Genomic DNA, 121,896 nt, shown 5'->3' on the forward strand with positions numbered 1-121,896 from the left:
GGGAGCAGGTTTGGTAGAGCAGGCCTATAACCCTAGTATGTGGGATACTGGGGCAGGAAGGCAAAGAGTTTGAAATGAACATGGGCTACACAGCAAGACTGACAAAGAAGGAAATGGAAGAAAGTGGGGGAAAGGAAGGGACCATGAAGGGGAAGAAAAAGAGGATGGAAAGAAGTCAATGCTGGTGCTCAAGAAGTGCCTGGGAGCTTCTATTAAAGTCAGAGTCTATCAGTCTCAAAACCAGAAGACTGGAAATTCCTTTAGCACCAGTGACCAAGCATAATTCTATTTCGGCACCACCCTCTCCTGTATATACCTCCTCATCCAGTCCCCTCTCCGTTGCAGCGCTGTTACCTAAGATATCTATATTCACAACAAGGGCAAGAGTAGGTGTCAGTTAACAAGCATGTCTCCCTTCGGACTACGATAGAAAATGATATGGAGGGAGACCATCCCCAAAACTACTGGCTTATTTCTGAAAAGTCATCAGCAGAACACAGACAAAACTTCCAAATGAGCAATAAGCTGGCTATGTGTGGAAGGGCCAGGCCACCAGCAAGCAGCAGTGTGGATTTTTGAGTGCCAGCCAGAGATACGGTGTGCAAAACAGAACCAATGTGGGGCAGAAAGAGCTCTCTGGTCAGAGGAACGGCCTCCCCTTCCTGTGGCTCTTTCTGTTGACTTGTACAGGGTCCTGAATCCTTAGCAGCCTCAGATGGTTTTCACTACTGCTTGCCAGCTGGCTAAGCATCACCTTGGAAAGGAGTACAGGATGTGGGCTCCCTGATGAACTGGTGCATTGTAACCAGACTGGGCTTAGCTTGATTTCACAATGCCAGGACAGCAGGAAGGGGTGCTCGTGCTGACTCAGTGCAGGAAAGCCTAAAGGTAAGCTTTGAGGGGCAGTGACTAGGGATGAGGCAGGCCCACAAAAGACAACTAAAAATGCCTTGAGGTGCTCAGAGCCCGGTCCCTAAAGCACAGCCCAGTTGTCTGAGGAGAAGACAGTTCCCAGTCCTCTCAGCTGCACCTGAGTAGATCTCTGGGTGGAAAGTCCTGGAGTACCTGCAGAGACAAGCTGCTGACTTCTCTGGGTGATATTAAAACTTACTCTGAAACCATCTCAAGCAGTCTAGATGCCACGGTCTGCCATCTGATCCTGAAATAGCACCAGCGCCACAGATACCAAACTGAGATGCCGACTCTCCAGCCGTAAGCCAGAACATCAGAGGCAGCACATCTTCCCGAGCAAGAAACATCTGGGATTTGCTGAGAGAAAGCCACATTTTGATGGAAAGGTCAGACAAGGGCTAGATCGGTAGAGAGCAGGCAGTAGACCTAGTAGGGAAGTGTCTCTATCTCAGCAGAGACTCTAGGACAGGCAGGACAGATGAGGTCATGAACCACTGAGCCAAGTTCCCATGACCTGAAACCTCTGACACCACGAATCAAAAGGAACCTTCCCTTCTTCATGTTGTTTTTCCTTGGGTGACTTTGTCACCGCAATGAAAAGTTGACTGACGCGAAGATTGTTATTTTTATCTAAGAGCAATAAAAGCCATGGAAGGGCACAAGGGAGAGGAAGAGATGGTATAATAAGATATGCTAACCCGAATACTTACCTACCTACCTAATTTTGCCTAGAAACAGGGAGGAAACCTGGCCTTTTGTCTAAGCCCATCAGGATCTGCAAACTCCAAACTAGGGAGTTAAAGAGCGTGCTCTGCTCCTAGCAAGCAGAGATAGCCCAGTGACTTGCAGAGGTAACATGCAGGCCTGTGCTTTCAGGAGGCAGGACATCCCTGCAGGCTGGCATCTGAGCAGTGCAATACACATCATCTGTGCTGTCAGACAGACAAAGCACTTACCTCGCAAACCTCTCTCAGGGTAGCTGGGAAGCAAAGGGAGTGCTTTCTTTTATAACGAAGTCCCCTCTCCTGAAAACCATTAAGCTTTGACTCCTTCAATGGATTCCTCCGTTCACGAGGTAAGAGTCCTCATGATCCAATCACCTGCCAACAGCCCCACTTCTGAACACTGCCACATTGGGGACCAAGCCTTCAGCAATGACCTTTTGGGTGGCATTGAAGATACACATCCTAACAGTGGATTTCTATTTCTTTTCCAGCCATGTCCCTGCTATGGTGACTCTTGAGTTTTCCTCGTCAGCATACATCACAGGATCTTCTTACAGAAAGCAACCTCTCAAGGCCCTTCTCTGACCTCTACACACACTCTCCACCCAGATTTGTCTAGCAGGGCCACCATAAGTAATGGGGCTCCATTACTGCAACCCCAGCAGATGCCTGAAATCACAGAGTAATGAATGAATCTATATGTTTTTGGTTTTTCTTCTCCGTATGTAGCTATGTTAAAGTTTAATAGATAAATGAGGCATGATAGGAGAGTAGCCGCAAATGATAATATAATTATTTATAAAACAACTATAATAAAATTTATGTAGATGGTTTCTCTCAAATACCATATGCTGAACGTACCTTCTTCATCCTTTGATGGTGTGAGACAACATGATGTCAAACGATGAGATGAAGTGAGAAGAATGCCACAGGCATCACGATGTAACATCAGGCTAACATACAAGGGCTGTCTGCATATAAGCACTGTGATAATGAGATAGTCAGTCTGATATCTGAGTTACTAAGTGACTAATGGGCATAGTCCATTGGCACACAGCTCGGGTGACACTCTGGAGGAGAAGCCGCAGGATGGTGTAAGATCTTAGCATGCTATTCAGACTGGATTTGATCAAGAGTAACTGATACCAAGGACAGCAGAATCACAGTAATGGGCCACTTGAGTAGTATTCAATCTCCTTGATACTGGACTGTATAAAATTGGGCTTTGGAGGGTTAGCCCTATAGCTGTATGCTCTTCTGACCTCTTTGGACTGTTTTGCGGTGTTTGTTAGGATAGCAGAGAGGAATGTTTCTCCCTGAGACTTTTGTCTTCGTGTGTTGGGGTTTCTGAGGCTGGAAGGTTTGTGAAGGGTTTTCACTGTGACTCAGCACCTAAGGAGGGATGGCTGGCTCCCTGCGTTCCTTCCTGGCAGAACTCTAGAAAGAGCTCAGGCCTCAGGGACATCCTGGATCAAATCATTTTCTTGTCCTCAGCTCATAATCCTCTCAAAGATGGAACTGTGCAGAGGAGCCTGTGCACAACCTAGCCCTCCTCAGTTTGTTCCTGTTAACACATTCAGATATATAGAGGTGTTGACTTTTTCTTTCTTTTTGGTTTTTTTTAAAGCGTTACCTGAATTGGGTACTTTGAAAACAATATATGTTATACTTCATATAGCTACTTCTATTAACACGTCCCTGTTAATAGAAGCTGTGAGCTGTGAGCAGTGTTTTGGAACTATTTGAGGAGGGGGGAAGTCAGCTTTTTGCAGGACAGTCAGCATGGATGTTTAACTGAATTGCTTGGCGCACTTGATTCTTTGAGCTTGACATATGTGGACCCTAAAACCCATCTTAGTGGTACAGCCCAGCATTGAATTAAGGACCTATCCTTGTTGATGATTTCATGCTTTTCTCAATCCCCCCACCCACACACTTTTGAAAAGATCTTGTTTTATAGTCCAGATTAGTCTCCAGCTCATGGTTCTCTTGCCTCAGATCTCTCAGTGTTTGGATTCCAGGTATGGACCACCATGCTTGGCCTTGTTTCGAACTCTATATTGTCTGGGGAGCCCTGGCACTTATGGAAGGACTTTGGTCCCTACAGTCTTCAGGATGAAGCTATGCTTATTTGAGAGTAGCAGACTGAAGGTGAGCACATAATAACGTAACACATCTCAGGGAATAAAGGGGGCCATTCTACTCAATCTGGGAGCTGGCTAGATGCAGAGGCTGGGACAAGGAAGGCAATAAAAGTGAGCTAGACTCAAGCCTGGGTGAGTCCTATAGAATACTAATGCCACTGTCCAAACGTAAGGGAGTCAACATGTTGGAATGGCAAAGGACCTGATGAGCTGAACGTGGATGTGCATACACAGCATCTGGCCTGCCAGTGAGGCAGAGGGTGATCCATCTAATGAAAGACAGCTGAGAAATCACAAATAGACTGGAGAAAGAGAATGCGAGCAATAAACAGCAAGGGAGAGGGCCTGGCTTGTAGGCAATCACATTTCTTGAGACCCTAGCACCTTGTTCTCCACCACCTTTTTCTGAGCTCCATGGAAAGATGAGTTCTCTTCCAAAAGCCATGGCTTTTCCCCCAAGGGAACACATAATGGAGAAAACAGTCGTGGCTGGGGAAATGGCTCAGTCAATAGTATGCTTGCCTAGCATGCACAGACCCTGGGTTTGAACCCTGGCATCCCATAAACTGGGTGTGATCATAAACACCTATAATCCCAAACTTGGGAGGTGGAAAGCAGAGGACCAAGAGTTCCCAAGTCATCCTTAATTATATCAGGGGTTTGAGGTTAGCCTGGGCCATACGTGATGGGTTTGGGGGACACCATGTGGACACACGTGGTGCAAACGAAGGGAGGGTGCAGAAGAAAATGTAAATGTGGGGAAGTTTGGGTACCCAAGGGATTTCAGCCACCAATGTCTTCTCTCCCCCTGGCATTTTGCCCTGACTTCTTTCCCAACAGTGATTCCTCTCCCCTTTCTAGAGACTCTAACTCAGTTTCTCCCCATACCCCCAGGATTAGCAGGGCCCAGCTGTCAAACAATGACTGCACCAGAAGTCCCTTTCCTGCCAGCATGTATAGCTTCTTACATTCTCCCCTACATCCAGAGGCAGGCAGGCCTGGGCAGGCCTGACCCAACCAGGCCCCAGGCTGGGGTGGGAAAGCTGGCATCTCCCCAGAGGTGACTCAGAGTACATGTGCACCAACAGCCCAGTCTTCCGTGCTATCGTCCGGTCTAAGTTTTCCCTTCAGAACAGTTATCAGGTTTATAAACCTTTTCAATTTAAGATCTCACCAGCGAAGCCTTAAAAACAAAAATGAAATCAGCTCCCCACAAATAAGTTTATTTCTTTTGAGACTTTAAATTATTGTCTCAATATCAGCATTTCTTCATAAATAGGTAAAGACCCTGTCTATCTGTATACTGGGATGTTTCTTTTCTCTCATAGTACTACCAACCCAACCCCCATCCCCATTCTTTACTATTTCAAAATGGAGCTACTAAATTGAAATAATCCATCAATGATCTGTTCTCTACTCTCCTCTAGTTCTGAAGGTTATAGAAAAGGTAAAGACAACACAAAAAAAACCACACGCACGCATACACACACACACACACACACACACACACACACACACACACGCCACTTCTCTTTTTGAAGAAAGCCAACTTGATTATAGACCTGCAGGATCTCCCAAGAGAGACCCAGGGAGACGAACCATAGCAGTCCAGGAGGCTCATAACTGCTTGCCCAGCATTGCCAATCCCAGGTGTGGGACCTGTGCTCGTCACTCTGAGAACACCACTCTCATCTCATGCAGTCGGCATGGCCAATTCCACATAAGACAAGAGAAAAATAACAAGGGACTTTTTCTAATAAATGGTCCTTTACGGCTAATGCACCCTCTGTAACTGTCAGCCTTCATGCTGCTGGCAGCAAGCCCATCAGATAACAATGCAGCTGGGACCTGAGAAACGTGAGAAGCGGGCAAGATTAATAAAGATGAAAAACATGTTTGGTAGCTATGCCTGAGGGGAGGTCCAAAAGGAGCCCTTATAGGGATGGCTTGACAGTTTAGGGACCCCAAAACTAATGCGTGCAGGAGATGGGGTCTCCCCACAGCAAGAGAGGTCAGTCAGATGTGTGAGATCTGGAAGTAGAATAGTCAGGTCTCTTCCTTTCTGCATAGACATGGATTCCTTGAGGCGTCCTGAGTCAGTTTCATGGAAAACAGCAATAGTGACAAAGGTGTCACACCACAAGTCACATGATTTTACTGCCTGAGCCTCCCCGCTCAACTGAGGACACACACAGGCCTGCAGAAGACAGCCCAACGCAATAGAATCACCCACTCCTGATGTACAAGGTCTACCCACAGCAAGTAGCCATGAGAAAGCAAGGTGGGGTATTGGGTGAGTGCTTTGACTAAAGATCATATTTTCTTAGCCCACAAGGGCACAGATGCTCAGGGAGACATTCAGACTGACATCTTTTGACTTAGTGTTGCCCACAAGAAATGTCCTCCCCACTTCTCTCTAACTCACTCTCTCTCTCTCTCTCTCTCTCTCTCTCTCTCTCTCTCTCCCTCCCTCCCTCCCTCCCTCCCTGTCTGTGTGTGTGTGTGTGTATGTGTGTGTGTGTGTGTGTGTGTGTGTGTGTAACTCTGGAAGAATAAATAAGCTTTGTTTTGGTTTACAAAGTGGTGGATGATGATCCTTAGAGAACAACACCCAAGGTTCACCTCTAACTTTTACACACACGTGCACATATGTGTGTGTACCCCTACACACAGCAAGGGGGGTGAGGGATAGAGAGGGACTACTAGCTAAGGAATCTGACAAGGAAGGAATAAAGAATTTAAATCCTTTTTACAAGCCTATACCCTTCTCCAATTGCCCCCGCCACCACCAAATATAACATCTTAACATTCTTCCCTAAACCAGTCCCTCGGTGTGTCTTCAAATCCTGCCATATATTATTCTTGCTGCTCTTCCTTGGGTCCCTGTGAGCCTCAGTGGGCCCCACTGAATTCAGTACAGAGCTGCGCAGTGTCTCCAGCCAAGAAACCTCTATTCTGTCCTGGAGGGCTGTTGAGTTTTGGTCAGGAATTATCCTTGATGATTCTTCTACCTTATTCAGTGAGAAAGAGTTTCTCATTCAAACCCAGATCTTGCTGGAGAGCTAGATATGACTAACCTACAGCTAGATCTGACTAGCCCTTCCAGGCAGCTTGTTCCTGTAATCAGCGTCTGCCTTCCAAGGGTCGTGTTACAGGTGTGCTAACATATCCCAGCACTCACCTGGGTTCTGGACACCTGAATTCCAGCCCTCGTGCTTGAGCGGCAAGCGCTTGACTACTGAGTCATCTCCCCAGCTTAACTTACATTTTTACTGAGTAAATCTATCGTTTAAGCCACTTAAATTATACAATGAAGTGACTTCCAGTGTTATCCAGCCGTCACTATTATCTAATCCCAGAGCAACCCTACCGTGCCCCCCAAAAAAACCCACACTCATTAAGTAGTGACTCACAAAAACCTCCTTTGGAAGGAGGTGCTTTCTACGGACAGAGTTGAGCATTGTGCTCAAAGAACGACAGAATGCCTGTGTGGGGCTGGGCTTATAGATCAGGCCCCTGAGCCGAGGAGCAATAAACAGATGAGAGCATTGCTCCAAAAGTTATTACACTTGAGAAAGTGGAACCTGAAAAGTTAAGTAACTTGTCCAAGGTCCTTCAACAACAGATGAAGTCTACTGTGTGCCTCGGAAATGGCGCAGATGCTTGTGTGTGGATGGCTTTACCATCGTCCCCATCGTATCGACAGTACTGATAAAGTCTCCTTGCATTTGATCATGTCTAAGACACTAGGAAGAGGGACCGTATTAGAGAGTTTTCAATCAGATAGTTTTCAATCAGATTGGGGGAAGGGGACTTAAAAACAACAGCAGCAATAAAAGGCTGTAGACCAGCGGAACGCATTAGCAGAGGAGACACAAGCCAAAGCAAAGTCACAGAACTCCAACCACAATTCATAACACCACACTAGCCCAGTGTGGAATAGGAAGGAACACTGCCCCAACATCACATGCCCTTCATCCGGTCCCACTCAGTTCCATCATGTCTTCCTAGACGATTTCTTCCACCCAGACCCTCAAAGGCATCCCAGCTCTCTTAGCCACCCCTACTGTCTCCTGGGTCTTACTCTTTTCCCGTCTATTCCTGTTGTCACCACTGACTTTATCTAGAAGTCATCTCACCCCTAATTTGTCTATATACTATCCCTTCTGATAAACACAGACCTTAGCAACACTCCTTGTTCTAACACACCAAAAAAGTACACAACAGTAAGGTTAGTAACTACTTGGGGCTGGAGAAGGCTCAACAGTTAAGGAGCTTGTTCCTGCAGAGAACATGGGTTCAATCGCTAGGACCCAGATGATGGCTAGCAATCATCTGTAAATCCAGTTCTAGGGGAACTGATAATGTCTTCTGACATCTTAGGGCATCAGTTACATACGGTGAGCACAACATGGGAACAAAACACTCATACACATACAATAAAACAAGCCCCAAGAACAGGTACTACTTACAGAGTCCTTGCTATGTGGCACGCGCTGCTGTGCCAGCTACTGTTTCTGTGATGACATACAAACCAGGAGCAGCACACAGAAGAGTTTATTTCATCTCACTGTGCCAGAGGCAGTAGAGTTCATCATGGCAGAGAGACACGCAGCAAGTGCGGGTGTGGCAGCCAGGGCAAGAAGCTGAGAGGTCACATCTTTGAGCACATGCAGAAAGCACCAGAACCAGCTGGAAGTGGGGCCTGCCACCAATGACATACTCTTCCAGCAAGGCTACACCTCCCCAAAACCTTAACTCCAAACAGCACCACCAACTGGGAACCGAGTATTCAAATGCCTGAGCCTATGGGAGACATTCAAGCCACCACAGCTACCTCTTTTTAAAAGAAAAAGTGCCCACTGCACACCCTCATTAATCTCCATAAAAGAAGCCAGATGAAAAAATGGGCCCAGAGAAGCTAAATCACTTTACTCAAAGTCACACGGCCACTAGAAGGCAGAACAAGGATTAGAATCATGGCTTTTATGAGTTCAGGTCCAATATTACTACATTTATATGTCTGTGTGGTATATATATATATATGTGTGTGTGTGTGTGTGTGTGTGTGTGTGTGTATGGACATTCATGGGGAGTTGGGCACACGTGTATGGAGGTCAAAGATTAACACCAGATTGTCTCCCTAGATCCCTCTCCACCTTATTTATGGAGATGCAGTCTCTCAGTTGAACTCAGAGTTCAATTGAGCTAGTCTGGCTAGGAAGCTCGCGCCAGGATCCCCCATCGCTGCCTTCTGAGTACTGGAATTACAAGATGGCCACCATCCTCACCTGACATTCCCATGGGCTCCGAAGATCCAAACTCTAGTCGCCACTCTGTCACATCAAGCCCTTTACCTGCTAAGCCGTCTCCCCAGCCCAGCCTGGAGTCTCCTGTCTCTTTCACGTTTTGAACTTACACTGCAATCACCTCACTTGCCCCTTAGAACCTCTCCCACCCGCTGTAACCAAGGGCCCACCTTCACCAAGAGTGCATCTCACAGGTAGACCCTCACGGTACGGAGTCAATGCTGCTTCCTAATCATCTCACACGCATCAGCCCTTGCTTTCTGCTAGGCTAGATACATTTTGAAAGCAGATGCCCACATGTGAGAGAGGCTCAACACCACCTCACACAAATGTGGATTAGTCTCCTTCCTGGATACGCTCCCTTAGTCTCTGTGTCTGAATCAAACTTCAGAAAGAAAACCACGGGACTTACCAGAAGGTAGGATGCGTCCTTACACCTTAACCCATGCAGTGAAAAAGAGTGTCCATGTCACCTTGAGAGGACTGAGGAAGGACAGGGTCAGAGCCACTCATTTCTTTGTGGTTAGCCTAGAACCCTGTGCTCTCTACCAATGTCAACTTAGCAATAACAACCCCTGGCATATGTCAGGCACTGTTCCAAGAGCTGGGTTTTCAATGTTTGAGTCCACTTACCAAGACTCTGAATTGGGTACTGTTAGAGTCACTGTTTTATCAATGAGAAAATCAAGCCGCAGAGGAGAAATTTTCCCAAAGGCTCAACAGCTGGTAGATGGTAGAACTAGAATTTAGATCCAGGGCTTTTTGGTTCCAAAACCAGAAGAGACCCCTACCACCTATTTACAGAACAATGCCTCCTCTCTAAGCTCAAATGCTCGAAGTTATCATATTAGCAAACATTCTCTATCCCTTGGGAGCAAAATAGATGCACAGAAGATATCATGCCTGATGTGGAGAGGCTTGCAGTCTAGACAAGGGGGCCGACAAGGGGGAAGAAGCGGGACACAGGACAGCTAGATCTGGAAAACAGTGATCACCGCCATTAACAAAATTACCAACAGTCAGGCCATGGTTCACTACCAGACCCTTGACCCTTCTGTCACAGGTTCCTCAGGACTTACAATGACACCTCTCCATCAAAAAATAAAACAGGGGGAGATACTGGAAGACATTGCTGGCAGGTCAGAGGTCGCAGCCCCCCACACCATGACCTAGCTACTTATCTCAAAAAGCTCAGCAAGATGGAGCTTTCTCCTTCCGGTAGAACTTCCTGCCTCTACTCGCCCTTATCTGGAGAATGTCCCTGGGCCTGGAAGACTGACCTTATCTTAAAAGCTGTCTCTAAAACCAGATGCCTGGTTCATCTTTAGCTTGACCCGTGACACAAATCACTGCTGAGAAGATTTGTGTTAGGGGCTCTGCTATAGGATCCTACTGCCACATACTAAGCCTTGTGATAAGAGCAGGCCATTTAATGCAAATTAGGGTTTGTCCTCAGGCTCCCTGATCCTATATATTCCTTATACTCTGGAATAAAAATTAGCCGATTCACAGAATCTGACTCCCAGAGGGCTGTCTCTGTTCTTGCTCGTAAGTTGCCAAAGCTTTCTATTGACCCATCTGACTCTTTCCCCTCTTGACCTGGTGGCCAACAGGCCGAGGAGGAAAGCAGACCCACACAAAATGCTCAAAATTATCATATTAGCAAATATTCTCTCTCCTGTGAGAACATGATAGATGCACAGAAGATATCATGCCTGATGTGGAGAAGCTTGCCATCTAGACAGGGGACTGACGAGAGGGAAGAGGCAGGACACAGGACAGCTAGATCTGGACAGCAGTGAAAGAGGCAGCCTATGGGAGCATAATGGGAGAAAAGTGTGGGGTGCTCAGAGAAGAAATCTAAGGGCGTGACTTCAAAGTTTCCTTCCAGTATTCAACCTAATGTAAGAGCAGACACCTCGCAAAATGCAGACCTGGGACATACACCACCACACAGCCATCAGAGGAATGTAAACAATGCTGTCACACAGTTTCCCTGGGATTCCTGGTGGGGCACACAGATAGGCCAAAGGAATGAGCATCAAGAATCTCTCAGAGATGGAGCCTGGGTGAGTATCAGCTGGGTGGGAAGCAGGAGAGTGTTGCAGAGGCAGAAGGCAGCAACAGGATAGGGGATGAGTCGGTGAATTAGTAAACACTTATGGGCACTGGCTGATATTCCATTCATTACATAAGCATTGACTGAGCTTTAGCGTGAGCCAGCGCTGTAACTGGGGCCTGAGAGAGGAGGTGAATACAGCCCTGACCTCAAAGAATTCTTATAATCAAGGCATTCTACCACGGGTTGTTTGAAGGTGTTAGATTGTGACATCTGCTTTCCAAAACCTAAAGACAAGATCTGGACCCTAAAAGACACAGGGATGAATTGCCACTGGCAACAGGACCAGAATTTATCCCTAGTGCATGAAATGGTTTTTTGAATCCCATTTCCCATGGAAGGATACATTGTTCAGCCTGGATACAGGGTCCAGGAGCTTGGTACTGCCTCAACTTGATATGCCAGACTTTGTTGACTCCCTATGGGAAGCCTTACCCTTTCTGATGAGTGGATGGGGGCCTGGGTGGGGGAAGGTGGGAAAGTGAAAGGAGGGGAGAGGGGGGAACTGTGGTTGGTATGTAAAATGTAAAAAAAAAAAAAATTAAATAAAAAAAATTAAAAAAAAGACACAGGGATGATTAAATCTTGTGTGTGGTGGTGAAAGTGTTGGGCCTCACACATGCTGAGCAAACACTCCTCCATGGAGGTATACCACCAATCAATCCTACTATGCAGTTTTTAAATAAGAAAACACAAGGCAGGCTCCAGAGAGGAGTTACCTTTCCAGATAGAAGAATTCAGAACATATGTGGAAACAGAAAAGAGTGCTGGTCAAATTTAATTATAAATGGCTTTGCATTGTCTTAAAACATTCGACTCATGTTCGTCAGAAACTGAATCTTATTACCACCATTTCTCCAGCGCTATATCTGACTGTCCTAGACATAATTCTAGAAGCCTCTGTCATTTCAGCTGAGCCCAGTTAATCACATTCTGTCCAAGGTATAAACACAACAATAATTTAGTTTAAAGATCCTCCACCTTTGCCGGGGTGAAAGTTGACTTTAAAATGTATACAGCATGGGTGGAAGAGACCTGGAAATCATTTATTTTATTTATGATTTCTTTATTTTCAAAATGCAAAGCTGAAGCATGAAGACTTGGAATGGCTTTTCCATGGAGAGTCAGTAGTTTTGACAGACTCCAGTGCAAACATCCTAGCAGGCCCTTCACACTGAAGATGAGCTATCCACCAAGGGGGAAATGAAGAGGCAGGACAACTCGCAGGTCCTACAAGGCCAACCCCTGAACCAACCGGACCTTTGCTGACCCTCCCCACCTGACTCTCATTCTACCAACCAACCCCATCTGGATGCAGAACAATACATGTCACTTGACAGAGCTCAAGTGTTCAGACTCTCCCCAGTCACAGGAACTCTCCAGAGCTGCCCAGGCTTTCCTGGGGCTACCTAGTTCTGTCCAGAACTCTGAAGTCTAGTAAGACAAGCCCTCAAGGAACCAAAAGCCATCTCAGTTTCTTAAAGCAAACAGACAGGAGAGCAACAGGCCACAAGCAAGAGTTCCTCGTTGGTGACTCCCCTTCCCAGCGTAGACCAGCACCATCTGGGGATGTGGCTGAGCCCCAGCAGCTCTGTCCCTGTCTCCACTGAGTCAGAGGAGGCTCAGGGGCTCAGATCTTGGAGGAGGACAATGCAAGGAGAGGGTCAAAGAACCCAGGGCCCCTTTGGGGTGGGCGGGAACTGGAGAATGCCCACCAACACCATCTTGGGTGGGGAAAGGAGGAACTCTTGTTTCCCCAGAAGGCTGCACCCTGCCTGGGAAGGAAGCAGTACCCCAGAAATGACACTTGAGGACCTGGCTTGAGGCCATGAGTGCATATAGCTCAGGGGTTTTGTTTCTACTTTATAAATGGAGGGAGGGAGGCGAGGGGAGGAATTCTTTGGCTGAGTAACACAATACTTCTGAGTCCAGCCCACCAGGCTGAGGCCTGGGAAGAGCAAACAAGCAGCCTTCTTTATCCTAACAGGTTTGTAGAGACACGGTCAGCCGGCTGCCACTCACTGCACAGAGATGTCGATGCTGGAGAAAGGGGGAGGAAGCAGACCTCCAACCCCCAGGGTCAGGCCAGAGTCTGATGAGGCTCCATCTCCCCCATCCCATCTCTGCGCTCACTTGCCTTGCTGACCCAGCCTCAAAGCCAGCTCTTAGTCCAGGATCTTCCCTGGGACTTCCTACACACTTTCTACCCAGGCCAGTGAATGGGAATTTGCACAGGACGTGTCTCTCGCAGCAAGCATTCATACCGCTTAACAAGATCCAAACGGACAGACACAAAGAGAAGATGCGAATGACCACCATTCCTGCTGCACTTTGCAGACAGTGGGGTTTACAGCTGCTATTTTCATTCTCCTAACACCTTCTAAGTCGGGCCTTCTCTGCCCGTATTATAGACAGTGAGCAAGAGGTAGCTACTGAAACAGCAGTCGGGTCTTGAGTCCACGCTGTCCGCTTCTACCCTCACATCTGCACAGCCATTCCTAATCCAGCAGCCTGGTCTGCCTGGGTCCTGGAGAGGAACAGAATGAATACTGGCCTTTCCTGCACCAGAGGCTATTGCAGACCAAGAAGGTGAACACATAAAAGGCTCTCACCTGGCAGCCCTCAGCAGCCCGGCTTGACCCTTAATCAGGGCAGCCAGCCCAGCCACAGCCCATCCCTGGCAGGTGCCCTCTCGCCTCTCCTGCCTGCCCCGCCCATCCACACACTCCTGCCCGGAGCCCTCATCTCGCGGGCTGTTTGTTTTGCTGAGAGTTTCCGTTGGCTCGCGTGTGGGTGTTTGTTGTATTTCTCCTGCAGATGGCAGACAGTGTGCCCTCCCCAGCATCACCCCACCCCAAGGGCAGTGTAGCAAGCTAGTGCTGCAAGCTGAACAAAAGCTCCGGCAGGTGAACCGTCCCGTCTGCGGGCAGCTTTTATCCAGCCCAAGGCACAGACAATATCTTTACAAAATTCCCTTTAGCTCCCTCATCATCTGGAACGCTTTCTGCCTGGCTCGGGTCCTGCAGGAGCCCCCAGTGCCCTCCGCCCTTCCAAAAACAGCTGCTTCTCTGATAGGGCAAAGGGCATGGGGTTCCAAGTGAGCAACTGCCTTCCTTCTTTCTTCCAGCCATTACACCTCTCAGAACGCAGAGATCCCGATGGCCACAGAAACTTCTAGCAAAGACTGCATTGATCACTGATATGTGGAAAACAGAAAATGACTCCAGTCCTCAGGACTCCTCAACAAAAGGAGGGTTGACCCTCAGCTTTTTTTACTGCCTCTGAGGGGGTTCACCCTGAAGCTAGGGGCTCCCTAGGGAATGTGGATGGAAAGAAATGAAGCGTCTGGGTCCATAGCATGAATGCTGTGACCTGGTCTCTCTCTCTCTCCCCACTTCCCTTCTCCTCTCCCTGTCCCTCTCTCCTTTTTCTCTCTTCCTTTCCCACCACCAGCCCCGACTAAGGAATCAGCTCAGCTACCACAGGAGTCAAGAGAGAGAGAACCTCTAATGTCCTCACCTCCCATAACTGGGGTTAGAGCCACAGCTGGGCAGTGGGAAGTGCCTCTGATCACCCCTGCTCCCATCAACTAACTCCCTGCCTCCGTGGCTCTACCCAGTTCCCTGTGTTGAGAGTTTACCTACTTGGCCTTCTAAGGTTTTCTCGTCAGTTCAATGGTCTTTTGTGTTCTTTCAGTAACTTGTCCTGAAGGAGAGGTGCCAGGCTTTTTCTACCATCCTCTCTGCTATTCTCACCCCCACAGGACCTCAGGAACACCCAGCATCCCCCAGGAGAGGAGACTCATGACTGCTGATGCTGGCGGGCAATTCTCTGGCCACTTGCAAGCAGGAGCTTGGAGATGTCCAAGCCAACCCTATTAGCAGGCTAGGAAGCAGCCGCCTCTTGGCTGAGGAGGCAGAGGACTCACGCTAGAATACCCAAAGGATCAATAGGAGACAGAACACAGGAGTCTCCAGGAGTGACCCCATAGCAGTTTTGAGGGTGCTGACATGGGATCCTACAACACCTAAGTCTAAGATTTTGGATTAGACTGCTACTTCAGTTTGCCAACTTCTAGCACAAACACTAGACCTTAAGTAGTAATGTACAAAAATTTCCCTCCGCAGTCCCAAGACACAGTGTGACCCAGGTACAGAGCAGCCTGCACCTACCTTTGGGTCCTGGGACACCTTTACTCGTTGTATATGACTTCTCGGCCTTCAAGGCCTGGCTCTGAATGTTTCTATTTCTGTGAAGCCTGCAGCCCCTTCAGTTAGTCCTAATTAGAAGCCAAGCACCCCTATAGGTCATTCCCTCAGTGCTGACTAAATACCCGGCATTGTAATCACTTCTGGACTAGGGGGTGTCTGACTCACCTCTGTTCCCACTCGGTACCTCACTCTCCACATTGCCAAGAATGGACATTAAACAAATATCTTCTTGATCAATATATCCAAAATAACCCCCCAACCTTTCTCATTGGCTACTAGGGATCAAGGTCAGACACTCAGAGAAGTGAAAACAAGAAAACCAAAACATGCATCCATCTCCTTGGAGACTACGCACCTGACGCTAAATTTCCAAAGAGAAACTACTGAATAATGAAACGCTCCAGGAGACGGGGGCAGAAGGATATGCCCCTCACTGGACACTGCCATGAATTTCCAGGCCCACTTTCACACACCTAACTTCCAGGCATCCATCAGAAACACTGGCTAACATGCTAAAGGTAATTTCAAATCCCCAAGCCCCTGAACTTGAGGAAATCTAAGCTTCCCCACTTGAGGTGCTGAATAGGGCCTGACAAACATGTGTGACTGTCCCTGCTGCAGAATCTCCCTGGCCATGCAGCTAAGCCTCTGTGGTCAGGACCCCAGCAAGGCCTCTCCCTGATTTGCATATAATCACACAATGCCAGGCCCAACAAAGCCTCTCAGTACAGGAGAGTCTTCTCAGCTGAGTTTAAGGTTTAATCTCCTTAATACAAAAGTTTCTGCTTTGCTTTGCAGGGTTCTGGACTCTTGCTAATGATGCTAAACAAATAATCACCATTTACCCCCCCCCCCCCGAGGTTTGACCCAGCGTATTGTGGACGCACAGGCCCTTGCTGTTGCGGTTTATGGGCCAAGCCTGCACCTGCACTGTGTGAGCACATTTGGACATCCAGAAGGGCTCTCTAAAGAGATCCAGGCATAGGGACAGGAGCTAGAGCCAGGGAGAATGCATCAGCCCTGCACTAATGCAGCTTCTTTCAGACAGCCCCTCGAGGCTGCCCATTACTCTTGGAGGCCCTGCGAGAAACACGCAGGAAACACCTTCAGATCCTTCTCCCGAAATTAAGCTTTCTTTATGAATGGAGCCTCTTCCAAGTTCATCTTCCTCCTAATCCCGTGTCTACCCTTCACCCCATGCTTCCACTCCCAGACTCTTCCCTTCAGTTTCTGCGCTAGGGTTCCTGTATCTGGTGTTATTTCTAGGTCATCTTTCCTGCTTGCTCTGTACTTCATCCTAAAGCCTTATCAGGTGAGTCAGGCTACCCTGAAATGACAGCCTCCAAGACCGTAGCAACATACTCAAGCCTTGGTCTTCACCCAAGTTGTCGGCCACAGGGTGTTTTCAGAATGAGCCTAGAAGCCCTGTCTCCTACTTTGATGCGGTATTTGGACCTTGGTACTCAGACTTGTGGGTTGAACGGGGGTGACCCAAATGTTTTGGTTATCTATTTATATCTTAGCAGGCATCTTACAAGGCCCTTTATTATGTCTCATAATAAATCAGTTCTGGGCTCAACTGGGCAAGCTTTTGTCTACATTGCATTGATGAGAGCTACCCTGTGGCCTTTAGTTGATGAATGGAGTAAGCTAAGGCTCTAAAAGTATCTCTTATTTGTGGCTTCTGAATTGACAGGGGTCACTAAAGACATGGCTTAACTGAGACTGTTGACCAAAGTGTCTATCTATGACCCCTCTCAAGCATGGCAGCTTGCAGACGGTGAGCGTCTTTACGCAGTATAGCAAATCTCCCATAAAGAATGGCCCAAAAGAACCGTGCTGAGGCTACAAGGTGTCATCTGACCTGGGCTCAGAAAGCCCAGAATCTCACTTCACTGGTCACTGAAGACACCTTCCTAAGGTCTTCTCCATAGAATTAACCGTAAAAGCAATGCAGAACAGAGCTTTCTAGCACTGCCTGGCCTGGCCTTGTAAATAGAACATTCCTGTTACCAACCTACATGCGCTAGGTGTTGGTATCACTGACAAGCTTTTCGCCAAAGACTCAAACTAACACCTTACCCTTGTTCCAGCCCAGTATAGCATCCCCAGTCTGCCCAGTGCCCAGCCTGCCTCTTCACCCCTTGGCTGTCAGCAAGAACTTTGCCTTGCTTTTTCCTGCTACAAGACCTTTTCTGATTTGTATTCACAGATGACCTTAGATGGGAGATAAGAAAATGAGTCAACTCAGGATAGACACAAAGATGCTCCTACACGGTAGGTAGATAACACCCTAGATTTGAAGTCTCATGCCAGAACTTTCCTAACTGGCTGTAGTTGCTTGTCCTTCCTATTATCAAGGGTTTTCACAGTGTCCCTGTTTTCAGGTTGTCTGAACTATAGAGACAGGATTATGGGAGGGCAGGGGAGAGCTAGTTTACTAGGGACTGGGTCCCATGAACACCTAGCAACCCTTCGTTACACAGGCTTCAGCAGACTCAAGCCAGCTTTACGCTCCCTGGCTCCAGCCCTGGGAGGGGCAGGTGTCTGGCAGGGAAGTCCCTGCTCTTAAAGTGGGGACATTTTGCAGCGACTACAAGGTGTCATATGATCTGGGCTCAGAAATCCCAGAATCTCACTTTGCTGTCATTTAAGACATCTTTCTCACATGTTGGGACCATAGGCAGCTTTTTTTTTTCTGTTTTTCTCCGTAAATGGGTTTTAAAATTTTATAAGCCATGAAAAACAAGGGAATAAAGAATACAAAAACAAATTGCTATGTACCCACAACCAAACCTAAATAAAAGATAACCACATGAATTCTCAGGGTTCTGAGGAGTTCACAAGAGTCAACTCTGTCCATTTTCATACAGGAAGAGAGAGGCCCTGAGGGGAAGAGAGAGGGAGCCTCAGCACTGGCAATGGCTGTCTAGTCTCAGAGGGAGCATTGGTCAGGTGCTGCAGCTTAGAGAGATGGTCTGAACTGGGAAACAGGGTGTGGAGGCCACAGAGTGTTCTTTCTACTTCAGAGATTACCCAGATGGTGTAATCTGAATTAGTCACTAATCTTTTAGGGAAGCCCTAGGACTTGGTATCAGGGCCCTACACTTGAGGTTCATATGTCTACCTATCTCCCACCCTTGACTGTGAACTCCATGGCTATACTTTATTCTTTTTTCTCACAAGTTCTTGTACAGAGTTGGGGCTCTGTTATTGAGTTGAAGGTGTGATTTACTCTTTGAAACCTCCGAAGTTAATGGGCTGGAGACAGGAGAAAGGGAAAGGAAAGATGGGTTGATAATTAAGAGACCAAAACATACCCAGCTCCTGGATCCTTGAGTTTAATGTCAAGGGAACCAAACCTCCTTCACTGATGGAATGGCTAGGGAAAGAAACAGACAAATAGAGCTTGAGATATCTTGTTATGCCAAAAAAGGAAGGGAAGTATGTATACACATACACACATACACCATGGACTAGGTCAAATGAACCCTCTAGCCAACTAAAAGAGATTTTAGTGGTCAGTGTGAATCGCTTTGAAGAAACAAAAAGAAATGATACTCTCAGGTGAAAGCATGAAATGGCTAAATAAGAAAACGAATCTTACATGCAGAATTCCAGGTAACTTCGAGAAGTATTCTTCCCTCCGAGAGTTGGAAGAAAGCTCTCCACTCCATAACTGTGGGTTTTCTTTCCCTCTTCCAGCAAGTACAGCAAGGAGAAGAAGGAATTACAGTGGAGGAAAACTAACAGCTTTCATAATTAATACTAAGCCTGCATGTCATTATTTGAGGGCTGGTAGTCCAGACAAGAAAGCCCAACTATAGTTCTCTGTGAGTTCGAGGCCAGTCTCGCCTATAGAGTGGGTTCTAGGACAGCCAGGACTAGACAAAGAAGCCCTGTCTCAAAAATAAGAAAAAAAGAAATGACGGTTGGAGCCTGGGGGGGGGGGGATAGTAGGCCTGGCCAACTGAGCAAAAAGACAAGACCTGTCACTAAGCCCTCTCAGAAGCTTCATGCCAGAGACGGACTTAGGGACATGAGCGAGTCTTCAAAATGGTGCTGAGGTTAGGGGAGGAGTAAAACCCAGGGTGAGTGAGTGTGGCCGCCGGTGTATGCAATCAAAAAGTGTATCTGCTTAAACAGTCTCTATTTTAAAGGACACACACACACACACGCTTACATGCTTAGTTTATTATCCATAGGGGCTGAGAATGAGAAAAAGTAGGAAGCAAAAAGAAGAAATCAGGAAAGGGATCCTGCCCAGACAAGTCATGAACTGAGTGTGATTAGCTCAGACATAGAATAGCGTGCGTGTGTGTGTGTGTGTGTGTGTGTGTGTGTGTGTGTGTGTCTAAAAGAAGCCAGAGGATGGGGAGGAGGGGAAGAGAAGGGAGGGAAGGGAAAGAAGAAAACAAAGAACACAGACGCCCTTAAAAGTGTGATGGAATCAGACCTCATTTTCCCCAGAACTGGAGGGAAGCACTAATAAGCCAACAGCGGAGAGAAGACATGGGCACAGGTGAAGGAAGTGCTGGGTGGCGGAGTGGGGGGGTGTGGTGGTGGTGGTAATTCTGAGAAGCAGGCAACAGGGAGCACTCTACCAAACCAGTGCCAAGCAAAGTCAGCTAACTTTCAACACTATAACATTATAGTTTATAGGATATTAAATCTAAGCCTTGGGAGAAAGGAAAGAATGGCAAACTGGAAGGAAAGGGCGGTAGCAAAGAAGACACCGCAGATGCTCCAAGGAAAGGTAACCTTGGCCGCCCTTGGCACCACAACCCCTTTATTCTGCTCTCACTGCCCTGTTGCTGGGGCGACATTCCCTAGAGACTTGGTTTTCTGCATCTTCAAGACGACAAGCTGAAACACACAAGCTAAGCTCTCATGTGATTGTCAATAAAATGGGTGAGTTGACACAGGGAGTTTATTGACATCCCACGGCCACAGTGAGCCCCAGCATTCAATCCCTTCCTGTTGGTAGCCATGCCAACGGTGCTCAGGGAACCCACTCTTGTCTGAAGTTGTCAGCATGTGTCAGTTACACTTGGCATTGGACTTACATCTCCTCCATCCTATGGAAGACCTCGCAGGGGCAGGGGATGAACTCACCCGCGCCGTTGTCTTTTACTTCCTGTGGAGCTGAGCTAGACCCAAAATATCTCCAGTGGCCAAAGACTCTGAGGTCAGACAACTCAAAGTAGAGAAGATTTGAGGGTCCATTTTTTTTTTAATTTGAACTTAAGAAACAACATGAACTGTTAAGCATCTTTTCCAGTTTGTTATTCCTGGAAATCCTACACATTGATCTAGTCTTCCGGGAAATGTCCATCTTTCCTTGTGTTGACCTAGGACACGTTGTTCCAGCTTCCTAGGCCTTAGCTTCCCCTATCCATAAAATAAAAGTACTGAAAGACACCACCTCTAGGGCACCTTCTGGCTCTTATTACTCCACTCAAGGGACAGAGTGCCCTAAGCCTATTTAGGACCTCAGGAGCCTCTTAGCCTTTCAAGTGCAATCTCACTGTCCCATTAACCAGATTAAAAGTTAACTACTGAGGCTGAGGGAATCACAGAGCGCTGCTGGCCCTGATTGGAGTAGGCGGCCGTGACTGTCACAGGCAGATTACAGAAGAGCCCAGAAAGTTAGGGGCTTTACTGCAAGATCTCAGAACAGGAGAAATCTCACATCTTCTCACTGGTGAGAAAGGTTGAGGAGATGCACATATCCTGCTACCTGGGGAACGGAGCTTGATCAGCACGCAGTAAGCCTGGGCGCCAGGGCACCTGGGATCCTTTCCTCACTTCACCTCCCGTTCGCAGGAGGGACGTTGAGCAGGTAACTCAATGTCTTTGCACCTCAGTTTCTTGCACAACAAAGTGAGATGCTTTGTCGTGTCTATTCCACAAAATGGTTATATGGGGGGAGGGCTGGTGTGGCTTATCAACGCTCCTTACAAAACTCCACTAAAGGACAGCCCTGAGAGCATGTTAGAAACGCAGAGTCTCAATCCCTACCAGAATATTCCTTTTTAAAGTTATCCTGATGAGATTGGATAGCATAATAGAGTTTTTGAGAATTTTAAAAATAAGACATACACAAATGTTCATCTTAATTACCATTAAAATACTTAAGATACCAAATTCTCATTCTGTCTGACCTCTCTCTCTCTCTCTCTCTCTCTCTCTCTCTCTCTCTCTCTCTCTCTGCCTCCCTTTTCACACACACACACACACACACACACACACACACACACACACACACCTGCAAACAAGCATTTCCGCTCCTCCTTCCATCAGGCCTGCACTGCATCACGTGATGGCAGGCTCCATGCCAAGCTCACTACTTCCTGCAAGCTCACAGTGCCACCTACTGGACAGCCAAAGACAGGACCAGTGAGCCACCTAGAAACAAAGTAGCAGTCACGTGGCAGTAAGGGGACAGTCACAGCCTGGGGACTCTACAAAGCCCTGTGGATCAACATGAAGTTATCAGCCTGGGTGTTGGCAGCCTCTTGTTCCCAGTAGTCTAAATTTCCTCCTCAAAGATGTCTCCACAAGGAGCCTTTACTTCTCTGTACCCCTCAATTCTCTTTCCAGCCCTGGCTGCAAAACAGCACCCAACAATCCTTCCAAGTTTCCAACACATTAAGTCTCGCCATGGCCAGAAAAGAGCCTGGGAAATGGGAAATGCACAATATACGTCTTCTGAAGGAATAACAAAATTGGATTAAATAAGTAGAATACTCTCAAATTAGGGGACACTTGTCTGGAAGTGTGGGGGAGCAGATCTCTTCTTAGAAACAAGCAATCATCAGTCATGGGGGGGGAAGCCAACGAATAACCCAGGACAAATCAAACCAGACACTCCACTCCCCCTCCCTCATCCTTCTTCTTCAACTTAGCCCCACTCCAGTGTGATGCAATGAATTTTTCAGAAGGCTTCTGAGCAACCATACTTCACACCGGAGCACTGAACCCATTCTGGGTTTCTGCTTTCCGAAACACTTCTGGTTTTGCTGACTTGGCTGGTTTTCACAGCAGCCGTGAAGAAAGCTGGGTGGCAATACTCACGGTCACTTCTTATAAGCAATAAATCAATGGATTGATTATCCTATTCTGAAAGACAGCCTTTCTCAAAAACATCTACTCAATGTCTTCTCTTCACCACCGCCTGGTTACTCCAGGGATGCTAGCTGTGTTAGAGTTTCTGGGGATTTCATATATATATATATATATATATATGTATATATGTACATATATATATATATATTCTTTAAGAGCACTTGACTGATGTCACCAATTTGTGAAAGCTGTCCTCCAGGCTGGGCCTTGGAGTTTTCCACTGTAAATTGGTTGGAGGAGAAATATATGATCCAGAAGTCTCCCTTATGGGTCTCTGAGATTTAGTGCGTGCGTGCGTGTGTGTAGCAGAGGCAGAAAGTCTAGGTTATATTTAACCCTTCCCCCCCCCCCCCCCCGCCGTGCCTCATTTGGGTTTTGACCACAGTGAGCACTTAAGCAAGGCTAACTACTCAGCCTTGTGAATGGAAAGTGCTAGAACCACCCTTGTTTTTTCACCCAATTGTAAACATGCTGCCCTGCAGGCGCTGCTCTGGGAGGAAAGGGAAAAGGAGCCATGGGTTTGCATGATGTGGGCCAGTGCTGCCTGCAGGACCTGTATCTCAGCTTTCATCTTTGTGAATTATTCAGGGAATGACGGAACTGCCGCACAGCAGAAGCTGTCCTTCCTAAGCCCAGACTGCTCTGTGCCTCTGCCAGCACCTTCATCCTTTCTTCTCCTGGTGTCTATCACAGTGCCTCCCCTACCTCTCCACCTTTGCCTGAAGCCATCCATGGTGTCTCTCCATCCCCGCCTCCCTGTCTGCTTTACTCTCCGCTGCTGTCACCTTTGCCCAGAACATGGGGGCTTTTTTTGGGAACAACCCAGTGGTACGGGCCCTCATAACTGTCTTCTGTTTCATCCTCCAGAGCCCCACATGCCTGGGCAGGGAGCATCCTCGGGCCTGCCAGGGTGAGGCCGCCTGTGCAAAAGAAGAGTTGGACCCGCCAGAATGTCTGGAGGGTAGGGGCTTGAGCGAAATTTGCACCGAAGGAGCTTGGGGGTAAAATTGAGGCGAGGGGACAGAAGAACGGCTGGGGGGAGGGGTAAATGGCTCTACGGGACATCTGGACTAAAGCTGGGGAACCGCCTGTCACCCTCACCCCCAGGCAGGCTCTGCTCTAGATCACCACCTGTTCCTTGTCCCCCTGGAACTTTCCTTTCTGGAATGGGTCCCCACAACACCCCTTTCTGCCATCCCTGCCCTGCGGAGTTCTTCAACCCCTGGCACAGCCAGAATGCCTGCTTTCCCTGTGGGTCAGAGGCCTCCCAGCCAGAGGAGGGCAAGGACACCTGTGTCTGTCGGAGACCCGGGCGAGTGTTCCAGGTATGTCCTCTAGCAGTGGGACCCGGGTCAGGATACACACGCACGACTCTTTTGGTTTCCAGTCTACTTTGGTTCAGCTGTAACCTGATCAGTGTGCTCGGCTTTCCAAAGGACAAGGGAGTGAGGTTATAAGATACGGGGGTTTTAAACTTGAATTCCAAACAAACGCTGAATAGTGCTTTAGTGTCTCACGGGACTGATAAAAAGTATTCATTATACATCTGAATTTCAGATTTAACTGGGTGCTTTGTGGGTTTAGCTAATTAGTTTATGTGTTTATTTGCTTGCTCGTTTGTTTGTTAAATGTAGTTACTTTCCTAGAAGGAAATGTCATTATCTTCCATGATCACTCTCAAAACACACCTTCACCCAAGCCCTTCCAGCCTAAATTTTTCCTGTAAGCCAGTAAATACGTATGTACATTTTTCCATTGCTGAAATTTCCTTGTCTTTTTAGCTGAAGTGATTGTACCAACCAAACCTTTTCCCACGCGTACCAGTACCCGTGCCCCCGTGCCCCCGTGCCCCCCCAACCCTGCTCTTGCTCGCTTCACCTCCCCGACCTTCTCCCCTGGCACATCTCAGAAAGGTCACAAAGGGTGATGAGGGGCCCATCACCACCAGGCATTCATCAGCCGACCTGAACTAGGATTATCCCCATACATATCCTTACTTCTAGCCCAGTGACGGTCAGTGCCCTTGCCTCCCTGGCTACCAAGACATTGGTGAACCAATGGGCTGTGTCCAGAGGGAACATAAGAACTGCAAGGATGGGGCCACTTGGAACCAGGAGGGACTATGTTTGACCAAGGAACAATGGCACCATCACTGTGCCCACGAGGTAGGAGGATGCTCACAAATTATACCCTGTGGTCCTGCCTCTCCACTCTGCCATGCCAAGCCCAATCGGGATTATTCCATAGACCCTCCATGGGAATGCAGAAGGCTGTACTCTGCCACCTGAAGTAGTTCCTCTAGAAACCCGGAGAATGTGGAGGAGCCCCTCCCCCAGGGAGGTATCCCCCAAGAAGTCTACATTGCTGTGCAGGTGTGTCCCACACCAGGAGATGCCCATGGCTATGACCCAAGCCTGGGGCTCTGCTTGTGCTGGGGACAGCAATCGAGCGGAATGTGTGGGCCCCTCTGCCCAGAAGCACAGAGACACATCCTGCAGCTCAGCTGCACCGAGGGCATCCCACGGATCTCTGTCGCTGAAGGCACTGGAAGCCAGGTATGGAGTCTTGAGGCCCAAGCCTACACTGAGTCAAAGTGAAACTAACTCCTTTCAAAGATGGGCTGTGTGGTCTATGACTGCACAGGCCTAGAGGCCACTGTTTATAGCTCACATTATGTTTCAAGTGACCCTCTTTATAAGTCTCCAAAGCAAGATAAAAGGCCCTTTAGGCAGCTTCATCTCCCCTCATACAGTCATTAAAGATGCAGTAGCCGTGTGTGTGTGTGTGTGTGTGTGTGTGTGTGTGTGTGTGTGTGTGTGTGTAGGAAGAAATGCATGTCACATGTCTAGGAGAGCATGAGCCAAGGCTGTTTCTGATCAAGGAGTACTTAGATCTGCTGTAATACCACCTCCGCTCCACCCCTCCAGACAGTCACACGGGGTTCCCCAAGAGCCCTAGGCTCTCCATACCTTCCTACCAAGTCTGCCATTCTTGGTGTCTTCTGGAAAGAGCTAATACTGCCCACCTAAAAATGCTTGCATCCTCATTTCTAGGATTTTTACCTCTTGGACATGCCTTCCTCACCACGTGCCGTGGGTCATCCCTGTCACATGGACCAAGGGAAGAAATCTGTCCCTCTATATGTGATCAGCGTGAATGGTAAGAGATAAATGGGAGGATGCCACATGATGCCATGGCCAGGACCACACATGTGTAAACCTAAATGGGAGGATGTCCCATGACGCCATGGCCAGGACCACACATGTGTAAACCTAAATGGGAGGATGTCCCATGATGCCATGGCCAGGACCACACATGTGTAAACCTAAGGATGCCACAGGACGCCATGGGCCAGGACCACACATGTGTAAACCTAAATGGGAGGATGTCCCATGACGCCATGGCCAGGACCACACACGTGTAAACCTAATATTTTGCATAGCACAAGCTCTGCCTTCCAGTAGAAGTCGGGGAGTGGTGGGCAATACCTACCCAAAACAGTCTCCCTAAAAACTACAAATTCTGGTTCCTCCGTGTTTTAGAGAACAGACTCTCGTGATGTACAAATCAGGGCTTCCTGGCTTTAGATTATCCCCTGGAGTAGGAGAGTCTCTCATTCCAGTGCCCACAGAGTCCAAGTTTTCTGTCTTCGTCTAGAGCATGGCTTCTGGGGCCTGACCAGACCAGGCCCTGAGCTTTTGCACCTATCGGGCCTGCCTCTCATGGATACCAGGCATTCAGACCAGAGTCCAGGTGAGTCTTAGCCCCGCCCCCATAGGCTATCACCTGATCCATGCCCTTTCCCAGGCTATAGCTCAGGGTCCTCTGAAAGGAGCTGCTGTGCCGCATGCTCAGACTCTTTCCTAGGGAAGTTACAAAAAGAATATCAGCCCCACCCTTGGTCCCTGAGTCTCAACTCCACACACTCTGGAGACGCGGAAGGCATCCAGAACCCCACAGTCTGCCTCCAGACCAATGACACGCTGGCCTTCCTGCTGACTCCTGAGCACTACCCGGAATATGACCTGTGAGTATCCGGAGTCGCTGCCCCCTAACACGAAGGCTGTGCATCCGCCACCACCTCCAAACAGCAGCATGCCCACTCTCTCCATGCCCAGAGGCCACTTCTACAACACATTGCAGCAGTTTGACTGGGGGCGTTTCCGGGCTCTGGCTGAAGAGTTCCACCTCGCTGAGCGGAGTCCCCGCCTCTTCCTGCAGCAGTTCCAGCAACCTGGAGTCTATGTCTTCCGTTTGAACAGCAACCGGCATCGGAAGATGGTTTGTCTGTCCGCCTCATTTAAAACATCACCCACCATTTCCCATCTTTTTAGGAAAAAATAAATACTGCTTCAAAACCAACCAGATAGATACCCAATGACAAAGAGACCCTACCTGGCATAATCAAACTTTCAGAATCCCATAAGCCTAAGAGATGATTCTAGGATCACCAAGGTTCCCATCAAGGTAGCCCAATATATGACGTGTTGGGCTGCGTGGGTGTGTGAGCAAAGCCAACTGACTGGTTTAGGATCTTGGTTTATCTCTCATACCCCTCCATTTAACCTGCCCTGCCCACCCTTCTTTCATCCTTGCATATCCCAAGTCAATCTACATAGTGACTCATCCCAGGGAACTACACACCATGTCATTCTGCATCTGGGTGCCCTGTCTTTGTCACACAAGGGATTTAGTGCCTCCCCCTGTGAGACCGAGTCCCAGAGCGTGCAACCAGCTCCCGTCTATAGGGAGAGTCATCTGATACAAATGAAGTTCCCAGGAAAACCCCACCTCTGTCCACAGCCCCTAAGGCTTTATATCTGGACCAGTTGGTTAAAGTTGACATGCCTAGGAAGCCGCTCTGTCCCCTGCCAGTCTCTGGCAAATGGTGACACAAAAACTGAGTAGATTTCTCTCCACCCAGTACCTCCGTACTCTCCCACCTGGGGGCCGGTGCTTTGCCCATGGACCCTTCGTATCTACGACGCCCAGGTATCTTATCCAGACTGGCATTGCCAAGATCCCCAAACCAGTGAAGAAGCCTCACTGGCCAGGAGTCCTGGGGGGCATGCTGCTTCTTCTGGGGCTCTGCCTGCTTCTCTTGGTGAGTAGAGCGAACATGTAGCACCTGGTTGGCATTGAACTGATCGTTCCAAGCTCCTTCCTTCTGTTCCTGTAAAACCACACCAGTTCTGTTCCGCGACCTTCATACTATGTGCTACGGGAATGAGGCTGAAAATTTAAAAACACACAGACACAGACAGATGGGGCCACAGGGACATCCTTGAGACAAGAATGCCAAGAAAGCCCACTTTACTGTGCTCAGGGGCGGCTTCTATAGGGCTCTGGCCACACCCCAGCTCTCGGGATCTTTCTGCTGCAGACTCATCAGAATCCACTCCCCTACCATTAGGCAGGCTGCTCAGAGCAGAGGAAAACAATTTGTTTACAAGATATTCAGAGTCTGGTGGTCCGCAGTCCCCAGCACGTTCCTGCTTGTAGGAGGCATTGAAATAGCTGCTGAGACACAGGGAAGGAGTGGTACAGAGGCCTTGGGCCTCCAGGGCCTAACATTTAGTAGGGAGAAGACAGACAAGAGGGAAATGTGGCAGAGCTGTAGCAAAGCCTATGCAGGGGCCCCTGGCCACACAAAGACAGGGGTGACCATTCTCTCTGGGAGAGCAGGGTAGACTTTCCAGAAGACAAGAACCCTGAAATAGCAGACGCAAGGAGCAGTTCCTGCACCAATAAGGGGGTTGGGAAGTCAAGAGAAGAGTATGTTCTTCAAAGAAGCAATAAGAAATGAAGAGGGTGTCGCCAGCCCTCCAAGTATGTAGGTTTCATGTCTTAGGAATTCAACTACCAACCAAACACATTTGGGAGGAGCTGGAAAGATAGTTTAGCTGGTTGCATGTTTGCCTTGCAAGCATGAAGACCTGAACTTGACCCCCAGCGCTCATGTAAAAACTGAGAGTGGTGGCACATGCTTTGGGGAGATGAAGACGGATGGACCCCTGGGGTTTTTTGGCCAGCAAGCCTAGCCAAATCAGCAAGCCCAGTTAAAGACCTTGTCTCATAAAACAAGATGGTTGGCAACTGAGGAATAACACCTGAAGTTGACCTCTGGCTGATATGGGAAAATGGTCTGTATTCTGTCAATTATATTTTAAATAAACACTGATTGGCCAGAAGCCAGGCAGGAAGTATAGGCAGGACAACCAGACAGGAAGTAGAGGTGGGTCAATGAGAACAGGAGAATTCTGGGAAGAAGTAAGTTCCTTCTGCGGTCCTCACCAGCCACATAAGAAGCAAGAGGTGACTGCCTGGCTGAAAAAGGTACTGAGCCATGTGGCTAACATAGACAAAAATAATGGGCTAATATGCATTATAAGAGTTAATACGAAGCCTGAGCTAATGGGCCAATCAGTCTATAGTTAATGTAGCCCTCTGTGTGATTTCTTTGGGACTTAATAACTACGAGGACCAGGCAGGACAGAAAACTTCAGACAACATCTGGCTTCCACATGCACACAGACACACACACACACACACATCCACCTGCATACATACACACACCAAATAAGAACTAACTGAATTTATACCGAACAAGCATAGGCTTTTTCTTGTCATTATTCTCTACAGAATACAGCATGATAACTGTTTACAGTGTATTTACACTGTGTTCGGTAAAATACACATATATAGATGATTTGGGGTATGTCCAGGGTGTGCTTGAGTTATCAACAAATACTATGCCACTTAATATAGAAGACTTGAGCATCTGTGGGAGGTTCTGGAACTAGTCCCCGTGGGTGCTAAGAGACGACAGCATTAGTAGCAAAGTTTCAAAGACAGGAAACACCAGCCTTTAGCTCTAGGGCCCAAGGACGAGTCCCATGACTGGAGCTTCAGCTGTGAGGCCCAGGAGGAAGCTGAGACAATCCATTCTCCTACCTCAGTTGTGGCTAAGAAGACCAAGAAATTTCGGCTTTGTCTTCAAGGCAACACATAAAATTTTTTGGCCAAACAAGATCATCTGCGAAGATTTGAACTTAGGATCAGCAATAAAGGGTGAAGGATAGAGAAGAGTTAAAGAGGCGGGCTAAAGAGAGCGAGGTCTCTGGCAGGGTGAAAGCAAAAGATGAGACACTCCCAAGTCCCATCCAAGTGGGGAACTCTCTTTTCAAATTCTCCATAAGGGGGCCTCTCCACCTCCCCTAGCCCTCCTGCCACCCCATTGCGTGTCCCGTAGATCCAGTGTAACCGCCTCAGCTGGGCTCGGGAGGCTGCTCCACGCCCCGTCTTCAGGACTCACCAGCGAGCATATAACCTTGATGTCTACATCTCCTCGAGAACTGGGGTGACATCAGTGAAGAGGACCCAATCACACCCAGAGTGCGGGGTCCTTGTAGCTGAAGGGAGCCATGGTGAGTGACAAGTTGGGGTGGACTGCAAGGGCAGAGCCCCAAATCCTGCTGAGCTTCTGACTAGCTCTCTTCTCCCTGGGTTACACCTTGCTCAGTTCCCCCCATCACTCGTCCACTTGTTTTCTCAGAAAGCATTTATTGAGTGACTACTGTATACAGATGTTGCTAGGCACTAGGAATACAGTGTAGAGTGGGAAGGAGGCAAGTAACCACAAATTCGTCAAGGGAAAAGTAATATTGCCATGTCCACGCACTCAAATTAAGAAATGGGAATGCCGCTGTTGTCTGGCACGCTAGTCCATAACCACCCTGAATTCCCTGTATTTGAAAAGAAATTAAGAAACAGAGATTGGTAAAGGAAATGCATTTATTTTTAGTTCCCCAATTGGGGAGCAAGAGAATCTAATTTCTATCTGCTACACCTGTGGCAGTATTACCGTTCATAGCCTTTATAAGACAAAGGCCTGAAGATACATCGATTTAGGTGTGGAATGGTTGACTGTGTCTTTTCCTGAAAGAAGGCTGCTTGGCCCCAGGCTGCCTCCATCGTCTCTGTCCTCAGCATGAGGCCTCTATTCTCAATACAGAGGGTTCACTTTATCTTTACAAGTTGTGATAGGCCACCACCTGGAGGGACAAGCTGCAAAAGGCACTGTACATCCCGCCCAGTCTTCTCCCTCTGACAGGTGCCACTCAAAGTGTGATCGGAAGGTGGGGCTGGGACTCAGGGGCCCTCGAGAACTTCATATGCATAAGGACTCCCAGCTGTGGGGAGGGGTAACCTGGGTTCTTCTGAAGCCATGAGGCTGGGGCCAGGTACGGCAGTCTGCATTTCTGTCAAGTCTCTCAGAAACGCTAGTGGTGTTTGCATAAGGACCATACCTTGGGTAGACAGAGCGAATCTGGATTGCTGAGAGGCTGGATGAAGGTACACCGAGGATGTGTAGAGATCTGCATTTGTGGAGGCTAGCCCTACCTCCCACCCCCCACAGGCGGGACCTGGGAGGATCAGGTAGACCTAGAGTGCTTCGACACCGAGGCCTTCTTTGAGGTTCTGCATCAGCAGTCCCTGGCAATGACAGCCAAACTCAGCCAAACCACGGAGGAGGTAACTGAAAGCCCCAAAGGCCATCCACTCAAGGCTGGCGGGAGCAAGTGTGCTAGAAATGGACCTATGGGGCAGGGGAGGGGCATGGGGCACAGGAGCCTGAAGAATCTGGGGGAAAGGAGAGTAGGAGAGATAGATTTCAGATTAAATTAGGACTGGTTTTGGGGAAATTACGGCCTAAGAGTTGAGAGAGGAAATCTAGGCCGGGGGTGGTGGCTCCTTTAATCCTAGAACTCGGGAGGCAGAGGCAGGTGGATCTCTGTGAGGACAACTTTGTCTACAGAGCGAATGCCAGGACAGTCTCCAAAACTACAGAAAAAACATGTCCCAAAAAACGAGAGAGAGAGAGACAGAGAGACAGAGATACACACACAGAGAGAGACAGACAGAGAGAGAGACAAAGAGAGAGAGACAGAGACAGAGACAGAGAGAGAGACAGAGAGAGAGACAGAGAGAGAGACAGAGAGAGAGAGACAGAGAGAGAGAGAGAGAGAGAGAGAGAGAGAGAGAGAGAGAGAGAGAACCTATAGCAAGGTCAAATCTGGGATCTCAGGTTCCCATCCCTGGTCTTCTGAGACAGGCATTGGAAAGAAAGTCAATGAAACTAGGCAAGGAGCTGGGGGTGTAGCTCAGTGACAGAGCATCTGCCTGGCATGTTGTATACACTGAGTTTGATCCCCAGCTCCTTGAGGGGAAAACTGTATTCTTGCCAGCTGGGTTTTTTTCTTCAGAGATGGGTTCTCTGGAGTCTCTCCACATATTGGCAGCAGAGGGCGCTCTAACTCTACGGTTAAAAAGCTGGCGGCTCTAGGATGGCGTTCACAGCTCATTCTATCATCTCTCTCAGCACAAAGTCCTCTATCTTAAACTTCTGAACGAAGCCGATTCCCTCCGGCAGCTGTGGGGTGCTCAGCGCCGCACCTCAGCCTCCACTAACCAGCTTCTGGGGAACACCCAGAGAGAGCAACAAGAGGTTGGACTTTGAAATCACACCTTCCCACCCAGCCTCTGTGCCCAAACACAGTTGCGCCCCCCACCACACCCTTCACAGTCCCCTGGCTCCCTCCCTGAAAACCCTTCTACTCGGCCACTTCTGACTCCTGTCTCCTCTACTGCCCTGGCCCTGGGTACTCTGGCGTTCCAAAGGAAGTTGGGTGTATAGTCCCCAAAGTTGCTGTCCCTGGTGGCTGGAGCCCTACAGGTAAACAGGCCAAAGTGTCTTTGACTCAGGCTGCTGAGACAGTTGCCCTGGCTGCGGAGGAAGAGTCTCGGCAGAGGCAAAGCCTGGCAGGCGGGTATGCAACAAGCCTTGGTCACCAGCTGGAGCTCCTTCACCAAGACCTCTGCGCCAGACAAGACCAGTGGGCCTCTTTCTGCTCAGCGTTAATGGAAGCTCAGTGGCTGCTGAAGACACGTGCAAGTTCTAGCCCAGGAAAGTTCCCTCGGCCTGGGCAAAGCCCCGAAGGGTATGTACCTGGTTAACCTGAGTCAGGCTATTAGGCAAGGAGAGAGAATGGCTTCACGAAGTCCCAGAATAGCCATACTAAAATGCCCCTTTCCCAACTCTCATTATCTCTGCACTTTGACTAGTCTGCCGTATCCTGTGTCTCTGCAGGATGACTTCACGGCTGGACACACTGCTGGGCCACTTGTCCCAGGCCGTGCTGCAAGAAGGCCACCGCTTAAAGGCCTGGGGCTTCCTGGGCACTGGCACAGGGGCGGAGTTGCTACAGCCAGGTAAACCCCACTTGAATTCATCCGGAGTCTGCGGGAAGCTGGTCTCTGCACTGAAACAAGTCCTTGCATTCAAGGTGACAGGCGCCACAAAAAACTTAAGTTCTGCCCTCGGGTACCTACAGCAGTGAGGGGTGGAGGATTGCAAAGCAACGGAGAGCCCGTGGGGATTGGGAGGGGGTTCCTGTTCAACAGTCCCCAAAGAAAGAGGGAAGCTCAGAAATAGGGAGGATGGGTACAGAAGTCATACAAATGACAGCTTGCAGCCCACGTGGCCGTTCTTCAAAGCCTGGCAGATAAATGTTCCGGGTGTTCCCAGCCCCAGCTCACTACCCACAAACCTTTCCCCAAAGGCCCTCCAGCCAGCTGCAATCTGAGGCTATTGCAACGGTGCATTCCAAGGGCAAAGCCCAGTGCTGGACTCAGCAAAAACCCAGGCCTCCATCCTGGGGAGCATCACCGTTGTGGGGTTGGAGTGAAATTCCTGATGACTTCTTTCTGTCACCATCCTGACTCCCAGCCTTCCCAGATGACCTCTGGAGAGGCCCAGTAAGTGACCTTTGCTTTCCTGCAGCCTCAGCGGGTCCTCAAGGGGGTGCAGATGACATCATTGTGAATCCTGTCACCAAGTTGATGGTTCCTGGACCCAACTGTATGATGCTCCCAACCAGTGGCCACATAGGGCCCATACCCCCTGGCTACTTTATCCACCCCAACACTGGGCGGGTGCTGCCTGAGGCTGGGCACCTGGGATATGATCTGCTGAACACAGCCCTAATACCCACTACTGACTTTAATGCCGGTAAGACCCTGACCTTACTTTGGGCTTCAGAGATGACGGAGAGTTCCCTGAGGACTTCATGGACAAATACCCAGGGACCACAGCACAGACAGCAGGGCTCTGTCCTTGGGCAGGGGTCTCGATGACTAGCAAACTAGTAAACACCCCCCCACACCTTACTATTGCCACTGGATTTGGGTGGCACACACCTTTAATCCAGCTCTTGGGAGGCAGAGGCAGGAGGCTCTCTTGTGAGTTTGAGGTCAGCCTGATCTACAAAGCAAATTCAAGGCCAGCCAGAGCTACCCAGAGAGACTCTATCTAAAAAAGAATGGCAGAGAGAGCTGTTCAAAGAATGAGATCAGGTGTGCACAGCTGCTTTCTTTCCTGATCTGTAGAATGGGTGGGGGAGGTGAGGGGAGCGGCAGGAGAGGAGGCTGGCAAGCTGATGGGTACCCACGCCTCTCTGTCTCCCTACCCAGGTGGCGTCCGGACAGCAGCAGCTGCCATTCTCCCCTACGTGCCCTACCCAACAAGCCCCACCACAGGTTACCCTCCAGCCACTCGCCTGCCCATTCTACAGCCAGGAAGAGCATCACAGCTGGGGGCTCTCATGTCTGACCCCGTCACAGGCATTGAGGTGCCTGTGCTCGCTGTGACCCTGCACCCACAGACAAGGCAGTGGCTCACTCTTGGAGGGACGTACCGCAATCCTCTCACCAAGACACTGGCCCCTTTGGAGTTGGGGGGCCCAATGAAGGACCCAGTCACCAGAGACATTGTGCCAATCCTTGGCGTTGGGCTGGATGAACACACAGGTCTGGTGACTTTTGCTGTTTTCTCCCCTGCTGTCCCTGTCTGGCCTGGATGCCCAGTTTCTCCTAACCTTCCCCATGCTCTGGTTAGGCTAGAAACTACACCCCATCTTCTCTTTCCACTCTGCCTATGCCCCCAACCTTCTCTCTTCTTCCCATCTCAATTATAGCATCCCCAAGGTGATTTTACAGTAGAAGTAACCCCAAGAGGGCAGTTCCACATACTCCCCTTGCTCTTGTCCTTGGTATTGCCATGGCCCTGCTGCAGCTCCCTTTTGCCCTGACTTTCTTCTCCCCTACGCCTTGCCTGGCATGTTTATATTACCAAGGGTCTCTTTCCTGCCTAAGCCTCTAGGTGTCTTGCTTCCAGGGCAGGTGCTTGCAGTGGGAGGGCTGCGAGATGCCACAGGGAACCTCTTGCTGCCCGGTGACAGCTTTGTGGAGCCACTGAGCGGGAAGACTGTCCAGCTCCTGGGAGCCTCCCAACAGGCAGGCCAGATATTACCCCACACTGGAGGGTCACAGACCCTGCTGGATGCCAACATCTTGGTGGCGCAGAGGCAAGTGATCAAGATGCTCCAGCAGTATCGGGAGACTCCAGGGTCCGGGGCACAAGGACTTCTGGAGTCTTCCATAAGGGATATGAGACAAGCACTGGCTTTGAGTCTGCACCACATCCTCCAGCAGGCTCAGAGACTGGAGAGACAGTTGCAGGCAGCGCATGACATTGAAGCCACTGGCGGCTGTTTAGGTATGTGTTGTTTGGGGCCCTGGGTTCCCAGTTCCAGCCTGGCTGCTTGCTTCAGTTCCTCTCAGGCCAGCTCAGAACAGGACCTCAACTCCACTGACCTTGGACATGAGTGACCAAAATAAGAGAACAGATCAGGACTTTGTGCCCAGACTCTATGAGTGGCTTTAGACTGCGTCCCTCTTTTGGTCCCTTAACAACTCGATTGAGTCTGATACTTTATGTTCATAGAAGGTACAGCCTTGTTTTCTCATAAGGTCTCCAGGCATATAACCATCAATACACCCATTTTACATGGGGATCCTAAAGTTCAAGGAATTGAGTGACTTGCCCAGCAAGAGTTCTACGGCTAGTTGGCAACAAAGGCAGGCTCAAGGCTGGAATCCCCTAAACCTCAGCCCCCTTCTTGCTCTTGTTCCTACAACAGTCTTTCTTTCCCACCTCTCAGCTCAGGAAAGGAGCTTGCCTCTTCTCTATAACCCTCATATGGAAAACGTAAAGAAAGCAGGAAGAGGAAATGAGTGGCATTGTCCTGGAGATTATCTCACATCTCACTCTTTCTAGAAGCTTCTGTCTGCTCCGGACCCCACCCCCAAAAAAGACCCTGGGTTTTATTTTGGTTTTGGGTTAAAACAGTTTGAACTTTGAAGACCCATCCTTTACCTCTTTGACCTTGGGCAAGTTACTAACCTCTCTGCCACTGTTTTACCATCATGAGGATAAAATTGCAGTACTTCATAGACTTAGTTAAAAGACAAAATAAAATATAACTTATGTGGAGTTCTCAGCTCAGATTCTGACACACAGCAGGTAGGTGCTCAGGAATATGAGTTCCCATCTCAATCCATCCCACTTCTCAGTGTGGCCCTGAAATCTTTCTCAGCTTCGCAAAACATCCGATGCCATTCAGGCCATGCTAATACCAGCACATCTTCCCTTCAGAATGCAACATGCCATCTTGGGCCGAAGGCACTAGGAACCTGGGAAACCTCCAGTGGTTTTGCCTAACCCCCAACTCCTCTTCTCCCTGCCTTAGGAGTAATGTGCTACCCTGGGACAGAGCTCTGGATCCCAGCCCTGTATGGAATGGAGATCCTAGACCCTGAAGGCTCCGGGCTCATGGTGCCCATCCTGGGCATGCAGAAAGATGGGGATTCTTGTAATACCACACCCCTAGCGGGGACAATGGAGGATGCTGCTGGTGGAGGTGAGGGGCAACTTGGAACCCCTAAACTCCAGGGGATTAGGAATGTGACTTAGTCCCTGGTGGAGAGAGCCTTGCAAAGCTCAGGATAGGTGGCACTGGCTCGCTGACATATAAGCCAAGAGAAAGGTGCATTCTGATGATGCTGATAGAATTTCTGACACCCCAAAATAAGATGCCAAGGCTCTCATAATGGCAGACCCACAGATCAAGACTCTTCCCTGAAAGATCTGTGTCCTTTCAAAGACAAGTACTTTAGAAACCAGCTACTCACATACAGCCACCCACTCCAGCTCAGAGCTCTGAGGATAAGGGGGGTCTTGGGACTTCTTCCCATAGCTACACTTCCTTCCTCCATCTTTGGTTACTAAAGTCAGTGGTGGCTCTGGCTTCCCACAGGTCTTGTCCCAATCTCCATCGGGGCTCAAGCCATAGATCCCTTAACTGGGAAGCGTGGTCCCGTCATTGGTGCTCAAATGGACCCTTCTACTAGAGTGGTAGTGCCTATGGTACAGGTGCTGGAGGCCTTGCCACGTGGAGTGAGGAACCCCAATTCGGTATGTATGGGGGGGACATACTCTGTTCATTCACTCATTCAGCAACCACGTGTTGCGAGCCTTCTAGGCTCCAGGCAGTGTGTGTGTGGGGTAGAGATACAAGGTCATTGGGCGCCAGGCAACGTGTGTGTGTGTGTGTGTGTGTGTGTGTGTGTGTGTGTGTGTGAGAGAGAGAGAGAGAGAGAGAGAGAGAGAGAGAGAGAGAGAGAGAGAGAGAGGGAGAGAGAAGGTCATTGGACTCCAGTCAATGTGCGGGGGTGGAGATGCAAGGTCATTGGGTGCCAGGCAACGTGAGTGTGTGTGTGTGTGTGTGTGTGTGTGTGTGTGTGTGTGAAAGAGAGAGAGAGAGAGAGAAAGAGAGAGAGAGAGAGAGAGAGAGAGAGAGAGAGAGAGAGAAGGTCATTGGACTCCAGTCAATGTGCGGGGGTGGAGATGCAAGGTCATTGGGCTTCTAGCCCTGGAGAAGTGATTCTCACCTAGATTAGAGGAGATGAGGATGCTAAGGGAGCTCAGATGCAGAGCCCCATAACCACAGAGAGTTCGGGGAAGGCTTTACCAACAGAGGTAAAGCTTGGGCAGAGGCTTGAAGATGAAGGCAGAGAAAGCCACTCCAGCCCCGTGACAGCAGGACAAACAAAGATGCCAAGTGTAAGGGCCTCAAATGTTCTGGAAGGAGGAGGATGGAGGGAGAAAGGAAGCAAAGAGGCTCGTGAGGAAGGTGGAAAATAAATGTCAAGCAACCTCTGTGCTTAGAGGCTAAGTAGATTGGGAAGGCTATGCGGAGCCAGTGAAGGAGTCTAAGAACATAGGCAATAAGCTAAAGAAATTAAATTTTAAAACTATGGAATATCAAAAAGTTATTTATAAGCCCACTACATTTTAAAATTATATAAATGAAGAAGCAAAGGGCCCTTTCCCCAACACCCTCTGCAGAAGGTTCAACACCCCCGCAGAGACCTCTTCCAGATGCCCCGACCTTGTTTCCACACTCACCCACCAGATGTAGCCCCCATTAACAGGTTGTCACACCTCCTCCCAGACAGTTTATGCTTATGTATAACCAGCATTCTAGAAATTTCCCTCTGGCAGCTGTGCAAAGGATGGATGGACTGGAGCCAGGCCAGAGCAGGAAACCTTGTCAGGAGGTTGCTGCGGTAATTCAGCTCTTGGCAGATCTCCATCAAAATAAAAATGATTTAGCATCTTTCCATACATGCTGAGTCTAGTAACAATTTCAGACACAAAGATGGTCGGAGCATCTTGATAGAAACCAGCACATTTCAGTTTTGAGTCCCAGCACCACCGTTTCACGATCAGTATGAAGGAGCCACACTGGAGGGTGGTGTGGTAACTCTTCTCTGCCGTCACTTCCCTGTTTCCCTTGCTTCCCCAAGAGAAACACTGGGGCGGGAGGCACAGGGACTCTGCAAAGACTGGAGTGTAAAAAGGAGGGGATACTAGGGAGCCAGAAAGAGGTATGAGGTTGTTTCCCGTCTCCAACCAAGTCAACTGCCTCACCAAGTTAGGCATGGATGGTCAGAGCATCCTGAGAAGCCATGAGGTCTATAGCCAAGTCCTGGGGCCTATGGTTGTTTAGAAATGCCTAAACAGGCTGCACATTGCAGCAGATCCTCTTGGAGCAGGAGCTAAGGGCCCGTCAGCAGTACTGGCAGCTGCAGGAGCAGGAGGAACAGCAGCTGGCAGAACACCTGTGGCACCTGAGCCAGGAGCTCCACTTCCACCCAGGCCATGAGGCCAGGCTGCAGGTAAGACCCGGAGGGCCACCTCACCATTTCCACTCTGTAGCTGGGTTTTTTTTTAAACTCTTTCTCTTTGGAAGGCCCACCACCCAGCTCCCTGATAGTCACACAGAGACTTCTTCTTTCTTACGAATGCCTGGTCTTAGCTTGGCTTACTTCTAGCCAGTTTTTAACTTAAATTATCCTGTCTACCTTTTGTCTCTGGGCTTTTGCCTTTCTCTCTTTCTGCACATCTTTTCTTTCCTTCTTATTCAATGTCTAGCTGTATGGTTGGGTGACTGGCCCATGGCATCCTCCTCCGCTCCTTCTCCTTTTCCTGCTCCTTGCTCTTCACTTTTTCTCCTTCTATTTATTCTCTCTGCCTGGCATCCCCACCTATCCCTCTTCTGCCTAGCTATTGGTCATCCAGGTCTTTATTAGACCAATCAGGTGCTTTAGACGGTCAAAGTAGCACAACTTCACAGAGTTAAACAAAGGCAACATAAAAGAATGCAGTACTTCTTCGCATCATTAAAGAAATGTTCCACAAATAAGCAGATGTAACACATCTTTAACTAATATTCCACACCACCACTCATCTGCCAATACCATACAAGTTCTTTAATGTCGAGAGACCTTGTTTCCCCATTGGCCACACAAACAGGATCCGTCTCAGAGCAGACACAGTCTCTTAGTTATTTTTCTATTGCTGTGATGAAATGCTCATGACCAAGGCAATGTATAAAAGCAACTGCTTCATTGAACTTATGGTTTCAGAGAATTAGAGACCATGATGGTGGAACAAAAGCATGGTAGAAAGAATGGATGAGAGTTCATAACTTGATGTGCGAGTAGGAGCCACTGAGAGCACATTGGGAGTGGCCTGAGTCTTTCGAAACCTCAGAGCTCCATGATACACCTCTTCCAATAAGGCCATGCCTCCTAACCCTTCCCAGATAGTTCTGCCAACTGCAGACCAAGTCCTCCAAGTACCATGGACTCCTGAGGGTTATTCCCACTCAAACCTCCACAGTCCGCAAACCCACCAGGAACTAGATCCCTGTCACCCCTAAGTCCCTCAGCTGTATGAAGGTAGAAGGGAGGCTTGGCATGAGATGGCCAGGCTTAAAGCCATGCCTTCTCTCCATGGCTCGGCCCTTTGTGATTTCTGTCCAAAGCAGCTGAGGACAGCTGAGGAGGCCTGTGCAGCCCTGGAGGCCTGCTGCCTGCAGGAGACAGAACGGCGAGCTAGAGCCCTGAGCACGCTCAGCAGCCCAGAATCGTGCTTACTTTCTCAAGGTGGGTAGCAGGTCCTGCTTGTGGTCCTACTGGTGGTGCCAGGGAACACAAGAAGCCCCTCCACCACCTGAATGTGCTCGTCTCTCACTGATTCCCACTAGGCACCGGCTCATACCTGGCAGGTTCACTGGCTCCAATCAACTGTTCTTTCTTTTCCCCTACTTACTATGCTGGTAGCTGTTGCTTTGTGGACTTTCTCTTTGTCCTTTGCAGCAGACAAGAAAGAGTGGGAAGAGGAGGCGCAAGTGCTGCTGGGCATGCGGAAGGTCCTGCAGAGTTTAGGGCAGGCATCAGAGAAGCTCAGGAAAGTGTCTGTCAGGCTGCAGAGCCAGGAGGAGGAGGCATGCCGACAGCAGAGTGAGGATCAGAGCCCACGGGTCTGGAGTCGTCACAGGAAGGTAAGGCCTGAGGCTGGCAAGGGGCCCCTCTAGGATAAGGACATTCTCTCCCATCGTAAGGTTCTCGGGGGCCATATAATACTCAGGGGCTGCTGGGGCTGAAGGATCACTGGATAGGCAAAAGGAGCAACAGAAAGAGTATGAAAGAACATTTAAATTTGGCATCATGCTTCCTGTGTTCTAGGTAATGCAGCATCTCTCAGATGAGTTTCAGGAGATGGTAAGGGACAGACAGAATTTCCTGGGTAGGGCTCTTGGAAAACTGCAGTTCCACCGGGAGCTCAGCCGCCTGCAGCTCTTGCATATCCAGGTACTGACCCTTCGGACTTGCCCAAAAAGATCTTTGACAGGAGCTTCACAGAGAAACTCCCAAAACAGATTTACAAAATGGGATGGGGTGTCTAAGCGTGAAACTCAGTTCTCATTTTCATCCTAGATCACTACCTCAGGAACCCCTGTGTGTTTGGAGAATTACCCTGGAGGCAGATTCTATGGAATGGTCACGACTTGTCTCGGGAACCAGGCTGCTCTCTGCCCCGTGTTGATCCCATTCCTGAGAGTCATCACAGCCATGCTCTCAGAGGACCAAGGCCATCATCCAGCGCTAGAAGAGCAGAGGCCAGGAGCAGGTGAGGCTGGTCACTTGTCCACCTTCCTCTTCTTTTGACAGCCCTGGTCATGCTTTGATGCTCTCAATGTGGCAATTAGTGCTTCAGGGACCACAGCATCAGGCTACAGTGGGTTATTTAGGAAGGACAGAGAGAAGCATGATATGTTAGTTATTTATTGCTGTATAGCAAACTACCCCCCGATATTTCAGAGCTTCTTAGCTGATAGCTTCTGTGAGTCAAGAATCTGGGTGAGGTTTGCCTGGTGCCTCTGGCTCAAGGGCCTCATGCAGGCTGCAGTCTGGGTACCAGCCAGGGCTGCACCGTCTCAAGGCTTGGCCTGGACAAGTTCACTTTCCACCCTTACTCTTGAGGTTACTGGCAAATCTCCAGTTTTCTCTGGTCATTAACCAAAAATATCAATACCTGAGCACAAAGGCCTGATAGTGCAATGCACAGCCTGCAGCTGCCTCCCTCAGAGCTTGCAAGCAGGAGAGTACGTGAAAGCAGCATGATGGGAGGCTTTGATATAGTCTCATGCATCAATCTCAAAACTGACGGCCTGTCACTTGCCCTGTTTCATTTTGCTGAAATGAATCACTAAACCCAACCCACACTCAAGGGGAGGAACTCATGTAAGAGCTGACACCCATTGTGAAAGATCATTGAGACGGTCTCAGAGGCTGCCTGTCATCCATATTTAGCAGGGGGGAGGGAGTGAAGGAGAGAGAAGAAGAGGGAGAGAGAGGGAGGAAGTAAAGGAGAGAGGGGAAGGGAGAGAAAGGGAAGGGGAAAGAAAGCTAGTGAGCTGATTAGCTGCACTGGGGATTGACCTAAGATCATGTTAGACAAGGACCCCACCACATCTCCATCCTGTGCTTTTCCTTCCATCTTCTATTTTAAGACAAAGTCTTACTAAATTGTGCATACTAGCCTCAGACTCACTGGGAAACCCAGGCAGGCCTTGAACTTGTAATTGTCTATTACCTCCAAGTTGCAGGGATCCTAGGCCTGAATGAGCAGGCCTGGCTCCTAGGCGCATCTTTCACTTTGGCTACATTGTTATACCTTTACTCACTCATATTCAGATGCAGACAAAGTTGACAATTTCTGGACCGCACCACTATTCTCCATCATGAAGAAAATAGATACCTGGTCCCCAGACCCCAGAGGAATAGCTGAACTGCAAAGACAAATATATCGCAGACAAGGTAACCTTTTTTCCCTTGAAAACTTACTACGGTGCACTCACCATAAATGATGATGTACCTTCCAAACCTGAGAGCCCAAGGAATCCTGGATCCTGTCTTACCAGACATCCTTTCCTTCTTCCTCCGCCCCCTACTAAGGCCCCCAAGGGATTTTTCCATATAAGGCATATCAGGCAAGAATCAAAGTATCATTGAATTTAGTCAATCCTTAGAAGACAGTTCCTAAAGGTATTCAACCTTCCAATCAAACGCTGAATCTAAATCTTGGTATTTCATCAACATGTTAAAAGGGAGGGCAGGAAATGTGAGATACAGAGGAAACAACAGAAAGAATATTTATGCCCCATTAAAAGAGCACCCAGATCACTTTGCCAATGTGGGGCCTTTTACAATGTCATGTCCTGTCTTAAACCTATGGCAACTCATTTACAACAACCTATAAAGTGAGTATTAATACCTACCTTTCTAGGTAAGCACATTCTTATGTGTGCTGTCTGGTTTGCCCCCCGGAAATCTAACTCCAATTCTACTACTCATTGTTTATATAAATAAGAAAAAAAGTTCAAAGAAGTATTAACTGTCCCAAGGTCTTAAACATCCTAGATACAGCCAGGACACAGGTCTTCTGACTGCTTCTTCTATTCTCATTATATATTGCTGTCCAAGCCATTTTTCATTGTCCTCTTAAGAATCAGACAATGGAAGTGTCTAAATTCCCATTTAGATAAAAACCCATTTAGAGCAATTATCTAAAGGCCCATTAGAGACAATTTGATAGATAAGTAAAAATCTGGATACATCTAACATGTACTGAGTGCTGGCTGTATGCACACCTAATGATCCAAACAACTTCAGATCTGCTGCCAAGGAAATACTGCCATCTTTTCTGTGGCTCCTTCTAAGTCCTCTGTCCCTTTGACTGGGCTTATTTTTCCATGTAGAGGACCAGGGAAGTCTGCAGTACAGACTTCACTGGAGGATGGATGGATGGATGGATGGATGGATGGATGGATGGATGGAGATAAATATTTTCCTAAGATGAATTGTCATGTTATTGTTAATATATCATTACCATATAAAAAAATCAGTGACATTATCACTGATTTGTCTTGATTTCTGCAGACTCAAAAAACTCTTTGCAGAAGACTCAGGCGATGCAGGGAGAGCCGGTAGCGGTGCAAGTCATGCACCTTTCTGCCTGGGAGTTCGTGGTTTACCAGTACGGTCTCTCCATCCTGCACCTCCTCATCCCCCAGATGCAGGTACATCTGTCTCTGGCATTCTGTGAAGCAGCCTCCCAGGAGGCTGTAGTGGTCAGGGTGGCAGGGAAGAGACTGCAGGCAGCAAATCCTCTCAAGGAAGAAGTTCCTACAGCAATGAACGGCCTCCCTTAGGGCAGCGGATGGAAGCTATGAGAGCTGTCTCAAATCAAGCCTTTTAGATGATTGCAATCATGGGCAGAAATGAATTAAAAGCAGTCTAGGTGTCAGAAATGTTGATTATTTTCATGGGACAACTCAATTGCTTCAAAACCCTATGACACCGACCCATTATTTTTTTTTCCCACTTTCCCACTGAGAGAAAAGGTGCAGAGTGGTTGAGTCAGCTTACCCAAGGTCATAACCAGGAAGGCAGGGCAGGGTTAGAATCCAAGCTCCAGATCCGACTGTTGTCTAGGAGACGTAGAGGGCTGAAATGATTGTTATTTATACCTATCAGAATTGGTGTAAATACAAAATACACAGCTGAAAGCTCCATCTTCCTGTAGTGTATTCTGATTCTCTTTCCCCGAGTGTGTTTATGTTGTAAATGGATGTTCCAGTGTACTTCTCTCCCACCACGCTTGATGACATGTAGCTGAGCAACTTTTTAAGCAAAGGGTGGGTTTGGGTTTTGTTTGCCATTCTTTTCAGGCTCCGGAAACCACCCTACAGATTGCTTCTCATCTGCCTGCCATGGAAGTCTCGGGAAATGCCTTCAAAGGTTCCTTCTTCTATCAGGTGATGCAACTTCATCCCTAGATAGGGACTCTTGAATTATGGAATCTGGGCAAGACACACCGAAGCAAAAGGAACAAATTTTATAAAACATTTTCCTCCCTCAAACCCTAATGAATTTTATTCTCCTTTGAGGGGGGGAAAGCCATTTAACTAAAGCATAATAAATGTCACTGAGTAAGTGCTTTTCTAATCAGCAAAGTAAAATGTCCTGGCTGGTGCCCAGGGAAGCATAATGGCTTCGTGCCCATTAGTAGATCTTTGCCGCTGTACATCTGGTGTTGCCAAACTGGTATTTCCCGTAAGAGCCATGGGCCCAGCTTCATGGTGTCTTGCACAATCACATCTCCGTACAGAAATGGTCTATATCTCTCCTGCCTCAGTAGCTCTTCAAGTATGTAGACTGGGAGTTTCCCTGGTAACTCTGAGCTGATGGATATGAATTTTGAGCACTGATGACAGTCCACACATGAGCTATTCTAAGGAGAAACAGCAAGTCGGTGTGACCAAGGGACAGTTCAAACTTGGTTAGTTGTGGATTATTAGGGGCCTTAATAGGAACCCCCAAGAGAAGTAAATGTAATAGGAACCCCCAAGAGAAGTAAATGCTCCTACAGAGTACCCTTGAAGGATTATTTCATTTGACCTTTAAAGAAACTACAAACTCAGCAAGAATTTAGTTCCATTTTACTATGGGGGAAAAAGAAAACCAACAACAGGATTCTCGCAGGAAAGGTGTTGGGCCCTCGTCAGTGCCTCCCATGTATTTTCATTTCAGCAACCCTACCTACGGCGCAGGTCCTCTTTGCCTCCATTTTGTAACTGGATAGTGGAGGCCTAGAGACGTCGTATGATAGTCTATGTGTTAGTAAGAGCTGAGAGTCTGGTTCAGATGTCTGTATACGTCACACACCTCGTCCTCAGGGACGACTCTCAGACTGAGTCCCATCATCCTTCGCTTTCCCACGCTAATCTGCTGCCTCCTGGGAGAGTAAATAAGGATGCACGTCTCCAAAAGGGCAGGGAGGGAAATGGAGAAGATGTGACCGGAAACACACCAGCAAGCCTGGTGAGCAAGGGTGAGCCCCACAGGCGCCCAAGGGGGAGCTCCCAACACACTGCCTCTGCAGTCAGGAAGAGAGAGATGGCTGCTGGCCTCACATAGCTTTCTCCTTTTTGAAAGATTTGGTACGCATGTGAGCGACTTGCCTGTGTATGTGTTTGCGCATCATGTGCATGTCGGGGCCTGCAGAACCCAGGAGAGGGTGTCAGAGTCATCGCACATAGGCGTCACGAGTAACTTGAGAACTTGAATACAATAAAAGCGAAAGGACAAAGCCTAGGATCCTTTAGGCCGTTATTCTCAAACTGCAATCTTCGCACGGATTGCATCGACTACCTAGGGAACTTGATGAAAATGAAAACGCCTGGTCCCAGCCACAGCCCACAGAGCCCGAAGTCCTGGAGTGGGCTCTAATAATAATACACCCCTCTTGCAATACCCATTCAACCTGAAGCTATGAAGCATTGCTTAGGGATCTGATCAGGTGGCCCTGAGAAGAGACACGAGTCACCTGGGTCGGAATTTGTAACAGTCTGTCTTCTGTAAATTGAAGTGTTCTGAAAAAATTAAAAGATGGGCCATTGAGATGCCTGGGTGGGTGATGGTGCTTGCCACCAAGCCAGACGACCTGAATTTGATCCCCAGAAGAGAAATGACTCCCTCAAGTTTTGAGCTTCACATTTGCACACGCGCGTACACATATACCCACACACACCCACACACAAGGGGGAGGGAGATAAATAAATGTAAAAAAAAAAGTTAAAAGTTGGAGAAAGTGAGAAAAATTATTTTGTCAAAGTTGAACTAAAATTGTCTTCATCTCTGAAGCTTCCTTTCAGTAAATCTTAATTAGGCCAAGAAGTCTGATTTTAAGCAAACTGAGAAATATGAAAATGCTCACAAGGTTGACATGTCTGTGCGCGGACATCTTTTCCATGCAGAGCACTGAAAACACCTTGTTCATTCGGAGAGAGTGTTTGGCATCTGTGGGAAGTTTCGTTCTCTTGTTGATCCACTGCCTGGCCCACATCACTACTGGGGACTTCAACCAGGATTCCAAGCCCAGATTTCTGGAGTTGTTTTATGAGGTAGTTATGACATATACAGAACTTCTCTTTCTCTGCAACTCAGACATCATTCCCCAGGACAATAAATGCTGTAAGCTTTGTAATATTTGGGGTCTATGGGAGCCCCATTGGTGACCTCACTGACTGGGAAAAGGCTGTTGCTCCTGGCCAAACTTCCTGTAATAGCATAAGGCAGAATGCATGCTCTATTGGAACTGCAGACCAGCTCTGAGAACAGCATCTCAGCTGCGGAAACAATGCCAATGCATGAACCTCACCAGCATTGTTAGGGCGGGGGCAGGTGAGCATGCTCTCAAGCCCTGTTTTCCTTTCAACCATTATCTGAAAGCTCTCATAGCAAGTCACGCCGATCTGTGCCTTCTCTTCCTTAACCAGGGGCTGAAAGTCTACTTCAAGGAGGCATTCTCTACCACATTGCAGATGTCAGCAGTTTCCTGGGACAGGAAGTCTGATCAAAGCCTAAGTGCTGTGCTGCTGAAAGATAAGCCCACCTCTGGAAAAGAAAGAGATCTCCTCTCGAAACTCGTTGAGAGGAAGCGTGAGCCTTGCTTGACAAGACAGTCATCAGAAGAGGTAACTAAATTTATCTCGTATATCACGTGGTCTTAGTTAAGAACCTACTCCTTCACAAAGAAAAGGCTTTGGTATGCAGCCCATTCAGACAGTTCCAACAGTTCCTCGACTTGCCACTGCCTATTATCAATAAATAAGCAGTAGTCTATTGTCACCTCGCTGTGACTCAGAGACTGAATGCAAGTGACCAAATGATCCCACAGTTATCCAAACATAATGTGCTGTTTTCTATGCAAACTTAACTATGACCTCCACAATATGCTATTATTAAGGACCTTTATGAAAATATTAACTCATAATCCTTTTTAGAGATCCCGGAGGTACAAGATAGCTAAATAGAGGCCCCGAGCATTCAATTCCTCCTCCACAAAGAACCAAAGAAACAGGTTGCCTTTTACAGGGAGTAGAACTATGGAGCAACGGAGAGACTGGGGACAAGAGAGAAGAGCATAGTAAGAGGAACAAGAGTATCTCGGGTAGCTGCCACCCTGGCTCTGCAGGGCAGGGAGTCTCCCTGACTCTATCAGTGCTGCTGCTGGCAACTGTAGCTACCGGATAGTGTCATGGCACTCACTGGCCAGCAGGCGGCGTAGGCAAGTAACCTGAAATATGCACAGTAGCCCTCCTTTGGACACATTTGGTTTCTGTTGCTATAATATATGCTATTACCAAAGCAACTTAGGAAAGGAAAAGCTTATTTAGTTCAAGGGTTGTAGTCCATGGTCAAGAGAAACTAAGGTGGGGACTTGGGAAGGAACCTGGAGACTGGAAACGAAACAGACACCATGGAGAGACGCTGCTTACTGGTTTGCTTTTGGGCTCACACCCACCTACCTTTTTAATGGATTCCAAGTTCTACCTGCCCTGGAATGGCAGGATGCACAGTGGACTGAGTAGGTACTCCTGCACCAGTTAGTGGTCAAAGACCTGCTGCACAGACATGCTCACAGGCCCAATCTCACAGATCAGTTCCCTCTTCTCGGTGTGTCAAATTGATAACCAAAATTAACCATTGTGAGCCCACCCCTTGTCAACGTGGGCACATAAATCTAACGCTGTGAAACTATACCAGTTCCTTTGTTGTTTGCCCCCCAAATCTCATGCCCATAAACATCAAATGCAGTGCGGCGTTAAAAGGTCTCACAGTCTAATGTTTTTCAATACTTTAAAAGTCTAGGATCTCTTTAAAAACCCAAAATCCAAAATAAGTTACATGCTTTCTCAAGAGGAAAGAACCAGAGCACAGTTACAATTGATCAAAGCTGATTGGTTGAGTGCCCTGCACTGTAGGGAACAGTATTGTAACACAAGGAGATGGAGGGTGTCCCCCCCCCCAGCCAATCCAGAACCATCTCAGTGCACTCGACACCTAAGGCCAAAGACTTGGCCAGCTACAGGTGGACATCTCCCACCCCTTCCCATTACACTGAACTCAGGATCCTGTTCCTGAGAAGCAGGGAAGCAATACTGTGGTTCACACTGATGGCCTAGGCACCTTAGCAGGAGTGTGCTGAACGGGGCGTAAGCAGCTCTCTGCTCTGCCTGCCACCCTACCCACAGGAGCTGTAAGAGTAGGGAGGATAGAGCAGCTATAGTGTGAGCCACATGAGAACAAGGATGCTATTTGGTTTTGTTTTCTGATATAACCCATCTAATGGACTTTAGATATATTTACTGTCTAATATATTTCTGTTGAACCTGAAGCTACATACTGACACTAACACAATCTACCAGAGCCAACTATATAAGGCATAATAGGAACATTTATTATATGCCTGTCATGTGTCAAATGTTATGCGGAGAATTTTACATGCACTGTCTTAGTAAGTTTACATCTGGATTAGTAGATGCAACAGTACTTAAAATAAGAACAAGAACATTAACTCTGTCCTTCGTGCACTCCACAGTATATCAAGAGAAACAAAGATCGTCTCCTTTTCATTAATGTGGAACATTTCCTAAAGAGCATCCTTTCTGCAGAGCAGCAAACTTAAGAGCACCAAATGCTGGACTCGGTGACAGAGAGAAGGGGAGATGCCGGATCTAAGGAGTGATCAACAGCCTTGGAATCATACTTCACTATATACACTTGGAAATACATTGTGTTTAGGGCCATGTTTATGGCTGGATATGATATCAGAACAAAAGATTGAGAGTTAATAGTGGTATGGTTTAAAGTACATTATTACTTAACTTTTTCGATACCAACGGATCTCAGATCTTCGAGTAAGAAAGAACGCAGCTGATGATAGAGTTTATTCCTCTTCCCTTACGAGGATTACATGTTAACTATAGAGAAAAGGAACTGAGGGTGGCTTGCTTTTCTTCACCCAGTGAAAAAGCGAGAAAGAGCTAGAACTTGTGTCCACTTCCTTCTCACTCAGCCGCTACTCATTTGTAAAATAATATATTTAATCACAGATATTTAAAACGCTATGAGTTTTGTTAGTGGTACTGGGGTCCAAACAAGGACCTTACATGTGCTAGACTGGTGTTCTATGACTGAACTGCATCCCCAATCCAAAATGTTAAATCGTTAAAAGTCAACCAATTTCCCTTCCTAAATCACCAAAATTAATGTTATAATGTCTATGAAAACACTAATAAAGAACACCAATGTCTTTGTTTCTCTCATGTAGAATAGTGACCTACATAGGAAAACCAGGATCAGAAACTAGCTACTGCAGAAATAATGGCTCAGTCCTAGCTTTATTTACTTTATTTAAAAGTATCTTGAATGCCTGAGATGAAGGCTGCCTTTATTTTTGTTAAAATGTATCACAACTTTAAACAAAAAAAATGTATCAAAACTTTAAACGCAAACAACTCATATTCATGTATGACTCACAAGCAGATAGTTTGGGGTGTGAAAACTGAAATTTGAAATGTATGCCCTGGCAATGCTGTAGCATGGAAGCCCATGTATGGCGGTTCTGTTGAACTTGTCCCTATTGGGTTTTTTTGTTTTGTTTTGTTTTGTTTTTTTGGTTTTTTTTATTGAGAAAAGGAGAAAAAAAAACAAGTTTCCACCTCCTCCCAGCCTCCCATTTCCCTCCCCCTCCTCCCACCCTTCTCCCCCTCCCCCCACTCCTTTCCCCCTCCCTCTCCAGTCCAAAGAGCAGTCAGGGTTTTCTGCCCTGTGGTAAGTCCTAGGTCCTCCCCCCTCCGTCCATATCTAGGAAGGTGAACCTCCAAACTGGCTAGGCTCCCACAAAGCCATCACATTACGTAGGATCAAAACCCCGTGCCATTGTCCTTTGCGTCTCATCAGCCCTCATTGTTCGCCATGTTCAGAGAGAAAGTGGGAAATACCCTACAACAGATGGGCACAGGTGATCGCTTTTTAGGTATAACCCCAGAAGCACAGACATTAAGGGCAACATTGAATAAATGGGACCTACTAAAACTGAGAAGCTTCTGTAAAGCAAAGGACACTGTCACTAAGACACAAAGGCAACCTACTGACTGGGAGAAGATCTTCACCAACCCCGCAACAGACAAAGGTCTGATCTCCAAAATACATAGAGAACTCAAGAAACTAGACTTTAAAATGCTAATTAACCCAATTAAAAAATGGGGCACTGAACTGAACAGAGAATTCTCAACAGAAGAAGTTCAAATGGCCAAAAGACACTTAAGGTCGTGCTCAACTTCCTTAGCAATCAGGGAAATGCAAATCAAAACAACTTTGAGATATCATCTTACACCTATTGGGTTTTAAGGTACAAGTTGATGAGGACGACTGACCAGGTCTCTTCCTCAAGAGGGCACCAGACCTCTTTACAGATGGTTGTGAGCCACCGTGTAGTTGCTGGGAGTTAAACTCAGAACCTTTGGAAGAACAGGAAGTGCTCTTAACCGCTGAGCCATCTCTCCAGTCAGTATAATAAGAGCTGCCCCCCCCGTTAGAAAATCACTAGTATTTCTACTGTGACTAAAAGAATTATGCCTCCGAGCTCATTTACAAGAATCGCCTACTGTGGACCTTTTCCAGAGCATTCTGCGTCATCTAGCCACTCAGACGCAAGGAGAACCACCACTCTACCTTCACGCATTGTACGTGTTCACAAAACTAACAGAACGATCACAAAGGATGAGTTCTGTTATGTCTTGCTTCTGTTCTTCAGCTTTGGAATTCATCTGTATTCTGGCAAAGAGTCAGAACTGGGTTCTCTTTGCTGTATTCCATTGTGTGAACTTTTCCCACTAGTGATGTAGATGTGTGTATTTTCCAGTTAGGATTTACTATAATTAGTCAACACTAATAAGGTTGGTTAGATACCTAGGAGAAATTCTGGCCCCAGGAATAGCTTTTTAAAAAACTAATCTTAGTCTTTGAAAGTTTTATACATTTATACAACATACGTTAATATATCTGTCCACCACTACCTTCCTCCAGCACCTCTGCCCCATCTCCCTCCCAACTTCATGTCCTCCTTTTATGCTTAGTTTTTATTATTAATAACCCTGCATCCAATAATGCTGTCCGTATGCATATGTGTGTGACTACCAACTGGCACATGAGCAGCTTACCTGTGGCTAGATCCCCCAAAAAAGAGGGACCCTCCTTCAGCATCCATCAAGGGTCTTTATTCCCTCCAGTAGGGGCGGGGCCCCAAAGAATAAATTTTTTTTCAGCTTGAGTAAATACTAACTAGAATTCCAAAGCGATGGACTATGTGCTGCCATAGTAGAGCAGGAGAGCGTTGCGTCTCTCATCGGCAGCTCCTAGAATGCACGTCTCTTGTGTTTACCCACATGCAACTCACTGTAGTACATGGCAGAAAGTTTAAATTCTCATTTCCTAATAACCACTTTTGAGTGCGTATATTCAAATGTTTGAGGATCTTATTCTGTAAAGAAGCCTTTAACTCTCTTGCTCATTTCCCACTCAGCTGCCTATTTTCTTATTTATTTCTAGAAATTATCTTTCTAAATCTCATGAACATTTTAAAGATAAAAGTAACCGTCTTCCTCTAAATGTAGGTGACAGTTGTATGGCTGGGACAAACTGTGGGGCCACTTGTGGTGGCACCAGGATTTATCCCTACCCCTTGGACTGGCTTTTGGGGAACCCATTCTCTTTGGATGGATACCTTGCTCAGCCTGGATATACTGGGGAGGGACTTGGACCTTCCCCAAAGCAATGTGCCTTACCTCTCTGAGGAGTGGATGGGGCTGGGGTGGGGAGTAGGTAGAGGGAACGGGACGAGGGGAGGGAGTGAGAACTGAGATTGGTATGTAAAATGAAAAAAATATAGTTTGTTTTCCTTGAAAAAATAAAATAAAAATGTAACCCTCTTTTTTTTCTGCTTTATTTTTAGACCTAGAAAGGAAAGTGGTGATGACATTTTAGCCAGCATGGGGAAAGAAAAGTCAATACAACATCTGATAAAATGTAAAAAATTTATTTGAAAATATCTGTACTATTCATGCATAAACCATACAAATGTATAATCTAGTATCTGCATTGGAGAAAGGAACTAGCTGTTGTTTTCATTGTAACTGAATTACAGCTGGTGTTTCATTATTTGCTCAATATACTGACTGACCTCTTCCTGGAATAGTAAAATCTGTATCACTGAATCACGACATAAAGTAGATGGATAGGTAGCCACAGTATTTGAGGACTTGGGTCAAAGTACTTAAAAGGTAGTAGACTATGTGACAGACAAAATTCTCTGAAGGGATTGTCTCAAACAATCAGTAAGATATCATCTGAAACCGAAGTTCCCGGAGAGAGTTAAAGATCAGGAGAGATACCACCAGTGCATGAACTGATATCAAGGAAACTCTGAGATACAAACTCCAAACTTAAAACCTGCTGAGATTACAGATCCAGCGGCTGCAGTTCAAGCCTTTTCCCATACAGATAATTCTCTTTACTGCACTTCAAGATGAATAGCAGAAGTGATTTTTTTTTAATGTAGCAACTGTTAAGAAGCATCCTCAGTAATGGGAGGAAGGCAGGCTGGTAAAAGATTAAAACTTCATGCAATAGGACTGGAGCTGTAGCCAAGTTTAGCAGGGAGTCCGAGGTTCAATCCCCAGTATAAGCCCCTCACCAAAACAAAAAACAAAACCCTGTACACAGACTTTATTTGGGCAACTAGTGGATAGTAAGTAATCAATAAGTTCATTGGTTTTGCTCACCTTTTTATTCGCTTATTTTTGTTTTTCCAGTTCTGAGATTAGAACTCAGGATCTATCACCTAGGACCATATACACATGAGGCAAGCACTCTACCAACTAAGCTATATCCCCAGCCCCACAATGGGCATTACTCATTCAATAATTTCACCCTGCAAATCTTTGCCAAAATTAAGAGTTGTCTATATGTGGCTTGTAGTTTAGCTCTGAGTTCAACCAATAAAAGTACTAGTGGAAATTACAGAAAATAAGTTGAAAATACTTGAAGCCGAGCCTGGTGGGTGGCACACACCTGTAATCTCAGTGCTTAGGCTAAAGTAGGAGGGGCATGAGCTCCAGGCCAGTCTGGGCTATGTGGTCAAACCCTGTTTCAAAATCCAAACAAAACCACCTGAGACACCATGAAAAGATTTATAATTAAGGCTTAACGGAGGTTTTGAAATCAGGCCATAAAGAACACCTGCTCAGAAGCACGTCTTCTGTTTCTCCCACCTGACATGGGGCACCGAATCTAACTTCTTTGCTGCTAGCAGTTTGTCTTTTAGCTTAGCCGTGTTAAATAGTTAGGTTAGTTACCCAGTCATTGAGCGAAGTGTGGTTTGAATGACAGTGGCCCCATATTCTCATATATTTCAACGCTTGGCCCCAAGTTGGTGGAACTGTTTGTTTGGAAAAGGTATAAAGGTGTGCTGACTAGTTTTATGTCAACACAAGCTAGGGTTATCTAAAGAGAGGGGAGTCAATGAGAAAAATGCTTCCGTAAGTCCTGCATTAGGCATTTTCCTAATTCATGAGTGATGGGGAGAACCCAGCCCATTGTGGGTGGTGCCAGCCTTGGCTGGTGGTCCTAGGTTCTATAAGAAACCAGGCTGAGCAAGTCACATGAATCAAGTAAGTAAGCCTCTGTGTGAGCTCCTTTCTCCAGGTTCTCTCCCTGCTTCAGTTCCTGCTCTGATTCCCTTCAATGACGAACAGTGATGTGGAAGCATAAGCTTTCTCTTTCCTCCCCAATAAAGGAAATAAAATAAAGGAAATAAACCCTTTCCTCCCCAAGCTGCTTTGGTCATGGTGTTTCATCACATAGCAATCCTGACCAAAACAGAAGGTGTGGCCTTGTTGAAGGAGGTGTATCACTGGGGACAAGCGTAAAGGTTCCAAAAGCCCATACCATTCCCAGCCGCCCTTTTCTGTCTCATTCTTGTGGCTCTGCGTGTGAGCTCTCAGCTACTGCTCCAGCACCATGCCCGCCTGCCTGCTGCCATGCTCCCACCATGATGGCCATGAATGCACCCTTTGAAACCGTAAGCCTCCAATAAACTCTTTCTTCTGTAAGCTGTCTTGGTCACAGTGTTTTGTCCCAGTCGCTGGAAAGTTACAACAATGTGTGAGCTTTGAAATGGCCACATCCGTTGCCGTTCTGATTAAAATCACTTGCTGCTTTCAAAGCACTGACACCAATAAAATGATGTATAAATATGAACTGTTCTCCCATCTTTTCCATGAACAAGACCTTTTTCCAGTACTGGAGATTGACCCTAGGGCCCTACACATCATGTGCAGGAAGTGCTGTGCCTCTTTGCTTTTAATTTGCTATTTTGAATCATGGTCTCGTTAAGCTGCCTTAAACCTGTTAGCCTTCTGCCTCAGTCTCCCACATAACTGGAATTCCAGGCCTGACCACCAAACCAAGCTTGAACCGGGCACTCCCAAACCAACATTTAACAACTTCACAAGGTAAAACTCTTCCAGCACTTTTAGTTTGATTTGATTTATATTGGGTATGTGGACTCGATACCTTTATTTAGCTACTGAAATAAATTATGAAATACATTTCCCAGCAAGCAAAGTAAAGATGAATTAAGCCAGACACACAAGACTCCTTAGAATAGTCAGGCCAAGAGTCGAAGGCCCCTAGGAGACATGTCAAAGAAAAAGCAGTGCAGAAATTCTTGCATAGTCTTTACTCTTGGCTGAACAAGGCACCTACCAGAACACAATCATATTAATTCTCTGGCCACCTCTTCAGACTCTCCATCAAATCTACATTAATATACTAATAGCCCCAAGCTTTTAGGAAGCACATGCTTCATATCAGAAAAGCCACAAACCCAAGGCAGAATCAATTCTCCTTCCCACTGCATTATCTGCAATGACTGCCCAACCAAGTCAACAGCAAGTTCCTTTGTGGAAGTCTGAGGTACAGGTTATCCTTAACCGTCTTATGTGTAAACACACATGTGCATCCTGTCAATCAGACAGGGGATAAGAAAACTGCAGCAGACAAGGATCACAAGCATTGCTGCAATAAAATACCAGACTAATGCAACCTAAGGATTTTGCTTTTGCTTATGGTTTCAGAGACTTCAGCGCATCACAACAGAAAGAGCACGGCTGTAGCAATGGTTTGGCTCAAGGAGTGGCTGAGGACATCATGGCAGTCAGTCAGGAAGCAGAAAGCAGGACAAAAGCAAGACTGGGCTCCCACCTTCAAAGTCTCACCCCCAGTGATCTATCCATAACAACCAAGCCCCACCTTCTAAAAGGTTTCACCACCTCTAAAACAGCAGCACCTGCTGGGGACCAGCTGCTCAAACGTAAGAGCCTAGGGGGCACATGGCCATTCCCATCAAAACATCCTAGCAAAAAGGATCCTTTCCCCAGGTGTAATCCTTATCAGGAATCACTTTGGATGCAGAAGCGATGGCTTAACTGGTAAGAACACCAGTTCTTACTATGTGCAAACCTGAGAACCTAAGTTCAAATCCCCAGCACCCACCACCCAAAAAGAGCCCAGCATGGCTGTGCCTGCCTATAACCCTGGCACTGGGAGGCAGACACAGGTGGAGCCTAGGAACCCAGCAACTATCCATCCTAACCTATACAATGAGCCTCCAATTCAGAGACCCCGTCTCAAGGCAACAAAGTGGAGAGTGACAGAGATACATACCCAGTGTCCTGTCTTCCACATGTACATGCACAGGTGCATGCGTTCACACTCACATGCATGCACCACACATATACACCATAAACACACACACATGAATCACCTTTTTTCTTTCTCATTTCAAAAGTGGGTATGTGAACATCCACTCTCAGGAAATTAGAGTAGATTTATTCTTCATACACCTCCCAAAATAGGCAACTAAAATTTGGAGTCATCATATATATATGTATATATATTAAACACAAGAAACTATACCTAAGGCAACAGAATGAACAGCAGCTTCAAAACTTAAGGAAAGAAATGATGAGGTCCACAAATATTTCTTTGCCCTCATGTATCCCAAGTTTGCAAGTGAAGTAGTAAATAACCCTTATGCATCACCACTAAGCAAAGATCATGAGAGACCCCAGAAGTCTGCTCTCCCTATCCACAGGGCCAGGACAGACATCAAGACAAACAAATGTCCACATGGTAACTGCTTCGCTGCAGTAAACTGCCACCAGAGTGCCCCTCTGCCCGTAAAATGGGGATCACAGAGAGAACCACCCATGGATTGTCAGCTAGAACAATATAAACAATCTGATAGGAACAAGAGAATAGAGCTCCAGAGACCTATGGGACAGTGCCAAACATTCTGCACTCAAGACAACAAAGTAACCAAAGAAATAAGATCCAAAATGTAAGCAAATCTGGCAAGAGACATAACTGGAGAAGCCTAGTGAATCTCAAAGAGGATATGCACATCTATACACGTCATAAATAAAAGTCATGAAACCCAAGAGAAAAGCAAAGAATCATGAAACCCGACCCAACAGAGAAAATGATCGTGTATGAAGAAGAAATGACATCAAATAGCTCACTAAAACCCATTAAAGCCAGGGAAAGCTGCAGGTAAAGAGATGAGGGCGAAAACAATACCTTATATAGAAAGCTAAGACTATGTCTCAGGCAGACCTACCCCAAAGGCACTAATGGGACATGTGTTGGTTAGTTTTCTGCCAATGTGACAAAAACTAGAGTCTCTGGGGAAGAGGGCCCTTCAGTTAAGAAAATACCTCCATCGGACTAGCCTATAGGCAAGTCTGTGGGGCATTCTCTTGATTAGTGATTGACATGGGTAGGCCCTGCCACCCATGAGCAGGTAGTCCAAAGAAGTATAAGAAAGGATTGCTGAACGTGAGCCTGAGGAACAAGCAGCTCTCTTTCATGGCCTCTGCTTCAGTCCCTGCTTCTAGGTTCTGCCTTGAGTTCCTGTCCTGACTTCCCTTCATATTGGACTGGAAGCTGTAAGATGAAATATCCTTTTATGCCCAAGTCCTTTTGATCATGGCCTTTATACCAGTAACAGAAAGCAAGCAAATACACTGTCCCCCAGCTCTGTCCTGGCTGTGCTAGGGCCTTGAGCATACAGAGTGTTTAATAAAACTCAAACAACAGAGTGTGTTTTTCACCTAAGATTCATACAGCACCAGATGAGAAGCTCCTCCTCCAATATCAACTGTATGGTTTAGGCTGTACAAAAATAGATTAAATATAATAGCTAAGCCCAACACTGAAGACGAATAGACTTTATAAGAAGACCAAAAAGGATCATGCACCCCATACTTCAGAAATGAAAATTCTATACAGAACTGTTCGCATTAAACTGGAACAAGGAAAAAGTCAGGGTGGTAACTACATTAATGCTACAACTAAGAAGATTAACACAAAATACAGAAGAATCCACGGTAATAGACATTCTAAGTCAGGACCCAGAAGAAAACTTCATGTTTTACATTTTAAACACTATAGTTGAAACATTTACAACTAGATGGTTAAAAATACAATAATGTAGACTATAAAGAAAGCCACAAATTAAATTCCAAAGTATTTTAGAACTAATAAATAGAGTAGAAACAAGACACGGACTGAGCAGGAGTGAGAATCAAATGGACAGAGGGAGGCTTAAGACAACCGGGTTTGAAGAAAAATAACAAAGATTAAAGTGGTCAAATGCAGATGAAAGGACAAAATGACCCCTTATAACGCTGGTTGGTGTCCATGAGATGGGTGGAGAATGAGGCGTGCAAAGGTGACACAGACTCCTGGGCTGGTCTGAAGGAGAACGGCCCAGGGGACTTGGTGCCCAGTTGGCGGCTGCGTAGGAAGGGTGGAGAGGTGTGGTGGTTTGAATAAAAATGGCTCCCATAGGAAGTGGTGCTGGTAGGAGGTCACTCACTAAGGAGTGTGTCACTAAGGTCTCAGAAGCTCAAGCCGAGCCTGGCCAGTGTGTCACAGTCTCCTGCTGCCTGCCTATCCAGATGTAGAACTCTCAGCTACGTCTCCAGCACCACGAAGTCTGCGTGTGGCCGTGTTTCCCACCATGACAATGGACTAATCCTCTGAACGGTAAGCCAACCCCAATTAAATGTTTTCCTTTATAAGAGTTGCCATGGTCATGGTGTCTCCTCACAATAGAAACCGGAGCTAAGACAGAGAAGGTGCATTGCAGGGGCCTGGCTTGAGGTTTCCAAAGCCTCCTGCCATTCCCCGGGCACTCTCTGTCTCCTGATTGAGATGTGAACTCTCAGCTGTCCTGCTGCCCATGCCTTCCCTGGCCATCATGGACTCAAACCATCTGGGACCCTAAGCACAAATAAATGCTTTTTTTTCTAAGTCGCCTTGGTCATGATTTGTTTTATTACAGCAGTAGACACGTGACTAAGATGATTATGGAAAAGTAAACGTGCAGATCAGAAAGATTATATATATATATAATGTTCCAAGAAAAACTGATATAGAACGGCTGACTGGAACATTTAATTCTAGTACAGAGAATTAATTTTCTAGATTGGCAGACAAAACAGATACCTAAGAAAGTAAAACGTACATGGTTTGGTGCGTGGCAAGGAATTCCAAGAAATCAAATGGACCTCAGTTTTTCTCCCTGCAATATACAGTGCCAGAAACACCATTTCATTGTGCTTGGACGACAGAAAGAAAGCAAAAAACCACAGTTGACTTCACATCATACCTATGAAGCATTTGTAGAAAAGTCTCCTAAAAAAAAACTCCAACAAAACACATTTCACACAAAAGACTCCTAACAAGCATCTAACCATTTAAAATAGAACTATAAACAAAAAGCTACATGAATAATTGTTTCAGCATAGAATATGTTACATCCCAGCATTAAAATTGGCATGACCTGACTGGAGAGACGGCTCAGCAGTTAAGAGCACTAAGTGCTCTTGCAGAGGACCCTGGTTTGGTCCCTGTACCCACAATGCAGCTCACAACAATCTGTAACACCCATTCCAGGGGATCTGATGCCTTCTTATGGACTTGCTGCTAAAATTCCTTCCCAGGAGGAGAGATAAGCAACATATTCCCTTTGTAAGTTCAAGGACAAACTGGGGCATGATTCCACCAAAGTTTTAGGGAGCAATGAGTTTACTACACCCTCTTCCAGAGCATAGGTTAGGAAATACTTATAGCCGTGTGGGCGCCCCGCCCCCAACAGGCCACACCTGGAAAGCATTACCCAGCAGGGATGAAGGCTTCCCTGTACCCACATACTTGGAGGCCCCCCTTCCCTAGTCTTCCCCAGCCTATTACTCTAACATCCCCTAAAGGCCACATAAACCTAAGGCCGAGCTGTGCAGGACAGGTAGTAGGGCGGTGCTGGATCCTCAGGTAGGGCCTCTACTCCTCTCTGCCACTCTCAAAGGGATCAAAAGGTCCAGCTGGGATGATCTTATGCAAGGGGACAAAGCCTAACACTCAAGAGGGAGGTCGCTTGTCTCAGAGGCTCAGAATAGGCCTTCATGGGCACTAGGCACACTGATAGTGCACATACACACACAGGCAAACACTCATACATATGAAGTCTTTAAGTCATTCTTCAGTGACATAGAGGAGAGCTATGGAGGAGGCTGTTAGTAAAGTGTTTGCTGTTCAAACTTAATGGCTTGAGTTCAGATCCCCAGCACCCCCTTAAAAAGCCAGGCACCACTACATGAGCCTGTAATCCCAGCACCAGGGAGGGGCAGACGGGGTTTGCAATCCAGCCCATCTCTCCAATGAGCAGGTTCCAAGTAAGTGGCCTTGTCTCAAAAAATGAGAAAAAACATTGAAGAGACACTCAGTAGACCCCTGGTCTTCACAAGCGAGTGTACATGCGGGCACATGCGCACACACATGAAAATGTACACACACACAAACACAATAATATTGTAAATAAATGACAAAAATTTAATAATCCTAACTCAGATGGTGGGTATAGCAACAAAGGGGTAAATATAAAATAAAAAAAATTTTAAATACTGCACCAACATAATGTTGAATTCCAGATAAAACTTCAGAAATTAGATATTCTGGCATGGGAAAGCTTTGAACCATTTCAGGCCACTTTCAATTCCATTTCAAGGTTGTTTGTTGGTTTATGAAAATCAAATAAAACCAAATGTAAATACTGAATGGGTAGCTCCTCTAGCATGGGTCTCTTACTGAATGGTTTATCTGTGTATTCCTTCTTTTTTAAAAAGAGTTTTATGTTCACATATTTGGGGAAGGGCCTGCAGGTGCCATGGCACACGTGTGGAGAGCGGAAGACAACTTGTAGGTGTCATTCCTCCATCCCACCACCTGAGTCCTGGGACCTGAACTCTGGTGACAGGACTGGTGCCAAGTCCCTCCCCACTGAGCCACCTGAAAGCCTCTGTATCCATTCTTAAGTCCGTATATAGGCAAAATGTACCTGCAACACGGCCGCCATTTAATATTAGTAATGGTTGCATGTGGCTCAGTAGTAGGGATTTTTATTTCTTTTGATAGTGAGTTGCTTGGCTTGGTTTGAATTCTTTATAAGAAGCAGGTACCACTTTTATAAAATAGTTCATATGAGTATGTCTATGAAGTTTTAGTAGTAAATCAAACTTTTCAAAAGACATACCAAGGGAATTCTCTTATCTTAAAAAAATAAATTCCAACAATTTCTTACAAGATGTATAAAATAGACTGGTTACCACAAATATTAGACGAATCCAGAAGAGTTTTCTGTCAGGATCACTCTCCCATAATTGAAAACCTGCTTTTAAAACAATGACCACAGATGAAACAAGAGACTTAAAACTGTCTTGCAGCAAACTGAACTAAGGGGTTTGTTAAAAACACAGTGCGTTTATTTCAACTTTTCCTTCCCATAATTAATTTTATTTTATCACAGGCAATATCTCCATCCAATCACTTTACAAGACACACATATATTCACTAGTTTTACATAAAAATTTATATAAAGTTAAATAAGAATTAAAAGTATAGCTAAAAGTCAAGCGGTGATCTGTGTGCACTCCCATCCCTGAGAGAGTTCTTCCTTCTAGTGGGGGATTTCTTGGCTTTGGCCTCATTTTTGCTTTAGGGAAGACAAGGCCTCTCCTTCAAGCTTGCACGGTGCTGCCTGGCCACTGAACAATTGTGTGTTGACCCAGTGGTACCTGTCCACCCGGCGCCCAGCAGGCCGGCACCATTTAGGGTTCTTGGGCACTGGGTGGTAGGCAGCCCCCGAGACACCCCCACGACCATCTGCCAAATGCTTTCTACGAGGGAGGCACAACCACGGCTGGAAGGACTGTTTGAAGGTTTCCACCTGGGAAGGAAAAAGACAGGAAAAACAATGTGTGAAGGTCTCTGGACTGACAGGCAGCTCTTGAGACTATGAGCCCTGAACTCAGAAGGGAAGTCCCTCCAAAGCATAGGGATTACAAGTAAATAGTCATCTACAGAAAAATTTCCAAAATTTTATATCCTATAGAGATCATCAATTTATATCTTTAAACAAAATTTTTTTTCTTTTATGTGTATGAATGTTTTGCCTGAATGAGTGTCTGTACCATGTACGTGCCTGGTGCCCACTGAGGGCAGTTGAAACCAGAAGAGTGTCAAATCCCCTATAGAGTTACAATTGGCTATGAGCTACCATGTTCGTGGTTATGTTGACCATTGAACCTGGGTCTTCTGAAAGAGCAGCCAGTTCCCTTTGACTGCTAAGCCAGCTTTCCAGCCCCTAAAATGAACTCTTAAGTGAAACTCTAAATATGTAAGCTGTGTTATTAATAAGGCTTTTAATCCCAGTTACTTGGAAAACTGAGGTAGAGACTCAAACGTTTAAGGCCTGCTTGGGGAAATTAATGAGACCCTGTCTCAAAAAGAAAAGAAGAGGTAATGAGTTAGGCCTGGAAACACAACTCGTGTCTAAGTAGATATCTACCATGCTAGGTTCAATCCCTAGACCACACACAAGATAAAAACATAAAGCATTTCAAATGTTCACCCTTACCCCACTCCCTCCTGACATCCCAAAACTGCCTAAAAATGATCTCTGGGGTAAGACCCACCCATTACAAACATCACAAATAATTGACAAAGATGTTTAATAGACCACATTCTGGAAAGACCTTACCATAGGACAGTTTAGCCTCCTATAGATCTGAACCCTACCTAAAAATGTAGTGTTATATAAATGTGTATATATATATATATATATATATATATATATATATATATATATGTAAACTGTTACACCCAGAGACACAGACACACCACACACAGACACAGATGCATGTGAACACACACACACACAGTTTTAAAAAACTAAAGGAAAATGTTTTCTAGTAATATAACAAAAGTTTAATACGTTTCTGACCATAATATATGATAACAGATAAGGACGTCAAAGAATAGCTGAAATTTCATGAAACAGTTTTTGAATACTTAATTTTATTAGTGCTATCTATTACAGGAATTATTTTTCAAATTATTTGCCTTTTGAGAACAGGCCAATTTTAGGGAAAATGGTAAAGCAGATAGTAGAAGTAGTGAAAATTTTTTAAAAAAAAACAGCTTTCTAGTATGTACTTAAACCATACATCAGGAATAAGTGACTATCATATTTAATGGCATAGAAATTCCATGTCTGAGAACCAAGTCTTAAGAAATAACTTCAGGAAGAAAACAACAGAACTAACTTCTATAATGATGCCAAATTTTAAGGGTTTGGGGGGGGTTGTTTTTTAATAAAGCAATATGGAAGTAATTTAAAAGATTGGCTGGTAACTCTTAAGGGGAAAAGAGGAAAACAACTGAATGTTAACAAAAGTGGTTAAGGTGAAAGCATGCATAAAAATTGATAGAGAAGCTCTTCAAAACTGATTTTTTTCTTTTCTTTCTTTCCTTTCCTTTCCTTCCCTTCCCTTTCCTTTTCTTTTTAAGACGGGGTTTCTCTGTAGCTTTGGAGCCTGTCGTGGAACTAGCTCTTGTAGACCAGGCTGGCCTTGAACTCACAGATCTGCCTGCCTCTGTCTCCCCGCTCCACTTGGAGTGCTGGAATTAAAGGCGTGCACCACCGCCACCTGGCCAGATTTGTTTTTTTTTTGTTTTGCAAACGGGTCATGAAATCAACTTAAGATGCCTGTAATTATCTACTGAACACAGTCAGAAGTATTGGGGTGGGAGGCTCCTGGTAAGTATTAGTATTATTTCATGCAACTTATTTCTACATAAATGTACATCTGTTGATGGGTTACGATTCTACTGGTTTTGATTAGTTGAGTATTTTATTCTTTGGACAAGCTCCCTTGAAACTGGCTATGACTTTTTAAAAAGCTCTTTTGTTATTGTTTTGTTTTGAAAACAAACTGCACTAGTGCCAAAATGAGAGTGTCCTGGTCTTTCTTAAATAGTTTAGGCTTTCTCTAAATTACATGCTATTGTGATTAATAAAACCTACTAAATAGAGTGAGGAGGCACACACTTCTAAATCACAGCACTCAAGCAGGTGACAGGCAGAAGGATCAGAAACTATGGGCCAGCCTGTGCTATTTAGGAAGTCTCAAAAAAAAAAAACCCACTAAATATTACAATTTAACCAGAAGGAATATAAGTAGAAAGAAAGCCAGGTGCTTTCAAGAAGTACCGTGAAGAAACAGGACAACAAAAGACCATGCCTCATAAAAACTCAGTTAAGTGGCGACAACACTCCAGGAGTGGGGGACAGAAAAGGTTCTGCCAAAATACTGACACTAGGAAGAGGGCTTCTCTTTGTCATTTCACTACTTCCTGGTCTGTTTCTTGCGAGTGTGTTCTTTCTAGAATTAGAACAGAATGGTGTACCACACGCAACCTGGTAGATGCTGTTGGGATTGTTGACTTTGGGAATGACTTGGGACTGCCTGCCGCAGCTTTCTTCATCAGAAGATGTTCCAGATGAGCAATCGGCAGTGGCCCTGCTGACTGCGTAGCTGATGTGCTGAGCTAGCTCCCAGTTCTCCCATCTGCCTTTAAAAGAAGCAATGGTAAAGGGATCCTTTTTCTCACCGTACCTAAGAAGGAAAAGAAAATATTCATTAAGAGACTCAACTTCCCACAAGCATAATCTCTTGGTCTGGAGACACCATACTAACTTTAACTTTTAAAAAGCTATTTTAAAGAGTCTGACTCTTCTAAAAAAGCAAACTGAATGACAATGTAACCTGAAGCTACAAGGATGTTACAACTAGTGAGCATATCCATTTAATTGGTCAGAAAGAAAAAAAAAACCTTTTTTGGGGGTCAATTAATGGACTGACTTGTCCTCCACGCTAGCTGATCCCCTTGCCTTCCTGGTGGTTCCTACAGTACTTAAAAGTTACAAATCCGCAGTATGCAACAGGTTGCAATGACCCAAGTCCCACTGCAAATAGATGGCAGTGTCTTTGTGCTTGCCAAGTCAACCATCCCTAATGGAAATGCGTGTTGAGTAAAAGTTTGCATCTGAAACCAACCGTGATCAAATAGCGTCCCAGTTGCTACGCCAATGCGTTGGGCATCAGCTTTCACAAAGGTACATAGAGCTGGCTAAACAACCTAGGTTTCCTAGGGGTCACCAAGCACACAAACCACAAAATTACTCACCTACAGCACACCTCAAAGGGATCGACCCATATGGTCATCTCCTTTGGAAGTCCCAGGTGAAAAAAATTCACATTACTCTCAGAACAAGCCCTTTCTAATATAGGGTCTTTATTCTCATTGTTGTTTATCCTGATACACCTGGGGAGAATATAAAGCAAGAAAGGGGCAAGGAAGGTGAGTTGACGGGTTCTTCAGTAGGAAATCACACATCATGGGTACAGATCTTGCCTTACCCACATCTTCTCCTCATCCTTCCCCGCCCTCCATGGTTACAAACGGAAATGAAACTTCATTAACTTTTGCCATGCTGACTCAGAATGGGTGTCGTAACATTAAATCACATTGTTAGCTCACCAGATAGATGTTCATGGTCTATATTTTATGGCAAACAGATGAGAAATCGTCTAATGAAGTGTTCAACTATATCACACCTCTTTATTTTAAACCTATGTTCAAACAAATTAATGGGAGCTCATAAAACATCCCTTACTTGAAGATGGACAAAAAAAAAGTTGTGTTTTCCTAGCAGATGCTATTGCTGGCTGATTGCTCCTTCCCCTATCCTATGTCACACGGGCTCTCACCTGAAAGCCTGTCCCTTAGAAGGACAGTCAGGGTGCCAATGACCTCTGTACTTTTCAAACAAGATGGTCATCAGCTTTAGTGCAAAGGCTTCTATCTGTTGTGCACTCAATTTCTCGTGTTTTTTCACCAATCTTGTGACAAAAAAAACTGCCGTTGCAATTTCATCTCTCATGATTCCAAAGCAGTCTGTGTGGAGACCTGAAACCAATGGAAAAAAAAAGCAAGGCAGGATCACAGAGGGGCCTAGGTTTAACTCATCAGCAATATGTGATTGAGGGCTGAAAAATTTATATGCCTAAAACTTAGGATTTGGGGGGGAGTGGGGGGGGGAGTCCTTAGTGAACTAACACATCAACACACACATACGAAAAAGAAAACATACCTAGTCTTCAACCTTCCAGTCCTGACACTTTTCCAAAAAGAAAAACAACCTTGTTCGAAGTTTAAAACACTTAGGCAACCAAGATGCAAGATAAGTACAAAGTTACCAATGCGGACAGTAGATTGCAGTAGCAAGCACTTTTTAAGAACGTACTTACGAAGAGTCAAGCGTTCAGGGTTCAGGGGACTGTAGGTGAAATACGTGGCTTACACTAAAAGTTAAGATTAATAAAAACACATCACACTTGCCAGTAAATTTCTAAAAATTCCTTTAGTCCCCTAAAAAATGTGGGCCAGAGTTAGAAAGCCAGCTAGACTCCTTCCTGCCAACTCTTGCTCACACCTGTCTGGTGAGGTTTGGGCTACTCCATATATGCCAGGCTGTCAAAGCTGATTGGTAGCTGGCCCCACACATGTGTTCTCCATTAGGACAATCCCTTAGCTTTTCCAGAACTCATCGGATTCCCCCATAGCAAATGTAGACTATTCTCTAAAGTGTTTAAAGATATACCCACTCCACAAGTATGTGTGTGTGTGTACGTGTGTGTAACACCCACAATTAGTGACCAGTTTCTTCCATGGTGAAAAAGAACTGACTCTCAGCTAAGAAGCTGATTTCATATCCAAAAAAAAAAAAAAACAAACAAAAAAAAAACCCAAATAGCAATCAGTCCTTATAAGGAGCCAGTTCCATCACTTTGTACCTACACAACCTAGTCTTCCACACTGAAACTATACAGATTAGATGTAATCCTCCATCATGGGGGGAGGGTATTTTAAATTTTAGCTATTTGACCTCTCATGTCTTCCCATTTTAGAGGCTAATTTTTTTCAGCTTGTTGGCAGCTGTTCCTGGGTACATATTGCTCAGACAGTGCAGTGTGGCAAGCCGGCATCTAGATGAGCGTCACACTGTGTGACAGATTCACATCCTTTTTCAAAGGAGCTGCTCACAATGCTCCAGGCGTGTCAACTGACCAGCACTGGAGTGGGACTGCCACCTTCCTTGCTCCAGATACCGTCCTCAGATGCAGCATCAGGTGGCCTCCCCTTGTGGGGCACCGACATCACGTCACTACCTCACACTGAATTTGCAAGTATGCTTTTCTTCCCCGAGGCTGCTGGTTTTCTCACATCTTTCTCTTCCAGCATGGCAAAATGTCTACGAAGTCTGTGCATTTGCAACTTAGCAGCTCACAATCTGTTAACTGCCTGTGGGGAGGCCCACCTGGAACTGCAGCTCTCAGGAAGGCTGGGAGTGGAAGAGCTTGGGTTCAGGAGGCAGTTGGGCTCCAGAAGGAGTTCCAGCACAGGCCTTGACTCAAAAACAAACCAGAAAGAACAAAAGAAAGGAAGCAGCATAAAACAAAACCCTATCTGCAGGATCTTGGCAACTGGTTTCGAATCTTCATAACTTTCAATCTCCTGTCGGTGAATGCAATTTCACAGGGTTGCTATCAAGATTACAGTAGATAATTAATACGATAATACAGCTGGCCATAAACTGTAGGAAGGTAGTACAGGACAGTTAAAAAGAAAATACAAGCTGGGCGGTGGTGGAGCACACCTTTAACCCCAGCACTTGGGAGGCAGAGACAGGCAGATTTTTGTGAGTTCAAGGCCAGCCTGGTCTACAAGAGCTAGTTCCAGGACAGGCTCTAAAACTACAGCGAAACCCTGTCTCAAAAGCCGGGCGGTGGTGGCGCACGCCTTTAATCCCAGCACTCGGGAGGCAGAGGCAGGCGGATCTCTGGGAGTTTGAGGCCAGCCTGGTCTACAGGAGCTAGTTCCAGGACAGGCTCCAAAGCTACAGAGAAACCCTGTCTTGAAAAACCAAAAAAAAAGAAAAAGAAAATACAAAGCAGCTGTATGGTCAGCATTGTAGGTTTTAAACCCAGCCCTCCATCTCATTAGGAGCTTAGCAAAGTTCCACATGCTCTCTAACCTTCCCGACCTCTATCTGGAAAGACAGAAATAAAGTAAGTGAAGAACTAGACTGCTGGCTCCATGCTAATCCATCACACTGAGATGGATCCCAGCTCAACCCAGGGCTTGGCCTTAAAGTGATTCCACCACTCTGTCCCTCCATTTCCTCGTGTATACAAAGAAAACGACAGTGCACACTTTGTAGGGTTATTATGAGAATTAAGAGTGAAGGATACCTGGAGCTCAGTAAGTGCTCTATAAATGTTAGGTATTGTCGCTTCTGCTAGCAACTTGACTGTGGTCTTAAAGGAATTTTGGCAAGGTTAAATTATAAAACTACGCATAAAGTCTTTTAGAGACCACACCTGGCATAAAATAAGTGCTCAAAGTGGCTGTCCTATTAACAAGTACAAATGATCTTATACTCTTTTCTCTGTCAATGTTAATGTTGCATCGGTCAGCTACATATTGCAGCTATGCTATCATATTTCACTGTGTTGTTTAGCTGATTTATATGAAGTGCTGAAGTGGAACCCGGGACCACGTGCAAACCAGGCAAGTACTCAACCACTGAGCCATATTTCCTGCACATGTGTTAAATGTGGGTCATTGCTACAGTGAATGAAAATTTTGGTATGTAGTCGATTATCTCTTTTGGCTTTCTGACATTTGCATATTTAGTAAGAATACCATCTGTGCCTTACAAGATACAAGCTGAACAGGGTTAAGACCAAGCAAGGCTTGGTCAAAGCCTTAAGCATCACCACTTCCAACTGCATTTCTTTCTCTTCAGCCAATTAATTCTCTCATATACCGTGGAGTCAGTGGTAAAACAAAGATCTTACAAATCCATCAACATTTTCCTAATCTGCAAAGAGAGCAGCAGTACTATATCATAAAAGGAGAAGGAATTTTAAACAGACATGGCCCTCTTGTTCTAAGTAATCCCAACTTCCACAATATACAAGAACCATCTGTTTGGTAAGAGTTGAGAGTTTTGCCTGCTTGGGATTAGGATAGCTGGCGCACAATTTAAGGTGCCTACCATCTTCTCTTTTATGAAAACTGACTCCTTTGGTTCAACTTACAGCTCTGAAGGGCGACTGTACCTCTACAGTTGCCCCACAAGATAGGCCAAGGTCCCTACCACGACTTGGTTACGGATGGCATCTCCCCCTACCAAATCCTATATTTTTCAGTTCCCTAAAGCCTCCCCACCTACAACTCCCAACTCAGAGTCCTGTGTTCAAGGACCCAGACTGAGACATTTGGTACTAGGCATGTATAGCTATTAACTAGTGGTAGTGGAATATGGGTCCGGAGAGCTCCTGGCATGTTGGAGTGGCATGAGTGTCAAAACTCAGCAGTGGTGGACTAAGATAAAATACAGATGTTAAAGATTGTCCTAGACATTAAATACCTAGGCATGATATATATATATATATATATATATATATATATATATATATATATATATATATATAGTATAAGGCCCACTGAGCTAGATAACGGAGTATTTTGTCATCTAAGAATGACCACCTAAGATCAAATTAAGGTTGATTCAGTTAGATCCATTATTTATATGTGTGCTATGTCCATAACGTATGATAAGAAAAGTGCAACTAGGTCTTGAATGGCCTACCCTCTCAGTATCTTATTTATTTCGGCCACCCATGATGTATTTCTCATTCTTTACTCGTGAAAGAGGTCCCCAAACTGCCACGCTTTGGAATCACCTTAAGACGCCGAAGGCTACCTCCTATCCTCCGACACTAAAATCGAAGTAGAAATAATTAAAACCTAGACAGCAATGTTTTTATTTAATTTAGTTAATATTAATTTTTGCACTAGAACCCCATAGATAACACTTTCCATATTTGATGCTGTGTGTTACCCCTGTACAAATGGAAAAAAATAAAATTAATGTTTCTACACCAATATGGCTGTTAATGTTTATAAATGCCAACTCAGTGTGGTAAAGTGGGGCACTTTCTTCCAAAGCTGAGAGTATAGCTATAGTTCTAAAACTTCCAAACACACACACACACACACACACACACACACAAAGCTGAGAGTATAGCTATAGTTCTAAAACTTCCAAACACACACACACACACAAAGCTGAGAGTATAGCTATAGTTCTAAAACTTCCAAACACACACACACACACACACACACACACAAAGCTGAGAGTATAGCTATAGTTCTAAAACTTCCAAACACACACACACACACAAAGCTGAGAGTATAGCTATAGTTCTAAAACTTCCAAACACACACACACACACACACACACACACACACACAAAGCTGAGAGTATAGCTATAGTTCTAAAACTTCCAAACACACACACACACACACACACACACACACACACACACAAAGCTGAGAGTATAGCTATAGTTCTAAAACTTCCAAACACACACACACACACACACACACACACACAAAGCTGAGAGTATAGCTATAGTTCTAAAACTTCCAAACACACACACACACACACACACACACACACAAAGCTGAGAGTATAGCTATAGTTCTAAAACTTCCAAACACACACACACACACACACACACACACACACACAAAGCTGACAGTATAGCTATAGTTCTAAAACTTCCAAACACACACACACACACACACACACACACACACAAAGCTGACAGTATAGCTATAGTTCTAAAACTTCCAAACACACACACACACACACACACACACACACACACACACACAAAGCTGAGAGTATAGCTATAGTTCTAAAACTTCCAAACACACACACACACACACACACACACACACACACACAAAGCTGAGAGTATAGCTATAGTTCTAAAACTTCCAAACACACACACACACACATACACACACTTCTCTACACACACAACCAGTAGCAGACTTTCATGCATCAGTAGCAGCAACTGCTTTTCCAGGTTCTTCAGTCATTTGAATGAAACTGGAGAGATACCAGCATTCAATATCAAGATTTTTTTTAAAGATCCCCTTGCTATCAATGAGACTTTTAAATCACAATACATATTTAATTACTCAACAATGCCTTAAGAGGTTATCTTGATAATTCTTATTCTCATCTTCTTTTGCCATTTACCACACTGTTTCAAAGTATTTTTAATTGTGTTAGAAATGGCAAAACTAAAATTTCAGACTCCTGCATATTGCTGAAATAGAACTTGCTTTTGAGCTCAAGGCAACATAGACAATAGCAAATACATGCTTTTCCTTGGAAAATCCCTACTGTTTACACTGCTGAATTAATAGTGCCAAGTGTTTAATCATTATGATTTCACCTTCCCAGATAACTTACTGCTCAGCTACCCTGAGTTGCCGAGGCTTATTCACTGGTAAGGTGTTGAACCTTTCCCCAGCGTTACTTTCTGCAACAGGCCCAAGCAGGCCTCGGAAAGCATTAATAGAACCATATAATAAGAATGTACTTATATTTCAGGAAAGAAAAATCAGAGATTAAACATCATATAAAACTTCCTTCATTTGCGTAGGACTTCAGTCACCTGATCTCAGTGGCCTCCTTCCCACGAATGGCATCTGTCCCTTCTGCTTTACTGACACAGACTTCCTTCTGACGGCCCACTAACATGAGACCTTGCTGTGTGCTGAGTGGTTCAAACAAAACACAGAACTCAGCCTTCCCTTTCAAGAGATTTATAATCCAGAGAAGGAAAATTAACATACGTACAAGCTATTATTTGAATACAGTATTTTAAAGACGGGACACTCACAAGATGGCTCCAAGTTTTCAGCAGCCAAGAAAATATTGAAATAAGTAGTCCAGGGGGATGGTCAGGGCAAAACAAAAATACTGATTCCTTAAGCTTAAAACTGAATTCCCAGTGATAACCAAATGCCCAGTACAAATGTCTACGGAGAGGAGATGAGAGGCCTAACAACAGGGCTCGGTAAGTAAGGGTGAGTTCAGACCCCAGGACCCACGGGTGAAAGTAGAGAATCATCGACCATAAGTTGTCCTCTGACCTCCATGTGTGTGCTATAGCATACGTGTGTCCACACTTACAAGTAAATAAATGTACATTTAAATAATTTTATTAGGAAGGGATATAAAAACTTAGATCCAACTTGGACTAAGCAAACCTCTTAATTCATTGTTCGCTTGTTGGGCTTTGTGACTTTGTTTTCTTTTGAGATAGTCTCATTATGCAGCCCTGATTGGTTTAGTGATTACTACGTGGATCAGGCTGGCCTGGAACTGCAGCAACCTTCCTGTCTTTAGCCTTACACGCTGAGACAACAGGCATGTACCACCATGCCCAGTTTTAACCTCACTTAGCCAGAAAAGACTAAAATTTAAAAGGCAAAAAAAAATCTCTCAACCGATCATGTGTAATGTCTAAAGTTCCCATTATAAGACATCTATTCTCTTACCTAAGACATTGTCTTTTAAGAAATTCTTTTTTTTTTTAAGTATCAGATAAATAAAATGGTGATGTTCTTTCTGTAGAGGTTTGAGTAAGGGGGCTAAACCTGTGTAAGAAAACGAGAAAAAGGAGGCTCCATTCCATTCCATTTGAATCCCATGAGGAAGATCAGAAAGAAAAGGAGGCAAAAAGATACATTCTCCTGTCTAGTATGCCTGTGAGAACGGTACAGAGCATGAAAATGGCCTTAAGCAAGGAAGTGTCCAAAAACTCAACTTCTCCATTTTAAAACATGGAGATCAGATGGGGTGGGGGAAAGGTGGGGGGAGCAGGAAGAGAGGAGGGAGACAGAACTGGGATTGGTATGTAAAATAAAATTTAAAAATATTGTTTTAAGAAAAAAGAAAACATATGGAGTTTGACTTGATTGATAAATCAAGGTATGGTCAAGTCCCAAAGGCATCAATCAATTACAAAATTGAGATAAAAAGAGACGGCTCAGTAGTTAAGAGTCCCTGCTGCTCTCGCAGAGGACCCAGGTCAGTTCCCAGCACCCCTGCTATTGGGCAATTCACAATCGCCTGTAACTCCAGCTCCAAAAGATCTGATGCCATCTTCTGGCCTCCTGGAGCATCCGAACACGTCTGGCATTTATCTACACTGAACACTAAATTTGATTTATGAAGTAATAAACAGAATTATAATCAGCCCTCTTTCTTTTTTTGAAGCAGGGTCTCACTGTATAGTCCTAGATGGCTTATGACTTACTATGAAGATCAGAGTGGCCTGGAACTCACAGAGATCCTCCTGCCTCTGCCTCCCAAGTACTGAGATAAAGGTGTGCACAACCATGCCTGTCTCCTATTTAATTTCTTTACCATTCATTCCTTAAACTGTAAGTTATAATTCTAGGCCCATCTATTCATTTGCAAACACGTGCCACTATTAATAAAAGTAGAGGGATATAGCTGTTTTGGCAAAAATTTGCCATCATTGGAAGCTTCTTCTAGCAATAGTATATGTATACCATTTCATAAAACAATGAGTGGACTCTCTACCCTATATATAAACTCAATCTCATTGTGTTCAAACTGCAGTTTAAAAAATTACAAAAATTGTTGAGACATAATTTTCAAGTTTTAAGTTAAAAACCAAGACAGTACAGCAAAAAGAATTCTGAGTGTGGAAAATGTTTTTACACAAAGTATACTAATTTAACAAATGTGTCTGTACATGTGACAGCATTGTATATTGTCTGAAACAAATAATAAATTAAAAAGTATAAGTGGTTGATACTTTTATTAATGGAAGATGCTAACTATAGACTGAATATATTGAGTTCAAAAGAAAGGAGAGAAGAGGAAAAATGAAGATGACTAAAGGCACACTGGAATATTTTCCCAGGAAGTAGGGCTTGAGCTCAAACTTTAAACAGGCTATAGATGAGTTAAGAGGGAAGAAGACAATATAAACCTAGCTAAATGTAAATACAATGAAATCCTTGATATATATGTTATGGGTTTAGAGGAACTAAAGAAGTGAGCTATATAATTGCTAAACTATATATAAGGTCCATAGAGGAATCAAAGAGGCTTAAGCAGCAGATGAAGACAGTACAAATGAAGACCAGAACTGGTATACACAGTGTGATGACTGTAGGAATGACATAAATTATTTTCATTCTTGTAAATAAATTAGTTGATGAGGTAGTTCCCTCTTTTGGCTTTACAGAGTTAAGAATACATATTAGACCTCTGGAGGAAAATAAACTCTCTGCAACAACGCACCTAGACAACCAGTTAGCTGTTCTGAAACCCCAAAGTTACTTTTACAAACCAGGAAATCTACCATGAGTGACAGAAGTCTATAGCCAGGGAAGCTAATCTGTCTACATCCGGTCTAGAGAAGACCACCCACCTTATTTAGTGTGCACCTGAGTTCAATCCCAGCACACACATACAAAGGCATTCCACTGTTGCTCACCTACTTTATCCTTCCTATGAGAACCATGGCAACAAGAATAAGTTATCACACACCCTTGGAGACTTCGTTCAACTTGAATTTTCATAGTCAGAAAATTTCTAATCTCTCTTTTCAGTTTTGACCTCTTTCCAGATTTAAATACTTTACTCAATCCAGACTTGCTTAGACCCAAACTCATCATAAATGTCCTCTGACCATGTGTTTGCCTCAGCACCTCAAGCTCCTCACTCAAAGTCAGTTGCTGATCTTGCTAAACTGTGAATGAGCCACCAAACCCTGTAAAAGTCCCTTCATGAAATCTCTTACTTATCCTGTATTTCCTCAATCACTCCATCTCTAGACTTGTTAAAAAATCGTCTACATCAAATCTCCTCTGCAATCTATGCTGCTCTAGCCTCCAGAAAAGAACACACTTGTATTCATCAGGAGCTTTCCATCCAGAAGAATGATATTCAAACTCCCTAGAGGCTTTCAGCCTACCTCTTACTACTGGAGTTAACACCGTTTTTTCTATGTAGCCCTCTCTCTGTCCCACATTTCAGTGCTTTTTCTTATATTTCCCCAAATGTTGACAATAACAGAGATAACACTAGAATTCAAGAGTCCTTAAGCACTTATTAATCTAACAACTTTGACACTCAATGTACTTCTATGTGATATAAATGTATTATCTAGGCATTTTATGCATTAATGTAATATTAATTTATATATTAATATTATGATGTGTTGATATGATTAACATAATTTAACTCTCTTAATTATCTCTGTAAACAACCTCTCCCTCCAATTAGAGCACATCTCTGGAGACTGTGTTCCTTAGAGATGGGAACTATACAAGAATTGTTCCTGCTGCTGAGCCCCAGAGTTCCAGCAACTTCAATTAGGAAGCTAGTTTGTTAGATTGTTTCTGATCTGCCTAAAAGATAAATTAACATTTGATATGTAAAGCAACGCTATTGATTAATCAATAAATATAAGAAAGAAGCTAATTAAGAACCTACTGCACTCTTCCTAATGGGAGTCCGATGAGATGGAACCAGAATCATGGAACTGCCAGCAGTTCATGTTAGCTCAGATGAAAATCTCCTCTCATAATTAAACAGATTCATTGATTTGTAGTTTTTCAAACGTTAAATTGACTTCAACTCAGCCTGGCTTCAACTTTATAAACTAGTCCCTAAGTATACCATCATGAATATTAACATGGCCATCTGACATTTGATAGTCTTAGTCTACATGAAAAACAAAACATGGTTCTACTTCCTAGCAAAGACTATGCATTTTAAAAACAAGTTTTAAAAGAAGCTGCTGAAGACAATTACTTTCTAATTAGTGTCATTCTTAAGTTCTTCCCCCAATAACCTTCAAACGCTGCAGAAATAGCTGGTAATCTGGAGGTTGTCTCAAGAAAACCAAGAGTTCAAGGCCAGCCCGAGCTCACTGAGTCCCTGTCTAAAAAATCAAACAATAGCAAATGTTTAGGTGTTTGTGTATGCTGAAGGGGAAGCTACCTCTCCCTCTCTAACCCTCTATACAGGAGTAGTAAGTTAAGCCAATATAAATTTGCCAGACTAACATAGGAAGTTCTTGTTTTGATACTCGTCTTGGTTTCCTTCCAGTCAATAATCTCACTCTATCTCCTCAAAGGTCCTTCCCCATCTTTCTGATCACCAAAAGACCAGAAATTAAAACAGTAAACAATTCCTCCTCAAGGTGCCTTCCTGGATTTGGTCTAACCAAGTGCAAACTCCCGTTTGGGCCTTTTAACCACAAGCATTCTTACTTGGATTAAAACTTGAGTCTCCCTAGTGTCTAGACATGCCTAGACATGACCCGCAGATGCAGTGAGGTCAGCAGAGTTTCTCTAGTAACTGCAGGCCAAATCAACAGCAACCCTAAGAACACGCATTCTTTTCTGTTGCTGTTGCTTTTCTAACAGAACTAGAGCACACACATTTTTATTGTCCTTTTTTTTCATCTTTGAAGAAAAAATTTTACAGTGTAAATCTCAAGACATCTAATGCAGCTGTAGCTTTGGATGACAGCAATCGAACTCAGGTAAGATATTTAAGATGCAACTGATGATCAGGAAAAAAACACGTCAGCTAGGTAGAAGCAGTAAGGATAGAGTAAAATGGAGCAAAATGTAAAATAACTAGTTTTGTAATGATATCCTCACAAAATTTATAACTTTTCTGTTGCGAGTGGAATGATGGCTGCTTCTACTAGTTTCATTTATTTGTGAACATTCAAATGACATTTTGTAGCGCACAACATTGCGCTCTTCTCAAATTCAGGACGAATGAGTACAAAACATAGTTATTTAGGAATGATGTCTCTTGCAAGTTAATTTTACAATTATCTGCTACTTCACTTTAATTCCTTTCACTTAAGTGTTCATAAAACAAACTATGCTTTTGGAGAAAAAAATATTATTTCATTTTCAAAGATAATGTTAGAATACACATAACCTTATTCTTGAGACGTTCCTGGGTTTTAATGGTTTGAGTTTGGAATTTGTGCTGAATGTCCCTGATGATTAGCATGTATTCAAGTTAATAATTGCATCCATGCAACCATCTGCTGGGCTTAGGGATCTGTGGACAGCTAAGTTTCCTTTGTAGACTGTAAGACCTTTTGGATCAATACAAATGGGTATTATTATACTGTGTATATGAAGACACGAAGCCCACAGTCTGTTGAGGCTACTTCCTACTGAATTCCACAACGTTTGCAATCAGAGAATATTATATATCCTCTCTGGGCTCATCAATTAAATGAAAAGAAAGGAAAGACTAACTTAAAGGATAAAAATATTGGTGAAGAGAGCCCAGAAATGCTGTCCCTGCCCCCTCAGCGCCTCCTATTCCAAATACACACAAACACACCCGATATCGGATATGAGATAGGAAAAGCAAGGAAAATTTAACTGTCACAAGACTCGGGCTTCCGCAAACCTATTGTTGATGATCAAATCCACCTTTGCTTCAATCTCACCTCCTTCAAGACCGGTGCCAGACAGTTCTTGTAGACACCCTCCACCCCCACCCCCACCCGCGCCTTTTTCTACGAGTAAAGTCTATCAGTTTAGTGACTTTATACTGTCTGGGACCGCAAAGAACGTGTGCCTACTTTGTGTTACCACCTAGAGTGTCTGATGGATAGTAGAACCAATGCCCTTTAGGTGGTGACTATGTAACAGACATTTAAATAAAACAGTAGCCCGAAGTAGGAATGGTTTCCTCGAGGCTTACCATGAGATCACAAAAATGGTGGCTTTGATCTTAAAAGGGTCACACTTTGACCACAAGGGGGTTGGTTCAATGTTTGACTAGAAGAGCGGCCCTCATCTCACTGCGTGGCCCTGTGGGGAAAAAAAAATAATCCTTAGAAAGAACTCAGGTATTGGCAAGGGCAATCCTGCTCCTGCGGGATAGCGCAAGCCTCCAGCTGAGGTGCCTGAGAAGCAGTTTCTGCAAATGGGTATGAACACTGAGTGGGCTTGGAAGCTTCTTGGGCAACGGGGTAGGAGCGATGAATGTAGGTCTTTGCCCTTTCTACTACACCATGAAGATAAACTTCTCAAGAATCTGTGTCTCCATCTCCCAGGTCCCTTCCCAGGAGGCTCTTCAGGAGCCCGCCTAGTGCCCCTTCTGGTGGCTTCTGCCTCCCCTCCCCCACTCGCCCCGCCCCCTCGGCCTCGGGGTTCCAAGGGCGGTTGGTCGCAGAGCCACGGCCACTCGGCCAGTAGGAGCTGCCGGGCGCGCGGGGTGGACAGATCCTGCTGTAGAGTTGGGGCTGGAAGCCGAGGAGAAGTTGACAGAGGCGGGTCAGACCCGGCGGGAGGGAAGCAGGAGTCTGTCCTGATGCCCAGGGGACGGGGGCGGAGCGGAAGGGTCTTGGGGGGAACGGCGGGGACGGGGGCCCCTCCGAGGACCTGGGGTCACCTGGGGTCGCGCGCGGCCCTGCGGGGTATGGAGGGGCCGGGAGCCTGAGAACATCTCTCGCTCCGCCACCGTCGGCCCTGGCGAAAAGGGGGCAAGGGACCGGACCCTCGGGAACTGCAGCAGCGGACGCCCGGTGCTCGGTTTGTAGGCAGTGTAATTAGCTGATTGTACCGCGGTGCTGACAATCACTAACTCCACTGCCATCAAAACAAGGCACAGCATCACCCGCTGCCCGCTGGAGGAGAAGCAGGCGGCCGCAGCCCCGCTGACTCGGCAGAAAGCGGAGGCTGGAGCCGGGATGCGTCAGCGAAGGGGCCGGAGCACGAGGTCTAAGTGCAAGTAACCCTCGGAGAGGCGGCTTCCTTTAGGGACTACCTGAGTCTAGGAGCCAAAGCAAAACGTTCAGTGATATGCAAAGATAATCGGTGTGCACCGGCCTTAACATTTAAAAAAAAAAAATGTGCCCGGAGGAGCCCCCCAGAACAGTTCCTGTGATTAACTGCCTGTTTTCCACTTCTGAGAAAGCTGTCACCAAGGCAGCGACTAGAGTCAACCACAGCCTGACTGACGATGTGCTGGTCTCAGCCAACATCTGAGAGCACCAACTAAGACTGCAGGCTTTTTCTATGAGTCTAGTTACTAGGCAGTGTAGTTAGCTGATTGCTAATAGTACCAATCACTAACCACACGGCCAGGTAAAAAGACTGAGATTCCTCCGACTGAGCCCCGTGTGCATCATCCATTTGGTGAGGACAGGACCATAGGGAAACGCTCATCTATTACCTACTAAGTGGTTTAGGCAAAAGAAACGCTAGCACTTAGCTGCTAAGTATTCAGTGTGTGCAATACGTGTGTGGGGAGGTAAGTATGCAATGTGTGCAAAATTTTTTGGGGGGGGATATGTTTCAGTGATTTTTAGATATATTGGAAAATAGAAATCATTCCTTAGCTGATCTGGTCATTATATTGACTTGTGATTATAAATCTCTGGACTTTTCTCGACACTGTATTATTAACACAGAAAAATAAAGTGCCACGAAAAATATCAGCTATCAACATTATCATGTGTCCATTTCCTTTCCAAAACTGACTTTAGGTTGTCCATCTCTGCTCCCTGAAGTAATTAAATGATCGATTTTTATATAGACAAAATCTCCAGGAAGAAAACGCTCACACATGATTGTAAACCTGCTTTTAAGGATACATTTAAAATGTTTTCATAATTTTTCACGGTGGGGGGGGCTCAACCCACTTTGCTGGGTATTTTTTTTATGATAACGGTTGCACTGTAGGTAACTTTTGGTGTGAATAATTAGTGAACACAATCTAAATCCAGCTTGTTTCCTAAGATTGCAATAAAAGATGAAGTTTTTTTTAAAGCACAAAAACCGTATCCATGGGTACCTCTCAGCCCAATTGTGGTCTAGGACATTATGCCACCTTGACATATCAACGCAGACCTGAGAACTTCGCGGGTTGGGGTGCTGAGCCTTGGCAATCTTGTCCAAAAGAGCTTTTTAAGTTCACTTTATTCTGCCATTTCGGGGAGGGGACACTGACTTAGGAACTAAGACTTAACTGCTCTCCACTGACTCCAGGGCTGTACACATCACACAGTTGAGGCTTTGACTCCGAGGCTTGACTGGCCCCGAAGGCTGTGACCGCGACAGAAGCCAAGGCCACAAGCGCTTGAGGAACTCCAGATAACTAAGAAACTCAAGCTTTCCTTGTGACAGTTACCAAAGGGACGGTTCTCCGGTGGGGGCAGGGCGAAGCGTCCTGAGTCACCATGGAAACGGGTCCCAGAAACAGTCCTAGCTCCGGGAAGGAATCCCAGGAAATCTGCTCCCCTGGATTACTGGTGTTCACCGGCTGCTCTGAGCAGGATGCCAACTTGGCTAAGCAGTTTTGGCTCGGGGCGTCCATGTATCCCCCCACTGAATCTCAGCTGGTGTTGACCAGGGACAGCAGCCAGCGGCTACCAGTGGCGAAGAATTCTAAAGTCCAAGTGAGCGGTGAGTAATGGGGCTGCCTTCTCGAAGAAGAAACTGCCCAGCCTAACTGTAAGAAAATCAACCGTCTTGCTAGGTATAAACAAGCGGTAATAGCTACATGCAAATACATACACAAATAGTTCTGAAACTGCTGCTATTCTCCACCGCAAAGATAGGGTAATCGTTACTTATAAAAATACGTCCTAAGAGTTCCTTAAATGAGGGCTTTTATTTGGCAAAGAGGATAGGTTAATCTAAGAAAATGATGTGTGTTGACTAAAAAGGTTAGGAAAGCGTTTACAAAAATTTTGAATTCAAATTTGAAAGCCTGAGAAAAAGTTGGAGGCTGAATCAAATTTAGGAACCACATTCCCTGACTGACAAGCCTTTGACCAAGGATGTATAAAGTGTTCTTATTCAATGTTAATAAGTACAGAAAATTCAAACACTTTTAATGTCTGCTTCTCCAATAACTTACTTTCCATTTGTATTTCTTAGAGAAAACTCCAGTCCGACCCTTCCCCTTTGATCATAACAGTAAGTACCAGGTTTTAACACCCTTCAGTGGGTGGACTGCCCAGACTGCTAGGAGGATTTTTAGATGTGTAAACATTTACACTGTAGTCTGATTAAGTGGCACACCTTGCCTCAGGGCCCACACCACTCACCCAAAAGATAACTTTCTATAAAGCCTTACTAGAAATGCAGATATCATCTCTGAGCCCACAGGCACTTTCTCTTTAGAGACTGTTGTTGCTGCCACACAAGCTTACTCATCTCCTAAAGGGATTAAAGGTTTCCTCATAGCATAGATAATTAATTCAGTCTCCAGCTATCTATGAATCTGGTTATAAAGTTTCAAGACAGTATATACTGTGTTCCCTCCTGCTCTATTAACCCATATCCAAATTAATGCCAATACTATAAAAATCATGACAGAGCTATTTCAGATTAAATTGGACTTTATTTACTCTAGAGGAGGCAAATGTCTTCGCTAAAGCCCAAAAGATTCAGGAAGCTGAAGAGAAAGCAAAGTATCTCCAAAAGGTGGGCCAATGCTTCATTTCTTCCGCTTTTCATTACTTTTCTAAATAATTCTGATAAATATTGTTTATTGGTGCTAAGGATATTTTACTTTTAAACATATGCAAATAAAATGTGTGTGGTTTTTGGTTTGTTTGTTTTTTGTTTTGTTTTTTTTGCTATCTCTGCCTTGAAAAGGTTTTTGTTAGAATTTTGATTAAAAATTTAGAAATCCTTGGGGCTGGAGAGACGGTTCAGTTTTTAAGAGCGCTTGATCTCTCAAAGAACAGAGATAAACAGAATTACTTTTCACAAAAAAAGCTTCAAGCCATACACAACCGTCTAAGAACAAAAATAGTTTTAAAATGGGAAAATTGCTGCCTTAATAGGTCAACACCAAGGGAACCAGACCATAAGTCTGTCATCTGGGCCTGTTTTCACTGAGAACCGATAGTAAACACATTGGTGCCCTGAAGCCTCTTTTCAGCAGCCACATGATGCAACTAGAGCTTTTAACTCAGCAGCTAATACCATGAATAATAGCAACACTTAGTTTGACTCGTGGATGAACTCTATCTCACTATCAAAGTAGAGATAGAATACCTACCTGTTTGGGCCTAATCTGTTTAATCATTGAACATATTGGCAAGCTCTAAAGGACATACTGGAAATTCCACATAAATTACAGATCAATTCACTTAACTTTTCTGGTCACAACAATTCACAAATTTTGTTTCAAACAAATTAAGTGATTAAAATAATAAGCATTTTTAAAGCCTAATTTTCATTAGAGCTGGGAGTATAACTCAGTGCTACAGTACTTGCCTAGCCTAACATGTATGAAGCCATATATTTAATTTAGTTCATGCATATCTATCTCTCTCTCTCTCTCTCTCTCTCTCTCTCTCTCTCTCACACACACACACACACACACACACACACACACACACACACACACACACCCCTTTGAGCCAGTAATGGTGACTCATCCCTATAATCCCAAAACTAATTAGAAAACTAAGGCAAAAGGAGCCTCATGAATTTGAGGCCGGCCTTGGCTACATAGTGATTTCCAAGGCAAGTTCAACTGCTTTGGTACTTTTGCGATTTTATTTTCATTGTACTTCATTTTAGGAATGGATTAGAAATAAAGGTTAAAGGCAAATTTAATAGTCAATTTTATGAGCTTTTGTCAAAAAGTAAGAATGATGTGAATTACAGGGGATTGTAATATTATAAACCACATATAACTAATCTTAGAACAGGCTTCCATGTCTTGCGTCCTTCTTTCAATGAACTATTCAGTTCAACACATACTTATTAAGAGTCAGCTTGGTACATGTACTATGTTAGATGTAGTCAATGACTATGATGTATTCTTATGATATATGTATATGATAGCACAAGAACATATTAAACTGGGCATAGTAGCATACCCTTCTAATCTCACCATTTAGGAGGTTATGGGGAGCAGATGAAGTCCCCAGTGATTTGTTTGATATGGGTGCAGACATGTCAAACACCTCAATGCCTCAGACCCATGGGAATGGCAAAGCCTTCCCCTAGTCCTTGTTTACATGGTGTTCATAAAATGTGACTCATGGATTCCTCCTCCTGGGTGTTTACAGCCTGAGACTTCTTCTCCTACACAAGGTTAACTAAACCTTGCTCCTTGTTCAGGATAACCCTGCCTCCTCATTCAACTGTATAAAATAAGCAGGCTGAATTTCCTGACTGTTGCATCTCCACTAGAATGTATAACCCATCTTATCTCAGCATTTCTGTATGTGTGTCTGTGTGTCTATCCTTTCTTCATTCCCTTGTAACCCCAGTTTTGTTTCCAGGAGTCATCTGTGTGGGTCACAGCAGGAGGTGGAGAAAGGAAACTCATGAGTTATGGTCAATAATTCTGGGCTATATAGAAGATCCTAACTCAAAAAGCAAAGATGAAAAAACAAAAACAAACAGAAACACTAGGTGTGGTGGTACATGCCCTTAATTCTTGAACTTGGGAAGCAGAGGCAGACAGATCAATGGAAATTTAAAGCCAGCCTTGTCTACATAGCAAATTCCAGCTACACAGTCTGTCTCAAAAACAACAACAACAACAACAAATCCCACTGAAGGTCAAAATTAAGAAATTTAGGAATGAAGAAACATTCCCAAAACACTGAGTTTGAAAATTGTTTCTTCAGCCTGTATACACTTCTTGTCACTAAAATCCCTTCCACATCTGCCTTCAAGGCCTGGCTCCCAGGACAGCTTGAGAAAGCTTTCCCAGAGGCTACCTAGAAACTGAGTGACCAGCACCTTCCCATGCTCCCATGCAGTCCGAGGTGGCCTCCCAGAGGGCAATCGCCCATGCTTCTCTGTCCTGCTAGATTGTAGGCACCGTAATCAGCTGACTCGAGAGACCCCCTGCAGTGGCACAGCTCTGCCACTGACTGCTAATGTGACCGAGCCACGCACGTGAACTCTTGAACAGCTTCCTCACACAGTAAAGAAGAAATTATTTTTTTAAATATCCACCTCCTATATTTGATGTAACCTATATAAAATACCCGGCCATAGTTTATTTACCAATAATCGTCCCTTATAAAAAGTAGAAGTCATGTCTCATTTGCTTAACTCAATATCTTTCAGGACACTGAAATTCAGATATTTGTTCATTAGCCCATAAACATACAATCTATGTAATTATTCTAATTAATGGCTGAATGATTGCTTATACAGTAATATTTTTGTTGGCATTTTTTCCTATTGTTGTTGGGTCCAGGAGATTAAGCCCAGGGTCCCATGCATGTGACAGAACCACAGCCATGCTAACAGCTGGGCGGTGATAAAGTCAGTCCTTTCCTCATAGACTCATTTGGGAACTTTGCTCGGCTGATTGTCTTTTGCAAGAATACTTCAAAATGCATAAGCACATCTCCTGTCTTGTCAATTTTGCTTTTGTCTCATGGGCCTGAATATGAGAGGAGAGAATGTAACTCCATTAAATATTAAAACAAATCTAGTTTTGGATACTACTGCTTCTCTGAATCTTATAATAAATACCTCCCTGCTTTGTTGATATCACCATCAATAATATGTAGCTTGATGTAGAAAATGAATAAAAGAAGACATGGGTTTTTTTTCTTATGTTACCTATTTAATTTTTTCCATATTGTGAACATACACATTAATAAGTATATCCCAGGTGTGTTTCATATTAAAGAGGTGAAAAACATTCCGTATCAATTCTCTTAAAGCTATATTCAACCATTTTCTTAGATGGAAACCTGGAAATTTCTTTTCCATTTCTCCTAAAGTAGTTTTGCCGCCTTCTTTCCCAACAGATATTGATTTTTCTGTGGCCCAGGTTTTAAACTCTAATGCTACTCTCCATTTTGGAATATTTTCCAGGGATGCATTATAAATGCTTTTCGTTAGTAGGCAAAATGCTATTAATCACAACTACTATTTCGGTGATGGATATCAATGGCAGGAACTCAAAACCACTTGAGCATGTCAAGATTGAATGACTTACTGTGTCCATAAAGGAAACCTTATAGCACTGTATTGGACCATTATTTTTCCTTTGAGAGTTCTAAGTACTCTGAAAACATTTTAATAAATGAATAGTCAGCTAATTCTCTAATATCATAAAACTAATTTGCTTTCTAGTTTTGCCTCCTTAAGAAAGCTCTTGAGCTGATTATCTCTTTATGAAAAGAATTATAAATAATGTATTTGCCAGGAGAGTGAAGAAGAGATCAGAACAATATTTTAGGTACATACATAGAAGGTGCATTGGTAATGTACATCTAGAAGCAATTCTAACACAAGAGAATGTAAACTAAATGTTTTTAAGAGGAAAATGTGCCATCTGTAGGACAACATCCCAGACAGGTTCTTCCCTGGAATAGGCTTTCCGTCATTCTGCCACACATCCTATACAACATCATTCTGCCACACATCCTATAGAATGTCATTCTGCCACACACCCTATAGAACGAATGCTGACCGTAAAAGAGTTCCTGCCCAGAAGTTTGTTACATGGTTCCTGCTTAAAGCAAAAGCAAGTCAGGTCATGATGTCATTCTTAGAACCTTAGAAGCCTCACAAAAATGTTTCTAGACCCTGAGGTATGAAAGGGGAAGCTTTTCAGCATAGCTATCTGTTATCCTACACTTCCAGAGTAATAACAGGGACACTTAGAATCAGTATGTCAGCTTCAAAGAGCTAAAGAAAGATAACAGTATCCTTAGAGCTGCTGTGGAGACATCCCAGTAGAAGAGAATCCTCTGCTGTGTCAGAGTGATAAGAATGGGCTTCCTAGACAAGTCTAAACGGTCCTAGTGGGAAAGAATGGGCTTCCTAGACAAGTCTAAACGGTCCTAGTAGGAGTGTTACTTGGCCTAATGTAAAATAATATTTATGAAATTCTTTTTCTACCATTAAAAGAAGACTATAGGATTGCCGGATTCCTTCTCAACAACAAAATATATCTAGCTAAATTTTATAGTCCGATTTCACCCCATCATATATGGAACAATCATAAAAGTAGATCGCATTGTATGCCCACCATTTTGCAAGCAAATTATGAAAGACTAGTACATCAGTTTTGGGATCGATATCTGAATGCCTTTGCCCCCACCTAGCTGGACAGTGGTGGCACACACCTTTAATCCAACCACTTGGAAGGCAGAGGCAGGTGGATCTCTGAGTTCAAGGCCAGACTGGTCTATGGAGCAAGTTCCAGAACAGCCAGGACTACACAGAGAAACCCTGTCTTGAAAAAACAAAACAAAACAAAATACTGCTTTAGAATTATCTAGTGCTTTCCTTCAAATGCATCTCTTTCCCTTTTTTCAAAGACCAGTACATTTTGTCTTCTCCCATGTACTTTACCAGAACAACATAAAAGCATTTTAAACCATTAGGTAAGGACTCACATTAACCATCTACTTACAAAATATAAATAAAGCTACTGAATGAAAAATGATGCAAAAGGGGTGCTTTTAATGAATGAATCATTTGTAGACATGCACTCACAAAGCAGTTGAAATTTTTGAGTTGTCAAGCACACAAATTTGCCGAGAACACTATGATCCTCTACCTTCACGTTTCAGATCATATTGTAACAAGAATCCTTTTAGTGTGTGTCTGTGTGCTCCTATATAGATAACTTGGCTATTTTAAATAGCCTCCATGTACTGAAGTGTGCCCTAATGTCACTAAGTGTAAAAATACCATGCTGCAACTTATGGAGAAAATGCATAAATCATACAAGCCTCACTCAGGCTTGAGTTAGCATGCTATTAGTTATGCGTTCTATGAAGTCAACAGTATATTTTGAAACAGAAACACACATAAAACAAGGCTATCTGTAGTTCCAATGATGAAATTCTGTAACAAAAGGCTGTCAGGAACCTAAGAGCAATGACTTGATAGTCACTATTCATTGTTTGCAATGACTTTCTAGAACATCACTACTGCAAATAATGATAATCTAGTGTACTCCCAGAGCTGATCTAATAATAGTCTAAATGTACAAATCTGCCACCTGCCACACCTCCCCACATCTACTTACATAATTACTCCTAGTGCAAATTGTACTATGGTCATTTGGACCACTTATACTTGTGAACTGTAGGCTAGTTTTCTTTGCTTTATGTCTAAAAGCCACTTATGAGTGAGTACCTATGATACTTGTCTCTCTGGGTCTGGGTTACCTTACTCAATATGATGTTTTCTAGATCCATCCATTTGCCTGCAAATTTCAAAATGTCATTTTTTTCTGCTGTATAGTACTTCTTTGTGTAAATGTACCATATTTTTCTTATCCATTCTTCAGTCAAGGGGCATTTAGGTTGTTTCCAGATTTTGGCTATGACAAACAAAGTTGCTATGAACACAGTTAAGCACATGTCCTTGTGGTACAATTGAGCATCCTTTGGGTACATACTCAAAACTGGTATTGCTGGGTCTTGAGGAAGATTTGTTTCCTAATTTTCTGAGAAATTGTCATACTGATATCCAAAGGAGCTGTACCAGTTTGCACCCCCACCAGCAATGCATGAGTGTTCCCTTTACCCCACAACCTCTCCAGCATAAGTCCTCATCAGTGTTTTAGATCTTGGCCATTCTGACAGGTGTAAGATGGAATCTCAAAGTTGTTTTTGATTTGCATTTCTATGATGGCTAAGGATGTTAAGCATTTCCTTAAGTGTCTTTCAGCCATTTTAGATTCCTCTGTTGAAAGTTCTCTGTTTAGGTCTGTACTCCATTTTTTATTGGATTATTTGTTCTTTTGAGGACCAATTTCTTGAGTTCTTTGTATATTTTGGAGATCAGACCTCTGATGTGGGTTGGTGAAAATCTTTTCCCACTCTTTAGGCTTCCATTTTGTCTTGTTAACCATGTCCTTTGTTTTATAGAAGCTTTTCAGTTTCAGGAGGTCCCATTATTACTTGTTTCTCTCAGTGTCTGTACTACTGGGATTATATTTAGGAAGTGGTCTCCTGTGCCAATGTGCTCAAGTGTACTTTCCACTTTCTCTTCTATAAGGTTCAGTGTGGCTGGCTTTATGTTGGGGTCTTTGATCCATTTGGACTTGAGTTTTGTGCATGGTGATAGATATGGGTCTTTTTTCATTCTTCTACACGTTGATATCCAGTTATGCCAGCACCATTTGTTGAATATGCTTTCTTTTTCCATTTTATATTTTTTGCTTCTTTGTCAAAACTCAGGTGTTCATAGGTGTGTGGATTAATATCTGGGTCTTCAGTTCCATTGGTCCTCCTGTCTGTTTTTATGCCAATACCAGGCTGTTCTCAGTACTGTCAGTCTGTAATAGAATATGAAGTTGAGGATTGTGATACCTCCAGAAATTCCTTTATTGTACAGGATTGTTTTGGCTATCCTGGGTTTGCTTTTCCATTTGAAGTTGAGTACTGTCCTTTCAAGGTCTATGAAGAATTTTGCTGGAATTTTGATGGGCGTTGCATTGAATCTGTAGATTGCTTTTGATAAGATCGCCATTTTTACTATGTTAATTCTACCTAACCAAGAGCATGGGAGATCTTTCCATTTTCTGGTGTCCTCTTCAATTTCTTTCTTCAACGATTTAAAATTCTTGTCATACAGGTCTTCCACTTGTTTGGTTAGCGTTACTCCAAGATATTGTGAAGGGTGATGTTTCTCTGATTTCTTTCTCAGCCATTTTATCATCTGTGTACAGGAGGGCTACTGATTTTTTGAGTTAATCTTGTATCCTGCTACATTACTGAAAGTGTTTATGAGTTGTAGAAGTTCCTTGGCAGAATTTTTGGGATCGTTTATGTAGACTATCATATCATCAGCAAATAGTGAGAGTTTGACTTATTTTATGATTTGTTTCCCCTTGATCTTCTTTTGTTGTCTTATTGTTCTAGCTAGAACCTCAAGAACTATATTAAATAGATATGAAGAGAGTAGACAACCTTATCTTGTTTCTGATTTCAGTGGGATCACTGTGAGTTTCTCTCTATTTAGTTTGATGTTGGCTGATGGCTTGTTGTATATGGCCTTTATTATGTTTAGGTATGTTCCTTGTATCCCTGCTCTCTCCAAGACTTTTATCATGAAGGAGTGTTATATTTTGTCAAAGGCTTTTTCAGCATCTAATGAGATGATCATGTGGTTTTTGTTAACAAAATGCATTTCAATCATATGCTGAAGACTATTCCTAGTATATGTGTAACTTATGAAATCTTAAGTTATATCATTTATTATATGCTCATATTTTCCTCAAAATTAAAATATCACATTGCATTCTTTAAATGCATGTTTTAAAGTGATATTAAAGCAGTCTTTAAAAAACACACCATGTTAGCCTTTCATGCATTGTGTAATTGGGGTTTTTGCGGGGGGAGGGGAAGGTTGGATTTTGTTTTTTTGTTTTTTAGTGGGAAGAGTGAAACACAGTCTTACTCTGAAGCCCAAGAGTCCCTGGAACTCACAATAATCCTCCTGCCTCAGTCTCCTTAATACTAGGATTATAGGTATAAGCTACTACATCTGACTGTATGTGAAAGTTTTAAAATAAGAGCTACATTCTTAAAGCAATTATTATTGACTTTCTATTCATATATGTATATATATATAAAACACAACTAAAAATAAATATGTAACAGAGCCAAGAAATATATTTTCCTCCCTAGAAAAAAATCATACTTAATAGAAATCTATGTTCTTTATAAAGTCTACATTTAAAATTTATATTAATTCTCTCTTATGGAATGACTTGTAAATTTCTTCAGTTAATAAATTGCTGTTTTTAAAATGAAGCTTATATGTGTTAGAGCAGAGAAACTGAGCCAAGATAGAGCTATTTCCAAGAAGTATGGAATGGTCTTAGCATTGCATCTTTTTCTGCAAGTCAGCATCCTTGCTCCTTCTGATTAATAACCCTCTGTCACGTTCTGTCTGTTCCCTTAGATGACTGCAGTAGTCCTGTTTCTACCCATTCCCATAGATCACTGCGGTTAGTCCTGTTTCTACCCATTCCCATAGATCACTGCGGTTAGTCCTGTTTCTACCCATTCCCATAGATCACTGCGGTTAGTCCTGTTTCTACCCATTCCCATAGATCACTGCGGTTAGTCCTGTTTCTACCCATTCCCTTAGATCACTGCGGTTAGTCCTGTTTCTACCCATTCCCTTAGATCACTGCGGTTAGTCCTGTTTACAAAACTCAGATTGCTTCTCGAGAAAGTTTTCAGCAATTATTCAGCTAGTCTTTTAAACACAGTAGCTTATTTGAGAGATGACAGCTCTGCATCTTATTACAGTGGTGAATATAAACTCACACTGCAGCGATCGTGGCATCTACACATCACGTTCCGGGAGGCAGGCACAAAGAACGGTGCAAGTTCATGAATGGAGCTGAGCAGAGTTTTTGCATTTTGAAATCAAGTCCAGATATGTGGGTATCTGAAACAACAAACGCATGGAGTGTGGCGTCCACGAGAACTGTAGCAAGTTCAAATCCTGGTTTGTCAGTTACTGCTTGGTTCAGTGCCCCTGAGAGAGGATGTGTAAGAAACAGCAAGTGTTGTGAGGCTAAATTCACACAAGGCCTGAGGCCTAGGAGTTACCCAGTGAAATTGTGGTCAGGCCTTCTCTGCTCTTTCTCCCTCCCATTCTTTTCAACATTTGAAGGGATTAGAAGAATGTTTCCTCTCATAAAAATAATGTTAATAGCTACAACTTATTAAATGACCACCATCTGCCATTCACTATATTAAGCACTTTTATCATCTCCAATTTTCACAGCTTTCCCCGTAGAAGAGAAATAAGATTCAGGAATGTGCTCTTTTGATAACCCAAGACCACAAACTTCTAACCTATGCTAGTGATTACAGCTGGAGGGAGGAAAGAAGGAGTTAGCTAAACTGCAGTCATTAATCTCAATATAAAATTGGGATCCTAGCCCAACATACCCGACTTCACTAACCCATGCTGCCACTTAAATTGTCTGGCTTTGAAAAACCAAGAAATAAGAACTAAATGTTTTACCTCCAGAGTGATACAAAAATTTATTAATCATCCAATGAACACTAAACTTATATATAGTATTGTCATATTCTAATTTCATGTAATCAACTGTTATTTACTATTTTTTCAGGGAGAGCATGAATATAAATAATAAAAATAAAGAATAAAGTAATCATCAAAAGTTAATGTTTTAAATGTTAATTATGATCCCCTTATAGTATTGTGTTAGAGGCTAATTAAATTATCAAAATGCTTTATAAATATTAACTTCTAATAAATAATTCATCCAAAACATGGTTGAAAATGAACTACTCATGATGTGAATTGCAAGGATTTCTTCTCACCACTGAATTGCATTTAGCTTTCCTGGAAGAAATTTCCTAGAATAGTTCACAACATTTTGTTCAGAGGACACAGTTGTTTACAGCAGTTTTGTTATTCATTCCCAGGAAACATGTCCAGGAAGCAGAAATCAAATCTCATTTAAAATCTTTGAGTCTGGGGTTGTAGGTACTAAAATTTATTCTGATAAAAAAGGACCTGAAATCCGAGGGAAAAAATTAATATTATATTTTCTATTATTTTTAATCTTATTAGTATTCATCTTTTTATACTAGAAGCATGTGGCAATTTAGTTTCCTATCATGTGCCAAGAGTTACACAAACAAAAGAATTATAAAATTTTGATTTTAGAGAATTTTTATAACTAAACCAATTTTTAATTTCATTTTCTAAAACATTGAGGAATACACTTGGCTACTACTTGTGTTACACAATACAATACAATGATTCTATTCATACAACCACAACTCAAGCAATTCGAGTCAATAGAAATGTATTAAAATCACATTCTAGGCACCTCTGAGCTCTAAAGGAAAGGATGGTAAGGTTCTAAAAGAGACACGCAGCCACTAAGAAAGAGAGAAGAGCAGTGGAGTAAGGTAGAGCATCACGTCATCACAATATGGGAGGGCTTCACTCCAACTGAGGACACACGTCATGGAAGAGCTGAAGAAACCAACACAGAACCTGTGCAACGGCGACATCCCAGGTCTCTACTGGCAGACACTGCTTTATCGAACCTGTAACAGTTGATAGGTCATACACAAGTTTGCTTAGTTACAAGAGTTCATGCTTTTTCATACATCACTATGATATAGATGGTTCTAAATGCTAGATATAAAGTACAAACCTTCTTCCAAAATACTAAAATTTTGTAGGCTCATAAGGCAAATTTTGGGCTGGGCATGATGATGCACACCTCTAACCATGGCACTCAGGAAGCTGGGGTAGGCAGCTATGAATTCAAGGCGAACCTGCACCACAGAGAGAGTTCCAGGATGAGCAGGGCTGCATACTGAGATACTGCCTCAAAAAAGAGTTTTGAAACAATGAGACACTTAAGGAAATGCTCAACATCCTTAGCCATCATAGAAATGCAAATCAAAACAACTCTGAGAGTCCGTCTTACACCTGTAAGAATGGCCAAGATCTAAAACACTGATGAGAACTTAGGCTGGAGAGGATGTGGGGTAAAGGGAACACTCATGCATTGCTGGTGGGAGTGCAAGCTGGTACAGCCCCTTTGGATATCAGTAGGGCGATTTCTCAGAAAATTAGGAAACAATCTTCCTCAAGACCCAGCAATACCAGTTTTGAGTATGTACCCAAAGGATGCTCAATTGTACCACAAAGACATGTGCTCAACTATGTTTATAGCAGCATTGTTTGTCATAGTCAGAACCTGGAAACAACCTAAATGCCCCTTGACTGAAGAATGGATAAGGAAAATGTGGTACATTTACACAATGGAATAAAATTACACAGCGGGGGAAAAAAATGACATCTTGAAACTTGTGGGCAAATGGATAGATCTAGAAAACATTACATTGAGTGAGGTAACCTAGACCCAGAAAGATGAATATAATATGCACTCACTCATAAGTGGCTTTTAGACATAAAGCAAAGAAAAACAAGCATACAATTCACAATTCCAGAGAACCTAAACAACAATGAGGACCCTAAGAGGGACATACATGGATCTAATCTACATGGGAAGAAGAAAAAGACAATATCTCCTGAGTAAATTGGGAGCATGGGGATCATGGAAGAGGGTAGAAGGAGAGGGGAGAAGAAGGGGAGCAGAGAAAAAAAATATACCTCAATAAAAACAACTTTTAAAAAGAATAGAAAACAAATTCATACATTTTAAATACAAATCCAAAGCACTCCGTAGAACTGGCCAGCTGACAATCATGAGCCTTCCCTCTGTCGCAGGGATCCTGGCGTCACTATCTTCTCAGCCAAGTCATGGAGACTGAAGAATAAGCCTGAGGAATTAGCAATGTGCAGCTTGGATGGTGTTGTACACCGCTTCCTCTGCCTCAGAAGCTTTCCCTATCCTGTTTCCACATGGGACTCACCCTCTCTAACCTCTGAATCCCAGTCCCCACACACACCCTCATGGGAACGAAGGGTTCTTGACCTCAGTTCTCTCCTTAGGCTCTCCTAAACCCGTCATGGAGCACTAGAAACCACCCACTTGAGCTTTTCTCTGTAGAAAGGAAGTCTTTTTCCAGGAAGGGATTATTCTTGTTCAGCCACTAACATGGCAGTGTGATAGCCTAAGTGCTAATTATGAATTAAAATAAACTATTACCTTTTAAAAAATGATTTGGAGATACAGTTGATATGGATGAAATTAGTTAAGATGGAATCACACTCGGATAGGGTGAGCCCCTAATCCATTATGACAAGTCATCAGAAGAAGGTGACCCTGACTATCTGAGAAAAGGAAGGAGATCAGTGGGTGTGGAAAGAGGAATAAGAGATGTTGATATGGGGTGAAAGTGATCAAAATACACTATATACAAATATTAAAGTGTCATAAAGAAACTCCACTATATATAATTAATGTGTGCTGTAGCCCGATTAATAAAATCTCAAGAGACAGATATTGGGGTTCAACCTGAAGACCAGAAAGGCAAAGCAACCAACCACTGGCTCTTACCTCGACCTCAGTCTGAAAATGGTGATCCTGCCTCTGGGAATCTCAGAATGAGACTAAGAATTGTCTCCTTCTGTTTTATAATCCTCTCTAGTTCTAGGATTAAGAGTATGCACCACTACCATCTGGTTTCTATGGCAAAATAGTATGGCTACTGGGATTAAAGGTGTGTGTCACTGCTGCCTGATCTGTAAGGCTGGCCAGTGTGGCTGTTTTACTTTTCTGATCCTTAGGCAAGCTTTATTTATTAAAATACAAATGAAATGCCACTACAGTGTGTTAATAAAAACTTTAAGATGGGCATAGTAAACAAGACTTTTTGAGGCTGCTTCTTCCACAATAGGATATACTATTTTATGATTAAATTTTTTTGTAAGTAGAACATTGTAATAATAAAAAAATAAGCACAACTCCCTCCCCAAATGTGACTGTGAGACATAAGGGAGAACGCCACGTGACAGCAAAGGCAGAGACTCTAGTTCTATAAGCCAAGGAACAGCATAGATAGCCAGCAGGCCACTAGACCATAGGAAGAGGCATTTCAGAGGAAGCATGGCCTTGCATACTCCTTGGATCTGGACAACTCGCCTCCAAAACTGAAAGAAAAGATGTTGTTTTAAAAAAATGTATATTACTTTGAAATAGAAGCCCAAGCGCAATGCATAATACATTTGGATGGACAGATTGACTTGGGATTTTCCCATCTCTGAAAAACGTGTTTTATTCTTACTTTGTATTTCTTTCTTTTAGTCTTGTACTAAACAGAATGTCCTTTCGCTGAGTTTGTCTGATCTTAGTTTATATATTGATATATCTTCATGCCTGTGATAAGTTTTATTCTCATGAAAACTCACCTAGTATATGAAATCTGATAGCCAAGGAAGAAAAGGGAGAGTTACAGGAAAAGCTTTGTTATTAAGTACAAGTTCTAAGGCCAGCACTCTTTCGTTGTAAGCTTGGGTGAGATGTGATCTCTGGGTTTACTGATCATATATCTACCTGCCATTTAGGCTCACTTTCCTTCCGTGGCCAATAGCTAAGATTTTGTCATCAGATCTGTCATTGAACTGCTTGAGTAAATTGTTTACCCTAACTCTGCCCCAGTTTCCCCCACCTGTCAAATGGAAGAGGAAATGTCAAATTCCTGAATTATTAAAATCATAATTAAGTATTTTAAGATCTTAGGCTAGCTCACATGATAAGGGCTAAATAGAAATTAGTTGTTATGAGCAAAACCTGTATGTTTAAAATCAAAACCAAATTATTCTGTATAGATCTATTGTGGAAATCACATTTTAACATCCCACTAATGCCAGAAGAAAAGGAAAAATTTCACCTTCGCAGATACAGGCTTTACTATTGTGTCAAAAGGCTCACTCTTTTTTTCTTCTTCAAATAGGCCAAAAAGAGAGATGAGATTCTCCAACTCTTAAGGAAACAAAGAGAAGAGAGAATTGCGGTAAGAACGGTGGTGGGGCACTGGATGGCTGACTGAAGGCATGCATGATCTGTGGCAAATGTTCAGAGGTTCTTCTGACCCTTTAAATCTATACTCTCATGTTCTGAGTCTTCTATGCACCAAAGGCTGGGAAAACAGAAATTAAATAACTGGACAACCCATAAACCAGAGACAACTCCAAAATTTGTAACTCTGATGGCAGAAGAAACAAGGTGTATAGGTCAGGGAGTCTATTTGATGTGGGATTTCCCCTCTGTATGCTATGAATATGTTTTATTATCATTGTAAATAAAGAAGTTGCTTTGGCCTATGGAAGAGCAGAATAGAGCTAGGCAGGAAAAACTAAACTGAATGCAGGGAGAAAGGAGGTGGAGTCAGGGAGACACCATGTAGCAGCGGAAGGAGAAAGATGCCGGAACCTTACCAGGAGGCCATAGTCTTGTGGTGACACATAGATTAATAGAAATGAGTAATTTAAGAGCTAGCTAGGAATATGCCTAAGCCATTGGCCAAACAGTGTTGTAATTAATATAGTTTTCGTGTGATTATTTGGGTCTGGACAGTCAGGAAATGAACATGAAGTCTCCGATCACATCTATTGTTCACATATTATAAAGTTGTAGTCTATTAATATTGACTACTTCATTGCTAATGACTTTACAATGATTGATCTTCGTAGACCACAAAAAATTACAACTTAAGTGATTCAAACTTTTATAAAAAATAACTCACTAGAAATATAGGGATATTCAAACACAAACTTTTGAATGTGCCTCAAATTCTGTAATCAGAACATCTTTAACTCAATGGTTTTCAAATGTAAGAAGCTTGTCTTTCTAAACTCTGTGAAGATTTTCACCTTAGACAGTTTTCAAGTGAATACATTTCAGACAGAGGAAGTAAGTGCTGGGCCAAGATTATCTCAGGACCTGTACCTTGAGGCCTATAGGACAGAGAAAAGCCTAGCTCAAGTCTGAGGGATAGTCTCAAAGGTACCAAGGATGAGACAGCAAAATCTATGTAGACATCCCTCCAGCCAGAGGGAGGGCTTGGCTGTCTCTCATTGGCTAGAGGTATCCCCACATGACATGATGTCATGTAACCTATATAAGCTGATGCTCACAGATATAAACTGAGTTCCTGCTTTGACTTGACTCCCTATCACGTCTGATTGTCCTGCGCAGTGGGGCTACAGAACAGGCGGATAGCGCACTCACCTTTCCCTGGGGAATAAGGTTAAAGAGACCTGGCAGTAAGCATTTTCCCTTTTTATTTTTTTTTTCTAGAAAGAACTGATTTCATTACCTTATAAGCCTAAGGACAAAGTACCTGAAGCAAAGTAAGTTTACTTCCAAAAATCCTCATCTTTTTATTTACTGTCTTTAAAGAACATTTTTATTTGTCTCCTACCAACAAATCTAAAAACCCTATGCCACTGTGTTGGAGTTTCTTGCCTTAAATAGACACACTCGTAACTGTGCTCAAGCCTGCGCACATCTGTGGGATATGCACACGTGTGTGAGTGCACAGTGGAGAGCAGGTACTGGAGCCTCTGTGTGCCTCGCTGTCCCTTCTCACCCGTCTTCATGCCCTCCCAGCTCCACCTCCCCATGAGCAGCCTGCCATCATAGTGCATCCTCAGACCTCATCGATAACCAGCTCCGATCCCACCAATGACGTGGCTACACCAGCCTGTAGGTGACAGAATGTTAGAATGGTCAGCAAATAGCCTTAAGGAAGAAGGATTCTGTCTACATAGATTTTTTTTAATATCACTAATTACCTCTCTATTTTCTACATTATGCCTCACATCTTTGTTTCTTACTTTCAAGCAAGATGATCTGACTTACCGCCTGTGAGGGGAGGAAGGCAGCCTAAAGGAAAGACTTAACTGGCCCAGATGGTGGACGAAGGCTGCTTCATGAATGGCACAGACATGGCTGGGTGCCTTAGAATATGCTGCACTTTTTCAGAATATTGTGTTACTGTCCTTGTTTATTTGAATATACAAGTGCATTATTTTACAACTTTAACCTAATTTTTAGTGAATAAATGAGTTTAGTGGGATCATTTACTAGAGCAGGGATGATTCAGAAGCAGCTTTATCAATGAAAATTAAGTCCCACCCTGAATAAGTTTTATACCTCTTACAGAATTTAACATTTGGGCATGAGGAAGTATCATATGGAACCCCAGAGAGGTTTTTGTAAGGGTCTCTTGTGACCCTCTTCCCTCTAGAAGTGAATGCTGACAGTCCCGTTATCATAGACATAGCTATCTATTGTGTCGATTATTCCATTGATTCAGGGTCAAGGTTAAAATGATTATTTTAAATTTTAAGTTCTTACTTAATTTCTTTTGTAATATATTCTCTCCTTAATCCCAAAGCCTGAGTTTCTTTCCATTTCACAGTGACATCTTCCTCTGCACTTAAAGATCATCCTTTTGACAATCACACACTACTATGTGTCCATATTTTATAATTAGTTAGCTCACTACTCTTAAGTTATTTAATAGTTCACATAATTTTATGCCTTGTCTATAAATATATTATAGGTTCCCTGAGAAACTGGATCGCCCAACGTAAGTCAATCTTGGGATTCAGAATATATTTGTCTTAAAAATCTGAAATAGCATGTTATTAAGCATTAGCTAATTTGGAAATTGATGCCTCTATACTGTACACTAACTTATACAAACATTTCTTAAATTCTTAAATATTTTTTCCTTCATCTTGTCCACTCAGCCTCAAATTCCTACACACAGTGATGCAGGCTAAAATCCTTCCTCAATAGACCTTCTCAGGATAATCTGTGCCCTTTCCAGCAGAAAGTAAATTCATAGTGATGCTTTAAAAGTGAAACATTTAGCATTTGCCCCAGTGATATTTGCATTTTCAAGGGTAACTGAGTCAGTTAGGGTAGGAGGCTATGGCCTCCTTCACAGCACACTTCTCAGTAAGATAATCATTTTTCTCACAGCTGTTCCGCACTTGGACACAAGCCTTACTACACATTCAGAATCCACAGTGGTGCCTACTGGGGACATTTTCAAAAGTCATTTCCCTACTACATCGTGATCATGATGACTGATGCTATTATATGGGTGTACTGACTCTTTCTGTTGCCTACAGGGAAGTCTCATCAGAATCAGACAAACAGGACCAAGAAGAAGTCAAAGCCTTGCAATGATCTGATTGACATATTGTAGCAGGTGACTGACTTGTATTCACCTTTGAAGCAAGTTATACTTACATCAGGATCACCAAGTAAAAAGTGTGCAGATTTCCAGGAATTTGACAATTACTGAGCATTCATGTTAAAATATACTAAAATAAAAGTTAAGAATGTAGACAGGTTGATTTTGTCAGTCATTGAACATTTGTGTCTATTTTATTTATTTGTTTGACGTCATACTATAATCACCTTTGTCATCTTACACATCCCAAACTCCTGCTTTTTGTTTTATTTGAAGGGTATTTGTAGAATGTATATATTTTATTTGTATTAGGAATACTCAATAAACAAGATTAAGGGGCTCTATATGCCCCCCGAGTCTACTATAAGCAAAATAATAAAACAAGGATGAAAAGGCATTCTTAAAAACCTAAAGTCTTCTCTTAAAAATATCTCTTTCCCAGCCAGGCGGTGGTGGTGCACATCTTTAATCCCAGCACTTGGGAGGCAGAGGCAGGCAGATCTCTGTGAGTTCAAGGCCAGCCTGCTCTACAAGAGCTAGTTCCAGGACAGGCCCCAAAGCTACAGAGAAACCCTGTCTTGAAAAACAAAACAAATACAAAAACAAAAAATATCCCTTTCCAAAAGTATGGCTTATTCCATTTCTAGAACAGGCCTGAAACCAGGACTGAACTGCCATCTTATAGATAGGTGTATAACTCTACTGCCAATCCACCTCACTCAAAGCCTACTCCCTTTGGTATATATTGGAAACAGAAAGTTAAGGATTTGTCCCTCGGCACTGTCGAGAAGCAAAGGTATCCTATCATGCTGAAATATTTATCAGACAGGTGGCTCTCATGAAGACTGACAGAGAAGATTGTCACAGCCTAAAGTTTAAGATCATGTAACTAATAACCTTTGCTCTGATTCAATGTTCATGGGGGTTATTCCTTGCCTAAAGGAAGACAATACACTTCACAGGCCAAGCACTGGTTTACTCTAGGTTTACAGTTCTCAATATATAAACATATTATAGGTTAAGCAGCCATCATCCAAAAGCCTGAAATCAGAAATCCAAAAATTTTTTCTAGTACTGGTATGACACCACAAAGAGAAAATTCTGTACCTGGCCTCATATGGACACATTAAAAGTACAGCAGAAGGTGCTCTTCACACAAGCATGAGAAGCTATATTTGGATTCCCAGCACCTGTAATGCCGGACTTGGTGGCAGGGACTGGAGGACCTGTAGGGGTGGCGCATCTCCCATTGGCCTACTAGTCTAGGCAACTGGTGAGCATGGAGTGTAAACTACGTGCAAAATAAGCAGTGGAGGAAGACACCCAGTGTCAACGTCTTTATATTGCAGAACATTATCTTCAGACTATGTATAGGAAACAAGTTTGCCTTTGACATTGTGTACTATCACCAAAACATGTGTGTGTGTGCGTGTGAACATTCCAAAAGGCAAAACACTCTTAGACCAAGCATTTTAATTGGTGGTCTCTACTTTGAGCTCATCAAGTTGAGAAATGGATCTTGGGTCAAAGAAATTTTACCAAGAAAAATTACACACTGTCTGCCATGCAGTGGTGGCACATGCCTTTATTCCCAGCACTTGGGAGGTGGAGGCAGGCAGATCTCTGTGCATTCAAAACCAGACTTGTCTACAGAGTAAGTTCAGGATAGCCAGGGGTACACAGAGAAACCCTTTCTCAAAAAAAGAAAAGGAAAAAAAAAGAAGAAAGAAAAATTACAACACATTGTGAGTTTTCTTGGCAACTAGTCCTCCCACGGTGATACATCCCTGTGTTACCAGGTATAACAGTTCTTACTGCAACAGTACTGCTTAACAGAGTTCTAAAGCAATTTTTGCTATTGCTCATACAAAGTTCAACTCATGGTCTGATTTCAGGCCACTTAAAGCAGTTCTGTCGCTCACGCTCAAGTCTGTCGACGGACTGAGGCAATCCTGCTCTACATATCACCCTCTTGGAGACACTCAGGGACCAGTAGGATATCTGAGGCTTGCTTCTCTCCAAAATAAAAGACACAAGAGAATGAATAGAACACGAAAGACTTTCCTGCAGTAGGCTCATAAAGTTCTAGCTTATTCTATGAATTAATCAGATCTTGTGGCAGAGAGAAACATAGTCAGCCTCTTCAGCAAGGGGGACTGTACTAGTATAATAAAGGATATGTATCCTGGGAGGTGTGAAGAACTGGGGTCACTACTGCAAGTCACTCAGTTTATTGTGTATGCTAACAAAACCAATATGGACCAAAGTCAGAGTATCATAGGGAGAACTCAAGACACAATTTAACTATGTGAAACAAAGTGGTCATTTCATAAGCTGAAGAAGATCTTGTAATAAGAGAAAAATTATTTAAACTGACATTAAGTCAGATGTAACTGCACACACACACACACACACACACACACACACACACTATTACAAAACTCCAAGAACTATAATGATAATGCCAAAGGTATCATTCCAATGGTACAGAGCATCAGGTACCATTCCGGTGCCATAGCACCACAACAGTTGTTGCCTTGCTGGGATGACCAAGACGTTCTAGGAAGAATAGTAAGCTGTGAGATATTTTTGTCAGAACAGAGGCAAGGGCTGCCTGTCCTGCTCTGTCCCTGCTGTTTCTGCCACTACAAGAGCTCCTGCTACAGTCTCAGCTAGAGCTGCCCGACTACCGTTTGCTTAGAATTGGAGAGGGTGAAGACGGTGGGAGCATCGCCGCTACATTTTTTTTAAGTTTCATTTTTATTTTGTGTTATGAGTGTTTTTCCTGCATGAATAAACACCACATGTGAGTCTGGTGCCCCTTTGGGTCAGAAGAGAGCAGGGGATCCCTTGAAATTGGAGTTACAGGTGATTGTGAGCTACCTACTTGGTTCATAGTTGTTTGACTCTATTGTTCGGATTATTTGAAAACCCGCTTACTACAAGACACAAATATAAACACAGCTTTTGTGAATTTAAAGGGGAGCATCCACTTAGGCTAGGTTGGTTATAGAAGCTTTTGGCGGGTCAGATCATTCTTTCCTAGGGGAGTCATCTTTCTGTCCACCAAAGGCTGAACTCCACAAACCACACCCACCTCTCAGTATATGTCCTATGCAAAGCAAATGGCCTTCTAGCTGAGACTGGAAACACTCCAGCTTCTGGTGGAGGACTCTTAAAAACTCCTGCTCTATCTCCTTTTGTGGAAGCTTCTGTCTGAAGCGCTCCTAGTCAGTATACACTGCCTGCCTCAGAATCCATTCCTCTCTCATCCTGGACTTTTTTTGTCCCAGGAGCAGCCCGAGTCTGAAGCGTACGGAGGTGTGAGTAGGGGTCTTGTCACTTTGGCCCACTTGATAAGAACTGGGTGTAGTGATGAAAGCAAGAGGTGATAGACACTGCACTCTCTTCCTGTTGAGTGGGACTTTCCTCTCTGTTAGATAAACGCAGGACCTCCCTGGGCGGCTCTGTCGGGAGAGCTGGCCCCTTCCGCTGCCTGCTCCCTCCAGTGAGCTAGCAGTTTCTCCAGCCTGGAGCCTGGAGCACCAGACCAGGCCGTCGGGGGCGGGCCAGCCCAAGGGGCTGCCTTCGCCGCAGTGACGTCCCAGGAGGCGGAGGGGCGACCAACTAACGGACTCTGCGCCCTCCCGGACTCCTCCCAGTGCGGGGTCTGTGGGTCCATGGGAGATGCGGCTGCCTTGGTGGCAGTTGCCAGAACGCAGCCGCCTCTTTGCCCATTTCTCTGTCTTAGCCCTGGGGTGTTGGAACGCACTGGAATCCAGCAATGCAGCCGGGACCAGCGCTGCAGGCGGTGTTGTTGGCTGTGCTGCTGGCAGAACCGCGGGGTTCGAAGGGTCGCCTGCTGAGCGGTGAGTGTGCGCCCCGGGAAGAGGGATGGTGCCCGAGCCCCTAGGGTTGACGCGCCCAGTACACCCCAGCTCTTGAGGATTGTCTTCAGGGCCACTGCACCCCTACTCTGTCCTTTCGCGTAGTGAGGGGGTCAGGGATCCCAAGATCCACTCTGGGACCCAGTCTGCCCTTCTGAGTTCTCTGCTTTCAGGGAGCAAATGTGCAGCCAGCTCTGGTTCCTGGGCTGCCCTGGGTATCCTGAAACGCTGGAAGTTCATTCTCGCCCAGGGGTTACCAAGGGGTGAGTGGGAGGATAGCCTGGGTGGGGCAGTAGGCAAACTTGCTCCAGTGAGTGCCCCTTCTCCTGCACCCTTGAGCATTGCTGCTCTGCGCAGTGCCTGGATCCTTCTGGTGGAGGCTGCCAATTCTGGTTCTGTGGGACTGTGGGAAGCCTACCTGTTACTCTTGCTCTCCTCTGAGGGGTTGGTGGCTGGCCTGGAATGGGAGCGCTTGGAGATTAGGAAAGCAGTCTAGTTAGAAGGAACGGAACCAGCCCTGCCAGGCTCCAAGAATGACTCTGCTTCCTTCCTTGTGTGTCACTGCAGCCTCGGACTTGGACCCCAGAGGAGGTACAGTGCTCTGACTTCTTTCTCCTTCCACTCGGTCTGCATGTCTGGGAGAGAGTATATCTTTTTATCAGTTCCCTTTTGGTCAAAGAGGGACGGAGGAAAATGGGAATCTCCACTGTATCCCAGCTTGTGGACCTGATTTAAGGAATCTAACTTTGGTTTCAGGATGGGAATGTGGCTCAGCTCAGCAGAGGAGCAGCCAGGGTTAGAGCTGCATGGCTCTGCACTTGGTGGTGAGGGGAGACCTCCTGCCTGCCCTTCCCCTTCCTGCAAATGAGAAAAGAAAGACACTTCCTGAAGGCAGGGGAACCAGATGGGTCCTTGGATGCCTTCCAGCTCTGGTGCTCCCTGGCACTCACTAGCATGCAGGGGATGTGTGCAGTCATCCTGGGCCATGCAGGAAACCCTATCAAGGTGTTAAGCTTTCTTTTGGCAGTCTGTCCTGGAACGTGGGAATGCTAGAAAAGACAACTCCAGTTTCTGTTGTGCTAGTAGCCAGGTTGGGAGAGGCCAGGGCCCCTCTGCCTTCCTCTGCTAAGCACATTCTCCTTTTCTCTGGATACCTCCCCAGTGAGCAAGGCCAGCTTCTGAGCACTCCTCATCTTCCAGTGAACCATCCTGCTACAGACCTTTTGTTTAGCAGCAACAGCGCCTTTTTAAGGGAAGAGGTACAGAACACTCCCAGCTCCTTGCTCAAGTGTGGAGTTCGGGGAGAATTTAGCACTGTCTGCGGTCTTTTGACCTGTATGCTGGACAAATATTGAAAATAATAAACATTGTCTGGCTCCCTGCAAACAATATTGGGGAAGTTGGAACACTCCAGAAGGCCTGGCAAGAGGCTCAGAAACTAAAATCACTTATGCGTTACTTGGTGGCAGCCATTCGCACCCGAAGCCTACAGTTTGGCTCTTTTATTACAAGGGACTAGTCTCCTTGTTGAAATTTGTCCTTTATTTTGTACACTGAAATCCAGAGTCGAGCTGGCATGTCTGTATTCTCGATATCTAGCACATCAGGCAAGCAGGAATCACCTAATAAATGTCGACTGAACAAAGGGGCGACTGGGCTAGGTTTCAGTTGCAGCAAGACCAGTCATCCAGACACAAGCTAAGGCCGTCTGTGCTGGCGAACAGTTTGCTACTTGCTGCTCAATGGGGTCTCATCCATTTTTCTAAGACTGTCTTCAGTCCTTCAAGTGTCAATCAAATAAGACATGCGCTCCCAGTGCAACCTGAGCCTGTCAGAGAGTGGGGCACCATCAATACAACTCAGTGATCCTGGTATGACTTTATAATCAGATCTGGGTCCTGACTCTGGCAGTGCTGCTGATGGCTTGTATGACAAATCAGTTTCTCTGAGCTTCAGTTCCCTCATTCATGAAGTGGGACACAAATGGTCTTGACATTGGACGACTGTTACGAGAACTAAAGGAGAATAATCTTTGTAAAAATAAAACCTTTACTATAGCTAATGAGATATGGAAAAAGTTCAGAAAACTCTAGCTATTATCTTTCCGTCAGAGATCTGATTATCAGTAGCAGAAAAACCCATGGATGCTCTTAGCTTCTGCTCACACCAGAGACTGAGCAAGTTAATCCCTGCATAGACAGGGAACTTTGCAGTCCATGACTGACTTCAGAATGCTCCTCTTTACTGAAGGAACCCTTAACAGTAACACTTACTCTAAGCCCTCATAATTCCCTGGGACTTCCTAAGGGTATGAATGTCTTATTTATATGCATTAGGTGAAGTCATAAATATTTACCTATTCTCTTTAAAACACAGAAACATCTTCAGCAATCTGCCCTGAAACAAAAATATAGATGCCCTACACAATACAGGCACAAGAGTTTAAAGTCACTGCTACTTTGTGTTGGAAAGAATATTAATTTTCGCTAGAAAGCCTGAGTGATAAGAATCCACAGATGAACCATCTGAATTCCTGCCCAGAGACAGGTTCATTCAGATGTGTCTACGTACATATGCTCTGGTACACTTTCTTGGGGCACTGAAACAGGTTGCCTTCTTTTTTCCCTAGGGCAGCTGGTCTGCTGGGGAGGGACTCGGAGACCTTGCTACAAAGTCATTTACTTTCCTGAGGCTTTTCAAAGACTGAACTTTGAGGAAGCCAAAGAAGCCTGCAGGAGAGATGGGGGACAGCTAGTCAGTATCGAAACAGAAGATGAGCAGAGACTGATAGAAAAGTTCATTGAAAACCTCCTGGCATCTGATGGTGATTTCTGGATTGGCCTCAGGAGGCTGGAGGAGAAGCAGGGCAACAACACGGCCTGCCAAGACCTTTATGCTTGGACAGATGGAAGCACATCACAATTTAGGTAAGTGTGTGACTCCCACAGCAGCTGGTTCCCTTGAACGTAGCTCAGAAAAGAGTCAAGCAGGACCCACAGTCAGATGCATGAGAAGGTCTGCCAGTAACAACAGAATGGCCACAGATCCGAGCAGTATGGCAAAGATGGAGAACTCACCCTTGACTTGGTCCCAAAGTGCCCTGTTCAGGTAGGCGAGTCCCAGCAGCCCTTTTTAAATAGCACACCATGCTTGGCACCTATGGTTCTGGCTCTCTGGCCCGTGGAGCTAAGACTGTGTACCTTGAGAAACTGAAGGAGCATAAAGATAGGGCCAGGGTAGGACTCTAGACCACAGGGAATCAGGATAAGGGCAAAAACCCATCTTACTCTACGGACTGACCAAGGGTGGAGAGTGAAGAAAACTACAGTTTGTAGAAAGCTCCTCAACTCACAGCATCAAGATACTGATAATCACTCACATCCCACCATGTCCCGTGATGCTGTCATCATCGCTTCCTAAAAACTACAGAAACATGGACAGACACTTCAAAAATATCAACATTGCAAGGCAAATATGGAAAGGGAACAATCTACCAAAAAGTTAATCTTTGTATGATAAAGAGTTGTAAATCGATTTAAATACATAGGTGATAAAATACAAAGGCCTCAAAGACAAAAAGACAAACGACCTAAATGAGAGCTCACAATGAAGAAAATCAAATTTACTATGCAATTATATGGGAAAATGTATAATCACTATCAAAATCATAAAGATTAAAAGGTGGTTTGTCTGGGCTACAGAGATGCCTCAGTAGTTAAGAGCGCTGGCTGCTCTTGCAGAGGACCCAGGTTTAGTTCTCAGTACCCACATGGCAGCTCACAATTGTCTTTTATCTCCAATTCCAGAGGGGTTTTACTCCCTCTTCTGGACTATGAAGGCACTGCATGCACATGGTACACAGACATGCAAGCAGTCAAAACGCTCATATGTATAAAATAAATAGATATTTTCTTAAAATATTTATTTATTTATTATGTATACAATATTATGTCTGTGTGTATGTCTGCAGGCCAGAAGAGGGCACCAGACCCCATTACAGATGGTTGTGAGCCACCATGTGGTTGACTGGGAATTGAACTCAGGACCTTTGGAAGAGCAGTCAAAATGCTCTTAACCTCTGAGCCATCTATCCAGCCCCCATAAATAGATATTTTTAAAATGATAGTTTATCTGTTACATTAATGCAGCATGCCAGCTCTCACTTTACTGGATTATACTTATAAGATCTCATCTTCATATAAGTTGTAGAAGAAACTCCTCTGACATTCTTACAGGCTTTTCTTCCTGAAAGAAATTTTGAAAGAGGAAGTTCAGAGAAGGAAATATATCTCCCATCTCTGAAGATGATCTTAGATCCACACTGACACTTACTGACATCCCACCTTTACTGTCCCTACACAACATACCCTACCCCTGCTGCCGGTCTCAATGACTGACTTTGCAGCATAATCAGACAGTCATCTCTCAAGAGCATGAGGCTCTAGTCAACTTGTACTTCTCAGCCTGGACTTTCTTGTTGACTTTCAAAAGTAGGACGTGAACATGAAGATATTCCCCAGCACATAACTGGAAGGCATTAACATACCTCCTCCTAATATAGAGTATATAACCTCCTGCCTAGATACTGACAGCTCTTCTTGTCTTGCCATGTGGTAACTAACCATGGCTCGTGGCTTGATTAAATCCTTGCTATGTCTCCTAACAGCAGTGTTCCTCTCTGGAAACTAAGTACATGCAAACTCCCAGATCATAGCATTGCAGAAATGAGAAGTACAAACTCCACAAGTGACAATGGGGTCCAATGGAGGAACTGCTGCTCTTATCCCTTGGCCCCAGGCCCATGTATTCTACTCTTAGAGATACAGAGTAGTGGAACTTGTTGCTTAAAAGTATACACTGCTACCTGGAGAATGACATCCATCTCCAAAGTTCAATTACTTTGAGGCTGATGCTTCAGCTATCTTTTCAACAAGCTCTTCCAAGAGTCAAGCTGGTAGCTTTGGGATGGGGTCAAATGTAATCTGAAAAGGACTTCCCAAGACCATGGGGCTAGTTTTATACCTTCATTGCTACATTGGTCTTTTGCCTGATGAGACTGTATTTGGGGTCTTACTTTGATAGATAAAATACTATCTACACCTTTGGGTAGTGGATCTGACTAAAACCCTGAGGCAGAAAAGGCAAACTTAATGCCCAGATTATATCTATTTCTACCAAAATGAGCAACTGTCCTTTTCAGGGTCGTGTAGCTAACTTACCAAGTATCATGTTGGTCTCCGTAATTACCAGTGTTATCCTATCTCCTTCTCAACCTTCCCTCCCTTTGTTGGTGCTATCATTGCCAGACCATCTCTGGCGTCACCTGGGATGTCTCAGGTTGGGATTAGCATCAATCTTAATATTGGTTTCTACTGCTGGAAGGCTGGATATTTGTTGGTAGTCACAGCCAGATCAGTCTCGCTGTGTGCAATCCAAACTGTTGAGCCCATGCAGAGCCTCCACGATTATTGTTCTTATTTATCTATTGAGCTGCTATGGGTGTGGCTGAGAACAACTGGTTGGCATCATTTGGCTCATTCATTTCCGTCTCCCTGGTTGTCTAGTGCCAATTCTGTCCCTGCTGGGCGTATCACATGAGACACAATTCTCTGACTTCGTGATCACTTCTTTATCTCTCTTCACTTCGTTCTGTCCAAGATGTCATTATCTCCTATCTTCATCCTTTTTCTTTTACATTCTTACTGGTTGGCTGTGCATCTTTGTTTCCCCCAAGTTTCACATGTTTTACCCTCCAGAAACTTCCTCTTACTTATAAAGTGTCCAGTGAGATATACTAACTAGAGTTCCAGCCAGTGGGAGGTAGTCCCCTCACCACTGGCTTTCAAGGCCATCTCCTGGTGCAGCTGCAGTGAAGCTTGTAGTCATCTCAGCTTGTTTGACCTAACTTAGACCCAGTATTGAGCTGACTGTATCAATTAGTCACAAAGGAGTCTTCCACACACGGGGCGTGAGCTGAGGAAGAAGCGCTGGTACAACTGTGAGCTTATTTGGTGCAATTGGCACAGTGGTCAGCAGTATAAAGGGCCAGTATGATCTTCTTCACGATTCATAGGCAATTCAGGTATTATAACCGGTGTGAGGAAAAAATCAAAATAAGGCAAAACCATAAATGTATACTGTTATCTGTTTTCAATGAATGTAAACTGTTCCATGGTCTCTTGAATGTGTTCCCCAGATCTGCATACTTCTCTACGAAGATATCACTACAGAACAGCAGCCACATTAGGTTCTACAAGGTTGAGTGTGGGCTCCTCTTGTATAATCCTTTAGGGTCTGGGTTTTGCAGGACAGGCAGAGATGTAATGGGAGACAACACTGTGCACTGTCAGGTATTGAAGGCACCACTGCCTCCTGCCATCTACCTCTAGATAAGATGCTGTGCTGAGGGGAATGCAGGCTCAGAGGTTATGCTTGGGGTTCTATACTATGATAGCCTAAGGAGTCAATGTGGAACTATACCAACTACTAGCCAGGCCTATTCAGAGGCCCTGGGTTCCATCGTCAGCAAGCCCTAAAAATGGGGTTGTTGAGACACACTGGCATATAATGTGATCCTTCTGACTCCAGAGGTAGAAGCTTCAGGTTCATGTTTGGTCTCAGCTGGCTAAAGGCCCACCTGGAAGAGCTACACTAGACCTTGCCTCACAACAACAACTGAAGAATTAGAGCCAATTAATATATATCCATATATTTACATATATAATATTTTGGAACTGGGCCAATGACACTGGTTAGACCCACTGTGAGCTGACTAATTGATTACCTTGTCCCAATGTGCCCCGACTCCAATGTGTGGCTTTCAGGTCATCAATGACCATTTATAAGCGATGTTTAACAAATCTAGCAATATTTAGACATACCCCCCTTCCCAAGTGTATGGTTATTTGGTTAAATAGCCAAAGGTCCTTCTGGAGAAAGAACAGAAGAAATTGTTATCATAGACACCTGCCACAGCATCATAGGATTTTCCTTCTAGGCATCTGGCCTCTCCCCTTATCTGTGAGTTATGAGACTGAAAACTGGCTCAAGTCCAAAAATATTATTCTAGGAATCAATCTCTCTCTCTCTCCCCCTGCCTCCCTGTCCCTCTCTGAGATGAAGTAACATGAACCCATAAAGCTTTGGGGAGGGGGGGCCGGTTGTGCTGGAGTTAACTAATTAGCACAAAGCCCAGTCTCCACCAAGACCCCTCCCAGATGTTCATGCATAATATCCAGAGTTTTATCATATATTCAGCTGTTGTCCAGAAAACACTTTCAACACAGTAGGTGCAACAAAGGATCTTCCTTTTAGCAGACTGTAGCCCAGGACTAACACAAAGTCATACTGTGGTGTTACCAGGCATGTCTCTTAGCCAACCCTCCTGAAGAGAGGCTTGAGAAAACATGAACAGAGCAGCAGCGTCTAGATAAATAGTCTGAGAGTTGGAGCTAGATCCTAGCCCTGGGCAGAAGCAGATCAATACTCAGGCAAACCACAAAGCCCAGACCTCAATTGGCAGATGGGGTAAGTGCTTACAAACTTCTCCTCAGTGGGCTCCAAGACCTTCTCCTGGTCCCCATATAGGCAACAAGGTGGCAGCACTACCCAGTCCCAGGGACTACTGGATGGTAAAGCTAAACCTGCTATGAACCCTTACAAGGAGCTAAAGAAGCGAAAGGAAGATACCTCAGAGGGGTGTATTTCCTTGATCCTATGCAAAGGATTTGAAAACTAACCAAGACCAAGATGGCCTCCTGTCCCCTTTCCCAGCCCGTCTCCTACTTTGGCAGCCTCTAAATTTTAGGATATCCCTTTCAGATTCTTCACCTTCTCGTCCATCATCTGGGGCTGGTGTGGCAGAGGTATCCATTGGAAAGTAGCAAGATGGAAGCAAGGAGAGCTTTGAGAGAGAGATGCCATATCTCTCCTCAGTATGTATAATTTCTGAAAAGATATGCCCAACTAGCACAAAGCCAAAAAAGAAGGCAAGCATTAAGATCTTCCAGACTAGCTCTGTGCTAGCTGCTATTTCTCATAATTATTTCACAGACATAAGAGCATAATATATTCCTCCCTGCAAAGAGGTTGTGGCAAATGTCAGATGATTGATTGTGACAGCCACGCTGGATCAACAGCATGTGCCTACTTGCTGGCAGTGCTTCAATTCTTCCTTCTCTCTGCATCGTGCTCTGAAGCAGAATCTGACACTTGCGGGTCAATGGAACCTCACGAGAAAGTAGGGACATGGAAGTCTTAGGGTGTGTTTCTCCAGTTATCTCCATTGTCCTTCCTTTCCCTTCAGGAACTGGTATGTGGATGAGCCGTCCTGTGGCAGCGAGGTCTGCGTGGTCATGTACCATCAGCCGTCAGCACCACCCGGCATCGGGGGCTCATACATGTTCCAGTGGAATGATGACCGGTGCAACATGAAGAACAATTTCATTTGCAAATATGCTGATGGTAACGAAACTTTTCCCCCAGTTATATGGCTAAGTTTCCAACCTCTTTCCCCATTTCAAAAACAGCTGCTGGTACCAAGAACTTAGTCTGTGCTCCCTGAGAAAGCTTATTGCAAATGTCAGCAACACTAAACTTTGAGAATTCTTATAAATGGAAATGTGAATGCACTTCCTCCCTGAGAAACAGTTCTAGTAAAGGAGAGGGAAAAGGAGGGATGGTAGGGAAAAGGTTCTAATTTACTTAGGATGAAAAGCAATACTTATGTGAACATGTGATAAAGGCCTCTGCTGTGAACAGGCACAAACTCACTCATTCCATGTGTGTTTGGCTGTGGGAGCCAGGAATAAGCTGAGGGTTACTTCTGCAAGTCCTCTGGCAGCCACATGAGATTATGTCCTGAAATCTAAGGCAACATAATAATGACCAGAAAAGGCAAAATACCCCAACTTCACTGGCATGCTTAGACAGCGGGCACTTTGATGAAGAAGTTTAAAAGTCTCTAGCCACCCACCTCTAGATTTGCCTTGCAAATTCAACTTGCATTTGCTTCCAGATCTGCAAAGAGTTGGAACTGGCAAAAAAACTCTACAGTCTCGCTCTACTGAGTTCCTAGAATCCTTTATTAAAATTGACTCAGAATTAAACTCATTCTTGATGTGTCCCTGAAGTTTCTCACTTCCCTGAAGCCAACTGCTTGGGCCCAACTCCACAGCCTTTCCCGACAGGGGCAGAATGACTTGTTAGTTTTATCTGTTATAATTCGGGACTAAATACTATTGCCATTTTTAGCTGCTTGAACTACGATATCCTCTGGTGGCAAGTTTGTGCTGAAAGATGTTTTTCCTCGCCCATTCTATCCTTAGATGAACTCTTCTCTGTGCCCTGTCTTTCCCACATATGCAGTTGCCCAGGGAGAGGGAGTCTGCAGAGACCTGAACTGGCTCCGCAGACCACCTTCTCAGAGCAGTGAAGGAAAGCGCTGGTTATACACAGATTTTTCATCTTCTGTCGTTTTTGTTTATTAGAGTCTATTAACTTTATGGTTTAAGTGTTTGCACATTTTTTAAAAACATAATTCTTTATTGACTCTGAAAATTTCACATCATGCACTTCAATCCTGCTCACCTCCCAGTCCTTCCATATCCACCTCTCACCCCTGCACTATGCTTCCCCCAAATTAATTCAAAACAAAACAAAAACCCACCTCACCCCTCCATCTTCCCAACACCTCTTCATTCGTCCTAGTGTGATGTGACGTGCCACACAGTACACCCTTTCGTCCAACCAGCCCGGCCTGCAAAATGTTCATCACAGCCAGTGTATGCTGGTGTGCTGTGTTCACGGCCAGTGTGCGCCGGTGTGCTGTGTTCACGGCCAGTGTGCACTGATGTGCTGTGTTCACGGCCAGTGTGCGCTGGTGTGCTGTGTTCACGGCCAGTGTGCACCGATGTGCTGTGTTCACGGCCAGTGTGCACTGGTGTGCTGTGTTCACGGCCAGTGTGCACCGATGTGCTGTGTTCACGGCCAGTGTATGCTGGTGTGCTGTGTTCACGGCCAGTGTGCGCTGGTGTGCTGTGTTCACGGCCAGTGTGCGCTGGTGTGCTGTGTTCACGGCCAGTGTGCACTGGTGTGCTGTGTTCACGGCCAGTGTGCACCGATGTGCTGTGTTCACGGCCAGTGTGCGCTGGTGTGCTGTGTTCACGGCCAGTGTGCGCTGGTGTGCTGTGTTCACGGCCAGTGTGCACTGGTGTGCTGTGTTCACGGCCAGTGTGCACCGATGTGCTGTGTTCACGGCCAGTGTGCACTGGTGTGCTGTGTTCACGGCCAGTGTGCGCTGGTGTGCTGTGTTCACGGCCAGTGTGCACTGGTGTGCTGTGTTCACGGCCAGTGTGCACCGATGTGCTGTGTTCACGGCCAGTGTGCACCGATGTGCTGTGTTCACGGCCAGTGTGCGCTGGTGTGCTGTGTTCACGACCAGTGTGCGCTGGTGTGCTGTGTTCACGGCCAGTGTATGCTGGTGTGCTGTGTTCACGGCCAGTGTGCGCTGGTGTGCTGTGTTCACGACCAGTGTGCACCGATGTGCTGTGTTCACGGCCAGTGTGCGCTGGTGTGCTGTGTTCACGGCCAGTGTGCACTGGTTTGCTGTGTTCACGGCCAGTGTGCGCTGGTGTGCTGTGTTCACGGCCAGTGTGCACTGGTTTGCTGTGTTCACGGCCAGTGTGCGCTGGTGTGCTGTGTTCACGGCCAGTGTGCGCTGGTGTGCTGTGTTCACGGCCAGTGTGCACCGATGTGCTGTGTTCACGGGCAGTGTGCGCTGGTGTGCTGTGTTCACGGCCAGTGTGCACCGATGTGCTGTGTTCACGGCCAGTGTATGCTGGTGTGCTGTGTTCACGGCCAGTGTGCGCTGGTGTGCTGTGTTCACGGCCAGTTGCACCGATGTGCTGTGCACGGCCACGGCCAGTGTGCGCTGGTGTGCTGTGTTCATGGCCAGTGTGCACTGGTGTGCTGTGTTCACGGCCAGTGTATGCTGGTGTGCTGTGTTCACGGCCAGTGTGCGCTGGTGTGCTGTGTTCACGGCCAGTGTGCGCTGGTGTGCTGTGTTCACGGCCAGTGTATGCTGGTGTGCTGTGTTCACGGCCAGTGTGCGCTGGTGTGCTGTGTTCATGGCCAGTGTGCACCGATGTGCTGTGTTCACGACCAGTGTGCGCTGGTGTGCTGTGTTCACGGCCAGTATGCGCTGGTGTGCTATGTTCACAGCCAGTGTGCACTGATATGCTGCTCGCTGGTGTGCTGTGTTCACGGCCAGTGTGCGCTGATATGCTGCACACTGATGTGCTGTGTTCACGGCCAGTGTGCACTGATGTGCTGCACACTGATGTGCTGTGTTCACGGCCAGTGTGCACTGATATGCTGCGCACTGATGTGCCGTGCACACGGTCAAGTGTCAATGGTCAGAACTACAGGAGATCAGTGTCTATGGGAATCACAGGGTGTCAGAAGATAAGCCACAGAGTTAGATTCATCCACATCTGTTGTTTTATCTTTACTAAATAGCACAATTATGTCTGCTTATGGTTTTAATTTTTATTTAGATTTATTTAGTTGAAATTCCTTTCAGCTAACTATTAGCTATAAAAAAATTTATTTTTATTTATTTATTATATATACTGCATTCTGCACCAGATCTCATTACAGATGGTTGTGAGACACCGTGTGGTTGCTGGGAATTGAACTCAGGACCTTCAGAAAAACAGGCAGTGCTCTTAACCTCTGAGCCATCAGCTATAAAATTTAAGCAGGTTTTTTATTCCCTTATTTTAGTTTTTCTGTGTACAAAGTAAGAATAGTAATAAGGCCCCCTTATAAGCCTGTTATCAAAATAGTTTTTATATAACACTTAAGATGATTTCTAGGATTGTAGGCATTATGTGGGTAAGTTTGAAAGTAAATAGACAGACTTATATCATGCCTATACACACATATGCAAGAAAGAAGATAAGGGCTGGAGAGCTGCTCAGAGGTTAAGAGCACTGACAGCTCTTCCAGAGGTCCTGAGTTCAATTCCCAGCCACCACATATACATGGTGGCTCACAAGCATCTGTAATGAGATCTGGCACCCTCTTCTGGTGTTCAGGGATAATACAGGCAGAACACTATACATAATAAATCTTAAGGAGGGGAAATAAAAAAGAAAGTTTAAGCATTACTTCCATTTCTGAATGAAATTCCTGATATCTGGGCCTGAAAACTATAATCTCTAAAACCTCCAGGATCCTATGCATCCCAGGCATCTGATACTCAGTGCTAATACCAGGTCATCCAACAGCAAAAACATTTGCCGTAAGTTGTCTGTGACATAAAGCTCTTAGGAATGTTTTAAGCATCACAAGGCTAATCACCGTCTCTGCCTTGAAACTGGGCAATCCCTCAACCACTTCCACTTCCTGCAGACCAAGTGTTTGTTGCTCTCTGAAATGTCCTCAGTAGGAAGTGATAAAATATCTTGGACCACTTTAAGACCATCTCAGCCAGGACTGCAGTGGGGGAGTAGGGATCAATGCTGAGCAGCTCCTTGCTGATAAGGTGGAGTTTGTATAACAACACACGGGATCTCAATATACTATTTTTGTGTGCATTTAGAAAGCCTAATATTAAAGTTCTTAAATACTTTTTAAAACAGCACTGAAGAGTAAAGCTGAAGAAAGGCTAATATTCATGTACAATTAACTCTTTGTCTTAGGCAACCTACCTCTGGTATCCGATAATAATAATAATTAATAAGGTGATAATAAACGGAGTTATTAGAATTAGATGCCACACTAGCTGGTTTCATTCAGATGGAGGAAAACGTAACTATTGTTTTTGTTTCTTTCTGCTACAGAGAAACCAAGTACAACACCTTCTATAAGGCTTGGAGGTAAGTCTATCCTGTGAGATTTGGGTTCATTGGGATCATTTCACAGTCCCATCCATAGATTTAAAGCAATGCCTTTAGAGCAGATTACTCAGCAGAAGACCACTGGCGTTTACCCAAGCAACAGGGACAGATGTCTATCACCTCCCATTGAGGCTTCCAGCTCATCATGCTTACTCTCTGCCCACTGTTACCTATACTGGTCAAAACGGAAAAGTAATAGTTTGAAAATTACATTTTGGATGTTTATTCTTATTATTGATATAAAGGGAGTAATTTAATCTAATGAAGTAAGAAATGAGCCCAGCTGATTATTTATGGTCCTACCAGTAAGCCATTGTACCTCCCCTTATGTACTTCAGTCCTTTATATTGCTTGTTGGCTGTTTTGGTGCCTGATCATGGGCAAAGTTTGCACCAAAAATATGAAGACATAATGGGGAGATGGCTCAGTGGCCGAAGTGCTCACTGTGCACGCTCAAGGATCTGAGTTAGAACTCCAGGATCCATGTCTACAAGCTTGGCACAGTGATATGTACCTCTGACCCCATCACTGGGGAGACAGAGACAGGGTCTACCTGCGAGCTAATCTACCTGAATCTGCAAGCTCCACATTTAGAGAGACTTTCAAAATACAAGGTGAAGAACATAGTGGAAGACACCTGATGTCAACCTCTAGCTTATGTACACACACACACCACACAGATACATATTTTTGCACACACACAATGAAGACAAACCTCTAGTGCAACAAATTCCAACATTACTGTGTGTGTCAGTGGCATTGGTCAAATCACTACTGTTTTCTTGCATCCCCGCTACATGTGTCAAAGGACCCCAGGGCATGCCTGGACTATAGCACCTTTCCTCAAGTTCTCAAGTCCCTATGTATCTCTCTCAGGTGAAGCAACTGAGCCAGCAACACCAGCACTTCCAGAAGAAACACAGAAAGAAGACACCAAAGAAACATTTAAAGAAAGCAGAGGTACTTGGGAAGGATGATGGGACTCGTGTGACTAGAAATCACCTACTTTCTTCTGCATACAGTTCCTTAAAAAGTGAAAATAGGCAAAGATCTGTGACGTTGCAAGCACTGTATGAAATGCTGGGTTTCACCAATGAAATATGCAATGGGCGTATCCTAAGATGACCGAAACTAGGCAGGAGGTGGCGGGTCCTGCCTGTTTCCAAGACTTGGGAACTTACCTGACCATGGGAAGTGGGATAAGCTAGGGACTGAGAGAAAGGATGTAGAAAAACGAGAGAATTAACCCAAGCCATAATATATGTCATCTGGGACCAACATTCATCTGTAAACCAAACTGAGGAAATGGGAAGGATAAACATCTAGAAGTCTGCATCACTTTTAAAAGGTAAAGGAAAGTCCGGGGTGATGAACTGGACTGCTAATGAGCTTTGAACCTCACTCTCACCAAGAGTTTCAAAAGGGAAATCTGGGGTTTTGTCACTGGGCAACTTAACTTAAAAAAAAATCCTCTGTGTTTCAGTTTAATCATTTAGTATTTTTCATATCTAGCTGACAGTATTATCAGTTTCATAAAGTAAAATGTAATGTTTCCCTGCAATTCAGTTCTGACACTGAGGGTCTATGCAGTCTCCCCACAAAGCTTAAAGACACCTTCCATACCTCTCACATCAGACAGACATCCAGACGGACATCAGTCACGGGTCTCACAGTCCTCAGACCGCCCACACTCATGTTCAACTGGCTACACATCCAGTAGTGCCCACCAGCCCTGCCAGGTTCTGTAACTCACAAGAACTCACAGAGTTTAGGAGTACAGTGTCTGTACATCTTATTACACATGATCCAAGTTGGGAACAGCCAAACAAAGACACATCCAGGGCAAGGTCTGGAAAGGTTTCAGATGGGGTCTTCTGTGTCTTCTCCCAGTGGAATCAGGACTATCAACCTCTTTGCTACAATTTGACTATAAAATATCTTCTGAATGCTCATGTATTGAATGTTTAGTCCCCAGGTGGTAGTGCTATATGGAAAATTCTGGAAACTTTAGGGTTTGGGTCATAGCTGGAGGAAGTGGGTCACCCGGAGCATGCCTGTGAAGCTAATACATAGTGCCTGGTATGTTCTTTTTTCTCTGCGTCCTGTTCACCATGATGTACACAGCCACCTCCTCTGACATGTTTGCTCATCTCCATAATTCCGTCTGACGTCATGGAGCCAGTTATGAAACCCAGAGCTGAAATCATCTTTCCGTCTTTAAGTCGTTCTTTTGGATAGCTTGCTCACAGCTTCACAAACGCCAACACTATACTTCTCCCGGCACACTGACATGTTACCCACCCAGGAAGCTCCATCAGGCTTTGGCGTCCGGAGGTTTTGTTGGGTTTCATTACCTAAGCAGGGTAGAGGTCAGGGGGTGTTTCTCCAAAGGAGAATTCTGGTCAAAGCTCCAGTCTGTGGTCACCTGGTATTAACAGCCCCCATTCTAATAAATCTCCTTGCCATAAACTCTGTAGTGTTTGAGAGGCTCATGAATAAAAACTCAATCCTATTTCTTAGAGAATTTCAAGGATTTGGAGCCTCTCTACCAAGGACCAGGGATAGAGGCTAGTAAAATTCTTTATTGTCCAATAGATGAATTGTGAAAATATCTTAAAAAGAGAATAAATCCAAAGTGGGTGACATTTGTAAAATTATAATGGTATTTTAAATGAATTCTCCATTTTCTGAGAGTGTTTGCTGTTTTTGATGATTGTCAGGTCTCTATCCTCACAGGAAGTGGGGGAGTGACAGGATCTGGATGATCAGGAGCCTTGAGTCAGTCGAAGCAGAAGGGTTAGTTAGTCGCTGGCCCTTGATTTCTCTCACAGCCCCTAAAGGGAGAGCCATGTCCGTTCTGTGTCAGAGACTACAGGGTTCAGAAAAGAGGACCCCTAAGTGTTCTCCACGGCACTCCGGCACTCAGGGACCTAGCTGAAGCTGCTGGGCCTCAACCAGCTGGGAAGGTCTGATGGACAACTTTATTGTGATCCTTCTCTTTTCTGCAAATGACACTGAGACTCTGGTTTGATCTTTTCACTCGCTCTTCCCACTCCAGTCTTGCGAAGTTCTGTGACTGCCCCTGGAGGCAAAGACATCCACACCGCCCCCACCAAGACCTGTTTCACTAAGAAGTACATAGAAAAGGAAGATAGCTTTACTCTGAAAAAAAATTATAAAACATGATCTTCCAATATTCGCCAGACTCCAAACTTTAAACTTGTTTACAGTATCACTTAGATTAACAGGTCATGTAGAAAATGCTCATCTGTTGAAACTAGGGACTCTGCTAGCTAGGCAACTTCATCTGTTTCCTACATGTGCTGCTTGCAAGATTCTATTGATTGTGCTGTTAACGCTTGCTTTGAAACAAAACGTACAGAGAGACAGAAAAAGAGATCACCAGGGCTAATATATACTTTTTTTCTTTTTCAGAGGCTACTTTGAATCTTGCCTACATCCTAATCCCCAGCATTCCCCTTTTCCTCCTACTAGTGGTCACTTCAGCTGCGTGTTGGATTTGGATCTGTAGGAGGAGGCAAGTAGAACTTTCATCATGAAAACCTTCGCTCCCCTCTGCATTGAGACTTGGAGGTTGCCCAGGTGATGTCATTAAAAGCCATGCAAACTCCAAGAGAAGGATCAGTGCAGACTGAGAGTAAACGCCGGCTGACTCGAGACTCTAGGTGCACAGCAGACAAGCAGCAAGCGTTTGTGCTAGGCTGTGATTAAGCTAGTGGTCCTGTATCCTTTGCTTCCTGTGTGTGTGGAAGGTAAAACAGTGTTATTCACTTCCTCTGTAGCCATGCATCACCCAGCAAAGCACTCTCCGAAATGGAGGTCCTCGTTCCAAAAATGTCTATTGAGTAAGGAATGACTAATGGACCACATGAAAACTGTGTGTTCCAGAGCATTCTGGGAAGCATCTGACACAAAGCCAGTCCATTCAGAATGAATCAGCCAAATTCTTTTTAACTGATTTTTCTTTTATTGATTTCAAAAGTACATTGCTGCAAAGCAGCTAAACCAGGCAGCACAGCCAGCCTCTGTATGTCATCTGGGTCGTGTGCTCACATACTTTAGGTGCATGCAACTGTCCTTGGTTACACTTTTGTCCCCCTTCATCATGGTCTACATACAAAAAGGCGGGCAGTCTCACTTTTCAGAAGGAAAATCAAGGCCCAACTTAAGTCAGTATCACTTTGATGAGCAATTTGAAATAAATTTGTAAAATTTCAATGCAGAACCTATTCCTTTTAAAAATTCCCTTAAATGGGCTGGAGAGATGGCTCAGTGGTTAAGAGCATCGCCTGCTCTTCCAAAGGTCCTGAGTTCAATTCCCAGCAACCACATGGTGGCTCACAACCATCCGTAATAGGGTCTGGTGCCCTCTTCTGGCCTGCAGGCATACACACAGACAGAACACTGTATACGTAATAAATAAATAAAATATTAAAAAAAAGCAAAAAAAAAAATTCCCTTAAAGGGTTACTATGGTATTAAAGAATGAATACACACATAATAAGCATATATTTATTGAACACTCAAAAGTATTAGCCATTGCTATAGTCATTTTGTTAGTAATTCTCTTGAATTTAAAATAGAATTCAGTTAAACAATTATAGATACATTTTTTTCCAATGGTTTACACTGCAGTTGGTTCTTCAAATGTATTTATTTGATAAATGTAGGATTTATTTTATAAATATAGGATTGGAGAATTATAGCTTTCTTCCCAAATCGTTTTCATTTTCTCTCTCTCTCTTTCTATCTCTCTCTCCCTCTCTCTCTCTCCTTCCTCCTTTTTCTCTTTTTAATTATTTCCTGTCTTCATTTTTTTTGAAACAGTCCTCGGGATCAACCCAGGGCTTTCCACATGCCAGACAAGTAACATTTAGCTTTATCCCCAGTCCTTTAAACAATATTTTTTAAGTGCAGCAAACAAAATGCATTGGTAGAAAAATGAAGCAATTATACCACTACATAGTTTAGCAAAAATATTTCCCAAAATGAACCATTTCTTTATTAACGATTCTTAATGGTAGGTATAATTATAATTTTGAAGTACAGGTGAGTATAAAATATTTCAAAGCAAGTATAATAACTGATATGATATAGGAACATGATTTCTGTTGGTGATAGAGTCAATATTATTAATCCTACCCTTGTTACTTAAACTTTTAATGGTAGAATAGAAATAGACTAGAAATAGTAATAGCGAATTTTACGTAGAAATGAGATGTTTAGTATAATTTTCTTCTCCCATTGCTTTCTGGCCCCACATTCTCAAGGGAGTCCTGGAACCCAAGCTAGTGACAGTGAATGGCAGATGTAGGATCACTATGACAACACTCTCCTAGGCTGTCTCCTACCCAACCCACAAAACCTATAGGTGAAATTAAGTTGTAGAAGTAGGTCACTTCCTGAGGCTACTTCCTCCCGCTTCATTAGTCACAGGAATATATACTCTCAGTACCCTGGGCACAAAGACTCAGTCTGGTTCTCTTCTTCTAGGAAACGAGAGCAGCCAGACCCTACCACAAAGGAGCAACACACCATTTGGCCCACTCCTCACCGAGAAAACAGCCCCAACCTAGATGTTTACAATGTCATCAGAAAACAAAGTGAAGCCGATTTAGCTGAGCCCCGGCCAGACCTGAAGAACAGCTCATTTCGGGTGTGTTCTGGTGAAGCCACTCCCGACGATGACGATGTAACTTGTGACTACGATAACATGGCTGTGAACCCTTCAGAAAGTGGGTTTATGACTCTGGCAAGTATGGAGAGTGGATTTGTGACCAATGACATTTATGAGTTCTCCCCTGACAGAATGGGGAGGAGCAAGGAGAGTGGCTGGGTAGAAAATGAAATATATTACTGAGACATATGGGGAAAACTGGCAAAAATGAGAAAAGAGAAGCAAAAGCATCCTATTTCTCACAAGGAAAATGTTCAGAAAGTTGATGAAAATGCTCATATCTGGTCTTAGGATAAACACAGAAGCTCCACAAGTTCCTACTGGGTCCCCAAGTTCTGGTTGTATCCCTTATTCCAGGGCCTCACCCAGCTCAGCCTGTGAGAAGGCACCTTGCCCCGGGGCTGCCATACAGCAGACCCTCAGCATCCTTCAGCCAGTGGGCTTCAACAGATCGTCAAGGGCTGGCACTTTCAATGGTCAGGATGAAGGAGCTTAGAAAGCCCACCTCTAGGTTCTGTTCTCCTTGCTCTCTACACCAGCAGCACATGTAATCACAAAAAGGCAGAGACTGAGGGATCTTCTCAAGGCCTGGGTATGGAAGCCCCAAGCTGATCTGCACATCAACAATTCTCATATCTGCCCCCCACCCCACATAAAATCCAATAAAAAGCAGGAAGCAGAATGTTAGTCAGTGTGTGTCTACAGTCCTTCCTCTGCATGTAGCCTCAGGGGACTTTTTTATTTTTTTTATTCTCCTGACATCTAAACTTGGAAAAACCCAACTTGGAAATCCTTTAGTAAGTAAAAATGAAGTCCGTGTTTGCTTCAGCGTTCCTTGTTCTCCTGGCTCAGACAGTCTGTGTTGTCTGGGGATGGGGTGGGAGGGGGGGGGACAGCACTGGAGACTGACTGTGTAGGCAGAAAGACTGGTGAAAGAAGCAGACATAATAAAGAGAAGAGGCAGGCTCCTCACCACAGAGAAGGCAGTCACAGGCAACAGAGGGAGAAATCTGGAATAGACCCCATTGTGTTCGACTCAAAGAGAAAACAGTGGT

The 121,896-nt window shown here is 44.4% G+C and overlaps 3 protein-coding genes across 6 annotated transcripts; 2 read left to right on the top strand and 1 right to left on the bottom strand.

Moving 5' to 3' along the window:
• Positions 1-61,375: 61,375 nt before the first annotated feature.
• Btg4 (BTG anti-proliferation factor 4) lies at positions 61,376-65,677 on the bottom strand. The gene is made up of 4 exons (XM_075967792.1): positions 65,505-65,677; positions 64,921-65,058; positions 64,151-64,349; positions 61,376-61,618 (listed from the first exon to the last, which is right to left on the bottom strand). Exons 1-4 carry the CDS (start codon positions 65,675-65,677, stop codon positions 61,376-61,378), a joined length of 753 nt encoding a protein of 250 aa, XP_075823907.1.
• Positions 65,678-76,045: 10,368 nt separating this feature from the next.
• Hoatz (HOATZ cilia and flagella associated protein) lies at positions 76,046-98,491 on the top strand. 2 transcript variants are annotated; one of them, XM_075967793.1, is made up of 7 exons: positions 76,046-76,262; positions 79,750-80,166; positions 80,644-80,682; positions 81,122-81,192; positions 95,097-95,156; positions 96,443-96,495; positions 98,290-98,491. In XM_075967793.1, exons 2-7 carry the CDS (start codon positions 79,941-79,943, stop codon positions 98,345-98,347), a joined length of 507 nt encoding a protein of 168 aa, XP_075823908.1. In that variant the 5' UTR covers positions 76,046-76,262; positions 79,750-79,940; the 3' UTR covers positions 98,348-98,491. The 2 variants fall into 2 exon arrangements, with proteins under 2 accessions (XP_075823908.1, XP_075823909.1); XM_075967794.1 differs by having other exon boundaries at positions 76,156-76,262; positions 79,888-80,166.
• A 3,370-nt stretch (positions 98,492-101,861) lies between these two features.
• Layn (layilin) lies at positions 101,862-121,528 on the top strand. Of its 3 annotated transcripts, XM_075965935.1 has the most exons (8): positions 101,926-102,223; positions 102,809-102,832; positions 104,871-105,168; positions 110,547-110,704; positions 115,087-115,122; positions 116,020-116,103; positions 118,579-118,681; positions 120,658-121,528. In XM_075965935.1, exons 1-8 carry the CDS (start codon positions 102,139-102,141, stop codon positions 121,022-121,024), a joined length of 1,155 nt encoding a protein of 384 aa, XP_075822050.1. In that variant the 5' UTR covers positions 101,926-102,138; the 3' UTR covers positions 121,025-121,528. The 3 variants fall into 3 exon arrangements, with proteins under 3 accessions (XP_075822051.1, XP_075822050.1, XP_075822052.1); XM_075965936.1 differs by lacking the exon at positions 102,809-102,832 and having other exon boundaries at positions 101,862-102,223; XM_075965937.1 differs by lacking the exons at positions 101,926-102,223; positions 102,809-102,832; positions 110,547-110,704; positions 115,087-115,122 and adding an exon at positions 111,053-111,058 and having other exon boundaries at positions 104,946-105,195; positions 120,658-121,153.
• Positions 121,529-121,896: the final 368 nt, after the last annotated feature.

This window comes from Microtus pennsylvanicus, chromosome 3 (assembly GCF_037038515.1).
Source record: "Microtus pennsylvanicus isolate mMicPen1 chromosome 3, mMicPen1.hap1, whole genome shotgun sequence".
Lineage (NCBI taxonomy): Eukaryota > Metazoa > Chordata > Mammalia > Rodentia > Cricetidae > Microtus > Microtus pennsylvanicus.

What these genes read in the sequence shown, in the direction of transcription:
- Btg4 (XM_075967792.1), bottom strand. Translation starts at nt 65,677, where the DNA reads ATGAGAGATGAAATTGCAACGGCAGTTTTTTTTGTCACAAGATTGGTG. An exon ending in TCTAAGGGACAGGCTTTCAG is followed by an intron (nt 65,059 to 65,504) that starts GTGAGAGCCCGT and finishes TATTCTCCCCAG; the next exon opens with GTGTATCAGGATAAACAACA. An exon ending in CCCTTTGAGGTGTGCTGTAG is followed by an intron (nt 64,350 to 64,920) that starts GTGAGTAATTTT and finishes TTTCCTTCTTAG; the next exon opens with GTACGGTGAGAAAAAGGATC.
- Layn (XM_075965935.1), top strand. Translation starts at nt 102,139, where the DNA reads ATGCAGCCGGGACCAGCGCTGCAGGCGGTGTTGTTGGCTGTGCTGCTG. An exon ending in GGAAGCACATCACAATTTAG is followed by an intron (nt 105,169 to 110,546) that starts GTAAGTGTGTGA and finishes CTTTCCCTTCAG; the next exon opens with GAACTGGTATGTGGATGAGC. An exon ending in ATTTGGATCTGTAGGAGGAG is followed by an intron (nt 118,682 to 120,657) that starts GCAAGTAGAACT and finishes CTCTTCTTCTAG; the next exon opens with GAAACGAGAGCAGCCAGACC.
- Hoatz (XM_075967793.1), top strand. Translation starts at nt 79,941, where the DNA reads ATGGAAACGGGTCCCAGAAACAGTCCTAGCTCCGGGAAGGAATCCCAG. An exon ending in AAGCAAAGTATCTCCAAAAG is followed by an intron (nt 81,193 to 95,096) that starts GTGGGCCAATGC and finishes TTCTTCAAATAG; the next exon opens with GCCAAAAAGAGAGATGAGAT. An exon ending in AAAGAGAAGAGAGAATTGCG is followed by an intron (nt 95,157 to 96,442) that starts GTAAGAACGGTG and finishes TTTTTTTTCTAG; the next exon opens with AAAGAACTGATTTCATTACC.